Source organism: Macrosteles quadrilineatus, unplaced genomic scaffold (genome assembly GCF_028750875.1).
Source record: "Macrosteles quadrilineatus isolate MER2022 unplaced genomic scaffold, UCM_ALF_1.0 Scaffold_3__2_contigs__length_128488019, whole genome shotgun sequence".
NCBI lineage: Eukaryota > Metazoa > Arthropoda > Insecta > Hemiptera > Cicadellidae > Macrosteles > Macrosteles quadrilineatus.
Window position 1 is genome coordinate 127,652,352 of NW_026542596.1, and position 144,179 is coordinate 127,796,530.

At 35.2% G+C, this 144,179-nt stretch overlaps 5 protein-coding genes across 7 annotated transcripts in view; 3 read left to right on the forward strand and 2 right to left on the reverse strand.

The window, feature by feature from the left end:
* Positions 1-294: 294 nt before the first annotated feature.
* LOC128989791 (vesicular glutamate transporter 2-like) lies at positions 295-19,755 on the forward strand. The gene is made up of 10 exons (XM_054411839.1): positions 295-533; positions 11,521-11,693; positions 11,998-12,237; positions 14,175-14,259; positions 14,498-14,718; positions 15,319-15,465; positions 16,298-16,430; positions 17,227-17,382; positions 18,353-18,438; positions 19,329-19,755. The coding sequence occupies exons 1-10, from the start codon at positions 521-523 to the stop codon at positions 19,557-19,559; spliced, it is 1,485 nt and encodes a 494-aa protein (XP_054267814.1). The 5' UTR covers positions 295-520; the 3' UTR covers positions 19,560-19,755.
* Positions 19,756-19,968: 213 nt separating this feature from the next.
* On the reverse strand, positions 19,969-53,591 carry LOC128990842 (DNA-directed RNA polymerase II subunit RPB1-like). The gene is made up of 26 exons (XM_054413456.1): positions 53,277-53,591; positions 48,296-48,428; positions 48,048-48,184; positions 47,092-47,250; positions 46,316-46,609; positions 45,684-45,844; positions 44,472-44,693; positions 43,024-43,281; positions 42,267-42,477; positions 41,857-41,947; positions 41,170-41,288; positions 40,104-40,272; positions 38,770-38,939; positions 37,484-37,612; positions 36,608-36,830; positions 36,137-36,347; positions 35,232-35,482; positions 34,304-34,509; positions 29,820-29,954; positions 28,949-29,077; positions 27,969-28,361; positions 25,534-25,737; positions 24,807-24,991; positions 23,802-23,920; positions 23,023-23,220; positions 19,969-21,569 (listed from the first exon to the last, which is right to left on the reverse strand). The coding sequence occupies exons 1-26, from the start codon at positions 53,355-53,357 to the stop codon at positions 20,449-20,451; spliced, it is 5,709 nt and encodes a 1,902-aa protein (XP_054269431.1). The 5' UTR covers positions 53,358-53,591; the 3' UTR covers positions 19,969-20,448.
* Positions 53,592-58,710: 5,119 nt separating this feature from the next.
* On the forward strand, positions 58,711-71,878 carry LOC128989672 (alkaline phosphatase-like). Of its 2 annotated transcripts, none has more exons than XM_054411645.1 (10): positions 58,711-58,932; positions 60,125-60,327; positions 61,322-61,514; positions 63,282-63,445; positions 66,682-66,895; positions 67,129-67,262; positions 68,917-69,127; positions 69,679-69,764; positions 70,805-70,937; positions 71,702-71,878. In XM_054411645.1, the coding sequence occupies exons 1-10, from the start codon at positions 58,869-58,871 to the stop codon at positions 71,860-71,862; spliced, it is 1,563 nt and encodes a 520-aa protein (XP_054267620.1). In that variant the 5' UTR covers positions 58,711-58,868; the 3' UTR covers positions 71,863-71,878. The 2 variants fall into 2 exon arrangements, with proteins under 2 accessions (XP_054267620.1, XP_054267621.1); XM_054411646.1 differs by lacking the exon at positions 58,711-58,932 and adding an exon at positions 58,994-59,060.
* Positions 71,879-79,078: 7,200 nt separating this feature from the next.
* Positions 79,079-130,345, forward strand: LOC128990907 (uncharacterized). Of its 2 annotated transcripts, XM_054413557.1 has the most exons (17): positions 79,079-79,223; positions 80,895-81,051; positions 81,885-82,036; positions 94,184-94,346; positions 95,659-95,801; positions 96,454-96,619; positions 97,362-97,504; positions 98,105-98,264; positions 99,525-99,673; positions 113,938-114,101; positions 115,754-116,098; positions 116,891-117,015; positions 118,526-118,692; positions 119,015-119,254; positions 121,022-121,164; positions 124,150-124,251; positions 130,172-130,345. In XM_054413557.1, exons 1-17 carry the CDS (start codon positions 79,154-79,156, stop codon positions 130,271-130,273), a joined length of 2,691 nt encoding a protein of 896 aa, XP_054269532.1. In that variant the 5' UTR covers positions 79,079-79,153; the 3' UTR covers positions 130,274-130,345. The 2 variants fall into 2 exon arrangements, with proteins under 2 accessions (XP_054269532.1, XP_054269533.1); XM_054413558.1 differs by lacking the exon at positions 115,754-116,098.
* A 274-nt stretch (positions 130,346-130,619) lies between these two features.
* Positions 130,620-144,179, reverse strand: part of LOC128989637 (phosphatidylinositol N-acetylglucosaminyltransferase subunit A-like) — a 30,188-nt gene continuing 16,628 nt past the window's right edge. Inside the window, exons 4-11 of the mRNA XM_054411586.1 lie at positions 141,412-141,530; positions 140,810-140,925; positions 137,416-137,507; positions 137,133-137,338; positions 136,150-136,235; positions 134,037-134,220; positions 132,806-132,896; positions 130,620-130,801 (exon numbers count right to left, since the gene is read on the reverse strand). Coding sequence (XP_054267561.1) covers positions 130,748-130,801; positions 132,806-132,896; positions 134,037-134,220; positions 136,150-136,235; positions 137,133-137,338; positions 137,416-137,507; positions 140,810-140,925; positions 141,412-141,530 — 948 coding nt within the window. The 3' untranslated portion in view covers positions 130,620-130,747. The remainder of the gene's footprint in view (positions 130,802-132,805; positions 132,897-134,036; positions 134,221-136,149; positions 136,236-137,132; positions 137,339-137,415; positions 137,508-140,809; positions 140,926-141,411; positions 141,531-144,179) is intronic.

Here is a 144,179-nt window from a genome sequence, read left to right on the forward strand (position 1 = left end):
TATTTTGCAGAAACCAAATAGACACACGAGATCTTTGCTGGTTCCAGGATTGATTATAGAAGTTACAGATTTGTTATTACACCTTTAATTTTCGTATTAGGTTACTGTATTTGCAGTTCAACCGTTGTAGATGAATTATTACCTACTACAGAAACGTACAATACAATTTATTTACTACATTCTCCGCCACGCTTGTATGCGTATTGCGTATTGCGTGTAGTCGCAAGCTGTCCCGGCCGTCATCGATCTTTGGTCGGCGATGTGGCAATGTTGGCAGTACCGGCCGCCGCCGCCGCGCCGCAGTGACTCCGCGTCGCCTGTCTTCAGATGCGTCGCGGTTAGTTTCCCATCGATATGTCTGTATTATTCACGCCACAGACCTGTCAGAGACTATGATTGTTGCACAGCTGTTGAGTTCCAGCTGACATGTGTGGGTGCCGGCGGCTGGGGAAGTCAGTTCGACGCGGGTGTCCGTGGCATAGTGTTGTGCGTCATCTCCGGTCGTGATAACATTATCAACATGGCTGTTTTGGGTGAGTAGAAATTCACTAGTATTGTCTTTCCAGTGTGTCACACACAGTGATATTCGTTAGTAGATTTTTAACTGGTGACAAAAAAAAAAATGAAAAATATCCACACGATGTGTTCCGGTAAAGTAAAACGATCGATTTCAGCAACAATTAATAATTAAATATCTATACTTTATTTGTACGTTTCCCCTCACATCTTATCCATATTCACGCTCACACTCACGCGCATGTCCGTCGACCGTGAGGGTTAACACGGAACGCATTGAACCGTTCAACCCCGCCTGACATTACAGACAAGGTTTTTGAGTTGCTAGATTGAATCGCGTAACCAATACCATTCCCTGCTGTACGTGTCTAGTTTGGTAATGGCTTCCAAACATGCAAATCACTCTCTAATAGAGCTGTGTCAATATTAGTTGACATTCTCAGTACTGTAGCACGTGTTTGTGTAAGCGCTCTAGCGGTTGGCATTTCGCTTACGCTAGCGAATAGCAAAACTATCTTGTATGCCTATAGCGTAATTTGTAAGCTGAATAATATCACCGAATCATTAAGATTCACGTGTAAAAATAATTTATACTGAGAATTGTAGGCTACTTGATTTGGAGTGTATTTTATATCTTAAAATAATAGTTGATGAATATAATTAGAGAAAACTGGATGAATTACATAAGTTATTTTCACCTTATCCAACTAATTCAATAGTTTCCGATGCACTGATTTGTTATACGCTATTTTACATAATATTATAAGTAGCCTAAATCTAATTGTATTTTGCAACATATTAATTACGGTACGTAGTACATTAAATGTTTGTGGTAATCCAATTCGTAATTGGATCCTTGAATGAAAAGAGATAAATATTTTGTAATCATTGTAAACAAACTTTCGGTAAAATTTCCAGCCAAAACTGCCTTGTCATAACTATTGTCTATTTTTTACGTTTTATTTCATAATTTTCCAAATAGTTTGTTCTTAAGTAAAATGCTGATTTGAATAAATAAACAACATGGTACTGTAAAAGGGAAAATATATTTGAGTGGAAACTTCCCCGAGGAATTAATAATCCACGATAACTAAACTAGGACATGTTTTGTCAGTGACAACGTATAATTTATATGTAAATCATATACATTTGATGTCTGCCTGTCCTTCCATTACGTTACTGGACCAATTAAGTTAACATTTTGCACATATTTAGCCACTGTACCGAGAATTGTCTTAAATAAATTGCCTTTGATATTTTTTTGACAAGTCAACGCTTTTTAATAAGACTTTTGGAAGTGTATATTTATTGGTCTCCATGGAAACACACGAAGCAATATTTGATTTGTTTCATCGTCGTATACTATATGTACTTATTTTTATTTAATAATTAAACTCTGATACGTCTAAAAAAATAGAATGATGCTATATTCTAAAGGTAAAACTGCTAGAAATAAAAGTTCAATATTCATAAGACAAAATAAAATTCCAATTAAAATACTTTTAGTTGCAATATTAAAAGAAGCAGGAAAACATAAACATAAATAAAAAATAAAAATATTATGGATGACAGTAATAATTTAGCAATAGGCCCTACACAATTAAATATCAATCATATGATTAAGTAAAGTAATTTATTAAAACACGTCAATGATCATATGTTCTGCAATGTTTTCCACAGCTGTTTTAGGCCCAAATTGTTCTCTTGCGTCATCATCTCTTTGCGAAGAACTTGCAATGCTTTAGGCGCATTAAAACTACATACAATTCACATTCAAAGTACTGTGGCTTTGAAAACAGCTTATGTGAATTGTCATGTGCATTTTTAGCTAAATAGAGTTATGTGATTATGATATTTATTGGTACATTTTAATGTTTGAGGCATTTAAACGTTTTAGTATTGCTATATTTGCTATCATACCACAAAAATGTAAATATTTCCCCAGTAAATAATAGTAGTTGCTTACTGGATCAGAAAACAACAATAACAGTCAGTAGAAGACAGCTCAATATATTACAACCACGTCAATGAATTTTCATGTTTTGATTCCGTGGTTATAACATTAAAAACGGTATGTGGTTAAGAACATTTCAGATCTCTATCATCAAGAATGCTGTTTATCATATGAACTTGATTTGATTTAGTTCAAACGAAAACAAAAAAATTAAGACATTTTTGGAAATTGTAAACACGTATAGTTGGAGCTTGCATGATACCTACGAATAAAGAATTAATCGTAATTCGTAATTTCTTAAATAATGCCATAGTGAAAGGGTAAAAACATAATAAAAGTAAAATGGTACCCCTTTCGCAGCAAACCTGCAGACTAAGCGAATTTCAACTTGTCTGATTACATTTTTACAAAAATATTCCCATAAATAAGACATATTTATTCCGAATTTAAAAACATTAGATTTGACGAGTGCTTAGGTTTGCTGCTACGAGGAAGGTAAAAAGTATTTTTTGGCCAAACGTCAATACTATATGATGAAATAAATAAATTTGCTAAATTTTATCAACATATTTAAGTTTAACGAGTACCTAGGTTTGCTGCTACAAGGAAACTAATAAGTGATTAAAAAATATTAATAGCTTAGTATAAAATAAATAAATTTGCCAAGTTTGATCAAAGTATATCCATAAACAAGCAAACTACAACATTTTACAATATTCTCCATACAAACAACATTGGAATTATAAATTTACAATTTTTGAATTTTCTCCGTTACCAATAACCGTACAAAAATACTTTGGTATACTAAATTATTTGTTTTTTAAGCTCTTTAAAAAGGTATTTAGAGAAATTGGGAAATTTTGTGTTTTTTGGGTCAAAAATGAGAAAAACCCATTTTTACCCCATAAAACCCCCCGTAAAACCCCGTTCCCATGGTCCGATCATGCTGGTTCGCGAACTTGTACGAATAAATGTAAGTTTACATGATTATACCAAATTTCATCAACATCTGAACATTTTTCCTCGAGTTATCGTTCATTGATAGGAACATAAATAAAAACAATAATATAGCCTATATATTAATTTGAACGGACGGTATATTTGGCCTCTGGGGGGGCCTCAAAACGAAAAAGTAAATCGGTCCCGGGTCCAAGACTTACTATGAGACCTACGGTAACAGCTCTTTCCCTAAGGGAAATTCGCTAAAAACAGCATAATGAAAATATGGTAGGTACTGTAATAGAAGAGGAAATGTTAAAACGTCACGTTAATAATGATTACTTAATAAAAGTGAAGGAATAAATGTTATTCATCTCTATCAAAAATCAGAATCGAAGTACTGTATTTTGTTTTACAACAAGTTATAAAACAACTTACAACTTAAACTTACTTTTTAGTAGTTACTAAACAACTTACGTTTTATTGCTATATTGGATTTAGTTGCAAAGTCCACCGGTACCAAACCTTAAATGTGTTTTTGAGAGAGTTTCTAATCTGTTTACAATATACTTTAATTACAAATTACAACTGAATATTCGACGGATATGATTCGAGAAGCAACATAGGTTAATCTTAAAAAACACAAAATTGGCGTGGAATAATTATTTGTTCTAAGAATTTGTATTTCAACTTATATAGAGTAGAGTTGAACAGTTTTTGCGTTAACAGTACTCACTGGGTTACACTCTGCAGCAAAGCCACAATCTTCAATTCACTGTACAATCGACTTTCCATTTCATTATACTTTTCAAAATTGAAATTTGAATTGTAATTTACATATCAGAATAGCCAACAAGGACAATATTTACGTCACTTTCGTCTGGTTTTCTAGTTGTCTAGCTTCGTCTACCTAAATTCATTATTACAATTTAAAGATTTTATTTATCTTGTAGCTTCTCTGGCGATTGTTAAGATAATTGGGTTTTGTTCCTAAATTGTAAATTCACATATTTAAGTTGAATGAATCGATTTGGAAATAAGGAAAAGATTAGAATTGTAGAACCCGTTAGGCCTAATCCTCTTACAGCCTTAGTTCAGTTAATTGTACGGACCGTAAAAACTGAAGTGGTCCCAGGTTTAGGTCTTACCATGAGACCTACGGTAATAGCTTATTCCGATATTCCGTATGGGGAATTCACTAAAAATACTTAACTGCATTCCATACAAGACTGTCGGCACTTTGAAGAGCTCTCAACACTTAATTAATCATTGTACGTTATACGAGATTGATCTTATAAAGTCAGCTGATAAAACATCTGTCGTTGTTCCCTCTATGAGGGGATATAAACATTGACTTTAGATAACGGAGAAAATATTCTATCAGTGTAGACCTGCTGTGTTCAATGTTTTTATTCAAATTGAACAAGTTGTGAGCCATTCTTCTCATGGTTTTCGATAGTGTGACAGATATTCTATGCAAACTGGACATAAAAGTCCATTTAAAATGTTTTCGGTTCAGCAATAGTTTTGTGTATCTAGTGTCCAAAGTGGCACTTTGCTGCACACGAGGTAAATGTTAACGCACGAGCCGCATGCGAGTGTGGAAAGTTTCTCTAGTGCTGCAAATGCACTTAGCACTCGCGATACACATTATATTTATCATACAGTTACTATAAAGTATATAAATAACAAGTCTTTTTTATATATTTTTTCACTATACAACTCGTTTTTAGGTTAGGTTAAATAGAAGCGTTGAACCATAGATAAAACATAGTACTTAAATAGTACATAAATAAAGGTTTACTTATAATGTTTCATTATAAAATTAATTTAAAAATTTTTTATTATAAAATTAAACTACCATAACCTAACCGAACCAACCAAACTCGCTGATAATATAAAAAATAAAAATCGGATTTAGGTTTATTAATTTTAAAAAATAGTTCTAAAAAAATAAAGTTGAAAGTTAAAATCACGTCTCATTACAGTAATGGTGTTCCCTCAAGAGTAGAGTGACGTCACGCCCCCCACTCCTTCGCAGAAAAGGTTCTCTTCAGTTTCTGATGAGGAATCAGAGATGATATTCTCCCAAGGCCTAATGCCTTATTAAAATCATAGATTAAACATACTCTTAAAATTAACCATGAGTCCAAATGCCTTATCTGCCTGATAGTATAGATCCCATGCCCACATCTAGATCGTCAACATTCGTAAATTATTAGCATTTACCAATAAAACCCATTCCTCCTTTCCTCTAGATCATTGACTTTATATCTACAGTAGATATAAAGATGTGTAGATGTGTAGATATAAAGTCAATGCTCTAGATCGACGTTTGTAACAGTTCGTATATTCGCCGCTAGATAGCACTTACATCGTCGTCCGCAACAGTTCGTCCAGTTACCGCTAGATGCCACTAAAACAAGTTCTTTTAATGTAGCGTAATATTATCAGTAATTTAAATTGTATTAAGTACACTAAACAAATTTGACCTCAGCCAAACAAATGATAAAGTTATTTATTTAAACCCAATTAACAATATTCTGGTATAAAACTGCAGTAGTACCATAAATAAGATGTTTTACTTTTTGACACTCGCAGTGATCTTTGTGTAGCTCGCAGATATAATGTCTTAACTTGTCTCTTCAAGCCAGTTCTTTACAAATAACTTCTTTGACATTATTTGAAAAGCCGAGAGTCAAACCTCTGATTAGGAGGTCGACGATTGGCTTATAAACGCTTAAATGTACAATAACGATGGGAGATTTGTAATCGTTTTAAGTTAAATTTTAAAATATTATTCAAACATTCGTTGATGCTATTCTTTATGTTATTTTTAATTTTAAAATTGACATACTGTAATCAGTGTAATCGATATTCATAATTATAAATGTTACTTGAAGAATTCCCACTGGTATCGCATCAGCGACGTGGTCGTCAGCAGCGATAGTGCGGTCAGTCAGTTTCCAGCTAACAATGTATGGTTATAGCATGCTAACGAGTTACCGTGATCAGTTCGGATCGTAGCATGTAACGTTTAACACGAATTAAGGCTACCGCACCACACGTAAGATTGTATTTAAGTGCCACTGTGGATTCTCAATTTGGGTTGCGACAAACAAAATGTGCTGGACGTAGTGCAATCGTGCAGTTGACCGTTGACCCGTGACTCTCACAAGATAGTATTCCATTGATAACTGTGTCACTCGGCGCGAGGGAAACATTTATATCACAATGTATGTCAATGGCGAATGACTTAGCACTAAATTACTGTCGTTGGTAAATTGTATCAAAACATTAGTGAAACATCAGGACAGAGACAGGACTTCGTGGCAGTGTACATACTACAGTATATATAAAATATTAGAAAAATATTTTAGACATATATAATTTAATTGTTTTTCCCTACAGTTACCTGGCAAAGTGGGTTTCCTTGCTCTGGTTATAGGACGCAAAGTGTCTAATTAAAGTATTATTTGCTGCATTTACGTACTTTTGCCGCACTAATTTTGTTGTTTTTATTAGTCCAATTCCTTTGATTTAAGCCATCTCCTATGATTCTACTACTTATTATACGCTTAACTATTTTACTTAAAAATACACAGGTTTGCAAATTGAACAGTAAACCAATTGATTTCAACTACCTAATACGTAACTAAAAAGTCTGAATTATTATGGATAAAGTTATCGCTTGTTTAGTGCAGAGTACATTGCAGAATTGACTGGCAAATGAGTAATCCAAATGTAATATTGCTTACTGGCTTATAATGATAAATCACGATCAGCTGTATTGAAGTAAACAAAAATCAGCAGAAAAATGGCTTCTAATGCTATTCTTATTGAGAACATTTTACGTTATATTATATCTAAGTGTGTGTTAAAATTTTGGGTATTTCACTATTTTTCCTTTCGTCACGGGATCGACAACTTTAATTTGAGACCTCTCCTAGTTGTCCACAATTTTGACACAAAGAATCGGCTCTCGTAATTAATATACAGTATAGATACGCTTGAAAATAAGTTGGTGACACAGATACTTCGACTACGATCAGCTGGTGCAGCGTTTCCCATTTCGTTCAACCATAGACAATCGACAATACTTTCACTTTGGGTGCTATTATCAGTACAAGAAACCCCGCTTTGTCAGTTAACTGTAGGAAAATTAAGTTTCTTCATTGATTATGTACAAAGCTGTGCATCCAATTCCAATCTTTTGTATCCACTTTTAGAACAAAAATGAACGTACAGTGTTCAATGAGTTGCGGCAGAGTGTGCTGACATGAATTAATGATTTCTGCCGAATAAGCCAATTCTTTGCCTAGCCAAACGGAAATGACAACTTCTTTCACCATAGAACCGTTGTTATCATAAAAACTATCATATGTGTGTATTTTACGATTTTTACGACCTTAGATTCTAAAATGGAGCAACAAATCTCTCTGAAACTAGCCAAAGAAAAAATATGTAACCTCTACAATAGTCAAAGATTCGTATCACAGTTTACTCCTGTATTCCACATGCAAACCCCGTACCGCCGTAACGCATGATTTCCACTTATCTCGGTGATGTTCATGTTACCATGATGTTACATAACTCAACATCTGTGGATGACTCATTGACTGTAGTTCAATTGATATGAATCCTTGAGATGAAACGATCCGTCTCGACGTCAGCTGTTTCTCAGCCACGCCTTCTGTTGACAGTAGCAGTTGGCAGTCCTGTCAATTACTGTCAAGATCAGATGATTCCTAAAATGATCCCGATGTATGGACTTGCCTAAATGTTTCCGTTCGTAGAGAGTATTAAAAGAAACCAAAAAAATAATAATTGGTGAGACACAAGGTGTCATCTTTTTCGCTATATTTTTTTTTTAATCTTCTAGTTAACTTTTGATGTTTATTTGATTTCTATGGGCCTTCTTGAATCTGTAATATGTGTTTTGGTTGGTAGAGTATAAAAGAAGAAAGATAATATTAATTGGAATACCGTACTGCAAGGTATGTTTTCCTTTCCCCTTCTGGAAAATTAAAAAGTACACATATTGCATTTTCTTATTTTACCCTTTACTCAGACTTTACTCATTAATGTACATTCTTAATTAATTTTGTTCAATAACAATTTCCAAAATGTCTTCACCTTAGAAGTAATCTACCCTCCTACCACCATCCCTTCCTTTGTACCATTCTCTGAAATTCGCAAGCGTTTCAACATACCTTGCGTTTTATCTTAGAACCATTGACTTTGCACGATTAGATTATATCCATAAAGGTGTTGATGCAATGACAAGTGGTATGATAAGTTTGCGTACCCTTGAATTAGGTCACTAAATATAGAAGACTATCTCAATATTTAAGTTACTGTAACAACTAAATCAGTGTCAAATGAAACACTAAGAAGGTGCAAAAACATCTTCGGTTTCAAACTTATTCAATTAAGGTTGGGATTTATGCAAGCGTATACTTAATTTTTACTTCGAATGAAAACTTAAGGTCTCAAAAACTATTAGACTGTACTTTCTGCCGAAGTGTATTTGTTTTTTGTGTAACTAGTGTGCGAAGTGGTACTTTGCTGCACATGAGAGAAATGTTTACGAAAACGAGTGTGGACAATTTGTCGAGTGCAGCAAAGGTGATTTGCACTCGTGTTGCAAATATTTTTTTCCTACAATTATTATACGGGAAAGCATAGAAATAGTTAGTCTTTAAAACACTAAACAACACGTTTTAGGTTAGCCTGGTTTGGTTAAATCCAAGCGTTGAACAAAATTTGAAATACTGCAACAGCTGGTCGTAGTCATAGTATCAGGGTTACAAACTTATTTTCAAGCGTAGGCCTACACGTATTACGTGCCTAATAAAAGCATGTTTTTTTGTCGTTTGATGGAATACTGGAGTGCGGCACAATAAAAGAGTGCGGAAAAAGTAAGTAAATGCTGCAATTAGCAACTTTCTGTACTTTAAATGCAAGGAAGCCCACTTAGTCAGGTGAATGTAGAAAAAAACAATATCTTAAAAAAATCGTGCCATATAGAAATAGGTTTTAGTTTCACTAATTGATCCGTCCACACTAAGCTGAATAATAAACAGGTTGAATATAGACAGATAACAGTCTTTGTCTGGCTTACTCATTTCCAATTCTAGTTTAGGTATTTTTAGAGACAAAATCGGAAATAGAAGGACATGATGCGTTGACCTCGCCCCTAACTGTGGCAAGGCTCCAAAAGTGACTCGACCAATATCACTTTTGTTTGTATTTGGCTCTCCTTGAGGAAAATTAATTCTGAACGTTTCCTGGACTTGGCAAAATTTAATTTAGTAAACTCAATGCTCGCTTTGGCTGGTGCATACGAGATATGTATGATTATTACAAAACGTCCACGTTATTATTATCATTATTATTACCAGTCAAGATGGTGACGTAACTTAGATGTGTTTTACCATTGACTATATACCATAACGTTTTACCCAATGAGAAGTAAAGAATGGAGTGAGAAGCCTTCTATATCTGTATTACTGCGGATCTTAATTAACAATATAATAATTTAGTTGGCCTAATATAAAATGTCTGTTGTGAACCTTAGTTGCCAAATTGTGATGAAACTGTAGTCTGTAGATGTTCTAAACACCGTGAATTAGTAGCTCAATTATATGATTTAATGCTTAGAAGTTCTGTAGCATAGGACACTGAAATAAAATCAGGTTCTGTGATAACATGTAAACACTAACACTAAAAAAACATGGACCACATGAAGAAGCTAGCTCAGAGAAAACCATTATTGGAATGATTTTAAATTACGATTTTTGAAGCTGTAATAGCTATTTACATTACAAGTGTAGTAAGAGCGTTTTTACATCACGCAGGTGAATGTTGTGCATCGAGCGTAAGCGAGTTGCATAATTCTCATAAGTGATGTAAACACGCTCTTGCGTAACGTGTAACGTACAAGATTTTACCTGACCCGACAATATACATGGGGCTACGTACAATATGATTAATTATCCATTTCACTCATCTTCTAACAGTAACATTCTTTTACAAACAAAAGCTAGGTTAGGAAAATACTTTAAAGCATAACAATAACATTCAAGCGCACAGCTGATTTCTAGCGTTGAACGTCGTTGGCTCCATAGCGGTATATTTTTTAAGTTAAGCCCTCAATGTTATTTAAATGGGTTTTATTACCTCACCGAGTGAGTTTTTTTCAACTTTACATCACTCGAGAAGTAAGGAAGTTGTATACATCACGCTTGGGATAGGGAAGTTTAACGGCGGGTTAGGTCAATACATTTTCCTACTGCAATAGAATAACGTTACGTTATTGGTTAAATATTTCCGTAATCTTGACTCATGTAAAACAAACAATAATTCACTAAGAAATTTATAGACTACAATTTTGCATGGCTGATAAAAAATATATTAAAACATTGAAATATTATTTTGACGGACTTTGAAATACGCTGGTTGACTCACCGTCATTTCAATATCTAATCATATGACATTCCTGCTTATCATCAACCCAACCCAGCTGATCGTTAAGGTCAAAATGTGTTTGTAAATATTAATTCATTTAATTTCATAAAACCATATTACACAATATCCAAAACTATGAATTTTCTCAGAAACATTAAACCTAACATCCTTAAGTATATGGTGATTAACCGGCTACAAGAATTGCTTGTGTAATACAGAAATGTCTAAGGAATTTGAAGGTAGAATCTGGCAGAAGGATGTACGGTAATCAAAGTTGCCTAGTTTGTCTGTTATCCTGACGTAAACAGAGCCTAGACATGCGACCAGTAAATCGCTTTACCAACACACAAAACCTACATTATGTGTTTTGTGGTAGATCGATTGAGAATCAAAGACACCTTTGTTTTTGCATATTTTTACAAAACGCCGTTTACACTATGGATGTAGGAAAAAATGTACGGTATAATAAACTATCTTGCTACAAAAATTTTAGTGTATGTTTTCAAAAAGTACAGATTAGCATTGTCTACGGTTAATTGTCTGAACTTAGTAAAAAAATTAAAAATATAACAAGTTGTATTGGTTTTGCAAAAATGAAATTAGTGCCTGTGTCTATTAATTTTGTGATACTATTGTTGCAGCGCGGACAGTATTATGGTACATAGTGTTTGCGGGGTTCGCCGTCAACTACATGGTGAGAATCAACATCAACATCGCTATGGTGTCGATGGTCAGCTGGATGTACCTCAAGAATCAGACAAAGACATCACAATGTATCGACCCCGACATCAACGGAACATCAGTCTTCAAACTGGTGTGTACCTCAAATAAAGATAGAGATTCAAGAGATTTATCATACCATTCAGTAATATTACAAAGCACTGACCCCACATCAACGGAACATCAGAGTTCAAACAGTTGAGTAGCTTAAGAAGCAGACAAAGATATTACAAAACCTTCATTAAAAGTCAGTCTTGATAACAAGTTTGATTTTTTGACCCCACAAGAGACTTGTTGTAGCTGAGATATTGTACTGTACATACATTCATGTAAAAATGCCTTTATCAGGTTTTCAGATTGTCAAACGAATATCAAATTAAAAACAGAAATGTTTTCAGGAAGAAGACCGAGGGTTCCCGTGGGATGAAACCATCCAGAATAAGATCCTGGGGGCTTTCTTCTGGTTCCATTGGGTCACCCAGATTCCCGGAGGAGTGCTCGCTCGGAAGTACGGAACCAAAGCCATCTTCGGCCTTAGTAACTTCAGCTGCTGCCTCCTCAACTTGCTGATCCCCGCTTGTGCCTATTGGGACTACAAACTTCTTGTAGCCAACCGAGTGATCCAAGGCCTCATTGTGGTACGTGGCTTAGGTCACTGAATAAATACTGTGGAGGAATAATTAAATAGCGCTGTACATTGACACGCTGTAGGCCTATTGGTGGAACTAAATTTAAGAGTGCTCCAATGTCAAGATCCCAACATGTGCCAATCAACCTCTTTCTTGTAATCCCTAATTCATTTAAAATTTTGGAAAGGGAAATCATAACACAGTTCTTATTTACTCCCAAACCATTTACATTTAAGATGAAAATTTGTCGTCAGCATCCACTAACAGCCTCTGCCTCGACATCTTTAATCCATTTTGTCTTCTTTTCTGTCCCTCATAATACATAAAGGTTTTTTTCTCAAGTCTGAAAGTTTAGATAAAAAAATCTGACTGCTTATTGTTACCTATTAAAAACTGTTTTGGATAAGTTTACGGTATATTTTAACGTTCGGTAAGTCATCCCTTATGAAAAAGTTTATATATGGCCATATAAAATTTTTTTTATCTGGTTATATTTGGTTTTGGACCAAATATAACCAGATATGATCATATATGGAATCCCCCATATATGGAAATTTTTTAATAAAAAATATATAAATAAATAAAAAAATTACAATTAAACATATTTTCACATTAAATCTTATAAACTATGCATTAAAACCATAATAAAAATTTTTAATTTGAAAATTTCAAAACAAAATTTTCAAATAGCCAACTGGGATTCGAACCCGGGACTCCAGCGTGGGAGAATACCCCTTTGACCACTACACCACAACCGCTTCATATCAGATGTCTTTACAAAACCCATTACAAATAAGAGAAGCTGTATTTGGTCTCGTAAAACAAGATTTTCTTAGACATTTTATGTCATTTGAAGAATTTTATTATTAATATAGCCTAACTACGTGACATAGATATTTGCAGCTGTTTGATAGCAAAGGTACAATAAATTAATTATTAATATAATATTCTCTTTATTTAGGCCTACTACACTTACAATTTTAAAATTATACGTCAGTTTTAAGATTTTGTTGCGTTATAATAAAATTGTACAATAGATGTATGTACAGGATTTTGTCATCTGGGTTCAAATCTGGATACTTTATTACTTTACTACTAAATTACTTTAAATGAGAAATGCCTATATTATCTGCCCCCCACTGTACCACATTTCAACTCAATCAGTTCAGTATAGTTTGTGCTTCCGAGAGCAACAAGAAAATACACAAACTCACAAACTTTAAGATTTATAGTATTATATATATTATAAGAAGTGTTTGGGAGTCCAGTTACAAAATCCAAATGTGGCAACTATTCCTTATAATAATTCCAGTTATTGTCAAAAACTCATTTATACATGAGCATAAATGGAATATTATTATTCCGTATATGAGTTATTTAATTCCATACCTGGGAGTCATATATGGCCATATAAAGACCATGATTCCATATATGGAGGATATTTATGGCCATATATGGGCAATAATTTCATATATAGAAAACATGTATGGCCATATATGGACAATCATTTCATATATAGAAAACATGTATGGCCATATATGGCCAATAATTCCATATATAGACTACATATATGACCATATATGGACACCACCATATATGGATACAACCACATCTGGCCATATCTGCTTCCATATATGTCCATAAAAAACCATATATGGCTTTATGAAACCATATATGGAATTTTGATATGGCCATATATGGCCAGAAATTACTTTTTTATAGGGGATTATCCACTAAGTCATTGTGATTGTGATAGGAGATGGTACCACTGTTCTTAATAATTTATATGGGTCTCTAGAATTAAATGGTCAAAGTGCCTGATTCAAATACCAGAAGGCCTATATTCTCTTATTATGTCTTTACGAATGTGATTTTTTTACTGAATCACATTACAGGTTTTCTTTATCTAAATTTAATGTGTAATTTTACTGTACATATGTTCCTAGGGGATGGCTTGGCCGTCAATGCACCACCTCACTGCCCAATGGATTCCTCCCAATGAGAGAAGCAAATTTGTGTCTGCTTATCTCGGTAAATATACTATCAGTATCTGTTCATCACTATTTAAAAAAAACATTTTTCTCCATTAAAGTACCAATCTGACAACAATTAATTTGGGTTGATCTAAATTTAGGTGTAATCTAACGTAACCTACATTTAGGTGCATATGGAGCTATATCATCGCAAAGTGTTGACGATGTCTACTATATCTTAGTAATATATTTAATATGTCAAACAAATTTACGAACTAATGATTCTTGATTTTCAGGCAGCTCGGTAGGTGTGGCCATCACTTACCCTCTCTGTGGGTTTATCCTGAACCACCTGACCTGGGACTATGTGTTCTACGTGACCGGAGTGCTGGGTACCGTGTGGTTCATCATGTGGTGGTTGCTCGTGTATGACTCACCCTCGCAACATCCGTGGATCACAAGTGAAGAGCTCAAGTACATCCAGGAAAGCCTGGGTCAGACCTTAGCCAAGAAGAAGGTACCTATGCATTGTGATTTTTGTACTATTATTTTGAATTTGTAACCGTGGATAAAAGATACATGACAAAAGTGGCAGAGGATGACTACAGTTGGTTCATTACAGTTCGTTGCTTGCAAGACGAAGGGGTGAAAGTACATGTAAAGCCTATATACTACACTCCTTTGTCTTGCAAGCAATGAGTGTTAGTGTTGTACAATGTACAACCCTTAAGACCAGTAACATGTTATTTTAAGATTACCGGTACGTGTTATCTTACAGTAAATTACGCAACAATTGCGTAAAGATAGTGTTAACGAAATGAGTAGAAAATGTAAGTTACGAGCCTTAGCAAGTGCCGTTCGAGCTCTTCCTTGCTCGATACTAGTACATTTCCATCCCAACATACCCGAGCGCACGGATGTCCCATAAGCTTGGCATAGTGTAATAGGTGCTTTGAAAATTACTGTCCACAACAAAAACAAATCGCTAGCACAGCATTTCAGTGATTTGACAAGATTTTATCTTAAAAATTGATAGTGTTTTTTATTCATCATCGCGTTTATCCAACTATAATTTTGTGCCACTGGAATTCTAACCAACAATCTTTGCTTGTTTCAGACCCGGATACCCTGGGGGTCGATTGCCACCTCCGTGCCAGTCTACATGGTGATTGTAGCCCAGTGGGGCGGAGGCTGGGGTCTCTTCACTCTCATGACCCAAGCCCCGACATACTTCAGCGTCATTTTGGGGCTCGATATAAAAATGGTACAGTAGCAAGCTAGACTTAATTACTCACTGTCACTTCACTGCATTTTGGCGGCGAACTATTACATTCCAAGATTTATTTAGATTTTAGGATTTCTTAATGGGTAGTTCCTAAAATGAAAGGTTTTATATTGTATTGAATGTTTTGCGTTGTTGTTTATACGCATATATCAAGTAAGGTCTGATAAGGTAAAGCAGATTAAACCCCCAAATATTGGTGAACATGCTAAGGATGAACACGTCCCTCTTGCACCAGAGGTAACGAACCAAAATTACACAATTTTTTTTCATTGTTTCTTTATGTTTTTGTAAATAAAAATTAGTTAGATTTTTTGGAAAGTAAGTATAGTATTTATAACATTTGCATGCAGGAAAAATTATTGTTTTATTAGTCAATAGTCATAGGTTCTGTAGAGAAATGGTTTTAGGAAAATGGTATAAATATTGTTACTTCAATTAATTATTGATCAACTTTGAGCTAGAAATACAACTGGAGTAGCACTGACACAGCAACTCTGCTAAAAAATCGAGACACTGTAAAATGTTGTGATGTCCAAAACCAACTAGGACTCAGGTGGTGTGTGAGGGTTAACCAACTAGGAGATCAGATCATTGGCTCATACATAGCTATATATGTATATGTACAATCCCACAATCCCCTGGTTCAAATGTACCAAAAGTATATCGTAATGAGCCCCCATATACAAACTGGCCAACATTTCCCAATTTTCTCATTCAGTGCTCTCTCCAGTCGTATCTCTAGCTCAGTGATTCAGACCCATACCATATTTGTAATTTTCAGAGAATTACATTGACAAATTTTGTATTACAGGCAGGTATTTGGTCAGGCATACCGCATCTGTGTCGGTGGCTATTTGCTCTTGGATTCGGCATCTTTGCGGATCATCTTCTCAAGAAACAAGCCCTGAGCAGAACAAATGTACGCAAACTGGCTGTATTTTTTAGTAAGTTGTTTTTACGAGGTTTGGTTATAGTTTATAGAGCAGCACCTATTTAAATGGAGTACTGGTATGCACCATGTATTCCGATAAAAACTTAAAACAAATATTTTACAGTTACTGTGTGAAAGTAATTAACACATTGAGTGCAAATAATTATGAGTATTGCAATCCTAAAATTAAAAAAAAAATATATATATATAATGTGATTACTCACTCAAAAATGATGTCAAGGGTATCCAAAGTTATCAATCTAGATGTCTCAGTGTCGATTTTGTTTGAAAATGGTGACGTCAATTCTGGGGCAGAATTCTCGTCCGTACTGATGCCGGTCCTTGTCCAGCCCCTAACTATTTTTCAGTCCCACAGTAAAATAGTTTTTATATTCAATAGTTCAAGAATCAAGAAGTTGTTTATTCACCATTAATAGTAATACATGATTACAATAGGCTTCAAGCTACTAGTTCTTATAAAATCAATATTTGTATAAAAAATATACCGGTATTTACATTTACGGTGACAGTGCAATATTATAACTTTTGTATACCATAAAGTGTAAATTTTTGGTGTTTCATCAATGTGAACCCTTTCAAATTAAATTCTTGCTATCCCAAAAACCTTTAAGTAGGTTTGACATTCCACAAAGTAGGATGATATGTAGGCCTATACTTGCAGTATCCAAAGTTAATATAAAATATGAAATAAGTGTCTGTATCTCCTGATACTAAATGATTCCCAATTCCCAACAACTCCTACCCTCTTTGTTGTTCTGATGATGTTAATACTGATTCTGTTGTTTTAGGCAACATTCTGCAAGGGTTGTTGGTGATCGGATTGGCTTACTCTGGCTGCAACTCCCAACTTGCCATTTTGTTCTTGATCCTAGCCACAGGAGTGCATGGGGCCGTCACGTCCGGGCCGTTGTCCAATGTAGTCGACATCAGTCCTAACTTTGCCAGTAAGTGAGCTGTTTATCAAAAAGTAAAAAAGATTACTGAGCTGTTCCCAAAATACTCCATTTTGGGCACCCGGGTAAATTGTCATACCGACCAAAAAGTAGTTTTTAGTTTCTTGCTAAGTACTGTGTTTAGTTTTTGTGGTAAAATCCATAAAAACGTGAATAGGAGATGTTGATGTATATTTTTATACGGGGTCTCTCAGGGCGATGAAAAATTTAAATGGCTGCCACTCTATAATAAGTTTAGATAGAGGCCTCTTTTTTTCACCGATATTATTTTAAACTAATGGCCTTTAAAATTATGTGTCACTTGATGGGGCTTTATATTTAAAATTTTTGAGCAGCCCCCAAAATAACTCATTTTGGGTTTTCAGACGAAATTGGGATACCAAAAAAAGCACACTTTTATGCTAAATAGACATGTGCAGAGTTTGATTTTCCTGGTGTAACCCATTAAAAAGTTTAATAGGGCGTCTCCAGACTTTATTAACCCTGCATGTGCGTCTTTCATTATATTTCTATTATGTACGGAAGTGAATTTCAGAAGAATAATTTTTTACGTGATGGTTTCTAAATACACCAATAAAATAAATAACATTTTACGGTTATATTCTCCTTTGGAAAATTATGAAATCGTTCTGTTTCCTGAAGCATAGTGTAGCTTATGGTACTTTTATGTTACCCCTACCAACTAATTTTACTGTGTGTTTTTTTTTTGCCGTGTAGGTTAATAGTTGCATTTCTAAATTATCAGCTTATTATCAGTTATATAAACACCTTTGTATGATATGAGACTAGTTAGACTAACTAAATGTGTAAAATAAAATAAGCTGGATGCAACGGTAATGGAAATGTAATTAAGCATTTTAATTGAAAAAGGTGGTATTTTATAATAGCTTATAGAAATTTTGCTTAAATGCATTCTGCATTCATAATAATTATACGTTTTAATCACTTTTTTACTTGTCAGGTGTACTCCAAGGTGTCGTAGGGTTGGTGACCAACACACCCGGGTTTGTGTCTGCGTACCTCGTCGGAGAGTTGACATTCAACAATGTGAGTAGTCTACAATGAGCACCAGTTAACGCTTTTAATGCTAGAATTTTTTTTAGAAAAATGCTGGAGTTATTTTTTTCCGAAAAGTGCTAAGCTTGCCACAGGGGCAAAGTCGTGTGTGAGAAAAAGTCGGTAAAAATAAAATTTGTAACTCAAAAGTGCTAAGGAATGATATATCAGGCCTCAATTGTATGAGGAATCAAAAGGAACCATCACTGTTTCGAAACAACAACCGAGTCAACCGAAATGCCCATTTAAACTCACACGATCGAAAGTCGCTTAGCACTTTTCGGATGAAACACGAACCACGATATATCATTATATAGCACTTTTTGGGAAAAAGACCTAATGATAAATCTTTGCATAGCACTGAAAGGGTTAATACATGTTGTATGTACACTAATTAGCTTTATACATACAAACTGGGATAGTGCCATTACACTAATATTTGTTGGTGAGCAATTCCAGTAAAACACTGGTATAACGATACAGTAATCTGGTTTAAAATCACCATGTGTGTCAAAGATTTGTAGACCTACAGAGTGTAGCAAAATAAATTAACCCTAATATTGGGTTAACCTATACAAGTTACGATAATTTTAGGAGGCTACAAGCCTAGTAAGGAACAGTCCCTAGCAGTCAGTATCTTCCATGTTAACAAAATTTACTAAGAAACTTGCTGTAATTTTTTTTATGTTGAATACCTAGCTGTCTTAGTAACAAAGCTCTCGTCTCATCACTCAGAGTGATGACTCAAAATTATCACAAATAACTGGGCACCCTATAGTGTGGTGTTGTAGTAAATGTATATACCTAACTTACATCCACATTAAAAGCTGCTGCAGCATTCAACTTATTATATTTAAATAATTTATAACTTATGATTTCAGCAAACATTAGAAAGATGGAAGCTCGTGTTCCTGATCACGTCAGGAATGCTCATCTCCTCAGGAATCGTCTACGTTCTGTTCGCTTCGTCGGAGCTCCAACCATGGAACAGCGAGGCGTCTGAAGCAGAGGAAAAAGAAGCACTATCTCAAAGAGAGAGGATTTCCATTGTTAAAATAAATTCTGACCATTCCAGTAACGAAAACTCAGGAAGGAACGGGACTAAGAGATAAGATAGTAATTATTTATCCCAGTTCACTTGCACCCTTCGTGGGGGACTATTGTTATTGTATAGCTCTTCAATGTTTATCACCACAAACAGTATTATGTTTTAAAATCAAAATGTATACTTAAATAGGTTAAGAAGACGTTTTGTTATTTAGATATGTATCTAGAGTTTTAAGGAGGTTATTCCACTTTTTATGTATAAAACACATTCTATGTTTCCTACTTTCTTGTTGTTATTCAATCCTAACTAATTTTTTAGAAGATAGTCCATGCTTAAGCACTCGAGTATTATGCTTGTGTTGAGATGGAGGTGGTGCCGTTAAAGAAGCAAAAATACTAAGTTTTAATCTTAAAACTAATCTCTAAAGTGTCAAAATAGTAAGATTTGGAACCAACTACTCAATAAAAAAGACATTCCAATTGATGATGGATTTATTGACAATATTATTAAAATACATAAATATATTAACAGTACAATCTCCTTTAGTTCTAAACCTAAACCAAAACTGGAAAATGTATACAAAATGTCAGTTTTTATGTGAGACATCATGATTTAAAATATAGTGATGATAAGCATCACAAATTCAAAAAATAAGGTAACATGATTTATGAAACAAGACTTTTTTGGTTTCGATTTTTTTCCTTTTTAAAACTCCATCTTTGTACCTAGCTTAGTAGCTTTTAATGAGTTTTAACAAAAATAATATTGTTGCTTCCAACATTTATTGTATAAATAAACAAAAGTTTCTCACATTTATAAAAACTCACAGGCATTCAATATTTACAAATCTTATACATAGAAAAATCACTCCTGCTAAGAGTGTTTAAACCCAATGCTAACAGAACATTATAAAAAAAGCTATTAAATAGTTTTAACAACATATGACTAGGTAATTAGTCATCTTGAGGCTCGTAGTGGGGAGATGTTGGAGAGTAAATGGGAGAAGTGGGTGAATACCCAGGAACAGCCGGGGAGTAAGTGGGAGAGGTGGGGCTGTAGGTGGGGGAGGTAGGGGTGTAGGTGGGACTGGTGGGAGAGTACTTGGAGCTGGTAGGAGAATACTGAGCACTGGTCGGAGAGTATGTGGGGGAGGTGGGAGAGTATTTGGGTGTTGTTGGAGAATATGTTGAAGACCCAGGAGTATGCTTGGGTGAGCTAGGAGAGTAGGAGGGGGAAGTAGGTGAATATGAGGGAGAGGTAGGTGAGTATGTAGGTGAGGTGGGGGAATACTGAGGAGAGGCTGGTGTGTACTGAGGACTGGACGCAGCATAACTGGGGGAAGTTGGAGAGTATGAAGGAGATGTCGGGGAGTACTTTGGAGATGAGGGAGAATAAGAAGGACTGGCAGGTGAATACTGAGGAGATGACGGAGAGTAAGATGGACTCGTTGGAGAATAGGACGGTGAAGCCGGCGTATAGTTGGGCGAACTTGGTGAATAACTAGGGGAAGTCGGAGAGTAACTCGGTGATGTCGGCGAATATGAAGGGCTGGTCGGCGAATAGGACGGAGAAGTCGGACTGTAAGATGGTGAAGTAGGACTGTACGATGGAGAAGTAGGAGAGTATGAGGGTGAAGTCGGTGAGTAGCTGGGGGATGTTGGAGAATAACTGGGAGACGTTGGCGAGTAACTCGGAGATGTGGGCGAGTATGAAGGAGAAGTCGGCGAATACGACGGTGACGTCGGTGAGTAACTCGGAGAAGTAGGTGAATACGAAGGAGACGTCGGTGAGTAGTTGGGTGAAGTAGGCGAGTAGGAGGGTGAGGTCGGGGAGTAGTTGGGCGACGTTGGTGTGAGGCTGGGTGACGCAGGAGCGTAGATGTTGCTGTGTGGAGAGTATGAGGGTGAAGCAGCTCCAGAGGGAGAGACCCTGTAAGGAGACATAGAGGGACCTGGAGACCCTGGGCTGCCTGGCTGGGGACTCCACCCTGGACTGTAGCCAGGGGACAGCCCGCTGGCATCACTGGACCCTGACGGAGAGAAGTTGGGACCTCCAGGAGTCATACCACTGCCAACTGGAACACAAAATTTGAGGTTAATTTAAATATACAATAGTAATTAGGAATTAACTATGAGATTAAAGTTTAATTGTTTAAACTTTGTAACAGTAAATCAATCAATCAATCAAATATTCTTTATTCACAAAGTTTAGACGACATGTCTTGAACAGCGTCATTAAACTAACATAAAAAAAAAATTATAAACTAAATAATTAAAATCATTCACAAAGGATTTATATAGTAAAACTAAAAATGAGTGCTATAACTTAAAAAAAATCACAAAATCTTAGAAGGTTACGTCAGAGTAAAACTAGGTAGTATCTGGAATTCAAATGGTCGTTTCGAGATTACAATTTAAAAATTCTTTGATAGAATAAAATGGGTTTCTTATCAACAAGTCTTTTAGTAGGCTTTTGAATCTGTTTGTATTATTTTCTTTTTTAAGTGAAATCGGTAATTTTTGAAGAAATTTTAAGCCTGCATCATGAAGGTTTTTTGGTATAGAATTCTAAATTATGTCTAGGAAGGTTAATTTGAAAGTGTGTGTTATATTTACTTGCAGTGGATAATAAATGAAATTGTTTTGCATAAATTATTGTTTCATAAATATACAAACTGTAAACTGTTAATACAACCAATTCAGGAAAGATATTTTTAACTGAATCTGTTCTTTTTAATTTCATGATCACTCTAATAGCCTTTTCTTGTTTTATAAGTATTTTATCCAAATTTGCCTTAGTTGTTTCTCTGTAAATGGCGATTCCATAGGATATGTGGGAATGAATTAGAGAATAATAGATTATCCTAAGAGTTTCCAAGTTGCAAACCTTGGACATCAGCCGCAAGGCATGAATGCCAGATGATAATTTATTTACTACATAGTTTATGTGATTATCCCAAGATAGATTTTCATCAATAACCAGTCCCAGAAACATTGTTTGGTTTACCTGATCAATTTTGTCTGTTTTTATAAAAATATTAGGTTCAAATGCTGTTATTGATTGTTTAGTTGAAAAGGATATTAGATTTGATTTTTTTGTGCTGATAAGCAGATTTCTTTCACCCAAAAACCTTTTTATAGAGAGGAGACTCCTGTTTGAGGATTTTTCAATAATTAAGTTGGATTTTCCTGAGAACAAAACATTAGAGTCATCAGCATACAGACACATAGATCCATCACTGACTGGGATCATCTGTGGTAACCCCTTAACGTAACAGAGGAACATAAGAGGCCCCAAGATTGATCCCTGGGGTACTCCATATCGTAGTGTCTGCCGCTGAGATCTTAAGTTTTCAATATATTTAGTATTTCTTTTCTCGATTACGTAGTCCACTTCAACAAACTGTTCTCTGTTTTCTAAATATGAAGTGAACCACTGTTATAAAGAAAAATGATTTATGAATGCATAACTTGAATCTGTAATTGAAGTTTCCTCTCCTATCACAATTATTATGAAGATATACTCACTTGGGGACCAAGCGCTGCCGCTGCCAGGGTAGGCGGGTGTACTGCCCTGGACCCAGGGTGTCATCTGAGGACTCATGGAGGGTGTGGCAGCACTACCAAAGAACATACCAGCTCCACCCATCATGCCCATGCCCATGTTCATGGGTATCTCTATACCAGCCTTGCACTTCTCAGCGTCCAGTAGGAGGTCAAAACAACCTGAAGACAACAGAATCAGAGATACAGCCTATGACTTGCTACTTGTCAACCGGTTCAAGCCAATACAGTACTTGACATTCCACAGGGACAGCAGGATTGGATTCATTTTCAGTATATGTTCAATGAACCACATATTTATGGACTCTACCAATTTGTTTTTGTATTAACAATAACAAAACATTTCATGTTGGATACAAACACCTTAGTACTGTTATAAAATTGCACCCTTTTCTTCTACCCTAGAGTTGTGCAAATTAATAAGGGATGTTGCAACAGTTTTCTTACAAAAAAAATTTTGGCACCCATTAAAACTTATAGCAATGATGATTGAACCATGGCATGTCACAACCCAAGTAATGTTGACTCTGTTAAGCATTGTCGTTCCTTAGAACATTTTGAGACCTAAACAAAAATTTACATTTTACATCCTAAATGACAAAAACTATGAAAGAAATTTGGCGCTCTTAGCAGTTATCTCCTAGGATAAATCTTTATGTAAAATTAGCTCATTAGTAAAACTACCTATTCACCAAACTGTACATCGGTACAATGAATTACAAAGATACATTCCGCCAGCTTACCAGTTCCCATCCTGGGCAGCTGACCCATAATGATGTTCTCCGACACTCCCCTCATGGGGTCAACCTCAGCGTGAGATGCAGCGTCCATCAACACATCCACTGTCTCCTCGAATGAACATCTACAACAAACAAATTTAAGTAGAAAAGGAATTTTGAATAGCCTATTTAAGAAATCAAAAGATGGAACTTAAATAACTTCGACAGATGCTCATGGTTTCATAAAATAACAGTACCCAATATCTAAATTGTAGGAAGTACAGGGTGGCCGAAAAGTCCCTTCACACGATTTTGCAGTGCGTAGTAGACTGTTGTTATAAACAAGACTGATTAGCAAATATTTGTACGTTAGTAGTAAGGAAACAGTGGGGGAAAAGGATGAAGCCTCATTCTCCCTTCCCCCACCACCGCTTCGGCCCTAGAACACCAATTAAATTTATCTTTAGTGTAAAGGGACTTTTTGGCCACCCAGTCTCTGACTCTGATTTACGCATGACATATTTGTTTTACAACACAAATTTTCACACTGGTGTGAGTAGGCCTACACGTTTCATAGTGACTACACACTACTATAGAGGACAGTTGGGATTTTGTTAACTGTTTAGCTTCAAGTGCATTTCCTTTGAAAATATCACTAATACATTTCAAACCCTGAAAGATTGGTCAGTTGGCCATAAATAGTAAACAGAACATGTAATTAAATGATTGGATGGTTTACATGGGCTTAGTAGAGTTCTGTTGCATTGAACGACACAGCTCTGTACATACTTACAGGGAAAACATGTGGCCTACAAATGAGGTAATTTTGTTTTGGAAAGGCATTGGTTTAGCTGGAAGAACAACTCTCTGGAGTCCCAAACAAGGACAAAATATTGGTTGTGTCACGTTGTGCAAGATTTAGTCGTGAACAACCCGTAGACTCTAGTTTTCTGAGGTATAAGCTAGCTAAATTCCACTCCGAAAAAACTCCTTTAACAGTCACAGTGGAAGGATTAGCCTTACACCTACCTCATGAGTGCCCCGGTGTCCTGTCTGTTGATGCCATGACGTGTGATGGCCATGAGATGACCTTTGGCAGTCATTACGTCACACAACAGAGCCAAGTGTCGGTAGTTTACGTACAGCCCGTAGAACTGTAGCACAGTGTTCATCTCCTTCTCTACTGACTTTCGCACAGCTTCAATACCCAAGACCTGAATAAACACGAGCAATCATAGATCACAGTACAAACCACCAAACATCATTAAATCAATTCAGGATTTCCTCTCATTTCAAATTTGTATTCAGGAAATGTCCCGAGTTGTAATTTGTCCAAAGTTTTAGTCAAGAAGAATTATGGCCTAGTTGAGAATGTACATGGTGGTAATCAATTTATGGTAAGTCTAATTTGTATGACAAATATCCAATATGAAAGTTAAAAAAAGGTCAACTGAGGTAAGAAAGAAGTTTAATAGTCAATAAAGCAATTGACATCTTTACTTAAAAGCTTTACAATAGAATTTAAAATGAAAAATTCACAAAATAGAAAAAAAAGTTAGAGAATTATAGGCCTATTGACTACGAAAGCTGACAATGAGAATGGACATGACATGTTAAGGAATGAATCAAGTCTCAGTGCTTTAAAATCAGTGCAAAAACAGTAGGCCTACATCAGAGGTTATGCTAACAAATATTGTAACTTATTACTTTTCCACCTATCGTAATTTAGAGGAACAGTTAGCTAGGAGTAACTAACCGAGAATATCTCGCAGATGTCGTTGGAGAAGGTCCTCACTGGGTCGACATCTCGTTCGCTCAGCACCTTCATCAGACTGGTACCGTCAGTTTCCAGCAGCCAGTCAGCGATGGCCTTGAACTCCCCACTCTCCGTCACGATGATGCGCTTCTTGGAGTCAGTTTGTGGCAAGTGCATGTACACCTTGCTGATAGCCTCTATACCCTGCACAACGCGGATAGTGATCAGAACTGTACAGGCGAAACAGTAAGAAATACTAAGATAGAGGCTGTATGCGATTTGAGGCACACAAAACTGATAAAGATTTAACAATTTTATTTGTAGCATACAAGAAATTTTGATAGAATACTACGATTTTTTACAATGAAAAATTGTAATTCAAATGAAAAGAATACCGTTTCAATATGTTAAAAGTATGGGAACAAGTAATTTTTGTAAAGGTAATTTTTATATTTTAGTGATGGGCGGATCCAAGAAAATGTCGGTACCGGATCCGGATCCGGATCTTGAAAAATTCGGATCCGGATCCAGATACACACTGTCATAAGGGCGGGTTAAAAAAAAACGTAATTAACAGAATGCCAATTTAAATCATACTTTTATTATTTTTTATCATGACGCATCGGGTGAGATTAAAATACTAACGGGATATTTTTGAGACGAAATTTTAGGCCATTAGCTTATCATCCAGGTACAAAACTAAAAGCTAGAGGTGTGAAGATATCCGAAAAATCGGGTCAGATTCAGTTCGGAAAGATACATGCCATTGCCATATATGTTATTTATTTGTATCAAGAGACAAACACTGAAACATGGCCTTGCCATATAAGTTATTTGCACCAAGAGACAAACACTAAGACATGACCTTGCCATATAAGTTATTTGAATTAAGAGACAAACACTGAGTCATAACCTTGCCATATAAGTTATTTGCATCAAGAGACAAATACTGAGTCATGGCCTTGCCATATAAGTTATTTGCATCAAAAGACAAACACTGAGTCATGGCCTTGCCATATAAGTTATTTGCATCAAGAGGCAAACACTGAGACATGGCCTTGCCATACAAGTTATTTGCATCTAGATACAAACATCGAGACATGGCCTTGCCATATAAGTTGTTTGCATCAAGAGACAAACACTCGGGGAAAAAACGGTCTTGTACATGGATACAGACAGCTTTGTGTTGGTAAAAAATCGGGATTGTACAGTGATACAGACAGCTTTCTGTTAGTAAATAAATCGGGGTTGTAGAGTGATACAGACAGCTTTTTGTGTTAGTAAAAATTGGGGTTGTACAGTGATACAGACAGCTTTTTGTGTTAGTAAAAAATCGGTGTTGTACAGTGATACAGACACCTTTGTGTTAGTAAAAAAATCGGTGTTGTACAGTGATACAGACAGCTTTGTGTTGGTAAAACTCGGGGTTGCACAGTGATAGTCAGCTTTTTGTCTTAGTAAAAAATCGGTGTTGTACAGTGATACAGACAGCTTTGTGTTGGTAAAAAATCGGGGTTGTACAGTGATACAGACAGCTTTTTGTGTTAGTAAAAAAATCGGTGTTGTACAGTGATACAGACAGCTTTGTGTTGGTAAAAAATCGGGGTTGTACAGTGATACAGACAGCTTTGTGTTGGTAAAAAAATCGGTGTTGTACAGTGATACAGACAGCTTTGTGTTTAGTAAACAAATCGGGGTTGTACAGTGATACAGAGAGCTTTGTACTAGTAAAAACATTCGGGGATGTAGAGTGATACAGACAGCTTTGTGTTAGTAAAAAAATCGGTGTTGTACAGTGATACGGACAGCTTTGTGTTGGTAAAAAAATCGGGAAAAAATTTGAAAAAATCGGATCCATCAAAACCGGATCCAGCCCAAGATCCGGAATTTTTTGGATCCGATCCGGTGCCGGTTCTAGCTCGGATCCGGCGGATCCGGTAGTCCGATATCCGGATCCGACCATCACTATTATATTTAAATTATTTGGTAATGGTAAAATTGTAATACAATCTAAAACAACTATGGTCTGAAAAAGGGATTAAATAAAAAAGTTGTGCATAATTTTCCAGACCACACATCAAAAGCTCCCCCTTAGTAGGTAATACATTCAAATAAAAAAAAAACTAAAACATGATTCTTTAATTCATAATTTGTTTGCTCAAAAATATGTGAATCTGAAGAGAATGAATGAAGAGATCAGAAAGTGACTAGTTTAAGATGGAAAAAAGCAAATTTTTTGCTGGGACATTTGAGAAGAATGCAAGAAGAGAGAGTTCCCAAGAGGAGTGAAATAACATTTGGTGGAAGTAAAACGACTGTGAAAAGTTATAAGTTTAGTTGACGCCCAACCGATAATAACTTAAATGAAAACTAGTATATTTATACAAGTATATTTTAGTATTCATCAAGACATTTTTATTTTTCACAAAACTAACCTGCAATGTCATGTCAGACAGCATGTTAGCCTCGATACACCGGAGGAACATGTCATCCTCCATCTTGTCTAAGGTTTCTTCTTCGTCGGCCATCTTGTTATCGTCACTGTTCATAATACGGATCCGCAGCACTAATTTTTCTGCATTGTCATCGTTGAAAATACAGTTCAAGTCGTCTCCGAATCCCGCATTGATTTTTTCTGAAATTTGTTCCATTGTCAGTTTCTTGTCAGTCATCCTCTTGCGGTCAAGCTCGATACGGAGTAGCCACGGTGAAATGCGTGTAGGGTCAAAGTCGGGCATTTCATAGTAGACATTGACAAATTCTTGGTCCTCCGGTATCACTGTGTTTTGAGGGTCTGGGTCATAGTAGATGGCAGTATTCGCTGTTACCTATAGGCCGTAAGAAAACATTATTTAATTGTTTAGATGAGAAAAAAACAATTTTAGCTGCATAATTTTTGTTTTTAAAAAATTAAATTAAAATTAATAAAAATGGCCGACCCTTTGAACAAACCTGAAGAGATTCAACAACAACTTCATGTTATCAAGACATTTGACTTATAATATCTAGAAGACAACTTTTGGTTGAGAAACGATAGATTCATTTCACTATAAAGGGTGTCCCAACACAGTTTACTTTCATAACCATTTAACCTGTTTAAAATGGTAGTGATTTGAACTCTAAAATTTAAAGCAATGTTTAACATGAAAATAGAACATGAAAAAAAGCTTGAACACTGTTTCTAGATTTTTATTTCACACAGAAAAATGTATTATTATTCTTCTTACTTCTTACAGACTTTTGTACATTTTGCTTATAATATAATTTCCAGTTTCAAAACTTTCATAAGAAGCCTCAGTTTTTGTATAGCGGACTTCAATCAAAGCCTTGTTTGCAATATACATTTTCTTCTCTAATTAAACCAAAAATGTTCTTAAATAACTCCAAATCAAATATGTTGTTTGATCAAGCTTGCCTTTTTCAGAGTAGTGTGTTCCAGTCTGCATAGAACATTCTTGGCCTTCTCCGCATCTCGTGCAGCAGCTCCTGTCAGGAACACTGTCAGGGAGGGAGCCTTGGGCTTCTTACTGATGTTGATGATTTCCTGTAAAACAATCAGCCTTTTAGTGATGTCGAGTGACCTAATACCTACAAGTTTTGGTAATGTGGTGTACCAAAATTTATTACACACAGCAAAAATCAAAAGAACCCAGGCTTTTCTTAATATAACACAGAAGACTTTTTTCATAGTTTTTTCAGCGTTCACATCTGTTTATTACTGAATTGTTAAAATCTGACTAATTTAAATTGTATGATTACTTTGTTATTTACTTTTTGGTACATGATTGTATTCTGTATATATTTCATGTTAGAGTTCATTTACAGAAAAACAAGGAAAGCAAAAGACCGATTGAATAAAAAAAGCACTGTGAAGTAACAAAAATCATAATAATTGCTGCAGACAAGCCATTAATGACTAGTAATCAGCACCTTCATCGATTCATTAAATTTGTTAAATAGAATGAGTTTGAAAATTTGTATTTTAGAAAATAAATAAACTAAAATAAAATAAGAAGTATACAAATGGTTTTTAAGGATGCAAAGAAAACAACAGTGCAAGGGAACACGGGAAAATTTAAGAAAGTCCATAAAACTTTAGTTACTGCTACAAATTCTTGGAGTGCTGTTAGTTTAATTGTCGAAATTCATGGATGAAATTGAATGTTTCAATCGTTACCCTTTTACAACGGCCGAAGAGCTTCAAAAGGTAATACAAGTGCTTGAACATGCTCAGAGACTAATTACTAGTCTATGAAATGTTATAATAGTAATGTTTAAAAAGTTACCTTTAGACGAGGCACACCAAGTGTTACGTTCTTGGACGATACACCAGCAAAATGGAAAGTGTTGAGCGTCATCTGAGTGGCAGGCTCTCCCAAACTCTGCGCAGCTAAGGCCCCCACCATCTCTCCAGGCTGACACTGCAAACGTACACATTAGTAATTAGACTAAATATTGTTTTAGTGATTTTAAACGTTTTTCAAAATTAGCCTATTTTAACAACCACAATCTCGGTTAGAAAAATCACAGTAAAGTTATAAGAAATTGTTTACCACGGATTTATTATTAAATTTAAATACATAACTACAAGAAATACAAGTACCTACAATAAAAGAACAAATTAAGATGTTATCACATTTCAAGGAAGAAAATGTTACTCAGGAAGGTATTACCTGATTGCACACCCAAAACAAAACATTTGGAGGGAAAGTCGTGAATATATACCATCAGGATGAGTCGGCTCTACCAGCCCCATATCAAGTGTGTTGTCATATAGTTACCATCTGGTCAGTCAGTTTTTAAATGTTTTGCGTGTTGTTATGAGGAATTTGTAATTATCAGCTGACATTCTGACCTAATGATGTGCTCTCAATTCACAGCACAAAACAGCTGTTTTTCTTTAAGGCTAAACATCCCTGAAAAAGTTGTGTTTCTGGCCCGATAGATAGCAGCACCTCTGCGGCAAATTTGCACCACTTATAATTTCCGTATTTATTATCAGATTTTTGTTTTGTAAACGGTTTTGTAAATGATATGAATAAGACATTCACGCTATTTTGCTTATGTTTTTTAAAATTTATTTACAAAAAAGTTTTATAAAGAATTTTTTTTGCTATAACTATTTTTTTTTAATCGCAGTTAGTCATTTTGTAAAGAGAAATTTTAAAAGAATTTTGCCGTTTTCAGATATTAATTCGGCCAAATGGTTGTATCGGAATCCTTTTTTAAAGAAATTATCATTATTTCTCTTGCGCTCCGGTCCCCTCCCCCCTCCCCCCTCCCCCTCACATAGCGCAGCTCCAGTGCCAGCCGCTCTGCCCGGCCCTGCAACGCGACTGTAGCTTCGTCATCTCACACACACCTGACACCTCACATTCATACTCTGACCGGACACATGGACTCTTGATTTTAACAGATACTAGTTTATGATTTAAAAACAAGTATTTTCTGTAAGTCGGAAAGAGACAATAAAATTGAAGTTTTATCTGTACATTGCTTAGAATCATGGAGTTTTTGGTTATTTTTACGTTTCATAGCCTAAGAAAGCCTATGAATAAAGCCTATCAGTAATATATAAAAATTGAATACTTGTGTCAGGCAATTAATATTACAGTAGGCCTAATCATAAATGTTGTTTCTTTAACTGAGAATGCTCATTCCGATGACTAAAATAGCGAGCTGTGTTAGCGCTAAAACAGCATTGCGAGAGTTGGCGCAAAACACTCTCGCACTCTAATTTTTACGTGTTCTTTCTGGACTCCAAAATAATAGCTTATGCTATGAAAATGATAAAACATTAGTGAAATATTTTTTCGTTCTACGTAGGGCCTACGGGAATCTTGTAGTAAGTTGAAATCTTATATTCTGAACAGGAGTTGGTTTGCATATTTAGTGTGCATTTTGCATTAAAAGAAGGCCTGTAATTGAAAGTTACTTTTCACACAGGTTAAAAGTAGTTCAAATACTACCTCAACCTCACTATTGCACACTTTATTCGGGTTGAAATTTGCATTAACAAAGGTGCTCTTGTCTTTTCCACGAAACAATGAGAAGGACATTAATGCGTTACCAACAGACATACAAACAAAAATACAGAATTGAATTAGGGGATTTGCTACGCTTTAACCAAAGCAAATTACAAACAAAGTAATTATTTGAAAGTTTTGATAGTGTCATCAAATTTTATCATAATCGTTTTTAGGCCTAATCAAACTGTAAAATTGGTGTAAATCCGTTGGCAAATATATAAATAAGTAAATAAATACACCTCCAAGCTTTAAAAATTCATGATGGTAGGCCTACGTAAAAAAAAAACATTTTCACTAATGGTTTTTCATTTTCATAGCATACTCTAACATTATGGAGTCCAGACAGAAAACGCAAAAATTGTACAGTAAGACATCAATTTAATTTAATAAGAAATAAGGTGCAGCACTAACGATAACTATAGTTGTAAATAGTAATGTGTTTGTACGTAAAACTGTTTCTTACTACTACCAGTGGTTCTAAGGAAAAGTAGCAGCACCAAAAACCAACGTTTACATTTAAGAAAAGAACTATAGTAGGCCTACTTACGACCAATTCAAACTGTCCCTCTAATTAAACTGTATTATAGGTGTTAATCCGTTGGCAAATATAAAAATAAATAAATACACAGGCCACAAATTATGTAACATGTAACGTTAACAACGTAAAGCTTTAAAAACTCACTATATGGTTTTCTAAAAAAAAAAACTTTCACTTGATGTTGTGCAGTTCAGAAGTTATTAATCTCCCTTGGTTTTACATTTTTTAAGTTTTCGAAAATCAAAGTTATTTTCCATTAATAGTATTATTTGTAAGCAACTTTTAATGTTAACATATTAATGACAGTTTGAAGAAACCACCGTTATCCAAACAAAGGTTTCTTAAGATTACGTGATCTCTAAACGATAATCGGTACATATATCTAGCAAACATTCGGAGGAAATGTGACAAAGAACGCACAAATCAGGGGTTTCGGACGTTAGTAATTTTGCTTCCTAAATAGGAAAAGTACCGATATCGTTGTGGAAATGTAAGTAAGTAGACACCAAAAATGGCAGCCAGTGGCACATTGGAAAAGTGAGCTACATCTGTACCGTTACGACCACAGCGAAATCAGAAAGATCTTCCAAGATCGCAGGAACATCCACGATCACCCACTGCAGTTCTGTTTTTATACTTTGCACTTTACACAACTGTCTTTGAAGCGCCGTCAATGAGTGGAAACCTGTTTTGTAAGCAATTGGTGACGATGATAAATAAATGTAAGTTTCCCAGCACTAATATACAGCACTGTTTCACAGTATTTTCCCCGGTTATCAAAACTCAAGAACAATCGTTGCACTTGCGATTAATTAAACCGGTTAAGTAAGGCACAACCAAGGCCGCACAACGTTTTTAATCTAACTTGGTTTGGATGTGCCACGATTACTAGAAAGGATGTGCTAACAAAACTTGATCGGAAATGGTTGCGGTATTTGTAAACAGTTTTTAATGTAAACATATCAGTGACAGCTAGAAGTGAGAACTAATCCAAACAGCTGATCGTTATTTCATAAAATGTACTAGTAAACATTGGGAGAAAATTTGACAAAATTCGAACCAAATTGGGTTTTTGATGGTTCGTTATTTTGTTTTCAAAGAAGCGAGGCCATGTTTTTATAGCCAAAGACACTCTCATCAATCCAGTAAATACGGAAAAATTATTAGAACCTTGATCGGAACTTTAGTTTTCTGGGAGTAGGCCTCGCAAAATGACATTTTGGCACGGAATAGACAAACAGACAGACAGAAATTGAGATAAGACTCGTTTCGGCTTTCTTATGTTATGAAACGTAAAAATAACCAAAACCTGCATGATTCTAAGCAATGTACAGACAAAACTGTAACTTTATTTATATAGATTTATATATTTACCAACGGATTTACACCAATTTTACAGTTTGATTTGGGCCTAAATACGATTATCATAAAATTATAAATTTGATGATACTATCAAAACTTTTAAATAATTATTTTGTTTGCAATTTGTTTTGGTTAAAGCGTAGCAAAACCCCTAATTCAATTCTGTATTATTGTTCGTGTATGGAAGCGCGGGAAACCGTCATCCACCGGTGTACAAGCAACACCCCAGCCTTGTTGTGAGGTGGAGGGGTAGCAAATGTGAGTGTGACCTTGGAATGAGTCACAGCGGCCCTGTCCTGCACCTGCTTCATGTCTCTCTCGCGTTTGTTATAATTACTGTAAATGTTTAAACAACGATACCGACTGAACCAGTCAAGCGATTTTAAAAATTTAAAAAGTAAAATTAATTAAAAATTATTGTCTTTAAAATGACTACCTGCAATTTTCATTTTTTATTTTGTAACACAATTATTTAACTAAAATTTTTTTAACCAGCAACTTAATTCAAATTTATCTTTAATGGCGTGAATTGTTATCTTATCCCGTTCACAAATCAGTTTTCAAAATGAAAATCGGATGAAAATTCCGCCAATAAACACCAACACAAAATGACTCCATTTTGGTGCTGCGACGTGGTGGGAGAATTTGGAACTAAACCTGGGATGTTTAGCCTTAAACTTCACATAATAGTTTTTTACAGTAACCAGATAATTTAAACCTTCATTGGATAATTCAAACAATCCAGAGACCAATTCTTCATGAAAATATAAATTTCAATCAGTTTAAACAGTTTCATTTTTTTTTTAATACTGTACAATTATAGAAACAACCGATGAAATACCTGTGCTTGTTGGAATCTGTTCTCGATTTCACCAGTCAACCATTCAAAGGCTTCAGTGGATAAGCGGAATTTCTCTGAGACAAGTTTGGTACAGAGGGTAGATCGCACAAGGCACTGGAACAACAACGTTGCATTCTCATTGGCTTGCTTGCTCAGCTGATCCTCTCCAGCCACAATAATACATTTCTGGAGCAAGTCCTTCACACCTGCAAAAACAAAACAGGACGGTGAGATAAACTTTACATCATTATTTAAAATCAAAATAGGTTGGACAGAGAAACCTTGCAACATTCATAGCTTGTCTAGAAGAGTTTTGAAGTGTAGCTAAAGTAACCCATGTCAATCTGTTCTTCCACTTAAGGTTGATGTTCCCCTCTCCCATTTTATTATGCCTTGCCAAATAATAAATTTAGTATATAAATTACAGACATATTGTGGTCTGGTCTTTCATCCCTTTTTACCACAATCATGTCAATTTGATATTTTTCGTAAATCTTAATTGTTCTGACATGTTGAAACTGTTTTATTTTTTATCCTGTTCTAAACAATGATGATCTCAGGGATTTGATGTGTGAAAATATTCTTTTTTCTTTCTAAAACTGAGCCACAACTTTTTATTGGACATTATGGAGTTTATTTCGTAAATTACAAAAGATTTCTAAAATATTACTTTTTCGGATATTAGGGGTCTAGTTGATGGTTTTTAGACATTATGAAATCCCCTCATGACATTGGGCTAGTTGACAATAGTTCTGTAAATGCAATGTACAAGAGAAACATTAGTGCAACATAGGTTGAGGTATCTTTAGGGTAAATCCTAAAAAAATCATTGGATTCATTCTACACTGAACAAATGACCAATCGCCAAAGAGGAGGATAAGCTCGGAAAAAAAACAAAAACTACTGATCGCCCACAAACAACACTTACCCTGTATGACTCTGAGCGGACTGAGATCTGTAGGTGCTCGTTTGTTGATGTGGAAGATCTTCTGTACATTCCAGATCATCCTCTTGAGGTTGCATGGCAGCACTACTTTACTCTCTCCACTGGGGAAGATCTGTCGTAGAGCCTCCCTGTCCCGACAGAGCTGCTCCCACTCCTTCTCCAGCTCAGATATCACCTCTCCGGACCCAAGCAGGTCTCTCAGCACATCTTCAGTGAAGATCTTTCGCAAGTATCTGTCGACAAATTTGTGTTACCTATACTTTATTTTGACTAACTCAATATAGTCAATGTAACTACTAACAGAACATATGGCACATTTTCAAACTATTGTGGAACCAAGAAACAACCAAGGAGATGGTGCAAAATAAGTTCAGGAATGGACCTCCACTGGTAAATGAAAAGTTGAGGAGACCTAGCAATACTTGGAGAGCTCTGTTTTGGAAGAGTTGAAGATAAAACACAAAACCTGAGGTGTCAAGAGCAAGACGACTAACAGAGCGAGATGTAGAGGAACAGTGGAGGTTCCATGCTAGGAGGAGTCTATAGGATTAGAAAGAAGAAAATAGAAATATAATATGGAAGTATTGGCGATACCACTCATTATTTATTGATGTAAAAGTTCCAAATTCTAACTTTGAATTAAAAGTTATTTCCTCACCGGACAATTTTTGTATGAATAAAGTCTCTTAACGCTAAAGGCTGTGGGCCGTAGTGCACACGGCAGAGAAAACACAAAATATTTCATGCTCTGGGACACAATTAGTGATTTCTGTGTCTTCTCTGTGTACCACAGCTTAGTTTGATTATACCCATAGTAACATAGCTTCTATCCCTTTTTCTAAAAACTAGACCTACTTAAAACAGAAAGCACATGTCACGACACTCACCTCTCATTTGAAGCATCAAACTTGAACATGTTCTCAAACTTTGAGTTGGACAAGTCGACGGAGGCAATCTTCTGAAACTCCACAGTCTCTCCGCAGAGACCATCCTCTCCGTAACGCAACTGGATCAGCTGTCCGACAGAGTTACGCACTGTGCCGTCGTAGTGGACCATGACAGACTCCATAGCCTTGATCAGCCGCCGCTGGATATATCCTTCAAACAAAACCGTTAGCTTAGTTATATTGCGTATTATACAGTCAAGTTATTTGCTCAGAAGGATCACCAACTCTGTTATATATTGCTTATTGCAGAACATAAAAAAAGAGATTAAATACTATTTATAGTTTATTAAGCTTTTTCCAAATTTGTCCATGTTTAAATCCAAAACCACTTAAAGCTTTAGCTATGCAAGAATTGGCCGTAGAGAAATATGAGATTGAAAAGAAGATAGAAGATAGATATTTAACACTTACCAGTTTCAGCAGTTTTGACAGCAGTATCAATAAGACCCTCACGACCTCCCATGGCGTGAAAGAAGAACTCAGAAGGAGTCAGTCCGGCAAGGTAAGAGTTCTCCACGAATCCTCTAGACTCAGGACCGTAATCATCCTTGATGAAGTGGGGCAGTGTCCGTTTACGGAAACCAAATGGAATTCGCTTTCCTTCTACGTTTTGTTGACCCACACAAGCAATAACCTGGGTAGAAAGATTTAATTAAGACAATTTTATTGACTGAATCTCATATTATGAGGCTAATTATATATAGTTTACGGGTTAAATCTCTATAGCAGTGATAAACAATCTCCACTTTGACTGACTTTCCAGAACTATAATACGTTTTGTTGACCCACAAAAGCAATAACCTGGGTAGAAAGATTTAATTAAGACACTTTTATTGACTGAATCTCATATTATGAGGCTAATTATAGCCTATATAGTTTACGGGTTAAATCTCTATAGCAGTGATAAACAATCTCCACTTTGACTGACTTTTCAGAACTATAATACCTTGTATTTTGTATATCGTCTGAACCAAATGGATTGGAACGAGAGGGAATCCATTGTATTCACAACACACACGACAAATTAATCAGGATCATCATTGTAACTGTACCAGTTTTTATACCAAAGTGTCAACCAATCTAGTGTTGTAACTCGAACCTATCGTAACAATTACCAATAAATGATACTTTCCTGACCAACTTAAGCTATTGGCAATATGTTTCTAATACCGGTACTTTACAGGTACCGGTCTATGTTACTGGAATACAAATATGTAAAAAATGATAAAAACCATTAAATTTAAAATATTGTTTTTTTATGGACATCAAAATAATTAATAGTTTTACCTGAGAGATGTTAATATTGGAACCCTTGGATCCTGACACCACCATAGCCTTGAGGTTGTTGTATTCTGTCAGCGATTTCTTAGCTGAACCTCCAGTTTTGTCACGAGCATCGTTCAAAATTCTGTTTACCTATACATTTCAAAATAGCATACTTTAAAATATGACAAATTTTAATATTCTCTAGATAACAGCTTATGCTTACAGTTAGTGATAGACAAGACCCGAAACTTCAAGATTTTTTTTTTATCAAAGCTTCGGGCAGGATTGAAATACTAACGGTATATTTTCAAGACAAGATAAAAAAAAAAATTTAAATTCAATTTTTTTTTAATTTTGAAATTTAATTTTTTTTTATTAGGCTATAAAATCTTTTTAAATTCTTGAAATTTTTAAGTTTTTTAATTTCTTAAAATTTTAAAATTTTTAAATTCTTAAAATTTTAGTTTTTTTAAATTTTTTTAAATTTTGTAATTTTTTTAAATTTTGTAATTTCTTAAAATTTTTAAATTTTTTTAAATTTTAAGAATTCAAAAGATTAAAATTTTAAGAAAAAAAATTGGAATTAAAAAAAATTTATAATTTATTAATTTAAAAAAACTTTGCGAAGGTGTTTATTTTTAATTATTTATTCTTTACATGGAAATATTGCTTCAATAGTATTATAATTTTTGAGGAGTTGCAAATGATGAGAAGTTTTGTTAGTGTAAATCTCGTCTTGAAGTGAAAAATCTAGTCTCGTCCATCACTACTTTACGTACTTTACGTATCACTACAGTACCAAACTTTTATTTTCCGCTGACTAAAATCTATATTTTACGAATTTTTGTTCTTTATTATTATATATTATCCCTCCTGATGATGATCGTTGGGGCAGATACCATTAAAGCTCCATTGTTATAGGTGAAACAATTATCCAATAACTTATTAAATAGGTAAGATTTTGTAAGCTATAGCACTAATTTATGATTTTTTTTTTATTTTATCAACAAAATTCTGTTTTTGATGACATAGTTCATTCTTCTACTACTATTTTTCTTATTCTTTGGTGGTTGTTTATACGAGCATTTTCAGCTGCTTTCCAGAGTGGTTTACACTATAATTATAGTAACCGGTTTTGTGTTTCGATTGTAAAATTCTCTCACAGCTATTGCCAACTATCTACTTAAAGTCAAGGTTTATAACAGTTAAGATAATGCACATAGGGTAGGAAACATAAAAATTTGATCAAATGAGCATGATATAAATAGTATGAAACTAGGACAGTCTCCAATGTCTAGTATTGTTACCTGGTTCTCGAAGGTCTGCCTGAGTGTGTTACCAGGGGTAGGCTCCAAGTCCATACTGTGGGCTTTCTGAATCACCTCTATCACGTCCTCCTTGGCCTTCCTGATGGCTTTCTGGATCTCAGTATATGTCTGGGGATCAGCAATGGTGTCACCAATACCGATGGAGTGACCTGACAACACATGGACAATAGTTTAGTGAAAGAAAGAATATTTATACTTGCATACTTGTAGTTTCCGTCTGTAGTCCAGAGGTAGGAATTAGACAGGTCAATAGGGTAAACAATAATAATAAAAAAATAGTCATTCTAGGCCAAAGGGCTATGTTTTGAAAAAAATTATAAAAACTTCCATATCACAGAAACAATTTTTTGTCAGCAAACATTTTATTTCTGTTTTGAATTTTGAGATTTTTGGATGTTTTGGAGTTGTTTTGGCAGTGCTTGGAAAAGTTTTAAACTGGAAAAGTGTGGTTTTTGTTCAAAAGTTAATATATTTTGAGGGGGGGGGGCTGGGCTGGTGCAGATAGGCTAGTATTTTGGTATTGTTTATTTAACCTCCGGGCTAAAATATTGATTCTCAATTAAAAATATGATTCTGATTGATATTTGTTTGAATGGAAAGTGCTCAAGTAATGTAATATAACTTAGGCCTACATTTCCCCATAAGTCATATACAATAGAATGGGGAATAAAGTGGTTAAAAAAAATTATCAAGGTTTATCAAATAATTTTCAGAACTATGTCAAATGAACAATTCTCTTAATTTAACTGACTTCAAGACCAAAAATCCAAGAAATTGGTGTCTTTGTTTTTCTGGCACAGTTTAAATGCTTATTTGGGACGGGCATTCGCTGTATTATCACGGTCTGCAAAGTTTGAACATTTGTAAATTTTAGATTCCCCATGACTGCAGGAGATGAATCAGAAATTCCTTGATAACACTGGAATTTTAAGTTTTAAGGAATTAGGCTATTCATAGTACGCAAGGTTCTCTAACCATAACTAGAGGTTGTCCAGTGGTCGAAAACTCAACCAAAATTATGTAATGTACAGACTTAAAAAATATGGACTCTATTTTCACCACACACTGTAAATAAAACCTGTGAGTGGATCCATTTGTTTTGGTTTTTTTATTTTGTCACCAGCATGAACTGAGGACCATGTTAATGTTTTTATTTAAAAAGGGATTCAGCTATTCACAAGAGCCGAGAAAAAAGGTTTTCAAGAAACATGCGTGCTTATTAATAAATATATCAATGATATCGATATGTAGTATATTTTGAGTAAAATTTTGTATAGTAGGCCTATAAATCTAAGGGTTTAAAAATGTCCTACCTTCCAACAGCAACCAGTTGTTAACAACAGTCTGAATGTTTCCGTAAAATCTGCCGCACACTTCATGCCCGAGTTCAAGGAAACAAATATGCAGAAGAGATCCAGCTGATGTACCAAGTGTCTTCTTACACAAGATGCCCATGATCAGCTCACCATGCTCTACCATTACCTAGACGCAATAACAGAATAGAATCTTGGATATTTTCTGTTTATTCATTAATATTTTTTCAGTTTTAAATGTTCTATTTATCATTTAAGTTTAGGGTTAGGTTAGGAAGTAAGCACAGAGACCTTGATTGTGTATTATTTATTTATTTATTGCTCTTGACAATTTTTACATTGTGTAGCATATTTTTACATTGTGTAGCATATTTTTACATTGTGTAGCATATTTTTACATTGTGTGATTCTAATATTTATAATTACATAGAGGTTATTTTATAAAATTACACTTTAAATTAAATTTAACTTAAAACAAATAAATCAATACATTTAAGAAATGGAGGAAAACTAAAAAACATTATACATTTATGAAGAAAGCCTTAAAATATTTAACTCATTCTATGGCAGACTCTCATATTATGGCAGAGTCCTAGCTATGGAAACTGGTGGCACCCCCTTATAGTAGTAGTGAATTAACGGAAAAGGTCTTTGTGAATCTTTTTAAACAATTTATCTGAATTTATACCTTTTGCATATCCAAACCAACAAAACCCGTGAGTTTGAATCATCCTGCCAAACAACTCCCGTTTGACCGGACCGGCGAAACTGGATAGTGTGGTGCCGGCCTGGTCTACCAAAAGTAAAATCACACTAACTCTACTTTGAAGTATTTTTAGCTTAAAGAAATAATCAGTCAAATACCTTGACAAACTATCAGTGTTATGCATGTCGTGCGACCTTTTAAAATGTATCTATTATCCCTTAAACTCTATCCCTTTCTTAAAAAATAAACCTTTGATCAGTCGGGCTTCATTTATATACAATCTTTGTGTGAAAAGAAAATAAAAGCTTATACTGTAGTCCACCCAGCTAAGCAGTACAACATAGCCGGGTGGTCAGTTACCTTTGTGTCTCCTGGAGAGATCCACTTGTACGGCCCGTTGTCTTCATCGTCCGGATGTGTGGCGTGAGTCCGGATCATGTTGACATTACCAGGGATGATCAGCGAGAACACTTGCTTGCCTATAACCACAACAAGGTTCAGGATTAGGCCTCTTTTACAAGTTGAAGCAGCTCACAAAACAATTGAATGAGCTAAACTACTGAAATATTAATGGATTTTGTATCGGATATTGACCAAGAGTTTTGTCCAGAATTTTAGATCTTGGAAATCTCAATAAGGCTTTAAGTGACTATATTATGTTTTTTGAAATAAAGTTAAACAGCCTTAATCACCTTGCTATAGAATGAATCAAACATAAAATTGTAACCACAGATGGGAATACTGTGGGTCTTTTTAAAATTTGTACTTGTATTTCTCTGTCCTCCATAGCATAACAATGTTAGTGTTATCTAAAACCCACTCACTGAGTACAGACCCAATTTCCCCAGCTAAAAATTGAACTATTTAGGTTTAAATAAAGACTATTTATGTACAATGCAAGTGATTGTTTCCATTCCTTGAATATTTTTTGTACAAATTTGACTGTGAAAATTGTCTTTATTAACATGAATGCAAAGACATTAAATATTAATAGTTTCTACTACTTTTGGATTACAACTAATTCAAAAATCTACAAAATTCACTGACCAGTCCATAGGGGTTTGGGTTTCAGGATGCAGGGCTGTGGCATTTTACCATCCCAAATTGGAAGATGCATTAAAATGTTCATCATTTGTTCCTGAAAAGAAATTAAGCAGTATTTAAAATTTGTTTCATAAGATTTGAATTATTTTTCAGATTTTAAATCCCTGTTCTTTCAATTGAATACTACCTTGCTACAGAAAAAACAGTCTTAAATTTGTGAAATATAACTTAGGTATATCAGTTGTGTATTCTCTCGTCCTTAATGCATTCCACAGCTAAGTACTTTATCCCTTGAATTCAATCCAAATCCACAAGCATGGTAAATTTTCAACTTGAAATTCAAAGTAAAAATTTAAGTGATAAGTTTCTTTCAAACAAAAGCACAATATGGTCTTCTAATGTGATATAATCACCTTCTCCAAGAAGACGTCTCGTTTGGTCATTTTCCTGACGGCCGTGAGCGTGTCCTGCACAATACCCATGACAGGTTTGTTGGCCTGAGGTGTGATGATCTGTCTGGGAGTCACATGGATGTTCTCCACCTCTGCGCGAGTCTCCATACTCTGCGGGACGTGCAGGTTCATCTCGTCTCCGTCAAAGTCTGCGTTGTACGGTGACGTGCAACTTGATAAACAATGGATACGTTAATGTTTGATATGCCATCTTTTACAGGGGGTTTTCATAGTTTCTAACATTGGAGGTTCATTAAGAATAGTCAACGTCAATCTACTAAAAGAGTAGGCCAAATGAAAATTTTTCAAAGAGTGAAAAGGTGCAAAATTGTATATTTGATTTGAGATATTTACATTTGTTTAAATCAGAAATAACCAATAGAATACAATATATCATCCAATACAGGTAAAAATTGATACCCGAAGATATGATACAATATACGTATTGAATCAATACATCGCATTCCAATACATATCGATACTGTGTACATTGACCCATATCGCACATCACTAGTTGCACGTCAAGCTCTCAATATTGTAAACAATCGGGGAGTAAATTTTGTGTGTGTGTATGGCTGTGTATGGTGGTGTGTGGTTGTGTGTTTTGTGTGTGGCCTTTGGTATTTTTACAATTTTGTATTTTTAAAAGTTTTTTTGTATAAGAACGGTCCTCTCTGTACTATCAGGAGTCTGAACTCTAATTAATCTGAAATGTCACCTCAAGTTCATCCGGAATGTGGACCATGGCAGCACCTTGACTCGGTGCCCCATCATGGACATCTTGTGCAGAGTGGGTTGTCGGTTGAAGATGACCAGGTCTCCGTCTCTGACGTGCCTTTCCACCTTGTAGCCGCACTGCAGATGGAGGTCCGACGGCTTCGGATGGAACCTCAGGTCAATCCTCTCTCCGTTGTCTCTCACGATGTACTTGGCTCCGGGGTACTGAGAGTTGCCTCTACGCACCAGCTCCAACATTCTGTAAAGCAAAAAGATAAGAATACTTTTATAGATACTTTTAAAGATAAGAATAGAATTTCCATACTAGAAGAAAACATGTAAAAATAACAGTCGCTGCAAAATTGTCGGATGTTATTTACGGATGTACGTTTTATAATGAAAGAGGGGTTCAGATATGAAAACATATTCTTCCTACCACTGTATGGAAATTATCACATTGCCACAGCTGTAAACAGTACACAAAATAGCTCATTTACGCTCTAGAGCGGGAATAGGTCATTCCTGCTTGCTAATCAGCTGATTTCACTGTTGGTGTTTCTACACCAATCACAGCCGCGGATCAGGTACGTTAACAACCGGTTAACAAAGCAAATAACATAACCTAAAAAAGCAAACATAATCTAAATGACTTGTTATATAAAACAAAAAAGTTAATCTATGTGCTATGATTTATAAGTTAATTACGGTGATAGGAAAACTATTGTGTGTATTGTGAGCACAAACAGTCATTGCCACTCTCAAATTGTATGGCCACACTCAGCTAAAGCTTTGTGTGGCGATCTACACTTCTCGAGCAGCGATGAGGTGCTTGGCGCTCTCAATACACAATTAGCTATTCCAGCAATGTTGGGAAATGACAACTAAAAATGTAGTATCAAAGAAATAGGATGAAAACGAGTAACAAAATTTCAAATCCAATGATTAGGGAATTACATTTTATTTAACCCAACTATATTGTATCTATAAATTAGGCCTAATTAATATTCTAATTTGTAACACTACTACGTGTATAATTTCAAAGAGGGTTGGTGACCTCTTTTAACTTAGCATTTCCCCACCAACATAAGGCTTTAAACCTGAGCGAGGAACATAAGGGCCGTCCATTCAATACACAAGAATGGACTGTGTAGGACTGGATATGGAACTAAATTACCATGTAACCAACATGTCTAAGAATCTAAATTTGTATTAGCCTATCTACCACCTTCATAAAAAATCAAGAGTTTACAAAGCAGATCCTTAAAGTAAGTTCAACTTAAGCTACACACAAAGTACAAGCAAATAAAAAGTATTACGGTGTTTTAGATTTGTATAACTTAGGCTACTATTTATGTCTAGCCCAGTGATATCTTAGAATCAGAAGAAAAACTATCAAAGAACAGAAAAGCTCTTCAAGGATTCATAAGCTGACACAAGCAAATCTCTTACTTGTCAATGTTGAAGGGTGTGACTATCTCTGGAAATGTCATGTTCTGTGCTATGGAGCGAGGGACGCCGACCTGGTCAATTCGCAGGTTAGGGTCTGGAGTGATGACAGTCCGAGCGGAAAAATCCACTCGTTTCCCCATCAAGTTACCTCTTATCCGACCTTCCTTGCCCTTCAAGCGAGCCTTTATTGCTTTCAGAGGTTTGCCTGACTTTTGCATAGCTCTGTAAAAAATGTTTAAAATTAGTGACATTAAAAAATATCAAATAAACAAATATGTCGAGATTTTATTAGATAATTTTTTTCTGGGTTATTTTCTTAACACAAGCTACATGCTATATACCTTGTACACAAACATTAAAACCGTAACATAATTATTTTTTTAATTTGTGCATCCTACAATGCAACATTGAAAACACCATTGTCTTACATATTATTAAATTAATAAATTTTTGACCTAAGCCTAAGTTACAAATGAGGCTAATGAGTAATTTGATACAAAATATTACATAATTAATAGGCCTACCTACTTATTAAATCAAATTTTTATTTTATGTGCAAGAAATTACTGTATCGTGATACATAACAAACAGCCTCTAGGCAACTTATACTCACATGGCAAAATTTTAGCTTATTTTAATATTTGAGCCCAAGTATGGCTGCCTATAATGGTACTTAGAAAACAAAGATAAAGAAAATTAGTTAACTGAATTTTAAATTGTACTTTTTAAGATAAGGAAACCAACATACAGTAAAACCAATCAATCAATTATTTAAGATGGGGACGTCACCTAACCCAAATATGAGTGAAGGATGTGTGTAGGATGAGTGGCGCGATCTTGTAGTTAGTGACTAAGGCCAACATGTTCCTTGGACACAGCTGTTAATTAAGAGCCCAGACAGCCAATGGCAACTAAGGGACCTACAGTTTATTTAGGAGTCCGAACCACATTTTTTTCCTGATTAACAAATTGATCTAATTATCAGCATTCCATTATCATGCACAGACAATAATAAAATTTGGTCTACTGGTTTTTAAACTTGATAAACCTTTCTAACACGAGTTTATGAGCATTCACAGCATTCTCTAGGCCTTTATTACTCTATTCAAACAATATTCTCGCTACAACAATAACAGCTACTTTTATCACTCAAATTCTACTAAGTCTTGATAATGTCGGAATATTAATTGCCTACTGTACTATAACACATACCTCGGCAGACCAGGCATGTCGTTGTCAACCAGTGTTGCCACATGGAACTGCAACATTTTTATGTTTTCCGCAATTACATGTGTCGCTGCACCAGCTTGCTCGTTTCTTTGGAGCTCATTGTTGCATTTTATGATATCTGACAGTTTGTGAGTCAAATCATCCTGGAATACCATATTTCAACATGAGATGTGATCAAGATATGAAATACAAACTGAGAAAAACAGGACTTGGATGTAAACCGTTACAAAATTACAATAGAGATTTATTTGTATACAGTTTTACATATCTTAAACACAATTTTACCTGATTATCGAATGTATTAAAATAAAAGCTTGAATAGGCTACGTATTTTTTTTTTTTAAAGCTTGAATACACATTTTTGTAGAGGTGTAACATAATATGATATGGTGAACGATTAAAAAAACATCCCCATTTACAACATTGGGGCTAAATTGTGATATTAGAGTTTGTTCTCTGTTTTCAATTTAAAATCTGCCATATAATTTTATTTGTGTGAAACTTAAATATTTTTCAGTCATTATTCTAGCCAAATATTTTTAGGAAAGAATAACCTAAAAATAAAAGGATGAAAAAAATACTATATTAAAAAATAAACCATTTAGGGCACCAACCTGATTTCTTGCAGATCCGTACATGACAACTGCAGGCCTCACAGCTAGAGGAGGCACTGGCAGAACGGTGACTATCATCCAGTCAGGTCGGGCAAACTTGGGGTCCATACCGAGGATGAAACATTCCTCGTCCACAATGTGTTTCAATATCTCCCACACTCGCTCAGCACTCAGAGAGATCTTCTTCTCCTGAGAGTCTTCGTTGGCGTGTTTCCACTCGGCTGTGACGTCCAGACCAGTACGACGAAGGTTCGGCTGGTAACGACCACAGCCACCGTGGCCTTGCTTACGCGGCTGTAAATATGAGAGCTAAGTTAAAGAACCGTTGATGCTATTGAAGTGTAAATATAAACCAAAACATCAACCAAATAGTATGTCTTATGTGTAAGAAGCAGGCAATTTAATCCAAATATTTTATTTTTCACAATGAATCAAAAACACTTATAAGTCAGTTATTACTGACATACCACCAACCAAACTTTTTTTGTATATATAGGTAGCCTTATTACGTGTTTCAAATAGGGCTTCTTTAGGAGCTCTAAAACAAAAAAATTGATTTATAATCAGCTGGCTAATGGATAATTTTTACAGATTATAAATCCCAACTCTTGTATATCTGAAATATACAGCATAGCCAACCACTAATCCACTCATTTACTGGAGAAAGTTGATTCAATTGTGTTTCACATCATTGTAAATCTCAAGAGATGTAAAGAATACATCACTATTTAGCTGCAAATATTAGTTATGCATTACATTATTTTTAATTTATTTACCTGCTGATTATTTGGGTCGTCCGGATTATCTTTGTTAATGTCCATTTCATCACCTCCTTCACAAATGTTCTTTCCTTTACACAGGTCATAGACGAAAGTTAGTCGTTTCCGCGGTTGTCCTTTAGTCTTCATTACGATTTCTTTGATTTTGGGATGGCTCTGAAATAAATCATTTGACATAATATTATTACTAGTGCTGGAATTTGACAATCAAATTTATACAAAAATATTTTATAAACCCCAATGTATTTATGCATTCTTTCTTAGGCCTATAGGTATTCTTTTGAATTTTGATAATAGTGAGAGGTTTTGAAGTGACACTAAAAAGTTAGTTGGTAAAAAGAGAAACCCCGGCATGTTTAGAAACTCTTTGAAAGAGGATTGATTACCTTTCAAAAGTGAAGATAGGTTATTTAGCAGTAACCACAGACAAATAAAATGAGATAAATGAAAATTAAGTCCTGCAGGAAAATATTTATTGGTAAGGCTGTTATCAAGCTAAGTTGTTTAATTGACACTGATGGGAGCCAATATTAAGCATTTTACCAGCCGTTATGATGCTTCTTTGAGGTAGCCTAGGTTAGAGACAAACATAATCGGATGCGATTTTAAATGGATGTGTATGTTTTGTATGATTAAAGGACGGTGAGTAGGGAGGGCGATGGAACGGAACCAAAAACTTGCCCCACTACTCTTCCCTAAATAAGAATCCCCTACGTATAATGTAAAATAGGTTCTAACGGTTCTTTTAGATGCCTGTTCGTAACAACAAAAGCAATGGTGGTGGGGAAGAGTACTAGCCTAATATGCATGTGCATAATATTAGTACCTATAGGCCTATAATGTATAATAGTAGTAGTATTAGCATAGTTCCAATCTGAATCATTTGATTTATAGTAGTGTTGGGCTAATTAGGTTGTGTAGGGTTAGGTTGGTCGAATATTCAGCATACTTACTGGGCTAACCAACAGCTTTGAGCAGTAGAAGCAAACACAGCGTAGAATCTTTATGGTTTTTGTTACAAAACCAACATGGAAGACAGGTTTGGCTAGGTCAATATGGCCAAAATGTCCAGGGCATTCTGTCATGTTTCCTATAAAAAAAGAACGTTGGAAATCATTAATTTTAGTGTTGAAAGATTCCAACAAATCTACATTTCTTTAGCAACAAAATATTTCTACACATGATATGACCATTTACTTACCAGCACAAGTCTGACATCTAGACATCCTGTCGATGACACCTTGTCTGGGGTCCATCAGCCCCCCGAGTTTGGGACGTCCACCCTCCATTGTTTCGGGAAAGCGGATGCCCCCTTCCGTAACAGACATTCGGCGCTAAAAATAGAGAAAAAATCAATATAATTTCAATGTAATTATATGCATGTATGAATGGACGTTACACACTAAGATTTAAGCTACTAGGCTACCGTTGGTCTCTTGCTAAGGCCTGACATTAATTTTGTCTCGGATTGTTTGATGACCCCTGAGGCCCCAAAAATACCAAAATCTGTTCAAAATCACATAAATGTGTGTTCGTTAGCACAATAACTCAAGTAAAAATAATTTGATTTTGACAGATCTTGATACAAACGTTTAAACATCCGTTTATACAAACGAGTTCATGAACCAGCATGATCAGACCATGAGAACGGCGTGTTATTTCCCCATTTTAACGCAAAATATAATATTTTACAAATATCTTTTCGAACCATTATTTTTATTTTTTTTTTTTTTTTTGTCCTAAGGACGCTAGGCACAAGCCTGGGATTGTTTTTCACATTACTTCAGGCTAGACCTAGGGGTTGCGGCATTATCACTTAGATAAAATCCATTGGTGACTTGGCGGGGATCGAACCCGGGACCTCAGGGACTGAAGTCCCGCGCTCTAACCACTACACCAGCTCGCTCCCCATTATTAGAGCTTTAAAAAGCAAATAATTTTGAATGCTGAAGCGTTGTTGTACGATCAATAGAGATAATTAAAATTAAATGAAATGAAATGAAAATCATCTTTCTTGAGCGTTTTTCATATTACAACATATGTTTTTCAAAACAACTCACGTCAACATAAATAACATAAAAAAACAATGGCAACTTTCAAATCTTAAGTTAGGCTAATTAAAAATTAAAATATTTTCTCCATTCCTTTTTATTTTAACATTCTTCAAGCCATTTGTTATATATTTTTTAAACGACTTTTCACTGTCCAACACCCCTGGCTCAGTCCTGGATGACAATATATTCCAGATTTTAGGGGCAAAATAAGAAAACCCACAACGGTCGGACTCACAGCGCACACGGGGCATCTCCAGCAACATGTTTGTAAAGCTACAGTAATGAAGTAAGGAATCCAAAAAAGTCATAAGTAAAGCTTCTATGGTAAAAATATTTTTTATTTATAAATATTTTGTAAATAAAATAGGCCTAGCCTATGTTTTTATATTTGAACAAATTTGTGAGAGAAAAAATTCATAGTATTTAGTATAAAACTTTTGTAGGCTAGGCTACTAAATTTTTTTACTTCAAACCAACACAATCATCTTGTAGGCCTAGTGTTTTCAATTACCTACATAAAATGTATAACACGTTTGGGGTAACAATTTTTGTTGTACGTCTTAGGGGCATAATAATATAATGAATGGAAACCGCAAGAAAAATACAACCTTTTATAAACACTATTTCACACTATATAGGCTACTTAGAAATATTCATGCACAATAAAATGCAAGAAGATTCTGTTATATACACACACATTTCTCTAACACTACGAAATAATAACAAATTTAGTAATAAATCTTGGACAGCACGAGAGCAATGACTCGCCGACAACACACAGTGGCGGATACAAGGCACATTGTGTATGAGACCTTGACAGTAGTGACGCACTTTCGTCGTCTTCCTGAGAGCAAAAGGAAATAACTATTCGAGCAAAAGGCTGTCCGTCACTCTCAAAAGCGTTATTTCCTTTCTCTTCAAAATGACATATTATATGACTAAGTAAATAATAACACTGTATGGAATTCATTTTTTTTTGTACTCGTATTGCGATGGTTGGCCATTTGTTATAAATTCCGAAAACAGCTGTTTTCATAAAATCGTAACTGTCGTCCAATCAACATTTCGTTATAAAAATCAATACCACTATGAAAATATAATCTCGACGGCTATTTAGTGGTACCACACACAATATCCCAAGACGAAATTACCCAAGCTGGGGTCTGGGTCCTAAAAATAAGTAGGCTACCCCAATTGTGTTTTGACAGTTCCCAAGTGTCAGCTGCAAAAGTCGTTCCGCTCCAAAATTTCATTTGATTTCTAATCGTCGTGACTTTGTTATAAACTTGTATGCTACTGTAGGCTACATGGTTTGTTTAGGAAAATGAAAGTTCAGAATGTGATCTTTCGAATGGTAGGCTATAGGCCTACCTATATATTGTTCAAATCTGAGTTGTTTACACAGTAAGTGGTTTTAAACCATTAAAAAAATTTTGGCCCATAGGGCCTACTATTGCATTACGATGGTGGCCATTCTAGGCATCACGGCAATTGATCATGTTATAACTTACGATCATTGGCCACTGCTACGATTAATTTATTCGTCGTAAAATTCCACAAAATTTCAGTAGGCCTACCAACAACATGACTTGTACGCAAAAAGGTGTTCTTTCGTTTTCCGCTTTTTCGGGAAATGGGTGTTTTTCCGCAAACAATTAGGGTGGAGTGGGGTAAGTGTGACAGCGGGGTAAGTGTGATGGCCGGCCATCTTGTTTTTGGGAATCACTGAAAAAAATTGGTTTTGTCATAGAAATAATGTTTGACATATAAGGTAGGCTACATCTAGGTACATAGTTTTTTTATCAATTTAGTAACTACTGTATGTTGATTTTATTGGTTTTTATAAGTCCGACATTTTAGGTCAAAATCGAAGTTTGTCCGGAAATTTTGTTTAATTTGTAGTTATTTTAAATTTTGACCAATTTAAGTTATATCAAACTCAGATTTTTAAAGAGCCTAAAAGCTAAACTTTTAGAAAAAAAATATACATATTTTTAACGTGTAGCCTACAGTACCGTACAAATTTATCATTAAATTTAAAACCACATGTCACAATTACCCCGGAAATTTTCAATGGTTGGGGCAAGTCTGACACCAACACCCGGGGCAAGTGTGATCTGATGTAATCTGTGTGATCTGGTGCAAGTTTTTACAAATTTCCGCAGATTTGTACGTCTTAATTTCATTTGTAAATATCTCAAAAAGTAAGAATGATATGGACTTAAGTAAATCAAAATGTTCCTGAAAGAGCACTAAGTTAACTGGGTATTTATCACAATTGCCCCATTTACCATTAAAAGCAGTGGCGTAGCCAAGGGGGGGGGGGGTTTTGGGGGGTTACAACCCCCCCCTTGGGTGTCCCTATATATATTTTACCGTACTGTTGAAGTAAATATGTTTTCGTAGTATACTTTTACGCTAACCAGTAAGTAAATAAAGAAAGTGCCAAACAATTTACCTAGTCTTAGAAATATATTAAGTGTTTTACAACATTTTTCATGGCAAAAGGCGTACACTACGACTATATTCACCAATAGCTTTGATGAAACGGGGCGGGCATTGATTCTATCACATGTAGCCATGTAGTCAGAGCTGGAACAGTACTATAATTAGTGGTTCCACTTCCACTAGTTCTACTCGCTCCCCGTTCCCACTGTGGATTCGCTAGCCGTCATTTTGCGCAGGGGAGTAGTCTGGTTGGTTAGTGTTACTGTCAATAGCCACATAGCCACTAGACATATCACTTATGCCCTTACTGCGTTACTGCGTGCGTTGTAAAACAATTGACCGTGATTTGAGGTTGTGAACTTTTAGATAAATTACGTGTCGATTATTGGGTGCTGAAATATTACGTTATCTCATCATTATCCTTGTGATTAATTACATTTACATAACTGAAGTTGAATTAACTAAGATATGTAGTCCTGAAGAATGAGTGATTTGTAAGCGGCCTGGAAAGAAACTGAAGTTAGGCCAAAGTTAGCAAAATGAAAAGCAGGCAAAACTATAAAGAAACTATTTTAGTTACATTTTTAATACCTTATTCTTCTGTAAAACGGTAACAAATTTAAATTCATGTTTAAACACCTTAATCAAATAGGTTAAATACATATAATAAAAACTCAATTAAAATCAATTTATGTTTTAAAAATTAATATGTCTAGATTGCTTAAAAACGCTAGTTTAGCCTATAGCTATTATTTTTCAAAAATTTTCCGGATCCCCCTCTCGACTGGAGGGTATTCCATACCCCCTAGACCCCCCCGCATGGTCACGTTGAATAACCCCCCCCCCCCTTAACGTAATCCTGGCTACGCTACTGATTACAGTAAAAGAGATAACAGGATTTTATAGAGGCGCTATCACACTTGCCCCGACCCCATGGGGCAAGTGTGACAGCTGGCAGGCATTTTTTGTAAGTAAAAAAAAAGTGAAAGCATAAGTTTATCACATTAGTTTTTTTTTACCAATAAAGATATTTCCAAAGTTTAAGTGTTAAAAATTTCAAGTTTCTAGCTTTAGAAATAACCGAGAAAAAAAAATGTAAAGACGAACTTTATGATTTTTACGTCACACTTACCGTACCCCACTTCACCCTACTATCATTTTTGGAATCGGCGCTAAAAAACAAACAGACTAGGCCTAGCCTAAAAAATATTTTTTAGAGCGTTATCTGGAGGTCGACTTAAGTTAAACTTAAATACCGTTTAGGCCTGCCAACGTGTTAAAGATACATAAGTTAGCCTATTTCCAAAATTGTAACTTTGTGTGGCCTTATTCTTATTTCCTATTAGGGAGCAATATAAAATATTAGGCTAAACTTAGTGGTTGGCCCTCTTCTTGGAATGAACCACAGCAGAAAATCAGGGCTCGGTAGGCTAATTAAGCATTTTTAGGTGACCATGGGAATCAATGGTAATTCATACAACAGCAGAAACTATATTTTCCCCCTGAAATCAATGGTGCAAAAGACTTTATGCGGAGTCAAAAAGTTTTTAACAGGCCTAGCCCGAGGTCTGTAACTTATTGCATCACAGCCGTCCCTTGTGTCAAACGTTGTGTAGTTTACTGACATGAGAAAAGAATTCAAAGCATAAGCCTTACAATCTTCAGTAGAATTGTACTTACAATTTCATCTGGAGACAAAATTCCGAACTGAACTCGCTTGACAGACCTCAGTGGGGCCTTGGAATCTGTACACAACGCCATTTTGAGGACTACTCAATGTAGTAAGCAAGCACGCACAGTGGATTAAGGTGGTTAATAAATCTTTGAATTCTTAAGCGTTTATTACATTTTCTGTTATCAGTTAAGAGGTGCGAGTGCAAATCAAAATGAGTGAGGAATACAGCGTCATTCCAACTGTCTCTGTTGGAATAAACAAGTCTGACGTGAACGAAAATTCTTTCAAGGAACGCGAAGCGAAGGCGAACTTTCACGACCAGATGGAGACTGCTACTGCAGTGCAGTGGTGCAGTGGAGGGGGTATCAAAAATTAGCAAAAACAAGCAAACTCCCTCCACTCAACTTGTCAGTCTTGTTGTCAACCTTGCCTCTGCCAATCTGCCAGTCAACCATAACGCATGGATCACATACGTAATTCGGTGAGCACTTTTTCACCTCAAATTAGTTGACGAATATCGAAACTGGAAAATCGATACTTTTACCACTCGATTGTTTGAGAGTAATCGAATCGGAATCGGAGTAAATTTTATTGGTTTGACTGAGACTGACTTAAAGCACGATTACTAGAAAAATACCAGTATGGATCATAAACATTAAAAATGACGTTTTTGGCCAGAAAATAAACATGATTTATCATTGCTTGGATGGAACTAAAAGAGACCCCTTGAGCTGAATAAATTGATACTAAATAAGTTACTGTTACATTCAATTCAATACTCTCTTGAGTACTATAATCATATCGACCTCCAGACAAAAAATAAGATTAATGAAGGAATCAGGAATAAAATTTCTAAGAACTGTGAGCAAGGTCATAATTTTGTAATTTTTAATTCATCATTAAGCTTTAAAATTATTAGTCTTAAGCAAGGAAAAGAGTAAATTACACTCCCTCTCAGGAAGGAGGCATTTTGGCATTTTTACAAGAGCTAGGTTGATACGTTGATACTAACAATAATAATACAAATTAGGTAATAGAAATGGCCTCCATCTGATGATATATTCAGTTTTGATTAAAACAAATTCTGGTCCCGTGATGAACATAACCTTAGCAATAATCTTTTCAACTGTTGACATTGAATTTTATTCCTATCTCCTATCTTATATCCTATTTTATACTATCTACTGATAAATAGAAACAGAAGAAGAATTTGTTCGTAAGGTATTAACAAATTTATGTATTCTCTTAAAAAAATTGACATTACGTCCCTAGGCGCTACAATTATGTTCTCTCCTAATGATCTACCATTATTAAATTCAAACTGTCAAGTCACAAGTCAAAGGAGAACGGGAATGGATGGAGTGGGAGTGGACTATCGATATCGCGATGTACCAAATTCTAAAAACAATCGAGCTGTAAAAGTATCGATTTTCCAGTTTCGAGATTCGTCAACTAATTTGAGGTGAAAAAGTGCTCACCACGTAATTCAACACCACCAAACTTAAAATACAAGTGGATGAGGTTGCGGTTGCACTGTCACCGTCATGGCAGCTCTGCTCGCTCTGCTAGATAACATGCTGTAAATTTTTGGATGGTACCAACTAGGGGAATCAACCAGCTCATTTGGCTAAAGGCTTGATTACAACCCCTGTTCTTATAGTTCCAATGTACTAATTACAATCATAGATACGGTAAAACACAAAACACACTCCCTCAGTAGATTTCTCATCCTTATGGATCATCTGTGGATCAATGCTATTGTTAGTTCTGTCCGGTGCACTAGTAGAGGTCATGTTTTATTTATAATTTGTTTCTCAGTCATTGAAAACCTTGTTTAACCAAATAAAACTATCTAGTTAATCATAAACAATTACTCGCCCCCTAGTCATTTAACTAAACATTAAAGCACAAATAATGAAATTACCCCTAAAATAATAGATATTGAATTTCGTTGCCACTATAGCGATCGTTACCGCCCGGCGACAGTGACGCCTGCAGTGACATAGCCAGGATTTCAAAATAGGGGGGTTCGACCGACCGGGGGCCCCAGGTAAAAAGGGGGATCCGGGAAAAATTTTAAAAATATAGGCCCTAAAACGGTTTTTTTAACTCTCTTGGCATTGAAAACAATCAACCCCAACGTCAATGATATATGATTATATAATTTTACATTTAATTTAACAAAAATATATTATATTTAAGACCGGTAGGGGGGGGGTCCAGACCCCCAGGACCCCCCCCTGGCTACGTCACTACCGGACATCAACTAGACACGAAAAACGAGCTTCAAAATTTAATGGGATGAGAAGTCTACTTGTGTTGGTTAGATTATGATACAATATTTAACCTTTGACGAACCGTATCCAATACTCAATGGTAAACCGTTCAACCCTAATACATAAAATTTACCACGCAAAAAGAAAAAGGCTGTTTAATATCGTGGCAAATATTTCCCCAAACCGTCACAATTTCGAGAAGTCATATTCTGCTCTAAAAAAATTGGCTTCCATATCCATTATTTGGAATTCCAAAGTGCGCGGACACTAAGACAGTGGCAGTAATATCTCTTTTAGATTTATAAATAAAACAAAACCTATATAGAATGTACAGTAATAAAGAGCATTACACTAACGATAAATTTAGGTAGGGGTACTTGCAATAGTTGCGTAACTCCAAAAGAATAATTCAACGCATAAATGTAGAATCTATGCATTTCATTTAGAAGAGTGTTTTACCGTTTTACTGTTAAATATTGTTTTTAATGGTAGAGGACCATTTAATGAAATGGCGAGCTTGCTCCTGACAAAATGCCACCCCGACAACGTTCCACTTCGACAACGACACCCCATCACCTCCTTACATGTATACGAAGGGGTTGCCAAGACCACACTAAGTAAAGTGTGGTTTTGGGTGTGCAACTAGGTGACACATCAACAAGTGCCACCCTGCCAAAAGACATTTATCTTTCTTTAGTGTTGTCGTACAGGTGTTTACCCAGTGGTTGTCGTGCATGCTCCCGTCTAGGTGCCACGGTGCTTACGTAGCGCCTACACCCCATGTAGCACAGATGGTTGGGCCAACGTTGGCCAACTGTGGGACAGTTGGTCGATGGTTGGTTGGAGCTTCCACAACCAACCAACCGTTGTCCAACTGTATATCTCGTAGTTGGGCCAACCAATATTTACAACTGTGGACCAACATTGGTTCATTGTTAATGAAATACATTAATATGCATTTCTGGGTATCATACATCAAGCCAACCGTTGTCCAACCGTTTTTCACTCCGTTGGACCAACAAAAGATACTTTTGTTGGACCAACGATGGTCCATAGTTGAGTTTACACGACTTTCATTCTCTGGGTCTAGCTTTCACAACATAATTATAATAAAATATCTGGTTTTACAATACCTTTATCAGTTCCAAAAGTTTCCAAAAGTTTTTGGAACTGATAAAGGTATTGTAAAACCAGATATTTTATATATTACAGTTCCGGGGCTACAACAATGAATTTTAATAATTATAATAATGCAAATATTTTTTAAATTAATTTTCTTTAACTTATTTGCAACAATTTAAGGGGAAAGAGTAATTAATCATATAACAGGCAATTATAATAGCATTAATAATCTAACAGTAATTAATTAATCTATATTCAAATACCAGTATTCTCTCTAACTCCAAAAAAAAAAAAAAAAATTACTTATGATGCCTTAACAGATTAACAGAATCAATTATACTGTGTAGTATCAAAAATGTTTGAAGTATTGCGACCATTGCAACTGTCGGCTACTCTTTCACCACTTGAAAACTCTCTATATCAACAATCACAGATAGCTCAGTGGTAAAGTAAGAGGCTCATAAGTCGAAGGACCCGGGTTCAAGACCCGTCTGGGCCAAAAATTTTGTTCTAGCTTTTTTTCAAAATTTGTTTTTATGAACTATTTAATCAATTTACTCAACTAATAATTATGCTTTTCGTACTAAATCTTTATTATTTTGTGTGAAATAAAACGGTTGGTCAATGGTTGGCTGGAAAACAGTTTAAAGAGGTGACATTTCTACCGTTGGCCAACTGTGTGGCTCCACAATTTACCAACGTTGGCCCAACCATCTGTGCTACATGGGACCACGCCGTAACTACATGGCGCTCCCAGCGGTGTGTGCCAGAACCTATGGTAACCGTAGTGCAGCTGACGGTCTATATTTACTCATGAACTTAATCAGCAACAAAAAATAAGGCAACAAATAGAATTTGTGACACTTGCGCATTCTGTGTCCGGCTCTCAGAACTATGATATTTTTAAATAAAAATTTATACTGCAATATTGTGTTAATAACCTGTTGTAAATTTTAGTAACTAAGAAGATATTAGCTAAAACATTTTAAAAACACAATTAAGTTATTCTTATGCTTCTACTGGGATTAGTAGCTTCGGTAAATAATAAATTTTATTATTTTCCAAAAAGTAAAACAAGTTGGCTTACAAAAAAATCGAACGATCCTTTTGAGAAATAAATTGGTACCTAAATACCTATCAATTTTATAACCACAGTATACTATATACAGTTACATTTATTTCAAATAAGTACCGTATCTTTAAAAGAATTTGTACGTAAAACTAGAGCATGAAAAAGCCAAAATAACACATTGAAATTTGAAAGTATAAAAATTCCGTATTTTTTTAAAACAAGACTATCTAGTATAGTTCTATCGGGATATATTAAAATAACATAGTGAAATTATTAAGGACTTTTTTGATTCCCAATATTTTGGTATTCTGCAATCGTTATATAATGTTAAGACACATCATTAGTCACTAGTCAGTACTTAAAATATTTAGTTGATTCAGACTTGATGCTTGGTCTGCACATTCAGGGAATGATGAGTCAGAAATTTACTAGAAATAACTTATATTGAACTAACCGTAACTCCTTGCAACTTTTCAGTTAGTACAATCGATAAAATACAAGACCTGCCAAAATTGTCATACGCCAGTCTTTGCAAAAACTGAATTAAAAAATTAAACCAACTTATTACTGAAATAGAAAAAATCTATCGAATCCTCGTTTTTGAATAGTGGTCGTTGGTTGACTTATGAAAAAATGTTAACTAAGTTTAAGTTAACACGTGTATTGTGACTTCCCTGGGGAAAATATTGTTACTTTTGAAGGGACCTATAACTGTTTGGTACGGTATTTAGTTTTTTCAAATAAGTTTTCCACCGTCAATCTAGTTTTGAAGCTACTACTAAACTGATACAGTAATGTAGTTGCATAAAACACCCAACAAAAAGGAAACGTGCTGCGTGACAGTTACGTAATAGTCAATTACTCAATTACGTGCGGGCAAGCTGGTAATTTAAATTTTTGAGGTTAGTTGACTGGAGTCGGGATTCGGGAACGGGAGTACGGTGACACAAAATGGCGGGAGGGGGATTCAAAGGAAATAGCTGAGTTGAGGTTGAGGCCAGTTTCCGGTGGCTTTGGCAAGTCAGCTGTTTAGAAACAGTTAAGTTAGTAACAGTTATTCTTTGTCGGCTTGACTGTGCGAACGAGAGCGATTCATTGTGCGTCGTATTGGTGTAGGTGTAGGTAGAATGCGACACCAGCTCGCTCTGAGTTTAGTAGCTCAACTCGTCTGCATAGTTACAACTATTGAAGGTGAGTTACTTTAGTTCTTTTACAGTTTGTGTTGTGGACTTTGACCTTGCGTACTTAGTGATGATATTGATAAGTTATGTAGTCTCTGAGCTATCCACACAACAGGAACCATCTTAATGAACATTTATGTTGGTTCTGTTCCTTATCTGCCTTCATTTAGATTAGAATATACTGTACCTAGTATTAATGGCAAGTTTTACTAGATACTCTATCTGTATATTTTAATGTGTTAGTTAAAAAGGTGCATTTTTATTATGTTCACTTTTTTGTTCTATATTTATTTCATTTCTAGCAAGATTGTGTAAATAACAATAACCATTTAATTTTCATTTTCTTCATTACATTATGTTGCATACAACTACAATTTATTTGAATTATAATTTTTTTGGTATTGTTGTTACCTACTTCTCAAAAATCTCTATGAACACAATTTTTTTGAAATCAATTCCAGTTTTTTTTCTTTTTTTTTCGACCAATGAATTACCAATACAGGTTCAAAGGTTTCAAAGTGCAAAACCACAAATGCACTAAAAATATTGTTTCTTATACTATACAGTTTTGCCAGTTTGAATCAGTAGCATGCAGTTTTATGAGTCCTTCACTGTCTCTTCTTCTTGAGCTATTAATAACAATTAAAAAAGACAACAATTAATGACATAAACATCTGTAAAAATTCAAGTAGGCCTATTGTATGAACTGATTGTTTTGACCTGTACACATTAGGAGCTTTTTAAAAGGTGGGCATCTTAGTAGCATTGCATAGATCATTAACACCATAAAATAAATAATCAAGGGCCAAGAATGGAGCCCTGAGGAACTCCACAGGGGTTAGGTATAATGTTCCACTCTGATTTATAATTTCTCTGCATTTATGTACAATAACTCTTTGGAACACATTAGCATTACTATTTTGAAAAACTACCCCTATCCCTATACTGATGTAATGGCAAAAGTTAAAAACTGTAATCGTTTAAATAATTTAAAATTGGGTTGCTACAGCAAAAATTTATGAAAAATACTTTTCCACAATTTTGAGCTTATGCCTTGCCACAAGTGCAGTTTGCCCTCTTTTTATATAATCAGATAATCCAAAACTATGTACAAAAGGAAAACAACCTGTTATAATATCTATATCAACGTTAGGCTTAGTACACTTCAGAAGTGTGTTTATAATTTGAGAAACTTGTTCCAGACCAGGAGTTTTGGTTCCAAAAAGGCCAGAGGGAACTTGACGAAGCGCTGAAAACCCAACGGAATGAAGGGGTTGCGAAGAATGTCTTGTTGTTTGTTGGGGATGGAATGGGACCCAACACCATCACTGCAGCCCGCATCTACAAGTCCCTGGAGAACTCTAGTTTAGTTTTTGAAAATTTTCCACATATAGGACTGATAAAGGTAGTTTATGAATTTCTTTGGTTTTTAAATATAGGTCAGTAGTTAACTCCGTGTTGTAAACAAGATATGCAGTTTAGAGATCATAAATGGACGTACAAGTGGTTGATTGTTATTCAGAAGTCGTGCCAAGGTTATGAGACCGGCCGTAAATTTGATATCATTCATCTCCAATTGATTAATGGATCCTTTGAATTCCAATATCATCAGTCGTTGATGAGTCATGTTTCATCATTCTTTGTTGATTTTTGTTCCAATCCTGTGTTTCAGATGGTTATAGTAGGTTGTTTTGAATATGTTTTTACATTCAAAGTTGTTTATGAACAGTTGGAGAGCAGCGAAGTTGAAGCAAATGCTGACAACAGTTTTTTGGTGGTATCACACTGGACCAAAAACTGTCTTTGATTTTTAGAAGTTTTAACAAAGTTATGATCTTTGTCGAAGTATCAGCTGATTGCTGATTTTATTTCATGTTGCTAGCCTCCGAATCACTTGTTGTAAATAATAATGGTTTAATTACCTTTTAATGTAAAAATGATTTTTGTAGTAAATGTTTGCACATATAGCTTACTTACCTTTTGTTAATTAATCGCATAGCTGATCTGAGATAAAAAATATTCCTGACACAGCAAACCTGCAGACTAAGCTAATTTAAAATTATTGTCTTAATAGATTTTGACTAAAATATTTCCATAAACAAGTCATATATATTTCCCATTTAAATAACATTAGATTTAATGAGTACTTAGGTTTGCTGAAAAGGGAATAATAAGGGATTTTTGATAAAATGTTGATTGTATAGAATAAAGGATATACATTTGCCATACGCCAGTTTCCCTTTTCCCCATAACAATAATAACATATGGGAATTTTAAATGTACAGTGTTCTTGGATCTGTAAAACTGTTTTAGTTCACTATTTTAAATCACAATTTCAACCAAATATAGTACAACCCAGATAACAGTTTTCCAGAACATTAATACTTCTCCTTTTGTAGACTTACTGTGTGGACAAGCAAGTTCCTGATTCAGCCAGTACTGCAACTGCAATATTCTCTGGAGTGAAGAACAATTTTGAAACGGTTGGTGTGAGCGCAGCTGTAACATTGGACGACTGCAAGTCTTCTCTTGATCCTAAACACAGGCTCAGCACCATCGTGGATTGGGCACAAGCAGCGGGGAAAAGCACAGGTTGGTAGTAATAGGACTTAAAAATGCTGTGTCTTGAAGTAGGAGGTTAGAACATTTATCAGAACATATACTATTTTAAAACTGATAAACTTGAACTCTGGACTTTCTAGAATTGAACACTAACATTGCAAACAACAGGTTAATACGAAAGTTGTTTCAGACAACTAATATGGAATGTATAGCCTACAATAATTTACAAATTTCGGTTTTCTTAAGACTGACTGACATTTGGATTGCGTTCTTGCCCTATCATTGAATTTAGTGTGTGTGGAACTTAGCAAACGAAGCATGAATCAAAAGCGGTAAAAGGAGCAGTTTTTGATTAAAGTTAGCAGTGAGAGAAAACTACTACCAATACTATTGACATGATTATAAAGATTGACATGACATCAACTGAATAACTTAATGATAATTGTGTACAGTTGTGTCAAGTTCCAAAACCTAAAAAAGCTACTGACTTTTAACGGGATCTTACCTGTTTAGAAGGCAAGACACTATATCTTTTCAGCAACTCTGTTATTTCGTTAGCTAAGAGGAAAACCATGTACCGGGTACAGGGTAATTGTAAATGTACAGGGTAAGTTAATTGTGTTCTCTTAGTAATGTGATTCTAGTTCAATTCAAGCTTTAACCTGCATTTAATTACTGTAAAGGAATCCCTACAATAGTCATGCCCATGAAGCAAAACAAAAAACTCAAGAGTTGAAACGGAAAAAGTTTTACTGTCTATAGTCGTTAGGCTTATCTTAAACCTCCCAGATAGTACTTTCAGATATGTAAGATCTTTTTATAGGTACTTTTCAAAAATAAGGATCTGAAAATCAATCTTCCTCTGCTCATTACTCAAAATTCACAAATCTGTGTTCACTATAAACAATCAATTTTATTGTCAAAGTCAAAGTATTTTTTATTTCCAAAAAATATTTTTTCAAATTTGATTGAAATATAAAACCATTTCTTAGCATTCTTGTCATTAGCAGTAGACATGGTCAATAATAAACAATAGTTTCTTGGACTCTTAAAGACACACAGATACATGATACACAGGTAGATTAATGCACTGGTAACCTTTAAGATTGTTATACTTTTTAGACTACTTGAATGATAGCCAAAGTATTTTTAACTTGTCTCGTTTGCAAAGCAGAGCCCTATGTTCTCATTTAAAGTTAAAGTCTTATAACTTACTACTCAACGTTCTTTGTACGTGTGTGATTGAAATGAGTACCTGTAAAGTTGGTGATGGTTTAAAACTATGGAGTTGGTCTTGATCATTAGTGTTTTAAAGAATAGTCCTGGCTAAAGAAATCTGGTCTTAGTCAGTAACAAAACTAGCAAATACGTCTCACTCCATTCTATACTCATTATATTTCACTCATATTCAGGTAATACGCAGCATTGTGATCTTTTTTAAATCAGTTCCCTTTTGTTTTTAATGTTGACTTTAGTTATTGATGCACATTTTGCCAGTATTGTGACACCTATAGAGTATACACACTTAGAAGGGTGTAAGGGCCATAGAGTGACTGTGGCTGGGGAATGGATTTTTCCAAGTATTTTACGTGATGTGTTTTCGATTCTCTGCCAGGGTTACCAGATCAGCTGGAGTTTATTTTTATTTAATAGATGGTTCTGAAAAAGACAGAGATCATAAAATCTTCCTTTAAAGCATGTTAAGTATGCTGTCGGATCCAGATTTGTTTACTATGCTCATAAATTTGGTAGCTATACATTTATAAATTAAATAAATTTATAAATTTATTGGTACAGGTTTTGTAACTACAACCAGAGTGACCCATGCGACGCCCAGCGCTCTCTACGCTCACTGCCCCAACAGGAAGTGGGAATGTGACACTAAGATGCCGTCCTCCGCCTCCGATTGTAAAGACATTGCTCGCCAGTTAGTAGAGGATGAACCTGGCAAGAACTTAAAGGTAATGTTACTCATTTGAGAAAAATATACTTATAAACTGTTATAATTACATAGGTACCAGGGAATCAGGTACCTTATTTAAAAGCATTACATGCTAAGTGGAAAGTTTTAATGAACAATTGATGTACCATATTTAAAATCGATTTAAATGACAAAACTTGAAGCCAATCAATTTTGGTCTTTGTCAGTATTTCAATTGTATTAATTTCCTTATATATAATTCTGTAAGACAAAATTTTTACCAGCAAATTGTGGACGTCTGGTAAGTCGCAGAAAGGTGGGAGGGGTCTTAAATTAAAGGTCTTGACCCCAGGGACTCGGGAAAAATAGCAGAATTCCCATAAAGTTACCAGAAAACGAGATATAACGTAAAATATCAACCATAAGAAAAGCATGGGGACTGAAAAACGTCTGCATTCTAAACAGCTGTTGCTTATTTATTTGTGATGTTTACATTTATTCCGAAAGTCAATGTTGTTAAATAATGTTTCAAAATGAAATGTATTCGTTTAATTTTTTTGTTGTCCGTTTTTATAATGAGTGAAGTAACTAGACAGGGTAGGGGAAGACCTGCAAGACTTGGAAGAGTATCCAGGAATTCAACTAACACAAGAAATGCTGAAAGAGAACGTCATCTATCTATATACTTATTGAGCGAAGCTCTTATACGTCGACTCTTATGCATTTCGTAATACGCAAACTCCTCCTAGACGGCTGAATCAATCGTTTTCAAATTTTGCATAGTGATAAAGACCATATCGGTGAGTGCCAACATCTATATGGCGTTAAAAAAGTCTCTCAGGAATCCGCCCCACTGGGTCTCAAAGTTTCAATGTAATCCTTATGGAAGCAGTATTTGACACATAAACAAAGACATATGATCAGCTGTTGACTTTTGAATGTAGTAGATAAAGAAATAACTGATGGCATTAATTCACAGATATTAGAACAGGAACAGTATGGATCATAAATATAATCAAATGACGACACTAGCTTGAGGTCCGTGACGTAGGAAGTGGTGAAGAAAGTAGTAAAGGTGAGCAGTCTGGAGTGTGGAAACTGTTTATGACGATTAGATTTAGGTATCAGCATTCCTAAAATTCTATGGGAATGGAGGAAAACAGGTCCGCAACGTAGGAAGTGGTGAAGGAAGTAGTCAAGGCGAGCTGTCTGGAGTGTGGAAACTGTTTATGACGATTAGATTAGGTATCCACATTCCTAAAATTCTAGGGAGGAAAACGGGTCCGCGACGTAGGAAGTAGTGAAGGAAGTAGTCAAGGCAAGCTGTCTGGAGTGTGGAAACTGTTTATGATAATTAGATTAAGGTATCTGCATTCCTAAAATGCTATGGGAAGGGAGGAAAATGGGTCCGCGACGTAGGAAGTGGTGAAGGAAGTAGTGAAGGCGAGTTGATCGGAGTGTGGGAACTGTTTATGACCAATAGATTAAGGTATTTGCAATCCAATAATGCTAAGGGAAGGGAGGGAAACAGGTCCGAGACGTAGGATGTGGTGAAGGAAGTAGTCAAGGCGAGCTGTCCAGAGTATGGGAACTGTTTATGACGATTAGATTAATGTATCTGCAATCCTAAAATGCTTAATTTATGATATAACCCAGTTTCAAGAACAGTTTTAATCAATTACCTTTTTGGTTTTTCTTGCCTTGAAGTTCTTGTTGGTTTTTTATACCTGATGCGCATTTGGAGCGTACCGTGAAGTTGTGCAGGAAACTTTCTTTTTAGGGAAGTAATTAGAGAGTGAGGCCCTGGGGCCCTTTACAGTTTTGTATTTCTCCATAAGATTAACATGGGAAACAAATATTGTTATGAAACTCCAGCTGTTGTCAGAAATTAAAAGTGAGAAGAAGGACATATGTTAATTGTAAACACAGTCGCTACAAACATTTACTTACTTGGTTGAAATGAAATAGTTACTATTTGAATTTGGGTTGGCGTAAATATTACAATGGAAAAAACGAGAGAGCCTGGATAAATGGTTATACTAAAAATAAAACTGAATTAACACTGTGCTGCATTTCTTAGTAATCATTGAAAGAGCCGATTTGCAAACTATGGAATCATAAAAAAGTCATAAAACACCACCAAGGAGAAGAAATAGAAATAATGTGTGTTTTTTTTTTATATATAATCGTTATTATGGACAACCTAATGGGGCTATGAGTAAGGCTATATGTAGAAAACACTACAAAAAATCTGCTTTTGAAAAATGATAAGATATTTTTACAAAAAATGTTGATTATATCGATCTGTTATGTACATCTTGAGTATTCCATAATCTTTGAGTCGAATCTTTTAAAGTCATCAAAAATTATTACTGTTATTTGTTTTAAAATAACGCCTGTAATACTTAGAAATTGCTCGATTTTGAGCAACAGGGACACTAGTAAGGCCTAAATATGAAAATCCACAAGCTGGTTTTCAACCTGCCTTCAGAAGAACGCTGGAAAAGGAGTTGAGTGTTGTTTTTCACAATCTATTAGGTCCTCTTAGCACTTGCATGCATTGTGGCGCATTTGACTTCGCAGAGGAGGCCACAAATGGACATTTATGTTGCCATTATGGACTATTTAACATGCTACAACCACAATTAAATTACGAACTAAAAGTCATGTTTTTACATGATTCTAACTTCATAAAAAGTATAAGGCAATACAACAGTGCAATGGCTTTTGCGTCGCTTTCCGCTACACAAAAAGAGATTCCAGGGAAATGGGCCTTCCTGTTTTAAAATTCAGGGACAAGTTCATAGATATATTTTTCTGACTTAGGTACTATCGCGAAATGGGGAGTTGCCTTCATATGGACAATTGTGTCTAAATTAGGAGCAATGGCCCATACAGGCCACTAGTTTTAAATAATTGTTTTATAGAGCTTCTGATCCTCTTTTATCCTAGCATTTTTAAGTCCACATAGACTGGAACTTATCCAGCAAAACAATGGGTAAGCCAGTAAGTGAAATAAATCATTCTTAGACTAAATAATTTTTATATTTTGTCATATTATAGCAAGATTAATATCTGGATACTATTTATTTCAAACAAACAAAGAAATATTTAGTAAGTTTAATCAAGCACCTCAGAAAGGATTTAAGTACAGTAGTAGTAAATAAACTAAAATAATGAAAAGTTATGTATGTACATAATTTATTTTTGCAATTACATGCAAAAAATACAGCCCTCCACGTAACTCAATCCGTAATATGTTAACTTTTGAAACAGGTGATCATGGGAGGAGGTAGGCAGTGTCTCATGACTAACTCATCAGTGACGCCTCAAGACCCCCGAGACACGTGGGCATGTAGCCGAGGCGACAATCGAGACTTGGTACAAACATGGGTCAAACACAAACAACAGCTTGGGCTCAGCCACAGCTACCTCACAAACACAGACGATCTGACTCGCTTGGATCCCAACAATGTGGACTATGTTCTCGGTAAATAAATTAAACTAATTATTAATCGATCTGTATTTCAGGAAGGGTTGTTTTAATGAGCATGTTTATCACTAAGAAATTATGCATAGAAAAACTATGTGTAAACTATATACAAATGCAATCACAGTTCTTAATCGTACACTGTGTTCAAACATAGGTTAAACCAAATAAAAGCAAGTAATTAGAGATCTTATACTAGTGCTTGGTTGTTGCTGATTGTTCACCTGTTTCAGGACTCTTTGCCAACGGACACATGAAGATGGACTATGAAAGAGACAAGACATCAGCAGGGATGCCTTCATTGACCCAGATGACTGAGACAGCACTCAAAGTACTTCTTAAAAGTGAAAAAGGATTTTTGTTAGTGGTGTGTAATTGTGATATGGTAGCTCTATAGAATGGATATATTCAACCCGGTGATATGTGACCATAATTTATTGTCAAGCTTATTGACAAAAATGTTAAACAACCTATCTACAACACCCTTTAAATAAGCCCATGAGATCCATAGTAGTATAAGTCATATTTTTTTAAACTCAAGTAGTTGGTACCAACGGATAAAACTTTTCTGGTTGTATTTGTGGGCAAAGTGGTATAAGTCAATTGCAATCATCAGGGAATTCAGAGGGAATTTTTGTTTTGTACTAATGAGTACTACGACTATCTACAGCACTATACTGATAATCAGACAAATATTCATTAATTACAAGGAAAAAAACGTGGTTCGGATTCCGCTATAAATTGTAGGTCCCTTAGTTGCCATTAGCTGTATGGGCTATTAATTAACAGCTTTGTCTAAAGAATATGTCGGCCTTAATCACTAACAAAACTAACAAGACTACAAGATCGCGCCACTCATCCTACACTCATCTTTTTACTCATATTTGGGTTAAAATACGCACAAAGTGGTGTCCCCATCTTAAATAATTGATAATTGATAGCTTATTTACTGACTAACACTTGCTGGTTTCTTAACAAGGGTCATTTATTAGTTTGAGGGCAGCTCAGTCCAGTTTTGAACAATGTGTTTGTTTACCACCGAACAGTAACACAGTCAGGCGATAAATTGGGTTAGCAAAGTAACTGTTTAACATTGTGTTTAACGTTGTTAGGTAACGTGTATGAGATCAGTGAAAAACAGCTGTGAAGGGTAGGGTTCGTCAGGCCTATTTAAGACAAGTTTGCGCACAACCTGGCTCCCACCATCCATTTGTTGGACTTAAATCATTTTTTGATTTCTATCGGACCTGAGTGAATATTTTGAAATTCCATCAGCGCTGTACAATATTCTTAAAATCTTGGTGCTGTGCAAACAGTTCTATCTTCAGATCTTTGGGTTTATTTCAGTTTAGCTATCGGATCTATAGGAATTTTACATTTGTACAGACTATTTGTATATACATTGCAGTATTGCTTGGTATCTTCGCCCTCAATGTTATGGAACTGATTATTGAGTATTAATACTCATTATAGAGTATTTAGTGAGAATTATACAAATTGTAGCGTATTCTAAAGGTTATTTTAGAAATAATAAAGTGGACTGTATATATGGGGTTATTATAATTATTTAATTTTGCAAAAAAATAGAAAATTAAAATGATGGACTTTTGGTTTGATTTTGAATTTAGTCATGGTTACCACACATGAAGTTCTGGAAGGTCTAGATGATGTAGGCCTACAAGTAACTTGTGTTTCTTCTGATGAACCAATCTTCAAAATGACAGTTTTAGAGTTTTTGAATTACACACACACAATTTGAGTTGAAAATAAAGCGGTCAATTGATTATACAAAGATAGAGTTTTGAATGTAATAATGTAAGAGGGGAAAAGTGAAAATAGGTAGACAAAACATGAGGAAGGTAAAAGACATTGCACTTTTAACTAGAATGTTTATATTTTCAAATTTGTATCAATCAATTGTTGTGGCCATGTGGGGATTTAAATATGCTCTTTCTCTCTCTCACACATATGATCAGCTGGCCTTTTAAATACTGAACACAAATTGATATTGCATTTAAAAGGTGGAAGGTGGCATGATAGACTACTCTCATCACCGTGGTCGGGCCAGAGCAGCTTTGGACGAGACAGTGGCTCTGGAGTCAGCTGTTCAGGCGTCACTGGACCTACTGGCTGAGAGAGGAGTCTTGCTCGACACATTGGTGATCGTCACCAGCGACCACTCTCACTCTCTCGCCATCAACGGCAACCCTCCCCGAGGCAACAACATCCTTGGTACGGTACACTCTTCAGATCTAACTAATATCTGGCTTTCATCATGAATAGGTTCCTATCTGAGCATTTGATGTTTTAATGGAAAAGAAGACAGACTTTCAAATACGTTTAAGGCTGTAATGAAACACTTATTTTGTCATGTAGGGATTGATTATTAGAATGCAAATTTCTTGGTTGTCTAGGCTGAATCCAGCTGTGTACAAGCTAGTATGTACCTAAAAATAGGATGCACCATAAATATTTATCAAATTTATTAGAAGTTCTTCTGTAATTCTGGAATAATTATATATATACTGTTTACACTTAGCTGAAAGTAAAGCTATCTTTTATTTTAATAAACATTGGATATTACTAAACAAGTCTATTATGATTCAACAAGCGTATTTTTCCCCAAGTAAAGGTATTTATTTATGCAAGCTTGTCAAATAAATGTCAATCAAACCCTTTTGGCAGTTTTTCTTTCACACCAGACAAAAGTAAATCTTTAGTAAAAAATTTATGTTTATATTTGCTCTCGTGTTTTAGTTACCTCTCTACTATGTTTTCTTTAGGTTTATCTCAAGTGTCCAAACAAGATGGCATCTCATTCACAACATTGCTGTATGCAAGCGGAGGAAAAGACAATTTCCAGTACGAGGTACAAAAGTTAATTTTTAATTAATGCAATCTTCATTATTGAGGCATCCAGATGCTATTTCATATGTACACTATAAAATAAACACACTTATAGTCGGGACCACGTAAGTTTGCAGTTGGTAGTAGCCAATCACAAGACAAGTCTAGTGCGACGTTGCCACATCGCCCATTGACAACACTAATTAAATATACAAAGCAATATTTTGAAATCAGCTGTTATTATTAGATTTGGCAACACCCCACAGTTCTTATTGGTTCATTCAAAACCATATGGTAAATAGGCTCCTCCCTCAACTGCAAACTTATGTGGTCCCGACAATAATGAAAATTGATTAAGTAATGTTTGTTTGCCAGTCAGTTAGCCGTAAACTGATGGCATATCCAGTTCCGCCACGAGAAGGCTAGGAAACCTTGGAACAATTTGTACAATTATTTACAAATCACCGGGGACTTTTGATCAGGCATATCCCCTATCATACTGCCAAATTGAAAATGGTGGTTGTATTTGCAAGCGAACGCAGTTAACTTCTAATAATCCCTTGCGGCCGTGTAGACATTGTAATCGTCACCCGCAATTCGGCAAAATACTGACTATTTTCCACGGTCGTGTGGACACATGTGTGGATATAGTAATCGCCTCCCGCGATTGCGGAAAAATGGTAATCATCTACCGCGGTCATGATGGAGATCATCGTCTTTCGTAAAATTCTTATCTTTTCCCGCGACCATGTGGACATTATTATCATCGTGCGCGATCGCGGCATAATACTGATCATCCCTCGTGGCCGTGTATAGACATATTATCGTCTCTGCGGTCACGGAAACGTCACTGTTGTCTTGCACGATCGTGGTAAATTGACAATTCCAGGTAGAAATACAAAATTCACGCCACCACCCAGTTGGTGGACACCCTGTTATATATTAGGGCGCTGACAGGGTCAAAAACGGGCCTGTTAATATCCTATTACTTTAAAACACCCACCTCTATACTGAGTCAGAGGGAGACGTTGATTTGAAATTACACAATCCTCTGTTTGTTAGGTGAAGGAAGGCAACGTGAGCCGCCAAGATCCCTCTTCATCGGACACCACCAGCTTTGACTATGCCCAGCAAGCCGTTGTGTTGGAGGAGGAGGCTCGCCATGACGGAGGAGACGTTGCAATTTATGCTACAGGTCTGTCATATTTCAGGTCTTGTTTCTCGTCATGATTCAGTGGTGTAGTGGAGCAGGAATGCGTGGGAACAGCGTCCCACTCTGCTTTTTCCAAAAAAAACAATTTTTCATTGGCGACCAGTTTTTTTTGCAATTTTGTTGTTGTTGTTATAAACAAATACTAAAAGGATAAAAACAAAATGATTATGCTTAGACTTCTCATGTAATGTTAAAATTTGAAGAAAAAAAAAACGTGGTGCAATCTGTTGAGATGGTCGCTAACTATGGCAATATTCTGTGTTACTGTTAAGTGATAAATCAATCAGCTGTTTGCTATGGTACTGCATTGGTTATAATTAATATTCAAATATATAATAGGTTACGTACCTTGGTCCGTCTTCAGTCTTATTTTAGTCAATGGATGACTAGTTTCGGGTACAAAGACCCATTGTCAAATCCTTTTCAAAACATCATGTAGAAGCTAGTCAAAAATCCGACGGAAGTCTTCATCATTATATAAATACAGGTTGACACATAAAGTTCATTATTTAAAAAACACAAGTTACGGAACATATAAGACGATTGATAGGCCGGCCACATTTAACACGGGACAAACCGACGTAATATTCAACACAATACACTAGTAAACTCTGGTGAGATTGTCCTGAACTTCACCTATTTTCATGTCTTCTAACTTTCATATCACATGGGAAGTCTATTCTGTGTATAGTCAATGATTATATTGATTGAAGTATTTTGTAACCATAATGTTGTTGTGTTTTCAGGTCCCCAAGCTCATTTGTTTCACAGAGTTCACGAACAGAACTACATCGCTCACGTTGTTGCATATGCCGCCAAGATCGGAAAGTATTCCAATAGTTCCTCGCAACTTCTTACATCAGTTCCTATTTTACTGTTCATGTCGTTTTTGTCCATCTACAAATAAAGCCATGTTAGTATTATCAATGTGTTTTTTTAAACCTAGTGTTCTGTGTAGACTAATCGTAGGTATTAACCCAGTTTCTATGTACTGGATTTAAATCAGGAGCTTCCTACAATGATTATCTGAATCTTAAAGAGGCAAAGTACTGTGGTGGTCTTGGAATTAAAATCAGATTTTCTGTTTAATGTTTATGGTTACATTGGTCTTTATCTGCATTGTTTTACTTGTCAAAATTTTATAGTTTTATTTTTAGTGGATATATCGGTTTTGGGTCACTTTTTCCCTATATACATAGTATATGGAGAAAATATTGGTTTTGTCAAAATTTTCGAGTGAGTTTTGAGTGGATATATCCGTTTTGGGTCCCCCTGAACCTAACTAATGGTTTTCAAAGTGTCTTTCACACAGGACAAGAGAAAATCACAACACAAGAGTTATTGAAGAGAAAGGTGATTTAAGTAACAGACAAGGTGAATAAAGGAAAAATATGACTGTTCCAGATCATGCATTGTTAAAACTGAAGTTGGTGGTATGTTTGAGAAGAAATTGGGTTTGCTTAACTCAATCGTGGAGAAGTTTCCTTAAGGGGTGTTGTTCCCATGAACCCATGAACAACACTCCTTTGGGAAACTTCTCCACATAAAAATTTAGACCTAACTATGAGATCTGAAAGAACCAAGTGGTCTTCTCGATGCCTTGACTTATGATTGAAGAAGTGGTTATCATAGAATATGGCTCTTTAAGCAAACGAATAGCTTTTCTTGACCAAAATCAGGAGATAAAAGGAAAGATTAACAAAAGTTCAAACCATACTGATCAACACGGACAAAAAGGACCTGCAAAAGGCTCCATTTGGCCAGAAAACAAGAGGTCAGCTCTTGAACACATCATCCAGGGTTTTGGCACATGTCATGTGTGCACTTGTTATCATAGGTCTAAAGTTTTTAGTTCTAGGTACTTCTAATTCAATGTTATGTCATTTATAAAACATCTATGGTGTGAACTGTGACCATCTTAAAGATGGTTAAAATCTTCAAGTTCAAGTTTTGTGTGACCCAATGGTAATGAGTCAACGTCGAAACAGTTGTCCGTACTTGGAGCAGAAGAATCACAAGGCAGTACCAGGTATTTTAACGCCTTTACAAATTACGATATGTTTATGCTACGGTAATTTTTATCTGCATCGCTTTACTAAATCAATAAAGCAATTTCATGCTCTGCATTTACAATAATTTCTAGCTATGATCAATTTACATGTAATTTTTTTGTATCATCCTTATCAACAAAACTGATATTTATAAAGAATTGCCCGTCGGCTTCGCCCGACATACTTTTGTGGTTTTTACTACTATGAACCCGCTGAAGTTGTGACTTAGCTACAAAACTACTTACTCTTTCTGGAACAACACTTATAATGATTTACCGTACCAAAATTACCATTCCTGTTCTATCTCCTTTCACTTAATTATACAATTACACCAAATTTGCCAATGGTTCAGTGGGTTTTCTCATTACTTTATTGAAAAGTATTAGGCAGTCTAGGCCCTAACATAAAAAAACCTTTAATTTTTGTCATAATGTTTTCTGACACTGTCTCGGCATACTTCTGATTTGATATACCGATTTGATATTGTTGATTTTTACCCTTCTTTTTATTTTTTCCTGGGCTACCGATACTATATTTGAGTTTTTTACCTGAGTTAATAGGCGGTTCTGGGAAGTTATTCTGTTCTTGTCGAGCTGTAGCACATTATTATAATTTTTTGAAGAGACCGTATCAAAAGGATACAACACATCAAATGCAAAGTTTGTTTTGACATGAGCTAAAATGTAAACTAAACATCTGTTCAGCTGTTATGCATTATCTTCCTCAATATCAGCTGGGAATTGGATGAGTACACAGGGTTCTTCTTATTAACAAAAACTATCAACATTTTACAACAACTTTACAACAGTTTGGGTCATGGTGGAAGGAAAAAACATAGGTGTGCTATTCCCACAAATTCTGACGTCACTTGGATTGCAAACAAAAGATCACCTGATTGTAACTGTCAGATTAGTATGTATTTGTTTTGACTTTATTGTTATTGTTTTTTTAATAATAAAAACAATAACAACCAAATCAAAACAAATACATATACTAATTTGACAGTTACAATCAGGTGATCTTTTGTTTGCAATCCGAGTGACGTCAGAATATGTGGGAATAGCACACCTATGTTTTTTCCTTCCACCATGAGTTTGGGTAATGGTAAAAACCACAAAAACTAATACTGACATAGAGTTTTAGAATAGAACATTTCCAACATTTTTTATGAGGTTGCGGGTTTTTATTCGGTACGTATTTTGGTAGTAATAGCGTGCAACAACTCATAAAATGTAATAGCGTAGTTCAATTCAACTCAATTCAAAGATACTTTATTCACATATATACGAGTGAAAATTTAAAAACGTACGTTTTCATGTCCCTGGTCTTTTACTTCGTAGATACTGGATTTGTAGTTTATTATTATGTATCTTAATATTTTTTGGGACGGGGGCAACATGTTACTCACATTTATTTGGTTTTAAATAGGTTCTAGGTATTTTTTTTCGTATTTTTAAAGTCTCGAAATTCACGACCATGACGTGTCCCTAGGGTACATTTTCCAACTTTCAAGCTGTTTTTAGACTAATTATTTATACCGAAATATATCAAGCCATATTTTTATGTCATCAATAGTTATTAAACTTACAAAAAAGGAGCATATTATAATTTTAGTGTCATTGCAAGCTGACTACCATGACAAAATAAGTCTGTCCCTCGATTTGGCGTCACGACCATTTGGGAAAAATTTTCAACTTTGGAGCACGACAGTGGCAAGCCTGGCGTCGATTGCGTCAGTTCGTTTTAGAGACTAGTTGGGGGTGTACGTCAAGTTTGTTGTGCCGGTCGTTTTGTGTTGAAAGAAGTAGTTACAAGATTAATAAAGGTAATTTTGTGTTTTTTGTAATTTTGGTGTGTCCATGACCATACATAGTCATTTGATGAAGTAGACGTGGGGTTAATTTTTGTTGATATGATATTTATATTACATTAACCTAGAAGTCCACTTTGTATCCTCGAACATGAGGTGCAGGGCTACCGCCAGAACAGAGCCAAATAACACGTAATGTCACGACCAAAGTTTCACGACCATCGCGGGTTTTTTCACGACCAATCCAGCCTTATGGATTATACCATAGACAAAAAGAGTTAAATATAGACCGTCAGCTGTGTTGCGGTTACCATTGGTTCTGGCGCACACCGCTGGGATTGCCACGGTAGTTACAGCGTACGCGCTACGTAAACTACAGCTGTGTGCGCCGGAACTTATGGTAACCATGGTAACCGCAGCACGGCTGACGGTCTATATTTAACTCTTTTTGTCTATGATTATACTGTGTTTGGTCGTGACAATAACTTAAATATCATTGTAAATTGAACAGTTTAGTTCAATTGAAACACATATTTTTATTATAACTAACAGTATAGTTGAAGGATTGTTTACAAAGATTTAAATTTTTTCAGACAATTCACGACCGTACCGCTTGTCCCTGACCATCACGTTGATGATTTCTATCATAAAAATTTCAAAAATTAAAATATCATCATATTTCAATGTTTTATACACAGAAGAAGTACACCTCTATAAAAACATAACGATTTTTCGGGTATCAGGTAAGTTTTTTCGGAGTTATACAAACTTAAAAAGATTTTATTGGCTTTTTTTCAACTTTTTGAGTTTTTTTTTATTTTTTTCTAGAAAGACCATATATACCAAAAGCTTAGTGAGCTGTTTATTGTATGATGGTCATAAAAGTAAATTAATTAATAGCAAAACATAGTTACAAAAATAATATTAACTATTTTTAATATTCAGTTTTATGTCCGTGATGGTCGTGACATAATTTCGTGTTTTTCCATCAAAGATGCTCTATTAATAAAAAATCACCAAAGATATTGCGTTACCATGGACATTTTATGAAACTTCAAATGTCAATGAAATTAAAAAAATAAAAAAAGTTTCAAAAAACAGAACAATCTTTTTTAAAAGTGCTTTTCCTGAAAACGTATGTTTTTAAATTTTCACTCATACACAAAAGTATACATGTATGGCGTTCAGAACACTCTAAGCACTCATGCTATATATGTTTTTAACCACTGTTTATTGATTTATGTATCTTTATTTTATAAAATCTGCTGCTCTTTGATGAAATGATGAAATTCAAAGTTTTGTAATCGTAGTTTTATGGGAACTGCCTTGTTTTAAGGTGCATAAACACAAGGAAAAATCAATTTTCTTTAAAAAAATTTGACCCAAAACCTGTTTGAAATAGAAAAGAACTTTAAGTGCAAAAGTTGTAGATAATTTAGTTCTGCACTAATGATTTTCCATTAGATTTAACATCCAAACATTGGTTCAGTCAGCTAGGCTTACATAAAATATTTTCACCGGAAATTCCTTTAACACCCCTTAAATTATGATTTCCATAAAACCCCGTCTTATTGCACATCCACACTAGAGACCCCCTACACCAAATTTGATAATTCTAGGTCGTATATGTTTTGAGATATAGCAATCATCTGTCAGTGAGTGGTATTTGTCTTTTATATAGGTACTTAATAAAAAACTGAAATGTCTTTATAAAAACAAATAAGATATTTTTACCACCCCATAATTCTAAAAATGATAGGTCTAAGTACTTTATCGCTATTTTTATACATTTTTTTTTAATTTCATGTGCAATGTTTACATTATTTTGTTTTGTTTGTGTTACTCAAATTAATTGCTATCCATAAAAGCTAATTAAATAAAACAATGAGTAGGCCTACCTAATTTATCTGTTGTTTAAGTTAAACATTTTATTAAAGGAACTTAATGAATAGTCTGATATTTTCTGTAGTTTCTACAGCTATGTTTTAGGTTTTAGCTAACGCTTTCTATTGTCATTGATGACACTAATTGGTAAAACCAAATTTGCTAAAAGGTAGAATGAAACCTCATCGTTTCTCAACACAAACTGCAAACTAGTTTTCTCTGATTTTAGTTTTCATGTGCACATGCTGAGTTTAAGCCCTATTCAGTAGGATATTTTTTAGTTTGTTACCTAAAGTAAAATTAACTATACCGTTGTCACCGAATAATTTATTAGTTAAATGCATACGCAAAAGGAAAAATAACTGTAGTAGTCGGCCTTTAAGCATATATAATTTCTATAGGCTGATATTTTATTACCGGTACTGGTATTTACAGCTCAAATATTAATTTTGAGCGTCTTGGATATGTTTAAAAGAGCTGGTATAAAATATGTAGTTAAAAAGAGTAAAAATCCTCTCAATAACACCATACAAAAATTAAATAATTATATTGACAAAACTAGGGGCGAAGTGTCGATCATATTCATATGTTTGATGAGATGCAACGTTTTGGAGAAATACTGAAGAATGTTGCTAAAGAAAGTCGGCTTTCTCTTTATTCAGAAGCTTGACAAGGAAACCGGAATAAAGCTCAAGAATTAGGTGGAAGTTGAAACTGATAGTATCCGAATTCAGGATTTTACGTAGAGAGAGGGTCGATCATAAACAAAGACCAATTCCAACTAAATCTGCTGGGTTTCCCTGATGAGACTTGGAGAAGCTAGACTTGTTTGAGTTCGGTTTTGCGTGGTCAAGGTTACGGTGAGGGGTCAGCTCGTCAGCTGTCAGCTGGGTTTCCTCGATTTGCCGATAGGCTTCGCGTTTCTATTTATTCGAAAGCTACTCGACTACAATCGGATGGATACGATGCGATAACGATTGATTTGTAACTCATATTTCGCTCTCGCTGTATAATATCGACCACATTTTGCAAAATATGTATACAACTACAGTTTTACAAGTTATTAACCCAACTCATCTTGTAGTGTTTTTATATGTCTGCTTACACATAGGAGAAAATTTATATGGCTTGCAAATTTACTTTGCTTTGTGATCCAAATTAATTGTGTCTAGCCAAATTAAAAACTTGAACCATTTTCAAACTCATTTATAAAAGGAAAGAGGTTAGAATTGCACTAGGATATGTCTATAACGATTAATAGTTAACAAGTTAAACAGAAAATACCCCCGTCGCAGCAAACCTGACAACTAAGCGAATTTCCATTTGTCTGAATTGATTTTCAAATTAAATATATTTAAATAACATTATAGGTCGAGTACCTAGGTTTGCTGCTACAAGGAAACTAATAAAGTGTGTTTTTTGGTAAAATATTAATAGCTTAGTACAAAATAAATAAGTTTGCCAAGTTTGATCAAAATATATCCATAAACAACCAAACTACAACATTTACAATATTCTCCATAAGAATAACATAGGAATTTTAAATTTACAATTTTTTAAATTTTCTCTGTTACCAATAACCGTACAAAAATACTTTTATATACTAAATTATTTGTTTTTTAAGCTCTTTAAAAAGGTATAAAGAGAAATTGGGAAAATTAGTGTTTTGAGGGTCAAAAGTGAGAAAAACCAATTTTTACCCCATAAAACCCCCCGTAAAGCCCTGTTCCTATGGTCCGATCATGCTGGTTCGCGAACTCATTCAAGTTTATCCCGCTTTACACCTTTAAACCAAATTTCATCAAAATCGGACAAAAATTACTCAAGTTATCGCGTTCACGGACACACACACATATATACAATATATATACATATATAAAAATTTGAACGAATGGTGTTTTTGGCCTCTGGGGACATCAAAATGAAAAAGTAAATCGCTCCCAGGCTTAGGTCTTACCATGCCACCTACGGTAATAGCTACTTCCCTGTAGGGAAATTCGCTAAAAACCAGAATAATTCCTCTTGAGCTTTTACACATGAAACAAAATAACAATATGCAATGAAAATTGTTAGAATAAGTTTGGAATAATGTCCAAAGTTGTGGGATCTAATTGAATTTAAGGTTAGTTTGGAATGCTCAGAAGTTATTGAAATGTTGTTAGGCAAAATAATTGACAGCCTTATGCCATATTGAAAAGATGGACCTTTCTCTGTCGTTGACGCGAAATCATTGCAGGTACAATCCATCAATCACGCAATACCAAAAGAGTAATCATACATCAATCCGATCCGAAGCGATTGTCATATCGTTTGTCTGCCTGTTTGGATTTGAGTGTTCGAGTTGTTTTCAACTTTAGTTTAGTGCAGCCGCAGCCGCTGTCGCCCGCCGCCGCCGACGGAACTTGAAGTGGTTTGATTTCTGTTTCTGTTATTGCCTGATCGAAACTAACAACATGATTATAAGGACAGTTCGAGTTTTTCTGGCATTAATTACATTTTGTTTGATTTGTGAAACCTCTAGTGGTAAGTGATTTTATTACTATGATAAGAAATCCGACAACTGATTCTATTAACTTACTTGTATATGCTAACAGTTTTATCTTCAGTAGCTCTAGAAAGTTATTCTAACAATTTTTCTTAAAGCTTACATTATGTACAGAATGGTATTAAAACGAATGGTTGGTTATCAAAAAGGCTACCGGTAGTGAAAGAAATATCTTTTTTAGAGCAAAATTCCCATATAGCGAATAAGCAATTACCGTATCATGGTAAGTACCTGGACCACATAAAACGTGTATGTTTTCTGTGCCTGGACCCGGGACAGATGTACTTTTTCGTTTTGAGGTCCCTAGAGGCCAAACACCATCCGTTCAAATTCGTATATATATTTATATAGGCCTATGTGACCGTTAGCGCTATAACTTGAGCAAAAATCATCCGGTTTTGATGAAATTTTGAGTTCGCAAACCAGCTGATCACATGGGCTATGGGAACAGGGGTTTATGGGGGGTTTTTATGGGGTAAAAACAGAGTTTTCCCATTTTTAACCCTTAAAAACATAAAATTTAACAACTTATTTCCAAACCACTTTGTAGAGCTTAAAAGAAACAAATGATTAAAGCGTTTTGTGTGCCAAATGGCTACAGAGAAAAATCCAAAAATATTGTAAATTTAAAATTACCATGTTATTCTTATGGAGAACATTATAAACTGTTGTAGTTTTCTTGTTTATGAGCATATTTGGAAAATGTATTTATTTTATACTAGGTAAACTGTTAACAGTTTACAAAAAAACACATTTTTACCCCCTTGTTGCAGCAAACCTAATTAGGCCTACTGTACTCGTTAAACTAATGCTATTTAAATAAGGATAATAAATGTGATATTTTTAAGGACAATTTTTAGTGTAAATCCAATCAGGCAAAAGTAAATTTGCTTAGTCTGTAGGTTTGCTGCGGCGGGGTATTTAAAAATACATGGGGAATTTATTGAATACAATAAAAAATATTTATTTACTCTCACAAATTAATTGATTTGACAATGTTGAAGTGTATAGTGACCCAGAGAGAGATAAAATATTAATTGTAACTTACTAAATCAAATTCCTTGACCAACTCTTACAAGGAAGTGACCTCAGAGAAAGCTAACACTAAGCTACAAATAACACCAAAATAGTTGTTTATTGATTGTCTTGTCATGTTATCTTAAAACAAAAGATAATTTATTGCTGGGAAGCATTATTTGGCCTTTTTAAAGATTATTTTTATTTGGGTAGAGGTAGAAAATCCATGGTTAAACAAAATTAGACTTAGTTTTGAATTGTAACTTACTGTAACTATTTAATTAGAAAACACTAGGTAACTTATTTAGTGTAGGTTAGACTACAACTTTTTAGATGTTGTTATTAACATGGTAAAAATTGACTGACTAATTAAAATGGTACAAAGAATATTTTATAGTTTTTAAGTTATACCTAAAGCATATTTTGTATAACATCTGTAAAAGTAAATATCCAAAACTAAGAGAGAAAATTGTATCTTAGACTGAGCACTCTCTGAGTTGTTGTGTTATAATATAAAGTAAAAAACACCAATAAAAAAAATACATTCATCAACAACAATATATTCCCATTTAAGACAATGTTATACTTTAAACATATAGTAGGAACTATGAAGTTAACATTTTTTATTGTAGATGCTCCTGTTATGTACTTGGGCTGTTATGAGGATGGTGGACCAAACAACAGATTGATGTCCGATCACCACCAGGACTTCCCCGGAACTCTCACTCCCGACATGTGCAATGAACATTGCCGGGGGAAAGGGTTTTCTTATGCAGGCACACAGTACAGGTACAGTGATATTCGTCACTCTAAAAATAATTCTCTCTCTGCAAAAATATTTGGTTCATTCTAACATGGGTTGAAAATTGTTAAACAAGATCTCTGTTAATTGAGTTGAAAGTAATTCATTATGTTTCTGCATGGACACATGTTATGCCACAACCAAGTCCCACTAGAAAAACATGCCATGCTGCAGGATCCATGAGGTCACACTAGTGGAAATAAGCTGGCTGTTTGTCAGATTTTAATGGTGAAATTTTAGTACAACTAGCTAACCACTATGACGTAGTATTGCGCTGTAGCATGGCCTTTTTTTAGTGGGACCTTGCCACAACTGGCCATAGTTCACTTGTCTACGACCCTTCGATAATAACTTGTATATTAAGCTGTAGATTTGATCCATTCTTTTTGGGACGAGGTTTATTTTACCAGATATAATGAAAAAAATAATTATGATATTGTTATATTAGGATATAAATGAGAAAATTCAGTCAAAACAAGCCAAATTTGATTTTTGTTCTTTTCAACTAAATTATTCATACATATTAATTTGGGTTTATCAAAAGGTTTATTTCAGCGTATCATATAATTTATTTTTATCTTCTTCTGCATTTCTCGTTTATTTACTTGTCATTTGACAAATATTAATTCATTCTTTGTAAAATCAGGTAATACCAGGGTTCGGACAGTTCCCTTCTAAAAAACTTTAAAAATTATTCTGACATTGACAAAAATCAATTTATTTTAACCATTGATACTTAAGCCTAAAGCTATGAGTCTTGCTTACCATTAAGTTTATTTAATTCATACAGCCTTTTCTAACAATGAATCTTATATTTCAGCTTTGAATGTTTCTGCTCCAAAACCAAGCCTTCGGATGAGAAGAAGGAGCTAGAAAGTGATTGTAACAGCAAATGTGCCGGGGACGATTCAAAGACCTGCGGAGGAAATAACAGATTGGCTGTGTTCACGACCGGGTTCCCAGATCCGACAGGTAATGTTATAAATAAATAAATAATAAATAAAAATACCTTCATTTCTGAGCATCTCTCTTCTATAGAGGAATTGCTTTCCTTGGTGACTCCTGGAAATTAGAAGGTGAGCGGGGAAGTTGGCTGTGCCGCCAGAGAGAGCTAATAGCCTGACTAAATATATTTCTTGGTATTTGAAGGAGTTGTTGGACAGCTCCGTTGCAAGCTCAACTTGCTACTTGCTTTAGCTCATCCGAATTTTAATCTTATATACATTTAATTCTTTTCTTTGCTTTTTATTGAACCCCTAACGATAACATACCACCACTTCTTTGGAAGAATATTTCATAACATTTAGTTAACACGTTCGCTGCTGAGCACTAGATGCCGGGACGGCGCCAGTTGCTGAACTAACGCTCGGCCGCTGCGTGACATTGCCACCGATACACTGAATTACAATAAAAACAACAGTAGTTATACTGGATGGCAATGTTCTGCAATACAACTGGCTTTGGATATAGTACTAAGTGATTCTGATAGATAGCAGCACTACCCAGGTTACAGTCGTTAAAGTAGTATCGCTATCTAGCAGGAAAGAGGTAAAACAAAGCCCTGTTCCAAACGACCCTGGTGGTGATTTGGAAAAACTATATTTTTTATTGTCAGAAAAGTACGTCCCCAAGAGCTGCAAAGAAATATAGAACGCTTGTGACGTGCTGGCTTATCCATAGCAACGTTAAACAACAATGAACGGTGACGTTCTGGAACGTTCTTAGCTCCTGGCGCCGTGGCCCGGCTGACGTTCCGGAACGTCCGTAGCAGCGAACGTGTTAAATAGTATTTTTAGCATATAAAAAATCAAGCAGTAAATTTTTTTTAAGACACATATTACTTGGTAGAAGCTATGCAAAATATTACCACCAAATAAAAAAAAAATTAGTAGATATAATACCAGAATATGACCCCACTTTCGGCGTTTTTGGACCCAGGACTTTTAAATTTTTTGGCGAAAAAACACTCCAAATAGCTATAATATGATGGTTTTACCCCATTTTTGGCGTTTTAGAGGCTATATGGGGACACTTTTTTGGTAAAAAAATGTTATTAATACTGAAAAACATGTCTGGAAATGAAGAGCTTTTTTTGACCACTTTTTTTAAAGACCCGGCTCTCGGCATGCGAACTCGGGTGTGCTCCCGACCCATAGGCACACTTCTGATCCCCAGCGATGACAAACTAAAAGTCTTATGAAAAAATGTTTGAAACAAAAATTGAGTAACATCTAATCATCTATACTTCTTCCACTGAAAGTTTTTCTCTGACCGAAAAATAAAAAAAATCCTCGCTTACTTACTTTTTCATGTTTACTCAAAGTAACCTTTTTATATTTTCCATAATTAATAATTACACACTGGCACAAATTAAATTATATTTATATTGTATTAAACAGTAGTTCATGTAGAATTTTAATATATAAATTTCATACTATAAATATTTTTATTAGAAGCTAGACAAACATGTAAGTGATAGGAGGCGCATCTTTTTGAACATCGTCACGCCCCCGACAGTGCCGTGCTGGCAACACATGGAGTTTGAAACCATTGCTATTGCTGAAATTATATTATAACACATTTACATACAAAAGAAACTGGTAAATGGTTTTAAATTTTTAAACTTTTTATGCTGTATTATTATGTAGAAGGCCATGTAGTATGTAGGCTGGAATTTTAGCCATTTTGTTGTATATCAAGCCTTTTTGAGATATAAGTATTTTTAAACAATAAAGCAGACCTTTATTTACTAATGCTGATATTATATTACAATGCATTGGCATACAAATGAAAATGGTTTGATTTATTTGTATTCATTTAAAATAATATAATTCTTTTGAGTTTATACCTCTGGTGATAAAATCATAAATTTAGAACATTTATAATGGACTTTTAAAATAATGGAATTAAGTATAGACTTATAAAATGTTCATGATAACTGTTTGATTTATTTGTACTCATTTAAAATAATGTTAAAATATTATTTGATTTTTATGTTGTATTATTGTTTTTTTTTGTTTAAAAGTTGGAACCAACATAGTGTACCTAAATTTAACCATTTGTATTTGTATTGTGCAGTTTATATGGTGTGATTTGGTCTCAAGCAGTTTTTGAGAAATAAGCATTTTAAAATGATAAAGTTATACCAGTAATGCATGGAGTTTGTAACCATTACCAACACTGATATTATGTTATAATACATTGTCATACAAATGGAACCATTTAATTTATTTACCAAATGGTACTCATATAAATTTTAGATTTTTAAATTTTTACCCTGTATTATTGTTTTTTTTATCAAAAGTTGAAATCAATGTAGTGTGCCTAAATGTTTATTTACTGTATCTCAAGTCAATAGATAGAATAGGGCAAAGAGGTGTTTTTTGGTGTTTTACCTATGAGAATAACACGGGGAGATTTTAAGCCACTTTTTAAAAATCGTGCTTACTCTTTACATTTCTATATAAATGTCCAACTCCAAAAAATATTTTCAATCCCCATTAATGTCTGTATTATGTGAGATTTGTATCAGTTGGTTTGAAATATTTATAAATATAATGTGTTGCTGGAATCACCTTCAATGGCAAGAAACACATAGTCTTGGGACCTCTGGTAAAATATTGGATTTTTTCTAGTCTGGACTAAATATTTGTGAAAAATTTTAAAAATATGTTTTTTACTCAACTATTTTGGGTCTTGAAACATGTATTACCGAGGAATCATGCCCAAATTATATTTTACCTTACGTGAGGACTTGGAAATACTGTTTAGACTTAGTCCTGCTCCACAGTATTATTGCAGGCTTGCTTCTCGTCCCAAGTGGTGAATTGTGAACAGTTTATGTGTGGTGTAAAGACTGGGTTTTCTTTTTAGTTGTGACCAGCTCAATCCTAAAATTAGTAAGGCATGCTAGATGGTATCCACTTTGCCTCTGAATATAAGCAAATTGTAATCTTCAGTTTAGGACTGAAAGTTAATGTCGGATGCGATGCCTCTTTGATTACAAGTTTGGGTTGTGATTAGCTCAACCCCTATCACCAATATCAGCATAGATCCATTGAACTATTATGTGTTATTGTACTTTGTGTTGACTAATATGTGTTTGACACAACACACAATCCCACATCTTGCTAATTGTAGTTGGTAGTTTAGGTGGTCAAAGTAGAAGTAGGGAGCATTGACTTTCTACAATCATGATGAGATATCCAGCCAGAGCTTCAGACTGCAATAAAAAAATAGATGAAAATGCAAACTCTAAAGGCCCCGACTGTGTTTTATACTTCCGGGCTGGAACAACCTTTACTTGGAATATCGTACATAAATTGTTTGTATACATAAGACTCTTGTAGTGAATGTACTCTTCGATGAAAAGACAAAATAAAGATGAAAAACTACTTTATGCAAAGAAGAGAAAGTGATTGTGAAGGGTAGCTATAAACAATCGTATTTTAGTGAGCAATGAAAGTTGCTATAATTATTGGGATTGTTTTGGATAAGTTTATAGATATGCATTGTGTTTACAGGAATTAATCATAGTGGGGATGCCATTTACATCGAGACATATTGATTTTGTTAAAGTGATAAAATGAAGACCATGATAGTGGTGGATAAAGATTTTAATTGTTGAGCAATCGATGTGAGAAGGAGTTTCTTGTTAAACAATAACCTGGAAAACCAATACAACATAATGCATTGTCATCCCTCATTGGTATTGTACCTTACAAGCTCTTTTGTTCTTTACTCATTTTCAAAAACATATAAATTACAAAATAAGCCATTTGTTGTTTATTTTACTGTTATGTATTGTAAGTTTATATATTGAAATAAATGGTTAAATAAATGTAAGTTGAAAAATGAGCCTTATTTTGTCACTAGTTTATTTACATTGATTTGAATCACATTTTTGAACTAACAGATGATTAAATTATTAATTGCATAACATTTGAAACATAGAGATACAACATTTATATTATTAACTGGAAACTATAGATCTATATTATTGTATGAACATAATTTCTGTATTTCATATATGTAAAAGCAATGAGACCATGCTAAATTACAGAATTCAGTAACAAAGGAAGTTGATATTGTGCTATATACCTGAGGGTGTAAATATAGAGGTGGGTATTTCCATAGAGACCTAATGATGAATCAGAATGTGAAAGTTCTATGGTAGAAATATCAAGAAAGCAAGAGTGATCATCAGAGGTAACATGGTCATTAGGGAATTCATAGAGAGGGGTCAGTCAGGTTGAACTAGTATATTGCAATGATTCATCCAATATAGAAACAATAGTTACAAATAACCAGAACCAATCACTGAATATTGTAGTTAGTCTTCCTATCCTACTGTTAAAATATGAAACTCATTTTTACATGAGTTAGTGAGTTCATGCCCGGCAACATGAGTGTAATAATGGTTCCAAATGTATTTATCTTATTTTATGGTAGATTTCATTGTGTATGCTTACTCTATGGTAAAACTCTTTGAGATCATTTAATATTTAACACACTTAGAGATTAGTGAATAAATCATCAAAGTGTGATATAAATATGCTGGGTGAAACGTATTAAAACTTGCTATTATGTGTTATTGTACTTTGTGTTGATTAATATGTGTTTGGTAAATTAGCATGGCACAACACACAATCCCACATATTGCTAATCGTAGTTGGTAGTTTAGGTGGTCAAAGTAGAAGTAGGGAGCATTGACTTTCTACAATCATTATCAATTAATTTTATCAATTAAAGGATTGTCAAATGTCTCGGTTTTGCTAACTATGACCTGGTGTCCCGAAAAGGGCTCTTAAGACCATAAGATGACTATACATAAAGTTTGGACTATTGAATGTGATGTGAATTTATGCATACTTCATCATACAAATGTTACACTATAGTATTTTTACAAGTTCTGACTGTGACTGTGATGTGAATTTGTGTGTATTTCATCACATAAATTTCACACTATTTTCACACATTTCACACCACCATTATGATGTGTTGTGCCTGCATGGGTGTGTTGAGCCATGGATATCATAAACCACAAAGCTATAAAGACGTATGCTAGAACTGATCTAACCTCTGCCAAACCCTGAATACGAGCCTGGAGGCACAGACTTCGGACCAAGGATCAATTGTAAATAGACAAACCTGCATGATAGGATATAGAACACTGAAAAATGCAAATGTTAGAAACTTTAGTCTTTTACTTATTTAGTCTTACCATCCTCTGTTTTGGAGGAAACTGCCTTACAACCAACATGATGAAGATTGTATTAATACTCATGATCTTGGTCATTATAAAATTGATATGAGCATCATGTCAAAATGGGGATTTATCAAACATAAATCTGTATTTGCCATTATTCATAGACCTTTCCTTGTCTATTATGAAAAAGCCATCAAACACTGGTGGTAAAGACTTCTATATTGATTAAAAGTCATTATTAATATGATTGTTAAATATAAGGTTTTAAATTTATATTGCCTTGTTTGGATAATATTAGAAAATGTACGTTATCGCATAAATGTTTGTGTACTTTCTAAGTAAAAGCAGTTAATATTTTTATGTTGACCCATTGAGAGAAATTGTATACTATTTGTACTATAAAAGGTCTATTCATGCATATCAGTCCAGTAAAAGTTCTGTTATAATCCAGTCATAGGTCAGTCTCAATTGCATCCATAGTTTCTCAGTCAACCTGTCAGTCATTTGGTTACAGTCTGTTTTTTAACTCTTCATTAACCGATGTTATATAACATTTTTTATTTGAAACACAATATTCTATAAAATTTTCATTGGCCAGTTTTTGTTGATTGTTATAAACTGTACTTGATATACAAACACATACGTTGTCATCAGTCAGGCGTCCAAACAATTAAAAAATATCGTTGAGAAGAAATCGGTTGTTGTATTTAACAACATAAAGGTCGATTCACAAATGGTATGTAATAGTTTAATCACGTCACAGTGTATACAGCAACTGACTGTGACTGTGATGTGAATTTGATTAGTTGTGTGTAATGTGTGAAAATAGTGTGAAATTTTTTAAATTGCTTCCAGTTTATATGTTGTCATTAAGCAAGCGTTTAAAAATCCAACAATATCGTTGAGAAGAAACCAGCTGTTTTATTTGACGACATAAAAATCAATTCACACATAACACGTCACAGTTCAATCACATCAGTTACGACACAGTGTATACACCAACTGACTGTGACTGTGATGTGAATTTGTGTGTACTTCGTCACACAAATTTTACACAAATTTCACATATATTTTCACACATTTCACACAACTATTATGATATTTGTGTGAAATGTGTGAAAATATATGTGAAATTTGTGTAAAATTTGTGTGACGAAGTACACACAAATTCACATCACAGTCACAGTCAGTTGGTGTATACACTGTGTCGTAACTGATGTGATTGAACTGTGACGTGTTATGTGTGAATTGATTTTTATGTCGTCAAATAAAACAGCTGGTTTCTTCTCAACGATATTGTTGGATTTTTAAACGCTTGCTTAATGACAACATATAAACTGGAAGCAATTTAAAAAATTTCACACTATTTTCACACATTACACACAACTAATCAAATTCACATCACAGTCACAGTCAGTTGCTGTATACACTGTGACGTGATTAAACTATTACATACCATTTGTGAATCGACCTTTATGTTGTTAAATACAACAACCGATTTCTTCTCAACGATATTTTTTAATTGTTTGGACGCCTGACTGATGACAACGTATGTGTTTGTATATCAAGTACAGTTTATAACAATCAACAAAAACTGGCCAATGAAAATTTTATAGAATATTGTGTTTCAAATAAAAAATGTTATATAACATCGGTTAATGAAGAGTTAAAAAACAGACTGTAACCAAATGACTGACAGGTTGACTGAGAAACTATGGATGCAATTGAGACTGACCTATGACTGGATTATAACAGAACTTTTACTGGACTGATATGCATGAATAGACCTTTTATAGTACAAATAGTATACAATTTCTCTCAATGGGTCAACATAAAAATATTAACTGCTTTTACTTAGAAAGTACACAAACATTTATGCGATAACGTACATTTTCTAATATTATCCAAACAAGGCAATATAAATTTAAAACCTTATATTTAACAATCATATTAATAATGACTTTTAATCAATATAGAAGTCTTTACCACCAGTGTTTGATGGCTTTTTCATAATAGACAAGGAAAGGTCTATGAATAATGGCAAATACAGATTTATGTTTGATAAATCCCCATTTTGACATGATGCTCATATCAATTTTATAATGACCAAGATCATGAGTATTAATACAATCTTCATCATGTTGGTTGTAAGGCAGTTTCCTCCAAAACAGAGGATGGTAAGACTAAATAAGTAAAAGACTAAAGTTTCTAACATTTGCATTTTTCAGTGTTCTATATCCTATCATGCAGGTTTGTCTATTTACAATTGATCCTTGGTCCGAAGTCTGTGCCTCCAGGCTCGTATTCAGGGTTTGGCAGAGGTTAGATCAGTTCTAGCATACGTCTTTATAGCTTTGTGGTTTATGATATCCATGGCTCAACACACCCATGCAGGCACAACACATCATAATGGTGGTGTGAAATGTGTGAAAATAGTGTGAAATTTATGTGATGAAATACACACAAATTCACATCACAGTCACAGTCAGAACTTGTAAAAATACTATAGTGTAACATTTGTATGATGAAGTATGCATAAATTCACATCACATTCAATAGTCCAAACTTTATGTATAGTCATCTTATGGTCTTAAGAGCCCTTTTCGGGACACCAGGTCATAGTTAGCAAAACCGAGACATTTGACAATCCTTTAATTGATAAAATTAATTGATAATGATTGTAGAAAGTCAATGCTCCCTACTTCTACTTTGACCACCTAAACTACCAACTACGATTAGCAATATGTGGGATTGTGTGTTGTGCCATGCTAATTTACCAAACACATATTAATCAACACAAAGTACAATAACACATAATAGCAAGTTTTAATACGTTTCACCCAGCATATTTATATCACACTTTGATGATTTATTCACTAATCTCTAAGTGTGTTAAATATTAAATGATCTCAAAGAGTTTTACCATAGAGTAAGCATACACAATGAAATCTACCATAAAATAAGATAAATACATTTGGAACCATTATTACACTCATGTTGCCGGGCATGAACTCACTAACTCATGTAAAAATGAGTTTCATATTTTAACAGTAGGATAGGAAGACTAACTACAATATTCAGTGATTGGTTCTGGTTATTTGTAACTATTGTTTCTATATTGGATGAATCATTGCAATATACTAGTTCAACCTGACTGACCCCTCTCTATGAATTCCCTAATGACCATGTTACCTCTGATGATCACTCTTGCTTTCTTGATATTTCTACCATAGAACTTTCACATTCTGATTCATCATTAGGTCTCTATGGAAATACCCACCTCTATATTTACACCCTCAGGTATATAGCACAATATCAACTTCCTTTGTTACTGAATTCTGTAATTTAGCATGGTCTCATTGCTTTTACATATATGAAATACAGAAATTATGTTCATACAATAATATAGATCTATAGTTTCCAGTTAATAATATAAATGTTGTATCTCTATGTTTCAAATGTTATGCAATTAATAATTTAATCATCTGTTAGTTCAAAAATGTGATTCAAATCAATGTAAATAAACTAGTGACAAAATAAGGCTCATTTTTCAACTTACATTTATTTAACCATTTATTTCAATATATAAACTTACAATACATAACAGTAAAATAAACAACAAATGGCTTATTTTGTAATTTATATGTTTTTGAAAATGAGTAAAAAACAAAAGAGCTTGTAAGGTACAATACCAATGAGGGATGACAATGCATTATGTTGTATTGGTTTTCCAGGTTATTGTTTAACAAGAAACTCCTTCTCACATCGATTGCTCAACAATTAAAATCTTTATCCACCACTATCATGGTCTTCATTTTATCACTTTAACAAAATCAATATGTCTCGATGTAAATGGCATCCCCACTATGATTAATTCCTGTAAACACAATGCATATCTATAAACTTATCCAAAACAATCCCAATAATTATAGCAACTTTCATTGCTCACTAAAATACGATTGTTTATAGCTACCCTTCACAATCACTTTCTCTTCTTTGCATAAAGTAGTTTTTCATCTTTATTTTGTCTTTTCATCGAAGAGTACATTCACTACAAGAGTCTTATGTATACAAACAATTTATATACAATATTCCGAGTAAAGGTTGTTCCAACCTGGAAGTATGAAACACGGTCGGGGCCTTTAGAGTTTGCATTTTCATCTATTTTTTATTGCAGTCTGAGGCTCTGGCTGGTTATCTCATCATGATTGTAGAAAGTCAATGCTCCCTACTTCTACTTTGACCACCTAAACTACCAACTACAATTAGCAAGATGTGGGATTGTGTGTTGTGCCATGCTAATTTACCAAACACATATTAATCAGCACAAAGTACAATAACACATAATAGTTCAATGGATCTATGCTGATATTGGTGATAGGGGTTGAGCTAATCACAACCCAAACTTCTGATCAAAGAGGCATCACATCCGACATTAACTTTAAGTCCTAAACTGAAGATTACAATTTGCTTATGTTCAGAGGCAAAGTGGATACCATCTAGCATCTTAGGAATGAGCTGGTCACAACTAAAAAGAGAAACCAGTCTTTGCACCACACATAAACTGTACACAATTCACCACTTAGGACGAGAAGCAAGCCTGCAATTATACTGTGGAGCAGGACTGAGTTTAAATAATGATTCCACGTTCTCACGTAAGGTAAAATATAATTTCGGCACGAAATATTTGACTGATTCTTCGGTAATACATGTTTCAAGATGCTAAAATAGTTGAGTAAAAAACATATTTTTTTCAATTTTTCACAAATATTTAGTCCAAACTAGGAAAACTCCAATATTTTACCAGAGGTCCCAAGACTACATGTTTCTTGCCATTTAAGGCGATTCCAGCAACACGTTATATTTATAAATATTTCAAACCAACTGGTGCAAAACTCACATGATACAAAAATTAATGGGGATTGGAAATATTTTTGGAGATGGACATTTGCATAGAAATGTATAGAGAGTAAGCACGATTTTTAAAAAGTGGCTTAAAATCTCCCCATGTTATTCTCATAGGTAAAACACCAAAAACACCTCTTTGTTCTATTCTATCTATTGGCTTGAGATACAGAAAACAGTAAATAAACATTTAGGCACACTACATTGGTTTCAACTTTTGATAAAAAACAATAATACAACATAAAAATCAAATACTATTTTAACATTATTTTAAATTAGTACAAATAAATCAAACAGTTATCATGAAAATGTTATAAGTCTATACTTAATTCCATTATTTTAAAAGTCCATTATAAATGATCTTAATTTGTGATTTAATCACCAGACATCCCTATAACTCAAAAGAATTATATTATTTTATATGAGTACAAATAAATCAAACCGTTTTCATTTGTATGCCAATGCATTGTAATATAATATCAGCATTAGTGAATAAAGGTCTGCTTTATTGTTTAAAAATATTTATATCTCAAAAAGGCTTGATATACAACAAAACGGCTAAAATTCCAGCCTACATACTACATGGCCTTCTACATAATAATACAGCATAAAAAAGTTTAAAAATTTAAAACCATTTACCAGTTTCTTTTGTATGTAAATGTGTTATAATATAATTTCAGCAATAGCAATGGTTTCAAACTCCAGGTGTTACCAGCACGGCACTGTCAGAGGCATGACGATGTTCAAAGTGATGCGCCTCCTATCACTTACATGTTTGTCTAGCTTCTAATAAAAATATTTATAGCATAAAATTTATGCATTAAAATTCTACATGAAATACTGTTTAATACAATATGAATATAATTTAATTTGTGCCAATGTGTAATTATTAATTATGGAAAATATAAAAAGGTTACTTTGAGTAAACATGAAAAAGTGAGTAAGCGAGGATTTTTTTTATTTTTCAATCAGAGAAAAACTTTCAGTGGAAGAAGTACAGATGATTAGATGTTACTCAATTTTTGTTTCAAACATTTTTTCATAAGACTTTTAGTTTGTCATCGCTGGGGATCAGAAGTGTGCCTATGGGTCGGGAGCGCACACGAGTTCGCGTGCCGAGAGCCGGGTCTTTAAAAAAAGTGGCCAAAAAAAGCTCTTCATTTCCAGACATGTTTTTCAGTATTAATAACATTTTTTTACCAAAAAAGTGGCCCCATATAGCCTTTAAAACGCCAAAAATGGGGTAAAATCATCATATTATAGCTATTTGGGGTGTTTTTTCGCCAAAAAGTTTCAAAAGTCCTAGGTCCAAAAACGCCGAAAGTGGGGTCATATTCTGGTATTGTATCTACTAAAATTAATATCTAATATTTTTACATGTTAGACTATTGTACAAAACAAACATAAGAATTTACCTATTTAACTTAACACTGATTTTATAAACACAACTATAGGACTAATTTTAATGTTGTTGTACCCTCTTTCGCATGATAGTCCAATACAGTCCATCCACTCATCACAGTTTTTTTTTAACCTACCAGTTTTACTTTCTACCCCTATACAAAGTAGCCTACTGTAAGCCCTATTATGAAATATTTATACATATGAAGTATTGTTTTCGTCAACATATTTGAGTTTGAGTTTTGACTGTTTTGGCTGCAGCCTTACAAAACAAGTTTCAAACAGCCCAAGTAGGGTTCAAACACCCTCAGAGGCTTCACGAAGAAACATTCGAGGTGTAACACAAAGAAAATTATATAGAAATAATGTGTTTTTCTTAGGAGTTATTATAATTTTTAGAGTTCATCCTTATACTTTAAGAACTTGGGTCTCTATGAACTTAAAGTGATCTTTGTTGGTCTGAGTGAGTATGTGAGAAAGTTCAAAGTTAAGTGGAAAGTGGATACTTATAAAGCTCCCAAAAATTGTGTAGGCATCTAATTAATTATTCTAAAATATCCTCATTCAAATATTATGTTACGTTCATTTTAACTGTACTGTTTCAGAAAGTGGCGTAGATGTTTTGCTATCTCTTGGATGTTTTAAAGATTCACACGCCAACAGGTTCTTGTCTGGCCACCGTCAAGATTTCCCTGGTACACTAACCAATATTAAATGTGTGAAATTGTGTAAAAATAAAGGATTTCACTATGCTGGAACTGAATATGGGTATGTGTATATGAATAATTTTTAGTTTAACTAGCTCAGATGAAATTTTTTCCAAATAAATTTTTGGGCAATGAGGAAAACCAGCTCCTTTGCGTTGTAAACCGGTTTGGACTTCACTATTCTAAAGTCAATGGCAAAAGCAACTAAACAAATGGTTTAATCCTTTTACTCTCTGCAAATATTATCTAGAGATAGTGTTTAAGGAAATTTTTAAAAGTTAGTGAAAGTGGAAATGTATTATAAACAGATCTTTATACCAAAGTAACAGGAATTTAATGATTGTTCCAAAAAAAGACGAAATATAATACACTGGTATTTTTGGGGAAATTATATATACAATATGTCAGTTTTGATTTTAGACATTAAATATATTGGTAAAACATGAATAAACTTAAATACAGTATTTTATGTATGTAATTATCAGAGTCAGTCCCTTACCACAGTTTTGCATTTTCTTTTCTTTTCTTTTCCATACATTTCTCAGAGAGAACTTCCCAATATTTCGTTTTATAGAATAGATCCAATCTAGAAATTGTTCTCATGACTGTTAACATAGTGCATTATTGACATTTAAAAATGTTGTATGCCATAGCATCTTGTACAACAAATGACCTTTTCCATCTACTTGTTACATCTAATGTTTCTTAGAGGGTTTCAAGTTTTCACAAATTTTTTTAAATTTTAGACTTGGAGGAAGAATGTGTGTTAATCGTCTGGCATGTAGAAATAGGAATTTCCCTACTACCTTACCATCCCCATATGTTTACAAAGATTACATTCAACAAAAATATTCAATTAAAGCGTTTAGTAAATTTGTATTTTAAGCATCAACTAAAAAATCATCATTAGATGAAGTAGACTGTCAGTCCATATTTTTGTTGAGTAGCACAGCCACCTCTAATACAAGGCAGCGGCAAGACAAAAGTGGTAACGCCGTAAATCCGGCTAAAACAGCTTTTGTACTAATTTATAAAGGAGCGTATATGAAATTTGTATGTGTACAAGTTTGTTATTCGCCTGTTATTACCATGGCAATAGGCATGCCGGTGCGACGTTGCCGTACACCAAAGCCGCTTCCTTGTATTAGAGGAGGTATGGTAGTAGGAGCCAGATTATTCCCTTAATCATTCATTCATTCATTCAATGTTTTTAGACACAAAATATTTGTTTACCGAAGCTGAATTCACTATTTTTAAAACACTTTATCCAGTGTTAGGATATATGCAATTGCAGCCAATCTATGGGCCAAATATTTTACTGTTCAACACTATCCTTGTAAGTCATTTGACATATATGAAAATAAAACTTGCAGGAAGGAATGTCACTGTGGAAACAGAAAGCCATCTTACAGAGAATACGCAAGTGACGAGGAATGTTCAAAACGATGTGAGGGAGACATAAACCAACTCTGCGGTGGAAATTGGAGGCTTTCTATTTTTAAAACCTCGAATACAGGTACCAATACTCATATTGTGGTGACGGTGAGAGTTGAATTAACAAATGATGATTAAAAAGATGATTTTTTATAGTTGTTCACTTATTGACTGTCCACGTTTTTGTGACTTTATAAATAACCACATTTGTAATGGACATGGACAAATTTAGAATAATAATAAATTAAAATAGTTTAGTGTTTGGTAAACACCAAAGCCTTGGGTAAGAAAGAATCTACGCGTACTTGTGCACATAGAATCCAGGACAAATGTGAACGTTAAAATAAAAACTCGTAAAATAATAAATAAACCTTCTTAAATAAATAAATCTTCTATTGGGGATGAAATGGTGACCAAACGGGATATTCTACAACCAACTAATGCTCAAAATGTTTCGAATATTAAATATCGAATGTTATTGCTGCTCGGGGTTTGTGTATTAAGCTCAATGTTTGAAGGTCAACTGACTGCTGCTCGGAGCACTTCTCCAGCAGCTCTTTTGTATCAGTAGAAAACAACAGTCATCCCCTCCACAGTAATTTCACCATACTTAGTATTTGGTGCATCGAAATGCAACGTTTTTGGGATGAACCTAAAATATTAACCCCAAATAAATCTTTACAAAGGATTGTTTTTTGCTTCCAGAGTTTAAAAATTTTTGCTTTTCTTTACAGACAAAGAGGACCCGCCCAGCAATGGGAAGTATGTTGGTTGTTATAAGGACGATGAAAATTCACGACAATTGGATGGGCATTTGGAGGACTCTGGTTTTCTAACGCATCTGAAGTGTACAGGGCTGTGTTATTCTAGAGGGTTTTTGTACGCTGGGACTCAATACAGGTGAATATTAAGTATTTAGATACAAAAATGCTCATCCATTTAGCATGGGTAAAAATATTGCCAAATTAAGGCTAGGGATTAAAACTCGAGTTTTAGAGCATGTTAGACTGATGCGCTACACTGTCGTGTCATACAATCCACTAATATTTACGATCGATTATCCGTTATTTTTCTAGTCACTTTCATTTGGTAACTCAGACAGTGATTTAGCCTCTGTTCACCTTCAAAATTCTAATATTAAATATTCTTCCGAATGTTGAAACTATCTCCCTATTGACGGTAGTCCAAATGCTACCCTAGGAAATCCCCCCTCTATAAAATCACTGAGCAGTTGTGGTACAAACACCTTTTTCAAACAAACAAAAAAAATATTATAAGACTGAGACCAGAACACAATGCTGTGTATGTAAACCAGAATATGAGTGCAAGATGAGTGTATGGTCCCTGACTAAGACCAGTTGTTTCTTAGCAAGGACCATTTATGTATTAAAATTTAAATGAAGGAGAGCTACGAGTCCAGTTTTGAACCAGCAAATAGCTACAGTACCACACATAACCATTCATCAGTAAACCTTCCTCATGTTCCATAATGTTGTCATATGCTGCAATAACTGTCGTTTTGGATTCCTGTTATGATTGGCGACTTCTTTCATTATCTAGCATTAAAAAAACTTTATACAATCTAAAATAGATTTAAGATAAGCAAATACTTGTTTCACACTACTTTGATTCTTGATTTTAGCTACCAGTGTTTTTGTGGAGACAAGCCTCCGAATCCAAACTTGAAACTAGCAGAGAAGGAGTGCTTCAAACGTTGTACAGGCGACCCCGGAGAAATTTGTGGAGGCCCAACGAGAAACTCCATCAGAGAAACTGGAATTCCAGGTAAATTAGGAATTAAATCGTTACCTTGATCGTTAATTCATAGATCGGGTAAGAAGCAAGTAATGTGCTTGTCAACCATCAGACAACGAATAATCATATTCCATGGTTAGATTTAAGCTTGGTCGAGGCCTATGTGCTCTGGTGGCGAGTTAAAGCACTAGACAACAGCTGATCGGAAGTACGTCATCCATTGCCGTTGATCTATTAGTCATCGTCTGTCAACAAACACCAGTTTGTCGTGGGCGTTAAATATTTGCAAAATCGGTCGGTTTGACTTTATTTGATGATTTGGAGTGTCATTACTGTATTAAAAAAATATCATGTGTGAGTTTATTCTTCATTGTGTTTGAAACTAGGCCTACGTTCTTAGGTAAAATTCTACTTGACAAACAAAACACTTTAGATGACATTAGTTGAGATTTTAAGTCACACTAATTCTTGCCTCATCATTCATATCTCAATTTTTGGGATAAATATCAGTAGAGTTATACACTATGATTACAATATTATCTGTGAATGCAATATTAACAGTGTGAAGCAACAGAATGATATGTGATTGTTAGGTTTGTATGATTGCACGCCTATTCTTCACTGTTACAGATCTGCCAGTAGCCGGTAAATATTTAGGATGTTTCAACGACATAAACAACCAAATCTTTGGACATTCCCACAAATACACATTTGACAAAACTAACACTCCAAGAAGATGTATGAATTTCTGTTTGCAATTGGGCTTCCGATATTCTGGAGTTGAATATGGGTAATATATTTTTCATAGTTTGCTAAGTAGGTAAACATTACATTATGAGAGTATAAAGTTAAATGCAAAACGCTGCTAGAAAGTATATGTATTTAATTTTTACAGAGATAGTAGGGTTTTGGTTGACACTGCCACATATTGTTCAATGGGAAGCATATATTCAACAACTTAATTCTATACAAATACTCAGACGGGTTAAAAATTGTTATACAATAAATGAAGACAAATTTAAACGGATAAAAACAATTTGTTTTAAAAAATTACACCTAGAAGAAATTGATCGTAATCAAACAATAAATACCCAAAAATTAAGAAATGACTTAAGAGAACAAGAGTTTGAAAATTTGAAAAGCTTAAAACAGAAGGGTAAAGGTGTTGAACTTTTCAAGGACTACTCCGGGAAATAAAAGTATTATTAATAAAGAAGGCTTGTCAGAATCTGAGTGGAAAGACAGTATAAAAATGATTGCAAATGAGGTGCCAGTGCGTGTTCTCCACGGCAAAAGTCAGGGCAATAACCGCTGCAGGCATGCCTGTGGTGAGATTGAAACCCTTGCACATGCCCTTGGCTTCTGTCCGTTTAATGAACTTCTAAGAAACACAAGGCACCACAAAATAAGAAGTATCATAGCAAATGCCTTCCGAAAAAGGTATAATACATGGGAAGTGCAAGAAGAAGTACACTGTCTTTCTTCTAACGGAAGCACCAGAAGAGTAGATATTTTATTGATTGAGAGAGATACTAACAAAGGCATAATTCTCGATCCTACAATTCGATTTGAAACAAACATAAATCAAGCTAACGAAGTAAATGAAGAAAAGACAAAAATTTATGATTCTACCTTTGAATATTTCAAGCAAAATTTTAAAATTTCAAAAATTGAGGTGATTGGATTGTTTATTGGTTCTAGAGGAACATTATCAAAATTTTTTGTGAACTTTTGGAAACGATATGATTTGGACAGATCCTTTTTGAAAATTATTATTCATGAAACATTAAGAGGTTCATTGACCATAATGAGAAATCATCTATATGGCAAACATCAAAATTAATCAGTCTTATAGCTGTATAATCCTTAGATATTTTATACTACTATTTTTCTGTGTCATTGGCAACCTTATTGTTTAAGGCAGAGGTATTTATTTTTATAAATAAATTCTTTTCTCTTAAGTTCAATAATAATACGATGTCAAACGAGTGCCTAACTTGTACTTATTTGTACTTTGTTGAACGTGTAAGCTTATTTGTTATTTAAACAGGAAAGAGTGCTTCTGTGGTAACGAGAAACCAAATACCAATCTAGCGGTAAACCAAGAAGACTGCAGTAAGCCTTGTTCTGGAGATGCTGTTGAGAGTTGTGGCGCAGACTGGCGCTTGGCTGTGTATGCTACAAACACTACGGTTACAGGTAAACTGAATGCTGCAATCTTTCTTTTAGTATCTACACCAATGCTATTTGCAATGAAAGAAGTGCAGGAATTAGGCCTATAGATGCGGTAGTTGACTGAACAATTCAAATAGGTAATTAAATAATAAAAGGTAATAAATTAAAGGTAAAAAAAAATAGATTTTTTTTTATCTTTGTCGTCAATCTATATAAATAAAATTATTAATAAATACAAGCACTTGTAACATGCATAACTCTTTATTAATAGCTGAAAAGTATATTAAAATATTATGATATGAACAATGTAAATAATTAACATATGGATTAACAAGCATAGCACCCGTCCTTCATACGGGGTTGGCATAAAAGTATAAAATGCTTATTACAGGTGTAATACTCGTTCTCTGCATTTCCAATGGGAGAGGACACGGTGTGAGAAAATTTGGTTCTTTTAATTTACGGTATGCTATATAACACATCTACTATAACCGTTCTATCACTAAAGAACAACCTAAACAAGAAGAAAATAAATTATCAAACATTCGCACAATATCCATTAAATTTAAAACCTAAACATATAACGGTTAACAATCCTAATTTGGCAGTTCTCATTAGTGTACCACAGCTTTTTATTGCTGATTCGTTCAAATTAGCTGTTGTAATAAATGTAAAAAAAAATATTAGTGCTGCTCCCTGTTGGTAAACCTTTAAACTTTTTAAAGCCATTGCATATCACAGAACCAACTTGTTTAGTTGAAACAGCTGACTAAATTCTTTAATTTGTTTTAAATATAAAAACTCATAAGATTAACATGGGAAATTCCAGAGCCATTGTTGAGATGTAGTAACACTTCGGCCCAGTAACATTTCAGCCAAACTCAAATTTCTTAGAAAAACAGTATCACTTCGTCCCACTCGCTTTTACAGATGATTAAATAAGCTAATGGAGTAACATTTTGGCCCGAAGAAAAATTGACAAGGGTTGAGGAACGCAGTTCAGGTAGTAAGAGGTACATGACCTGTATACTTTGCAACCACCCTCTGGTGGAATGTCGCCCAACCGTCAACCCCTTGCATCCTCTGACCTCACATGAAGGAGAATTGGTGGAATCTTACCTAACCTAACCTAACCTAACCTGTCAAATATTTTGTTGGGACGAAGTGTTACTAGTGGGCAGGTAGAGACTTGGACTGTAGGCCACATCTGAGGGTTTCGGGCCGAAATGTTACTGGGCCGAAGTGTTACGACACGATCGTTGATGCGTAATTGGACTTTAAACAAACAAACAAACACACAAACTTTCACATTTATAATTTAAGTAAGGGGTAGACTTCCGTATCTGTTGCCACAAACAACCGATGAAAATATTGATTATTCGATTGTTTCATTCGATATATCGTTTGGTTAGTAAGGTTACCTTACCTAACTAAACAAACGATATATTGAATAATCAATCAATATTTTCATTCGGTTGTTTGTGCCAAACAAATACGGAAGTCTACCCTTAGTAAGATATAAGAAGTACAGAAGCAAAATATATAACAGAATTGATATAGCTTTGAAACAAGTTGGAAACATTGTAAATCCATTTTTTACATTGTTTCAATGCACGTTTTATAACAGTTTTTGTTGTTCCAAAATCAATTTAAATTTGTTCCAAACAATTTTTTGCACATGGTAACAGCTAATTTATATTAATAGTAGGATAGGATAGTTAGTTTCTCAAAATCGAGTTTAATAAGGAGAATCACTCAAGTAAGCAAGATGGATATGCAGTGGTGAACAAGTCATTGACAGAAGGCCGAATGGCTCCAAACTCTCGGTGCTCGACCAGATTGTAAAAGAGACAGAGGTTTGATTGGCCACCAAGCAACAGATGTTAATGACTAACGAGCTGTTGGCCCGTCCTACGTACGGGAATCGAGTAGTGCATTAAAACTGTATATATTGTGTCTATTACTAATTCAAGCATAGGTTAAGCAGTTCAAAATTTATGGTAAAGAAAAAGCTGCCAAGATGAAACATGTGATCATTGTTATTTTCCCAACCTTTCCTAAAAAATTTGAGTAGTAAAATGATTTTCATAAGCTTTCTTTTGAAGATTTGTGAGCTTCAATTCATATACAGCAATGGTTATAGAATATATCTATCTATCTATCTATCTTCTATCTATACAGTATATTAATTTTCGTAAGCCGATTCTTTGCGTCAAAATTGTGGGCGACTGGGAAGTCGTAGAACGACGGAAGAGGGCTCAAATTAAAGGTTTTGATCCTGTGACGGCAGGAAAAATAGTGAAATTCCCAAAATCTTAACACGAAATTAGATATAACGTAAAATTTTCTCCATAAGAATAGCATTAGAAGGCATTTACTGCTGATTTTTTACTGCTATATTAGGGACTTATATGTCCCTACAAGCCACTAGTCTATAATTACGTAAGCCGATTCTTTGCATCAAAATTGTGGGTGACTGGGAAGTTGTAGAATGACAGGAGAGGGCTCAAATGAAAGGTCTCGATCCTGTGACAGCGGGAAAAATAGAGAAATTCCCAAAATCTTAACACAAAATTAGATATAACGTAAAATGTTCTCCATAGAGCACGGGTCACACTAGGCTGGCATCAGCGGCGAATTGAAAGAAGCCGCGACTGTCAGCTTAATGTGACCACAAAATTCGCAGCTGACACTGAGCTGACTCAGCCTGGATTGGTGAGCCGGTGATGCTGGTGCCAGCTGCTGATCACCAGCGGCTGGCAAACAGCCTAGTGTGACCCGTGCTTAAGAATAGCATTAGAAGCCATTTCCTGCTGATTATTGTTTACTTCAATACAGCTGATTTATCATCAAGCCAGTAAGCAATAGGCCTACTATATTTGAATTACTTATTTGCCAGTCAATTCTGCAATGTACTGTATACTATATAAAATCAACTATATAAAGGGATAACGTTACCCACAATAATCAAGACTTTTTAGTTATGTCAAAGTTGAAATAAATTTTTTTCAAGATTAAAGAAACGATTTAAGATTAAATGAAGATCTTCTTTGTTTTGATTTCAAAACATATGTTAAAGATTCATTCCACACTTTTTTGTAAATCCTATACTCTAATATGAGAAATGTTTGCTTGTATGTATGTATGTATGTATGCTTGCTTGCACAAAGATCTCGAAAACGGCTCCGACGATTTTCTTCAAATGTTGTAAATAGTTTATTTCTGGCCTAAAAACAAGTTTACTGCGGTTAGAACTGCCAACAAAAATCTAATTACGTAGAAAAATGAAACTGAAAATCACATTTTTTTAACATTAGTCTTATGGGTTGCTAGGTAACCATGTTGGCTGAATTAAATAACAAGGAAAAAGTAAACAAAAGACTTGAAGTTGTAGCATGTGTTCATAATAAGCCAACTACCCACAGTATACTAGCAAATTACAAATACAGTACAAAAGGAAAAACATCCCTTGTTAATATTTAGCAAAGATTATACCATATATAAAACATACTGAAGATTACTCGATACATTGTAGTCAAGGGTAGCAGTGCGAAGTCTGGGATCTGTTGATGACGATTAGATTAAGGTATCTGCAATCCTAAAATGCTATGGGAAGGGAAGGAAACAGGTCCGTGACGTAGGAATTGGTGAAGGAAGTAGTAAAGGCAATCATAAAATGCTATGGGAATAGAGGGAAACAGCTCCGTGACGTAGAAAGTGATGAAGGAAGTAGTAAAGGCGAGCAGTCCGGAGTGTGGGGACTGTTTATGACGATAAGATTAGGGTATCTGCAATCCTAAAATGCTATGGGAAGGGAGGGAAACAGGTCCGCGACGTAGGGAGTGGTGAAGGAAGTAGTCAAGGCGAGTAGTCCGGAGTGTGGGAACTGTTTATGACAATTAGATTAAGGTATCTGCAATCGTAAAATGCTATGGGAAGGAAGGAAAACAGGTCCGCGACGTAGGAAGTGGTGAAGGAAGCAGTCAAGGCGAGCTTTCCGGAGTGTGGGAACTGTTTATGACGATAAGATTAAGGGTATGGGCAATCCTAAAATACTATGGGAAGGGAGGGAAACAGGTCCGTGACGTAGGAAGTGGTGAAGGAAGTAGTCAAGGCGAGCTGTCCGGAGTGTGGGAACTGTTTATGACGATTAGATTAAGGTATCTGCAATCCTAAAATGCTATGGGAAGGGAGAAAAACAGGTCCGCGACGTAGGAAGTGGTAAAGGAAGTAGTCAAAACGAGCTGTCCTGAGTGTGGGAACTGTTTATGACGATTAGATTAAGGTATTTGCAATCCAAAAATAACTAATATAATGGTTTTAAATACCTTCAGTCACAAGTTCAAAATAGTCGGCTATTACGACCTAGGTTTCGGCACGAAGTTGTACCATCATCAGGCGGGCCAGTTTTGAGTGAAGGTGACTGAAGGTATTTAAAACCATTATATTAGTTATTATAACCAGTTCAGGGGCAATCCCACATCTTATGATGTCGAAATTAGAAAAAAAAAAAATTAATCTTAAAATGCTATGGGAAGGGAGGGAAACAGGTCCGCGACGTAGGAAGTGGTGAAGGAAGTAGTCAAGGCGAGTAGTCCGGAGTGTAGGAACTGTTTATGACAATTAGATTAAGGTATTTGCAATCCTAAAATGCTATGGGAAGGGAGGAAAACGGGTCCGCGACGTAGTAAGTGTTGAAGGAAGTAGTCAAGGCGAGTAGTCCGGAGTGTAGGAACTGTTTATGACGATTAGATTAAGGTATCTGCAATCTTTAAATGCAATAGGAAGGGAGGGAAACAGGTTTGCAACGTAGGAAGTGGTGAAGGAAGTAGTAAAGGCGAGTAGTATGGAGCGTGGGAACTGTTTATGACGATTAGATTAAGGTGTCTGCAATTCTGAAATGCTATGGGAATGGAGGGAAACAGGTCAATGACGTAGGAAATGGTGTAGGACGTAGTAAAGGCGAGCCGTGTGGAGTTTGGGAATGGATTTATGTATCTCCAATACTAAGACTGCTTTCAGAGTGAACTAATGATTTTCTCCGAGCAAAGCTCGGTCCCCAGGTACTTTACTGTAAAGATAGAATAAAACAAATCAGCAAGTTTGGTTGGTTTGGTTTGGTTATTACAGTTTAATTTTATAATTAAGTCATTATAAAATTTTAATTGAGCAATTTCTAGTTTTATTTAATAAACAGAATTATTTTTCCGACTACTAAACTCTTGTTATATTCTTTATCAGCAAGTTTGGTTAGTTCGGTTAGGTTATGATAGTTTAATTTTATAATTAAAAAATAGTAAAATTGAATTTGAGGCATTTATAATTTTATTTTATGAGCAGAACTATTTTTGCGATTAGTAAACCTTCATTGCCAAAGTGCTCTCTTCTACAGTGCTGTTCACGGAGGAATTTTGAACTAAATGTCTCATTTGTACCTCCCCTAAGTCAGACCCCAACATAGTAACCCCTGGTAACCATGGTCATATGAGTAAACATACAAATAATTACTAAATCACATGTCATTCCATTACATCCTCTCTCCCATGATAAAATGTTAAAACTGATAACGCAATGTAGGTTTAACTTCTCTTCCGGTCCTAGTGAAATACCGTCCATTAACTTTTCTGCCTCTTTCTCATTCCACTCTATTTTCTTCTTTCTTTACATTAGAAGTTTCTGTGTTTTTTCTCTCTTTTCCGTTGCTAAGGCTATCTTCTCTCTCTTGACAAATATTAGGGGTTCCTTCATCCGGGTAACGATCCCATGAATCATACATGTTGATATATGATTGTTTACATGTCGGGATAAGAAACCTCCTGTTTCTTCTTAAACAATTTCCATTAGACTTCACCATGTATTCTCTATCATTGGAACCTCTATCTACTATAGTCCCGTACCGCTTCAAATCAGTTATCCATACATTAACCCCCTTTTCCAATATGTCGAGATTCCTAGCTCTGTGCCTACGATCATAGTAAATTTTGTTCTTTTGATTCTGTTTTTCTTGTTCATTTCGATACTGATCTAGATCAGGACAACGAGGTTGAAGCTGCTCTGGAACTGACGGAAGAGTTATGCGTATTTTCCGTCCAAAAATCAATTCTGCAGGTGATACTCCACATGCAAGAGGTGAAGAGCGATGTGCTAAAAGACCAAGATATGGATCTTTATTTCTCTTTAATATCCCTTTACATGTTTCAACCGCTCTCTCAGCTTGCCCATTAGACTGAGGGAAGTGAGGGCAGGATTAACCCGATTCTCCAAGCAACTAGAGCAGTTCTCAACCATTCTCTTTATATCCACCGATAGTCCAGGCCACCAAACTGTGTCCCTTGAACAAGCCAGACACTTATTTACTCCTAGATGTCCACTATGTATCTGGGATAAAATCTCATTTCTTAAAGGTTTTGGAATAAATATCCTTAATCCTTTTAAAATCAGTCCATTAACAAAAGACAAATTCCCTCGTTCTCTGAAAAATTCTGTATTCTTTAAGTCCGTCCACTCACCTGATTATATTGCTTTCCTCAACATGTTACATATAACATCTTCTTTCACACTTTGACGAATTATTTCTAATCTACTGTCTGAGCAAGGTAATGTAGACACAACTGAATTAACAAACACCTCAACATCTTCATCTAGTATATCACTTTCCGCAGTTGAAACAGTCTGCAATGGTGCCCTAGACAGTGCATCAGGAACAAAGAAGCTTTTTCCTGTTTCATATCTCATTTCATAATCAAAAGGCATGAGTCTCGTTCTGAATCTCTGCAACCGAGGTGTCAGGTCACACGAAGACTTTTGTCCTAAAATTTGGATAAGGGGCTTGTGATCAGTAACCAGTTCAAATTTCTTCTCCAAAATGAAAGAACAGAATTTCTCACAAGCCCAAGTTAGGGAAAGAGCCTCCTTTTCAATTTGAGCATACCGAGATCCTGTGTTAGTCATAGTTCTTGATGCATATTGTATTGGCTTCCATTGACCATCCACATTTTGTTCCAAAATGGCTCCAAGTCCGAATTTCGATGCATCTGCACACACTCTAGTTTTCCTCTCAGGATTATACAAATGTAAAACGGGAGCCTGAATCAATGACTCCTTTATCTGCTTGAACTGTTTCTCATGAAGATCGGACCAGTACCATTCATTTCTTTTTGAAAGGAGATCATTTAATGGCTTGGTCAGTTCTGAAAGGTTGGGAAGAAACTTTATTAAATAGTTTACCATTCCAAGAAAACGTTTCAACTCGGTTTGATTTTTTGGAACAGGATACTTCTCCATAGCCAAGGTCTTTTCTGAGTCTGGCATAAGCTGGCCATTTTCAATAAAATGTCCCAAGAAAGTTATCTTTGTCTTTTCAAACACGCACTTCTCCCGATTCAAAGTGATACCCGTTTCACATAGACGAGAGAGAACACAGTTAAGTCTTTTGTCGTGTTCTTCCTTCGTACTACCAAACACACAATATGTCATCAGTTAAATTTACAACACCTTCTAAACCTTCCAAACATGCAAACATTTTCCTTTAAAAATGTTCAGGAGCTGAGCTGATCCCAAAAGGTAATCGCTTGAAATAAAACCTACCAAAAGGCGTTATAAAAGTTGTCAACTTGGCACTTTCACTGTCAAGGCCTACTTGCCAGAAACCACTGTTTGTGTCAAGTTTAGAAAATATTTTTGCTCCTGCCATCTGAGCTAAGGTCTCATCCACAGATGGCAAAATTAGTCTTTCTCTCTCTACATATTTGTTGAGAGCTGTAAAATCAACACACAACCTTACTGAGCCGGACTTTTTAGGGACAACAACCAAGGGAGAGCACCACTCTGTTGGTTCTGTGACAGGTGCTATCACATCAGCTTTTACCATTTTATCAAGCTCAATCTTTACTTTATCCCTGAGCGATATAGGGATCCTTCGTGGCGTCTCAATAGAAACTGGGTTATAATCAGTTTTTAACTTGATCGTATAGGGCTCAGTAAACCTTCCTAGACCTGGAAAAAGCTTTGGATATTTTGGTTCCCACTCGTTTCTTAAACTTACTTCACCAATGTCCTTAAGCAATGAAAATGCTATTATCCCTGTCCTCCCTAAGAGGGGCTCTTTCTAGCTGCTTAGAATGAACACTTCCTCCATATGATCTATACCATCTTTCTTTAAGCTCACGATTGACTTACCAATTACTTTAAGTGGTATACAATCAGGACCTTTCAACTTGATACTGGTTTTTTCAATCTTAAGATTCAAAATCAGTGCATGTTGAATTCCAATACAGCTGACATCAGCACCAGTGTCAATTTTGAAGTTAAGATAATTAGTCTCATTAACCAAAAGTTTTACATAAAACGGCTGGGAGGAACTTATATTTGACACCCTTTCATCAATCGTAACAGAACTCAGAGCAAATGGATTAACTTTACTAGATGATGGTTCAGATTCAACCTCTTGAACTACTGAATTGAAACTTTTTCGTTTACATGCCCGACTAAAATGGCCCTTTAATCTGCATTTGAAACAAACTTTATCAACTGCCGGACACTTTTCCTTGGAATGAAACTGATTTGAACCACACCGACTACATTTCTGACTATTTTGATTAAATGCTGAGGCCTTACCAAACTGCTGTGTGTTGCTGGTTTTACCAAACCTTGATGAAAACGTCTTTCTTGTTTCCATGACTGATGTTTCGCTTATCTCTTCCAAGTTAGCAGCCTGTTGTTCCATCGCTTCTGCTTGCCTTGCTGCTTGAACTGCCCCAGTCAACGTTATCCCATCTTTTAATTGTAGGTGTTTGGATAGACTCTTATTAGACATCGCTGTAACAAGCTTAAGAAGTATCATTTCATCATTAAAATGTCTACTCTTACAATTGCTGCATGACCATTCACATTTCTCTGACATTTTATGTAAATCATTAATGTAAGAGTCAACCTTCTCGCCTGGACATTGGTCTTTCTGTAGAAACATAGCTCGATGGTAAAATATATTTTTCTTGGTAGAAAAATAATCATCAAAAGTTTTCACTACCACATCAAATGAAACCCTTTTTTCCTCAGACATCCCTAGTGACGTTAGGAGTTCCTCAGCTTCTTGGCCCATGCAGTACAATAACATGTTCACCTGCTGATCTTCAGATTTTAAAGCCAACCCAGTAGCTTTACGGAACATTCCAAATACCTTTATCCAGTTTGACCATGTTGCTGGATCTTGGAAGTTGAAAGGATCAGGAGGTTTGACTTGGTACATAGGTTCTTGCCTAGATTTAGCCTCTTCACTCATTTTAGTACCGTATTTAGAACAGAGTTTAATATATTTTTCAGTAATTCTGGTGTCAATTCCATTTTAAAATATTCTTCTTCAGTCTAAACGCTGCCACCATGTAAAGATAGAATAAAACAAATTCTTCTAAGAACTTTTATTCAACATTCAACTAACTTAACAACTCACTTCAAAACAAGTCAACAACATAGTAACCCCTGGTAACCATAGTCATATGAGTAAACATACAAATAATTACTAAATCACATGTCATTCCATTACATTTACTAACATTTTTATATTTGAGATTTATTGTAGTTTTTAATCAATATTTTGTATGAAGTGGAATAACCTCAACAGCTACTCTTAGAAAACAATCTTCTATCTATATAATTAACTAGCTGTACCCGCGGGCTTCGCACCGTTTAACTTCATAAGTATTCGCATGACTCATTCACGTCCTGGTTGAAGTTCGTTCGCTACGCTCACTCACCTTTAGGTTGGAGCTCGTTCGGTTAACTCGTTCGCTACGCTAACTCACCTCCAGGTTGAAGTTCGTTCGCTACGCTCACTCACCTTTTGGTTGGAAATTAGCTGTTGTCATAAATAAAAAAAAAATAAATAATAGTGCTGCACCCTGTTGGTAATCCTGGTAACGTTTATGCTATTGAACATCATAGGACAGAACCAACTTGTATAATTGAAACAGCTGTTAAGATTCATTAATTCCTTTTGAATATGAAAAATCATAAGATTAACATGGGGAACTACAGAGCCACTGGGGCGGAGCCCGAAAGGGTTTTTGAGATAAGAATATGCTTTAATGTTAATCGGGAATGTGAGCTATCATCATGCCAAATTTCAGCCCAATCCGTCCAGTAGTTTATGCGTGATTGAGCAACAAACACACACACAAACACACACACAAACATACACACAAACATACACACAAACTCACAAACTTTCAGATTTATAATATTAGTAAGATACGCTACATGAAACTTTGTCGGTTGAACTCCTCCGCCATTTCTTAACCGATTTTATCCATTGACGTCTCATTGGAAAGAGCGTGTCGCTTAGATTTGCAAACTGGCCTTACATTTTTGAAAGCGTCCCTTGGGCTCTGCCCCAGTGGCTTTGAAAGTTCCCATGATATCCTTATGGAGAACATAATTGTTTACATTTTGATCAGCTGTATAATTTAATTGCTGTTATTTTCATAGAGATCGATGGTTATTTATTTTTCAATGAAACGCATTGAATACATTTATTTACTATTTGAGTTTGTGTAAACATAACCCCCAAGACAGATCTTGTTAGTATGGTTGTATCTTAAATTTGTGTATTTATCGTTGTTTTGTGTCGCTGTGACGGATCGTGTTAGCATGATTGTAACTTAAATTTGTGTGTTTATCGTTGTTTTGTGTAGCTATTATTTGTTTATTTGTTGTTTTTTTCTTTTAAATGCCTCCGACGCGACGACAACGAAACATAGACAGGAGGCGTAATCGTGATAACGACCGCAGCTACAGAACAGTGGCGCGTAATAGGCTTCAGTCAGCACCTGACCCTGGACAATCTCAACTATTAGGTTACAAATGCGCTCTAACACTACCCCAAAACGACTTTTCGTTCTCAATTGGTCCTCTATCAATGACCTGTGTTGCCTGTACAGCGAGGCATTTTGAAAAGGAGAAAACCGGCCGGAATGCTTTTGGTTTATCAATAACGAAGATAAACATGGTCTGAGTTACACACCGGTAATCTTTGAGTTGACTCTTTTTAAACTCATTGTAAATACGACTGTTATTCGTTTTAAAATAACTCCTGTAATACTTTGCAATTGCTCGAATTCGAGCAACATGTACACTAGTACTTATTTAATACGCAAGAAGGATTTTTGTGACAATTACTCCTCCGAAACTACTGAACCGATTGACATGTTTTTGGTCTCATTGGAAAGAGCGCAACGTGAAATTGTGCAGGAAACTTTCTTTTTAGGGAAATAATTAGAAAGTGAGGCCCTGGGGCCCTTTAGAGTTTTGTATTCCTCCATAAGATTAACATGGGAAACAAAAAGTGTTATGCAACTCCAGCTGTTGTCAGAAATTAAAAGTGAGAAGAAGAACACATGTTAATTGTAAACAGTCAATACGTTTCCTAACTTAACCGTTTACTACAAACATTTACTGATTTGGTTGAAATGAAATGTTTACTATTTGAATTTGGGTTGGCTAAATATTACAATGGAAAAAAGCGAGAGAGCCTGGATAAATTGAAATCTTTAAAAGATAACTGAATTAACAGTGTGCTGCATTTCTTAGTAGTCATTGAAAGAACCGGTGTGCAAACTATGGAAACATAAACATAGGAAAGTCATAGAACACCACCAAGGAGAAGAAATAGAAATGTGTTTTGTTTAGAATTTATAATCGTTATTATGGGCAACCTAATGCGGCTATAAGTAAGGCTATTTGTAGAAAACACTATAAAACAAGACCAGCTTTTGAAAAATGGTAAGATATTAAGAAATTTTGATTATATCGATCTGTTATGTACCTACATAATGAGTATTTCCAAAATCTTTGAGTCGAATCTTTTAAAGTCATCAGAAATTATGACTGTTATTCGTTTTAAAATAACGCCTGTAATACTTAGCAATTGCTCGAATTCGAGCAACAGGGACACTAGTTTGGGAATAAAGATGAAGTAGGTTCGTACAGGTATTTGTTCATTAAGTACCGTACTTAAGTACTTTGTTGCTCCAAGCAAAAAAGGTTCAAATAATAGCCTAGCAAGCACTGTAGTAAAGGGAGCACCTATATATAACAGTAGAACAAAGAGGTAATTTCCAAAAATAATTATGTCGTGATTAGTTTCGATAACTGGGTAATGGAACCCTAACCAGTCACAAAATAGTTAGTAATTAGACGTTGATTAGGCCCTTTTTTGGTAGAATATGTATATCAATCGCACCTTTAGGAGGATTACCACCACATATACACTAGGCTTTATAATAGTGGTTTTTTTAATGTTTATCAGAAACAAATTTAGGGTTAAGTTCTGTCAATGGGATGCCTTTCCTTAAGACTAATTTTGTTTAACCTTTACAAAATGAGCATATACTTAAAAATAATAACTTAGAAATAATAACTGGGTAGGGTATTAATGCTAATTTAGCGGTTTTGACCAAGAACTAATATAAGTTTATCTAAACACATCATTTTTTGCATTTTCTTATTTTACGAAGACAATTTTCAATACAGTAATGTATTTCAATCGGGGAAACCTTTTTATCAGCATTAACAAAAAAACCAAAGCTACCTTAATAAACCAATATTTATTCATAAACATGTTTGCTGCCATTAGCAGTTAAACCTCTGGAATCATTCAAATTCTTTATTGAAAATAAAATCAACAAAAGCAAACAAAGACAAACAACAAACTGTTTTTTTGTTTGTTTTTTTTTTACACAAAAGATGTGTTGTACTGGGATATCTATCCTGGCGCATAGATAATTTGATTCTGAGTTTGTTTAAATATTACAATAATTTCTTTTCCATTTGAGCTTTTTAGGGACTATGACCCTACAAGCCACTAGTCTTACTTATTTCTTATAATCAATGACAAAATCACAAAGTAAATAAACTATCCCCATAGTTCTATATAGAACATTTTTTCAGTCAACCAGCTGTTATTAGTTATAACAAATTATATTGCACTAAAACAAACTAAATATTTTAAAGACTGTTCAAAACAATAAATTAGAACATCTAGTATATTTAAATAAACTCTCATCCTCTTACCGAATTAATTAACGTATCAATGATTATAGCATTACACATAGTATAAAAATAAGAAAGTTCTACGTATGTCATTAAATTTTCATCCAAATGCTGAATTTGTGTCAAAAACGCTGAATATTTATAGCTGTTACTGGGACGAGTGGCGTCGTCCTGTAATCCAGCTACTAGGAGGTCACGAATTGTGGATATTTATAGGCATGCACTGTGGATGCGATACTCCCTGATGTGGATTAACGTCCGCACGAGTGAGCAGTACTACGACTACCTGCAGTGCTATCCTGATAATTAGACCAATTCTTATATACCAAGGCAAAAAATGTGGTTCGGATTCCACTATAAACTGTAGGTCCCTTAGTTGCCATTAGCTGTATGAGCTATTAATTAACAGCTGTGTCTAAGGAATGTCGGCCTTAGTCACTAACATGACTACAAGATTGCGCCACTCATCCTACACTCTTCTCCATTCATACCTGGCTTAAAATACCTACTATGTATGGTCCCCATTTCATAAAAAAGTATTAAAGTATTAAAGGTATAAAACCAAAAGCTAGAGTAGAAAGTTAGCGTCGGCTGTTGGACTTTTTAAAATTTAAAACCTTATTTCTAAAAAACTGAAACCCTAAACTAAAATGATGGCTTCGGCATTCCCTAGTTCTCAAAATTATCTTTCTTTCAACACAAAAATCATGTTACAGTAAGTGGTTGATTCAGAATCGTGAAATTAAAAAACACTGTCACGTTTTAATATATATGATGATGATTTCATATATGTATATGTTCATTGATTAATCTTTTCTGCTGTATAGCTTATTTGTGAAGATTAAGTATCACATGGTTTTAATATTGTTAAACAAATGATAAATAAAGTAATTTATGAAATGTTGTGCTGAGAAACTGACTATTACTGACTACTTATTTTACTAAGATAACCGACAATATATTATTGGTTGCCAACAAAAGCTAGTTTTTGTTAAAAATTTATATTTTTTGATACTAAGTGATGCAATGAGGCTTTTATCTTTATTTTTAGTAGGTTTAGGTGTTGGGTTGGCTGTTAGTTCGCTAGTGGATCGAGTCTTTGCACCACCTCCTCCTCCTGCTGATCCTGCTCCTGCAGTGAGGCCGATCAAGCCGGCTCCCGCTGCCTCTTAAGTTTAAACTTCACATCCTAGACAAATACATGATGATATTATCCTACAACTCTACTGGTGGTATGTTTCCAGTGGACCCTATCCAGCCGACCACCAAGAGGCCTTGTATTCCCTCGGAAACGATTGTGCCAGACAAAAGCTCTATCTGCAGAGGAGATGTAGTGTTTGAAGAGGACTTTAACACTCACTTAGGCAACACTTGGAGCCATGTCATAATGATACCGGACTCTCCTCAGGTAAAAATCTTCAAACATAGAACACACTAGTACCTCTTTTATGATTATAACTGCACTGCGCGGCCAGAAATTTGCGTTTTCTTAACAGGTTGTTTTCTACTCCTAGTTCCCAAACCCGTGATTGAATTTCCATGTCAACATGAACATACTTTGCGTAGCATACATTACCTTGTAAATGCTACCAGTAGGTCTGAACTGAACAATGGTCAGTAGATCAAAATTTATCTCACTGCATACAAATTTATTTCTTACTGTATTAAGGATAGCCTAACATAATTATTCAACTTTTGCCGCTAAAAATTAACTTAAATTTGCAAGGTCATCCCAACAAACTTGTAAAAGTAATTTATGAAATTGCAGTACATCTTTGACCTATTTTCATCTTAGCACTTATTTTAATTACAGGTCTAGGTAAAGTATTTACTTTTGTGTTGTAATGCCGTTTGGTAATGGTATAGCATCTTTTTAATACGAAATCATAAATACTTATAATATATACTTTAAATACTTTTTATGAAATGGCAACCATACATAGTAGGTATTTTAAGACAAGTATGAATGGAGATGAGTGTAGGAGTGGCACGATCTTGTAGTCTTGTTAGTGACTAAGGCCGACATTCCTTCGACACAGCTGTTAATAGCCCATACAGCTAATGGCAACTAAGGCACTACAGTTTATAGTGGAATCCGAACCACATTTTTTTGCCTTGGTATATACGAATTGGTCTAATTATCAGGATAGCACTGCGGGTAGTCGTAGTACTCACTCGTGCGGATGTTAATCACTAAAGAAATTCACTACTTTGTGAGATTAAATTTAAATAAATGGTATCAGCAATCCTAAACATACTTTCTCCTATTGGCTTGTCAACAACATGTATCATGGGTAAGCAGTGGAAAGTTATGATTTGTTATAGGGAAAATCATCAAGATTGTAATTACTTGAGCCGTAATTTGTAAAACAATGAGAGTTGTTCCAATTTTAAGGACTAGGCTATACCATGATTAATTTTTATCAAAATCGTTCAGGCCATTTTTGAGAAAATTTAATTTTTCTGTTACGTTATTGGTTTTCATGGAAAAATCATCATTAAAAATACAAATTTAAAAAAATAATAATAATGCCTGGAGATACCATGGATTGGTACCTACGAATCAAATTTCATCAAAATCAGACACAGGTGTGACGTGTAGCTCTGTACACATCCACACATACAGAGATAGACAAACATCACTTCAAAAACCACTTTTTTGGGTTCAGGGGTGCCCAAAACGAATATCAAAACTCAAAAATGTTGACGAAAACAATACTTTCCCCTTGTACTATGGTGTAAGGGGAGAAAGTAAAAACTAACTCATTGTAATCATCAGCATAATTTATTATTTGTCCTAGCTCTTTTGGGTAGTGCTACTTTGAGTGCAACTGATAAATTAATTTAATTTTCATTTTTATAAACTTAAAACTGTTGCAACACAAAAACTGTTTAAATTAGTAGAGTATTAGTTACTCCAACACATAGTGTAGTAAAATCAGCTACAGCTAGCACACAGCTGTCTAAAACAACCAAAAATGTTTTTTAGACACTTTTCTACGTTCATACAACCTTCACCAAAAGAAAAAATAATTTTAGCATAAGCTTTTTTTGTTTCAGGAAAATCTAGAACCGCAAATTGACATTCGAATACCCACTAACAAAAGAAAGAGATTCTCTGATTTTAACAAAGATAACCCCATTCTCACTGCTGAAGAGACAGTCGAAGTCCTGGGAGTTTTTGTGGATAGAGTAGAACCTAAGGATGTAAACAGTATTTTTGGCGAATCAATAGCTTCACGTATGAATAAACTAAGTGTTACACATCAAGTCATTGCAAGGAGTAAAATTAGTAAAACTATAGATGAGCTTGAGAAAGAGGAAGCAGGAGATTCAAAGGAAAACACATGTTTTGAATTTCCTGATTCGGAAACAGTGACATCCTCCTCTAGTGCTACAGGGGAGGTAAAATAAAATAAAGTTTTAAAAACCATAGAGCCAGTTAATAAAATAACTTTCAGAACAGGTTATCGAAATGATTTAACTCAACTTGCACAAATGCCATAGTAATGTCCATAGTGATGGAAATTTAACGTAAAAAATATAAAATCAGAAAGCAATGTACGAAATAGTTTATTTTTTATATTCAAGATTAGCTATCCAAACACACATTGGAAAAATACATTTTTTGGAGTTAAAAAATTGTTTAAACTGTAAACAAAAATGCAAATCATGGATAACATGGAACAAGAAAGCGTTTGTTTCAGTATGTCTTGATACAATTTTTTTGGGGGGAATAGAAATATGAACTGAATAAGAAAGAGTTCAATCAATCACAAGAAACACAAAACTTTATACAGTACACAAGACATAAGAGTATTAATATTTCACTATCGTCCACTGAGGGCATTTTCAACATAGGTTTGAGTTGGTTGGGCTTTTTAAAATTGTTGTATTTTTAATTTTTTCCCGAATTCTCGGTCATTTAAAAAATTGTTGAGAACCTTTTTTCAATTAATTTTACCACCTCAAGACACATATTGAGCCTTATCAATATGGATTGAAAATTTCAGGGATAAAAAAATATACATCTAGTAAACGGGAAGAAGGTTTATTCTTAAATATCAATCTAATGGACCATTTCACTGAGCTGCGTACATTACTTAAGGGACTCTCAGTGCTGTATATTTTCCAAAGATTATCCATTGAACAACATGGGTAAAAAACAGCGCTGATATTGTTTTTTCTCTTTTGCAGGAATTTGAATTTGCTGTTTTTACTTCTGATCCAGCAAATAGTTTTACAACAAGGAACAGATTGGAAATCAAACCTACTTTCTACGATGATGAATTTGTTCAATCGGGGACATTGAATTTAAATGGGTAATTAATCATTTTGAATATTCAATTATTAATCATGAGTACACTTTGAATGCTTCTTTAATCAGTCATCAAAAGCTCTAGCTCATTTTTACTTTCTCCCCCTATACCATAGTATATGGAGAAAGTACCGTATTGTTTTTGTCAAAATTTTTAATGGGGATTTTCCCAAAAAACCCCATAAAATAACGGAAAATTAGGATTTTCCCAAAAATGGCCCGAACGACTTTGATAAAAATGTAGTATGTTATAGTCCTTTATATTCTGAAGAAAACGGCACAAATCCCATTCCTGTAAAAATTACGGTTCAAAATTTATTGTAAATTATGTTATTTTCCCCATAAAAACCCCATAAAATAACAGAAAATCGGATTTTCCCAAAAATGGCATGAACAATTTTGATAAAAATGTAGTATGTTATAGTCCTTAAATTCTGAAAGAAATTGTACAAATCGCATTTCCGGATATGAGGTTGTTGACAAACTTATGGGAGAAAGTATGTGTCAGAATGCTGATACCGTTTATTTGTCTTACATCAGCCAGGACCATTTATTACAAGGGACGGCTGGGTCCAGTTTTGAACCTTTAAAAAGCTGCACTTTTTTCTCAAGATCTCTCACTCTTACACTCCATTTCTACCACTTATAGAGCTCGTGCGTTTCCTGGTGAAGCCTGGGGGGTAGGTGGTTAGAGTGACTCTGAACCGGTATTGTATGGACTTCAACCCTACCCCCAGGCTTCACCAGGAAACGCACGAGCTCTACTACTCAAATCAAAGCTAGCCTATCTGTTCTTTATTGCCACCTTTTACATACATATTTCATATAGCTGTGAAAGGAGATCTTCAATATAGACTGTTCAGACTAAGATACCTATAGTTTTCTCTTTAAGTAGACCTACAGTGTAACCCCTCCAAACCCCAAGTGAGAGACTCCAGCCCTTAGGTCACTGCATTATCACACAACAAATTGCCTCGACGTTAGCTTATGGTGGGGTTTTGAAAACGGTCTTCCTGGATATCCAGGAAGTTTAAACTTTAAATGCTTTTTCTTTGAAATGGCAACCATACAAATTAGGTATTTTAAGCCAAGTAATAATGGAGATGAGTGTAGGATGAGTGGTGCGATCTTATAGTCTAGTTAGTGACTAAGGCCGACATATTCCTTAGACATAGTTATTAATTAATAGCCCATACAGCTAATGGCAACTAATGGACCTACAGTTTATAGTGGAATCCAAACCACATTTTTGCCTTGATATTAACAAATTGGTATAATTATCAGGATAGTACTGCGGATAGTCGTAGTACCCACTAGTGCGGACGTTAATCCACACAAAGGAGTATCGCATCGACAATGCATGCCTATAAATTTCCACAATTCGTGGTCACGGTAATTGTGAATAGTAGTAGTTGGATTACAGGATGGCGCCACCGTCCCAGTCTAGCTAGTAGTCAAAATAGTAGAATGTATCTTATTTCACAAACAAGTATTTATTCTTAATTGTTTTTCAGGTGCACAGGAAGAGTAGGATCAAGACAGTGTGAGTTAAAAGCTTCATCTTACAACATTATACCTCCAGTCAAATCTGCCAGGATCCATACTAGAGATTCTTTCTCTTTTCGCTATGGAATTGTTGAGATAAGAGCCAAACTACCGCTTGGAGACTGGCTTGTTCCTGGTAAGTCACTAATTTTTATTTAGTTATTCGATTCATATATTTGTAATATAAATTTATTGAGTTACAGCAAATTTAACCATGTTTTCTCCATTTGAGAAAATATTCCATATAGGGAATAAGCTTTTTTACCTTTTACAAAATTAAGGGAAAATATTAAAGCTTATTTTATTAGTTAACAAACAAAATCTTAAAACTCTTTGGAAAAACATATATGACAAGTAACTGAGCACGATACTATGTGTTCCTATCCAAATTAACATCCAAATTTTATGTTTCTAAGCAATGTGAAAATCTTGTTCATTAATATAGTGACGTTTTTCAGAACTTTGGCTTGAGCCTAGAAACCACTTCTATGGACCGGGTTACACTTCAGGAAGGATACGGATTGCTATGCACAGAGGAAACAGTGATTTCAAGTGTCGAGGAGAAGACTTTGGATCACACAGACTAGAGTCGGGCGTAATGATGGGATCTCAGAATGTACAGAAGCGATCATTAACTACAAAGCTACCAGAAAACTGGCACGACCACTTCCACAACTATACCCTTGTTTGGTCACCAGGTAAAAATGTTAACAAACATTTCAATGAAACATTTAGACATAGCCTTCTATAATAGAAGCCCTTAAATGGTGTGTGGATAGATTGAAAGTGGACAGTGGTTCTTGATGATTGGCATTCAAATTCAATGAATATCCAACAAAAAAGTACCCATGATTAATCAACCGCAAGGTGGTCGCCTAGCTAAGAAATATGTAATCTTAAGGCTAAATAAGGCATCTCACTCAACTTTACAATATAAGTGCCATATTTGAGCAAAAATATGCCCAGTACGTCTTCAAACCTCGTTTAAGCTGCGTTTACACAAGGCTAAAGCTAGTGAGCAGACAGGTTATGGAGAAAGCTACCTGCCTCTAGTGTACAGGGTTGTTAAAAAAGAATGGTGCAAAACTAAACGGTTGGTACGTCCGTTTCCATGATTTCAAACAGCTGATTGTTACACAAATGGAAAGGCATGTTTATAAGTTTGTTTTGACAAGATCATTTTTTGTCTCAGTTGCTTAGTTGAGTACCACAAAGCCTGCCAAATGGCCACTACAAAACAAGAAAAAGCGTTTTATGTTTTAGACTTTGCTTGTACTAATGCTTTTGTTTAGTGTTCAGCGGAACTTTCGGACTAAATTTAGGAAGGAGGCTCCTCATCGGAACTGCATAGCTCGCTGGATAAGGAAATTAAAGACAACTGGATGATTATGTGCCATGAAGAGTTCGGGCTATCCTCACACTCCGCCAGACACTGTTGAAAGAATCGAAGCTAAGTTTGCGCTAAGTCCAAAAACCTCGACAGTCAAAGCTGTTAGGGAACTTCACATACTGCAGTCCACGGTTTTACGCAAGCCTTTGAGACGAAACCTATACAAACTGCAGTTATTACAAGCATTTGATGCATACCGACAAACCAAAACACACAGATTTTTACCACAATAGCTTTGATTGTTTTTGGTATTCTTTAATTTTGTTGACAGGCCTCATGGTACTCAACTATGCAACTACAACAAAACATAACCTTGTCAAAACAAACTTTTAACTTGTCCTTTCCATTGGTGTAATAACCAGCTATTAGAAATAACAGAAACAGACATAACGGTACGGTAACGGACCAATAAGGTTCAAGGATTGAAAAAAAGGAAATAAAATTGTAATGATTCAAACTTCAACCACAGAAAACATATTACTATAACCCAGAATGCCAACCGCGTGGTAAAAAGCATTAAGTGTTTTGAGAGAGCTTTGCCTGTCAATCGTAGGCAGCGCCACCAGCGTTGCCATGCACTCAGCATAGCAACGCTGGTGGCACTGCCTACGATTGACAGGCAAAGCTCTCTCAAAACACTTAATGCTTTTTACCATGCGGTTGGCATTCTGGGTTATAGTAGTATGTTTTCTGTGCTTCAACTAATCAGCTGTTCACGCCAGTTTAATTATTGACTGGTGCAATGTTTCGTTGCATCACTGTAAGTGGCAATGGAGGTTATAAATGAAAACATAACCTCTCTTAGAAGTTATGAGTAGTGATTTTTAGTAATTAAAACACTGTCGTAGGTAAATTTGTGTACTCAACTTGCACAAATAGTGTTTAAAACACTCGTAGAAGTTTTTAAGGCACTCGCCAAGACTCTTACCTCAAATGTTCTACTCGTGTCGTTAACTCTATCTCCATGCAATTGTTGCGTAAACTACTATTGCATACAAGTCACGTCAACTTATAAAACTTGGATACTTAACCCCTCCCCAACATGTGGTTGACCAGTTTTTGTTGCTGTTTACAGATATTATTTCTTTCAAGATAGACAATGAAGATGCTCAAGAACTTCTCCCAGCAGGGCGAAGACTTTGTGAAGTTATTGGATTTAAAACCGACGAATGTCTTACTTGGAGTGCGGGGTCCAGAATTGCACCTTTTGATAAAGACGTGAGTTGAAATTTGAATGGTTATTAGTAAAGAGTTTTGCGTTGATATTTTTATTTGGCCAACTAATAGATTTAAAAATCAAAGCTGCATGTTATTTAATGTTAGTAGCCTAAATGTAATTTCAAAATTATTTGTTTTTGAGAAACGTTTTTGAGGTATAGTTAAATTTAACCCATAGCCTAGTCTAAGGCTTTTAAAGTTTGTTTGAACCAATGTAATCAACAGAACTAAAAAAATATGATTCAAATGGAAAAAAATATAAAATGAATAACGGAGTTGACTACTATCAAACCACATACCGCTATCCCCTGTGTATTCTTTTTGTGTACTCTTTTTGAATGCTTTTGACTTTAGTGGTTCAAGGAAATCAATCAGCTGATCCTAGTCAAAGATAAAGCAGCCATATGTTCCCAGGGCTACATATATACAAGGGCTGGCTCACTCCTTTGATGTTAGCGGTCGCCGTCTGATCCTACTTCCCCTCCCCCGCCCCTCCTTAGCGCTGGTACATCGGCGCGAGCGGCGACGGTAGCCTAGCACGGCAGTGCATATGTCACCCAGCATCTACGCACATATTAAAAATTGTGTTTATAACAATGTAGTTTTATAATGGGATTTTTAAAGCGGATTTCGTTAACCCTCCAACTGGCAATGGGTGAACTGTGAACTGTGAAGTGGCAAGACATTTTTGGCGATTTTGTAGTCATATATTCGAAATTTCATATAAACTAAACCAACAGACAAAACCTATAGGCCCGTATACTTGAAATTTTCGTAATGAAATTAAGAATTGGAAAATGACAACAAAATAAATATTTTGAATATTGTAGAGAATATTGACATTAGGTAGAAAAGAAAATTTTTTTATTTTTAAATTTTTGAAGTAAAACTGTGCTGCATGAACCAAATATGTTTCCTGTAAACTTTAAGATAAACAAATTGTTTGGAATTTATTTTCCTACATGAAAATGTAAAAATATTCTAACTAGGCCTACCATTTATTTGTACAAAGTTATGGTCCAAAAACAATAAAATTACAAGTTTCACGATTTTGCACAACAAATTTCAAACAAAAGCCAAATAAATGTATTATCAAGAGATAAAGTAAAAGTATACATTTTTGTAAAGGCAGTAATATTGGAGATCGAATGAAGTAAGAGTTGTTCATGGAAAATGATCATTTGAATAAAGATTTATGACTTTTAATAAATGTTTATATTTTTCCATAAAGAAATTTTGTTATTGACACATGTATATTATTTTTCAAACACATGAAACCCACATACCAACTATATAAAATGAAAGTAAACTTATTTCCCTACATGAATATATACGGTTATTAAGACAAATATAAATAAATAAATATTTTATAGTTTTATTCTATAAAATGCTTCTATGTGCCTTTTTCATGTGGCGATCAGTTAGTTTATTATGACGGACGAAATTTATCAAAAACAGGCTAAATATAATGTCCCAGACCACACATTTTGTAAGTATATCCACATAAAACAGTATACAAACTAAATATGTACAAATTTACAACTAATAAATATGATAAATAATATGATGATAAAATCACACCCGCGACATTTTTTGTTGGTAAACAGTCAATAAAGTTCACAAAAGCCGGCTAAAAATAGTGTCTCAAGTTTATAAAAGTAATGTCGCATTTCAGACAAGGCAGTAGAATAAAAAATATCCAAACTAAACATTTACAAATTTACAACCTATAATCATGATGTAAACTGATAAAGTAAAATCACACCAAAACTTTTAGACTTGTTGAACTAGTTGGTCAACAGAGATTGAGGTTAGTTAGTCAGACAACTTTATTTTAATGTATTGAAATATGTATAATAAAATGCAATAGATAAATTTAAATTCTTTTACTTCCTGCAATAGTTACAAAATACTCAGTATAATTTATTTTCATACAACTTCAATGTACTTTACATAACCGAAATGAGTTCTTAAAGTTGGGATGGATAAATAAATAAAACAGTTATTACAACATAACTTAATGTATCGGATCAATAAGTACAGTATTCTTAACCATCGCTTTACCGTCCACTCCCATCCTTAAATATCTACTAAAGTTACTTTCTTTATTTATTAGAATTGGTATTATACGTAATCCTATTTGAAAATCAATTACTTTTATTAAATACAGTAATACCTAATAAAAAATTTGCAACATAGTGCTTATTCGACACTAAATGTGCGGCAATATCAGCGCTCACTTAGGCAAAGCTATACGGTACCGGGAGCCCGAGGTATCGCCGTGACGTCACAGCAGCGGAGTGGTGGGGAGCCACCTGGCATCACTTTCTGAGCTCGCGTGGCCTAGCCCTTGTATATCTGTAGCCCTGATATGTTCCATTCACTTAAACTTGACTTGAACTATGCACCCTCATAGACTACGTAACTAAAGTTGACTTCTCTTCCCATTGTAATATCCTCATTAGTAATAATCCTCATGTAATAGCTCATTTTAACACACTCACTCCTGTGTGGTGAGAAGCTTTACATACGGAGGAGTGTGACGGCTGGGACTGAACCTGTTAAAGTCTGGTTTATGTTTCATTAGTGACACTGAGCGCTAGCGTCAAAAACATTTTATTCTTTAATTTTAGGGTTTATTTGATGATTTGTGATATACTTTGGTGATAAAAGTCAGAGGACGAGCTATATTTTATAGTTAGACTGTTTTATTTGGTTAAACTAGTATCGAAATAACAAGAAACAAATTGTAAACAAAAACACCACTAGAGGAACTGGAAAGAACTAACATTAAAATGGTTATCACCTGATCCATAGGGATGACAAATCTCAAGTAAGGTTATGAGTTATTGTAGTTACAAATGATTATTTTATTATCATTGTTATTATTCATTTCCAACCCATTACAGAACACCTATTAGTAAAAAGCTAATAGTTAAATTAGTTTAACAATTAAATATATTATTAAAATAAATGATTTTTTAGTTCTACATCAGCTTGGGACTATCAGTAGGCAATGCTAGAGATTTCCCTGACGATTGTATCAACAAAGGCCGGCCCAAACCTTGGAAGAACACAGATCCTAAGGTATCGTAGTAAAACTATGTATTGTTGTACTAGGTATTGTTGTAACTAAAAATAAATTTGAAAAGGGACAAATTTGGTTTGGTCCCTGATCTATTTGATTTGATTAAAGTAAGTAAGTTGGAAGTAAGTAAAGATTTTTTTAATTTAAGGAATATCAAATAAAAAAAAATGTATTACTGTAATAATTGTCATACAACAACATAAAAACAGTTTTATTTGTAACCATCATATTTTAATTAAGGACATTAGTTGTAAGATTTGACTCTATTCAGTATTCATAAATACAAAAAATGAATAAAGATGATTTGATTTGATTTGATTACTAAGTCAGTGGCTGTTTAGGAATTATTTAGAAGAGGTGCAGGATTCAGCTAGCTTGATAACAATAGAGTTAATTGTAAATCTTACTAATATCAAAGATTACATATGCTAACGCATAATAGATATTGCAGCTTACGGCGATTTTGTGCCAAGTCGTTTTTGGACGGGGCCACCTTCACGTAGTTGGGTGGTCCCTCAACAGAGGCGCTGTGTCAAGTCTCGATCTGCATTACCGATTCAAGTTCGGGTGAGTTCGGTAATGTTCGCGTGCTCGGGATTAACTTGCCTGTACGCAACGCGCTCGCCGACCCGTCGTCATCGTATCTCCAGTTTGAAAGCACACAGCTGTCATTAATGTACCATAATTTTAATCTTTACAAAAATTGCAGTTATTTACTTCAAAATTAAAGTGACCATGTAACAAAAAGCTAAAGGATACTTAAGGTTAACTGATATAAACATGAATTATTGAATTAATAAAAATCTTCAAAAATTGCAGTCACAGTGATATAATGAGCTTACAATGTTATACTAGTTTATCTACATTGAACTTTACGTACATTTAGAGAACCCTTAACAATGTAGAAATTTATAATTCTTACAAGTTTTAATAATTAGTGACTGTTTGTAAGTTCTTCGACTTTTCTCACTTTTCTGTTTTCGGAATTTTTATACACAAAGTTCGCTTCCGGATTTCTAGACTCACGCAATATCTTGCTACTAATTCACGATGAGGAATGTATGGTTAGTCAACTACTACCTAACCATTCACTGGCTACTTGACTTTTTAAACATAGTTTGTAAGAAGAACATTTATCTACACAGATCGGCATTTGTTTTCAAACTACGTATTATCTCGTCACATTAAGGTCGATTCACACACATCAGTCCAGTCACAGTTCCGTTACAGTCCAGTCACAGTTGCATCCGTAATTTCTCAGTCAATTGTCCGTCAGTTGGTTTCAGTCAGTCTTCCGTCTCTAAAATTCACAGTAATTTATAGTCAAAATTTTAAAGTTATAAACATATATTCTATCAAATTATCATTGTCCATCTTGTTGATTGTTACAAACAGTACTCAAAATACAAACGCAATAACAATAACACTATTTTCTAACCTCAAACAGTTCCGTCAGGCGTCCGAACAATCAAAAAGTATCGTTGGAAAGAAATCTGAAATTGACTGACAGATGCCAGCAGAGTGACTGACGGGACTGCAACGGATGAGTGTAGATAGCGCAATAGAAAATCCATCAAAGAATATTTTTGTTAACTGTGACGTGCCTGAAGTGACTTTACTGTGACGTGCCGTAACTGATGTTTGTGAATCTATTTTTTATTGGTGTTTTGTAAGTGCCGTTTGCAACTGAGCTTTGAAGAAAATGTAGAGGATAAGATATAAAATATAGATTTTAGATTTGGATTTTTTTATATAGGTAACAAATCTTTCAACTGACGACTATGTAAAATAAATTTAAGAACACATAGTCTTAACAACAGCAGAACCTTAGTTGTACATAAATTAATAAATTAAAGAGGTTATCTTTACCACGTAAAAACGATATTTAGGTTTGAAATTGGAGGTCAGTCACACTCTCGCAATCACACGAAAGTGAACCGACCCAATTGACCCGACATCCCAATTTTGTATGGCCTGTTTTAAACATTATTTTAAACAATAGGTCGAATACTTTGTACTGGAAGCCTGTAACTACATTTTACAACAGGGATTTCGTTCGCATTCCCAGTATTCATGATAAGTTCTTGAATCAACATCAAGGCATTGTATATGGCGTAACCAGGTTTGGATTGGAGCGCCCTGGATCAGAAATTGCCTAACCACCCCTCTCCAAAATTGAACACCATAAATATATAGCCTAGGATACTTTATTTCCCTCTGAGTCTTCGTTGATCGCTATGTGATGAAGGGGCTGCCGCGAGATGGTGGTGATCGTCTGCAGAGGCAGTAATGAGTGCAGACTGCTGAGTGACAACTGGTGTACATTGATAGTTTGTTAGTACATAACTAGTCATGTTGGTACAGCTTCCTTTTTACTTCTCATATTATTTATAAAGCAGTTAGGTTCAAAATGCAGTTCACACACTATAAACTTGAATGTAAAGCAGTGTCGGGAAGGCCACCTTTCCGTTTTTTGATTGCCGTGTTTGCCATTTATAACATACACTCGTCTTAATACCTGGTATTGTTCATGAAAATATCTACATCATAATACGATTGTAATTCAACACATAATACTAACACTTCTTCACTCTTGCTAATCCATCTTCTAATAAACCTCGTGTTATTTAAATTAAGCAAACAACCACAAAATAAAGGTTAACCATAACAATAAACAACAACAAAAAATACGTAAATAGCAGCTGGTAATGTCGGCAATGAAGTCTTAGGTTGTGAAGACGTTCGCTAGGCTTCGCATGGAAATTGATTTCACAAAAAAGGCTTGGCTGCAATATCTATTTTGCGTTAGCATATGTAATCTTTGCTAATATTATAAATGTGAAAGTTTGTGTGTTTGTTTGTTTGTTTGAAGTTCAATCACGCATAAACCACTGGACGCATTGGGCTGAAATTTGGCATGATGATAACTCACATTCCATATTAACATATAAGCATATTTTTCTCAAAAATCCTTTCGGGCTCCGCCCCAGTGGCTCTGTAGTTCCCTATGTTTGTGGATTTCCTTTTTTTCAACGTGACGTAAAATTCCGGCCGCGAACTTGTGAGTTTCGCGACATCAGCTCGATGGATTAAACGCGGTATTAAACATATATTTTCACAGTTGTGAATTTAATCAGAATACATGAAATTATAAAAACCTAAAGTGTACGGCCCGGAATTTTACCCCCTGGCCAGACATATAAATTAGTGAGAATGATTAATTATCTTCATTCTCTTTTAATTTAATAGTAAACATTTTATAATTAACACGTTGACTGCGCGTGCCGACTTTAGTCGGCGTTGCCAGCGCTCCCAGGTGGCGCGCACCAGACCAACAGAAATATATTGAGTCAGTGTGAGCTTAGCCTCAGACGGAGACGTTATAATCGTTGCCAGCCTGCCAGCTTAGAATGCGAGCTTTACTTTGGCGTAGGTTGGTACTAAAATTTCCTGTAAAATCCTGTCTGGCAATGCTTTTGTCCCGGTTTCGGGGATTTTTTCTCTTCAACCCACATTACAAAGACACTGGATACGGATCCGTGCAGTGCTGCTACCTTTGGGTGTTTCAGTGAACTACATCCACTCTCGGGGTAACGCAGCACAGTCACCACTGCTCTTTTGTGATTCGTCAGACTGAAATATTTGAATGCCAATTGCGTTCGCTGATTCGGTTGCGCGCCGGGGCTTCCGCCACTGGGGAGCGCCTGTAAAGTCGGCGCGCGCAGTCAACGTGAAGTAGCCTATCTTAATTTATTTGTAACATCAACTAATCGAACAGGTTTTTAATTTTAATTTTGAGATTCGAGTATCAGGATTCGATCTTTGAAGCCAGCTGTTGATTAATATGACGTATAAACAAACATCAGAATGGTAATTAATTCGAAGATTTATTATACAACCGTGGTAAAACAATGTTTTTCATTTGTATTGTAACAATAACAAAATATGCCTTATTGTTTTTTTATGAATAAATGTTCACCCAATTATCATTTAAATGAGCTACTCAGTTTATTTTACATACTTATTAACCAACAGACGGCCCCAACAAACGCAAATCCCGAACATCAAAATTAAACAGCGAATTCTGTTTACTTAGTTTAGATTACAAAATAAATAAATAAAGATAGGTGACTAAATAATGAAATGTTTACAATTAATTAAAAACAGAAATAAGAAAATCAATCATTCAATTTCTAAAATTGGCCAGGGGGTAAAATTCCAGGGGGTAAAAATCCGGGGGTAAAAATCCGGGGGTAAAATTCCGGGGGTAAAAATCCGGCCCGTACATCTTCAGTTGTCTAAACGCTAGTTATATGGACAGGGGGTAAAATTCCGGTTTTTATCGCTAATCTAATTAATCACGCTCTGGCTATTTTCATTAGACTTCCAAATCCGCGGGGGTAAAATTCCGGAGCGAACAAACTTTTGGCCACTCAGCTTACTACGTCATAGTGACGTCAGCTTTGCCCAGGGGGTAAAATTCCAGGGGTATAAAATTCCGGCGACCCTGAAATTGATATAAAGGATAGGTGTGACGATTAGTTTTGATGTTAGGACACCTAAGTTAAATTATGTGTACTGTAAATTTTATTGGATATTGTCGTTTTATTTTAGGTCGTTTCTATTCAGACCTACTGGAAATTGTGTATAGTAGTTGTATTGTGGTGATAATAATTATGGAAGAGGCAGGTATGCTATGGAAGGTGGTATCGTTGACTAGGTCTATACACTTCTCAATTGACTATTACGGTCTCTACTGTAGGCTACTTATAATCAGTGTGCGTCTGTGCGAATCGGCTGCAAATCTCACTTCAACACTCTTCACATCGTAAAAATTGCAGAATTGCTGTTTTATTGTAAAATTATCGGATTTAAAATGCATATCGTGTAGGCCTATGATGGAATAAAAACATATTTGGTCACACAACATTTGTTTACAATATGATTTTTCACATTAAAACTGCAAGAAACTTTGTCTTTATATGTGTAAACTAGCTGATCTGAATTGTACACGGTTTTAACTGACTACTGAATTCCCGTACGTAGGACGGGCTAACACCTCGTTCATATTTAAAGGGAATTAAACATTTAGTCAGCTGTTTCAGTCAACTAAGAAAGTTGATTCCATGATATGCAAAAGCATTAAAAAGTTATAAGATTTACCAACAGGGTGCAGCACTATAATTTTTTTGCATTTATGTTAACAGCTAATTTGAACTAAGCAGCAACAAAAAACTGTGATACGCAATGAGAACTGTCAAAGTAGGATTGTTTACAGTTATGTTTATGTTTTTAATGTCGCTAATATTTTGTGATTTTTTGAGAACTTTTTATAATTGTTTTATTGTTTAGGTGAAGAGGTAGAACATTATGGCTATGGTAGATGAGTAATACCATAGTTTACTGTAAATTTAAAGAAGCAAATTTAATCTAAATCTGTCCTCCCCAATTGCAAACGCAAAGCTTGAGTATAACTGCAATAAGCATTTTACGAACTTATATGCCAACCCCGTACGAAGGACGGGTACTCTGCTAGTACACAAATAAAAGATCACAAAACAAAGATAAGCTATATTAGGATGTTTGGTGATCTTTTATCTGTGTTTTTGTCAGCCCTTGGACTCTTTTTGTTAGGTTAGATTGCTAGACTCCATCTCTTTTTAAAACAGTTCCCATCTAGTCAATTTTTTATAGTCACTAGGCTTTCCTATAGAATAAAAGTACGATATTGCATACAAAATATACTATACTGGTATACCTGGAAAACTAAGACAGGCCGATTTTCAGTAACTGAGATCTGGACCCCTCAGGATGATACTCTGAACCTAATTAGTATTACTCCACACCAAAAAACTTAAAATTTCAGTTAAAAATAGGATCACAAACTTTACTTATAATTATCATGAAACATTATTTCAGGCGATGCTGAAACTGTGGCAAGACAGAGAAAACTGGAAGGCAACATGGACTGAAGAAAACTCCTCACTCATTATTGATCATATCAGAGTTACTGCAATCTAAAAGATACTGTACAAACGTTTATTACATCATTACATCTGTTAATTTCAAATATAGCATCATTTTATTACGAAAGGTTTTGTATAATTATTTGAGTGGTAACAATCCTAAACAATGTTTTGCGCAACAGAAAACGTAAGAAATAGACTAACCAACACATGTAGACTTTTCATCCCAGTGTAAATTTTGAAGCTCGTTTTTCGGATATAGTTCATGTCCGCTGACACTGATCGATATTGTTGACAAAATAATCATGATAGTGATATATCAGATAAAAGATTTCCAGCCAACCAGAACTTATCAGTTTTTACATCAAAAATTAAAAACGGGAATAAGTTTACAGACAAACTAAATATCCACAAAGCTTTATTAAAATAAGAAAATAAAACAAGGAACACAGTGGTATAAATCAAGATAACTTTCAAAATAATCTGGTAATACTGAAAATATTTAAAACTTAAGGTATAAAAAGGAGGGTCAGCTTTTTGGCTTTCTTGGTTTCTTCGTATACGTTCTGGCGATGTCTATACCCTATAAACAGGTAGTATAAAAATTAGTTAATCATTAAGGTAAAAATTAGGAGCAGACTAAAGAAGCCTAAACATTACATACAAAATCTAATCTAAAATTTGATAGCATACTTGAGTACTTGTTTTAAATTTTGAATCGTTAAATATAAAATGCATAATGAAATGTATAATTAAATTTACAAGTTCAACAAGGCCAATATATAAAAATTTTATTTTATTGACTGCTAAAATAGTCAATAAAATAAAATTATTATATACTAGTGTAGATGTTGCTCGAATTCGAGCAATTGCAAAGTGTTACATGATTTATTTCAAAACGAATAGCAGTCATATTTACAATGAGTTTAAAAGAGTCAACTCAAAGATTACCGGTGTGTAGGCTAACTCAGACAAAGTTTATCTTCGTTATTGATAAACCTAAAGCATTCAGGCCGGTTTTCTCCTTCTCAAAATACCTTGCTGTACAGGCAACACAGGTCATTGACAGATTGGCCAATTGAGAACGGAAAGTCGTTTTGGGGTAGTGTTGGGCCAGGGTCAGGTGCTGACTGTGTTGAGTTAAACACAGAAAACATACTACTAAACCTTTACGCGCCACTGTTCTGTAGCTGCGGTAGTTATCACGATTACGCCTCCTGTCTATGTTTCGTTGTCGTCGCGTCGGAGGCATTTAAAAGAAAAAAAAACAACAAATAAACAAATTATAGCTACGCAAAACAACGATAAATGCACAAATTTAAGTTACAATCATGCTAACACGATCCGTCATAGCGACACAAAAACAACGATAAATACACAAATTTAAGATACAACCATACTAACACGATTCGTCTTGGGGGTTATGTTTAAACAAACTCAAATAGTAAATAAACGTACTCAATGTGTTTCATTGAATTGAAATAGTAGTTTACGCAACGATTGCGTTAAGTGAGTCTTTACGACACGAGTAGAAAATTTAAGGCACGAGCCTTGGCGAGTGCCTTAAAAACTTCTACGAGTGTCGTAAAGACTATTAACGCGAGTTGCGTACACTACTTTACCTACGATCGTTTTTTAATTACTATCAATCTGGATTTAATTACTAACAATAACTACTGATAACTTTTTAGAGAGGTTATGTTTTCGTGTATTGTCATTGCCACTGAAAGTGATGCAACGACTTGTTGTAGAATCAGCTGATTTCCTGTAATTACGTGTTTGTTAAACTTCGTTAAATATTACATTGCTAGCAGCATTCTTACCATAAATAATATTGTATCAGGTAGAATTCGGCAAATATTTCATTTATTTTTGGACTTCCACCAACTTAATTAAGAATACGCGAGTATCAACATGAACAAGTCGGATCAATAATTAAATTGGTCAACTGATCAGCTGATCAGCTGATTAGTTGACGTTCGAATCATTACAATTTTAATTCTTTTCTCTCAATACTTGAACCTCATTGGTCCGTTACCTGTGTGGATATGAGAAAACTATGCGGATATGAAATGAAACTATGCGGATATGAAAGTAAACAGCTGTAAGGTGAAACTTTTCAATTCTAAGAACTGGACTGAAATGGCTACTTTAAAAAACGGTCGTAGGTAAAATAAATAACAGCAGTTAAATTATACAGCTGATAAAAATGTAAACAATTATGTTCTTCATAAGGATAACATGGGAACTTTCAAAGCCACTGGGGCAGAGCCCAAGGGACTTTTAAAAAAATGTAATGCCAGTTTGCAAATCTTCGCGACACGCTCTTTCCAATGAGACGTCAATGGATAAAATCGGTTAAGAAATGGCGGAGGAGTTCAACCGACAAAGTTTCATGTAGCGTATTAATTATACAGATTGACCTGGTTGAACTTGTAAGTTTAATCATACATTTCATTATTAGTTGCCAATATCTCCAATATAAGTTATAAAATGCATAGTTAAACTAAGGAAAATAAGAGACTAAATGTTTTGTATACATACAGAGAACATACATACATACAGAAAGCCAAGAAGTATAACTTACCTGTCTAGGAACGAACCACTCTAGTATTTGTAGTATCAGGTACATAAGAGATACGACCAGAAGGAATGGTAAAACGTTGCTTCTCATATAGCTGAAACAAAAATAAAAGTATAGAAAAAAAAAAAAACGCTGAATAAACAGGCCATAATGCTCCTCTGACATGACGTCATCATAGACGACGGCGATGACGTAAAGTTTGCCGTTTGTGATCAGCTGCTTGATTTAATCTTTTCTTGGATAACAAAAATGATCCCAAACGGCAAACATACGTCATTGCCGTCATCTATGAAGATGTCATGCTAGTTTAGCATTATGGCCTGTTTATTTAGTGTTGCTTTGGCTTATTACAATTAGCTATCTTTGAAAAACAATGGTAGCCTGGTAAGTAAGAGCAAGAATGTATTATCTACAATGTTCAAAAATAAAAAAATAAGTTAAATTTTAAAGTTTAATAAAATTATTCCTTGAAGCACTTTTAAATGTTTTTCTTGTGAGTATATTTGAGTTATATTTCTACTTAATATGGAAATTGTACACCACAATTTACACTAATAAAAAATAATATGCCTCAAGCACAGGTCATGGAGGTCACAATTTTCTACTTACTGGATCTAACTAAAAAATACCTCTCTGTAAATTTTTTTATAAAGTAGATCAAATAAAAAAAATAACTTGGTCCTAGACAGACAAAAAACCGTATAAAAATTGTATTTTGTGGAACATTTCCACCAAATTTCACATAGATCTGGTTGATAAAATGGTGTAAAAACGTAGGATAGAAGAAATTTTGTCCCGTATTTACAAAATGAACAGATGATCACAAGAACTGAAGACTTTCTGCACCACTGACGTTCCTGGAAGACTACGACAACATAAAAATGTGGCAATAAATTTCAATTGTGAATTTTTGCCAAAAAAAATCAAATTGTACCTCACAACTGGCAGGACAATGACATTGCAATGTAGGAAAAGTACAAATGATATGTTGCGCACACCATCGGATGCATACTAACGTAGAAATGCTCTGATGCTGCGGTGGCAGCAATAACCTTGCCCCAAGCGGTGCCGATGTGAAACGTCCGTTACTTTCTGGACGGCTCTCGTATCAAGACTATCTCCCATACTGTATAGTAAATGTGACATAAAGCATATCTAAAAACTCAAAAGGGATATAGACCCTTTGTTGCACAACAAAATGCTCTCTTTAATTAAAATTTACTGTAAATATTACCTTCTAAGTTGCTGCCCAATGGTCTTGGCAGATTCATTGGTAACACTAGCGTAGACTCTCTCTGTCCGCTGTGTGACGTTGTGCCAGCTGTAGAGAGATGAGACTCTGCGATGACAGATCTCCGGGTCAACGATCTTGCCATGACGGAGATCATCCAACGCCCTTTCCAGTCCCTCCAACAACGCTATAACATCATGAATGAATATCCCTGCTACACTAGCTTCGAATATACTGTCCAATCATCCAAAACGTTAAATTAACCAAAAGGAAGACAGAAATTCAAAATGAACATGTTTGTCAAGTTCAACAGGTCACCGCTTCTCACAAGTGTTGCCACAATCTTTTCGGATAATCGGTCATGGACAGAAAAAATTAGAGACTTACGGGAGACAATCACCCGTACCACCGTGAACGCAAGATTTACTCACGGATGCTAAATAAAAGCACAGGGGACAATCAAACCAAACAAAAGTAAATGAAAAATAATCTTAAATATCTTATCTTACTAATATTATAAATCTGAAAGTTTGTGAGTTTGTGTGTGTGTTTGTGTGTGTGTGTGTTGCTCAATCACGCATAAACTACTGGACGGATTGGGCTGAAATTTGGCATGATGATAGCTCACATTCCCGATTAACATTAAAGCATATTCTTATCCCAAAAATCCTTTCGGGCTCCGCCCCAGTGGCTCTGAGTTCCCCATGTTAATCTTATGATTTTTCATATTTAAAAGGAATTAATGCATCTTAACAGCTGTTTCAATCAAACAAGTTGGTTCTGTTCTATGATGTTCAATAGTATAAGTTACAAGGATTACCAACAGGGTGCAGCACTATAATTTTTTTTATTTATTTATGACAACAGCTAATTTCCAACCAAAAGGTGAGTGAGCGTAGCGAACGAACTTCAACCCTGGAGGCGAGTTAGCGTAGCGAACGAGCTAACCTGAAGGCAAGTGAGCGCAGCGAACGAGCTTTAACTTAAAGGTGAGAGAGCGTAGCGATTGAACTTCAACCAGGACGTGAATGAGCCATGCGAATACTTATGAAGTTATAGCGTAGCGAACGAGCTAACCTGAAGGCAAGTGAGCGCAGCGAACGAGCTCCAACTTAAAGGTGAGAGAGCGTAGCGAACGAACTTCAACCAGGACGTGAATGAGCCATGCGAATACTTATGAAGTTAAACGGGGCAAAGCCCGCGGGTACAGCTAGTTATTAATAAAAGTAAAAATACTGTATCTCATTTTTCCTGTCCATGACCAATCATCCAGAAAAATTATATGCCCGATTAACCCAAATTGTTTTGGATTTCTCATATACTATTATTACTAATATTAGTAGTTATTTATAGTTAGTTAGTTAGTTATTTACCAACCTAAGTACATATTAAAGAATACAGTAATAGCCCGCTAATCCGGCATCCAATGGTCCGATAATTTCAATAATCCAGCTTCGGTATCCATTTTTATTCTGTTTCATGCCATTTTAAACACTGTTTGACAGTGAGTCAGGAGCGATAGACATTGGGAGCGATTGGCAGGATCAAAACAGTGCCCTTTTGATGGTAGCAAGAAATATAACTACTCAACTACCCAGCTAAAATATATAATAAAAACCTAAACCAGTGTCCCTTTATGGTTTACTGAATTTGTTTTCATAGTTAAAAATAGGGATGAGTCGTTTCTCGATACCACCAATACTTTGACATTGGTATCGGGGACTATCGGTATAGAGAATCGATCATCAAAAGTCGATTGTGATACAGATACCCGACACCCGGGTCTGAATACACGTCTGAAAAGATCACACATCGGAAATTTACCACAATTGCTTTGTTTTTGCAAGACGACGATGACGTTTTCATAACCACTGGAGATGATGATGATGTCTATACTGCTGCGGTAGATATTCATGATTTTCATGAACTATAAGAAATGGTATCAGTACGAGAATTGATTTTTCAGGTATCGGCACTGTATCCGTATCAAGAATCGATAAATTTTGGTATTGACACATCACAAGTAAAATACAACTTAAGTATAGGCTACTTTAAAAAGAAAGAAATATCAATACTACAACCAGTTACAGACCCTAAAGTAAATGTCAACACTTACAAGAGACAGTGGGCTCAGTGAGGTAGATAAGATCAGGTGGAAGTACTTCTGGTATCCCTCCCACCCTCGTACTGACTACTTGGAGTCTGCAAACACCGTTACAACATTGTCAACACATGAAAATCAAACATTCTTGCACTACTATTAAAAAAAAACAACAATAATAACAATTTTTATTATTCCATAGTAATTAAATCAAAATAAAAACCGTAATTGTATAAGCAGTGTTTGAAAAGCCTAAAAGTTTATCCATGAAACAACACTCAATTTATTTTATCATAACCAGTGATTAAATATATAGTTGACTTGCATCATGCAACTGAGTATGGTTCTGTTTTTTTAGAAACATAAACTCACCTTTAGATTTTTACCATCCAGTAATGATATCTTAGTATAATTCAATTTTAAAACTAAACAATAAACTAAAAGTGATTTCAGTAGAACCCTGCTTGACCAGACCTTCCCGTTACAGTATTAATTTTTACTGGAACGCTCATTAAGAAAGAAAAGCCGTGGGATCTAATTTTATCAGGTAAGTTAGCAGAATCCCTTCCCCTTAAACAGAAATTCCATAATGTTCATTTAGCTTTCCTTTAAAATACAAGCAATAGACTATTTCATCTAGGCTAGAATAGATGGACTATAATTCCCACTAGGCCTAGTGGTGATCAAAACCAGAAATTTTGAATCTTAAAACCGAAACTTTTAAAAATCAAATCCTGAATCTCAAAGCAATCGTACAATGTTTACTAACCAGTCAAAAGTAAAAGAAACTATATTCCTGGACCTTACATAACATGAATAAACTAATGAAACACTTAAATAATTAACATAGTAACATCAATATAAGTTCAATAAATTGATTAAATCCATACAAAGCTTTTAACTCTAAAAACTTGCTAATTAAATCTCAACATTTGTTTAAAGTTAGTGGTTTTGAGATCTGAGCTTCTGTTTTGACACATCACTATTCTTATTCTTACCCGCAAGACGCCGCCTCCACTATAGCCATGCAGTAGGCCTCCGTGAGAGAGGTGTTGAGGAAGATGTGTCCCTGAGTGAGGACGTCTCTGACCTGCGAGTGTTCTAGACTACCCAGCAGCTCCACCCGGTCCTCCAACCCCAGGTTGGTGCGAACCTCCTCCAACAACCCTCTCTTGGGCCCGTCGCCACCTACCAAGAAGTGAACCTTGTGAGACCACAGGTGACACAACTGTCGAGTGATATTGACTACGGATCTACCCACCAGCCTCTGGCAACACTCACCATGTCGTACTTGACGCAAACGTCCGCCATCACCTGGGCCAGCAGGTCGATCCCCTTGCGGTAGACGAGGCGGCTCACAATCACAATGGTAACTGGAATCACAGTTTTGTCAAATGTGAGGTTAAAATATAAGTCTTTAAAGTACGCTTTAGGTGAAACTAACAACGATTCCTCATGAATATGATTCATTCAAGTTCTATTTCTCTAAATTACAGCACATTACAAAAGGGCGCGAGCTATTATGGCAGTTTTAACATGTTCGCTGCAGCCCTTCAAATGGTAGGCGTAGCCCCAGTGCGGCGCAGCTTGCAGTAACAAACCCGATAACCAGATGATTGACTTTCAAATTTCGGTTTGACGAATAGCAAATAACGTTTGATGGTGTCCTGCTTTACGACGAGAGTCAGCGTAGTTTGCTAAAACACCCACAGATAGCAGCACTGCTTGGAACCTAGCCGGTCCCATTATATTGCCAATTGGAGGGAGAAAGACTGGACCAGTTGACTTTTAAGCTTGCAAGGCAGGGATTTTATGGAGAAATTTTCTACCAACCTACACCACAACAAAAAGCAAGTCACACACTACACATTAACGTGATATAAGTCTGCCTGGAAGATATACGAAAGGCTTGCCGAGCGTTCCCTATCAGGTACGGACGCACCCTACGGGTACCGAGCAACGTACCCGATCGGGAACGGCCGCATACAATGTTTTAATGATTTGTAGTATTGGTAAAATGTCCTTTAAATTACTACTTTAGATGTTTTATAGTACTTAAAAATATTCATGCAAATAGTGGCTCTGTCATTAAATAATCTGTCACACATAATTACTGGAGTTTCAATACCTCCAACTAAAGGCCCTTGTAGACGGGCCCAGTAGTGGCGTCCACTGTAAGTGGCCAGTATTGGCCGCCACCAATAATTGTGCTACTGGCCTCATGTATAGGGGTACTGGCGCCTTTTTACGGCAAGTAGCTAGTGGCGGCCAATAAAGTCAAACTGGTTCGAGTTTTGTGGCCAGTGAAGCGGAAACTAACAGGTCATGTGACCTACTGGCAGCCATTATTGGCCGGTTCTCAAAGTGCCGTGGCCGCCAGTTGAGCTTTTTCAGTCACAGTGTGAGGACTTAGAAGCTGTGTAGATCATTGTTTGTGATTAGACCAAAAGTAATTTCTGTGCTGTGCTGACGTTTGTGAATTAACATGTCGAATTCGAAACCAACCAAAGATAGCGACTCAGAAAACCGTTGAGGAAGAGAAAAAATAACACAATTAAGTGGGGGCCAGATAATATTCATTTTTAGAAACGTTTAAAAATTATGAACTGCTGTGGAATGTACGCCATGACGATCTCCAACAAAGCGAAAAGAGAAAGTAGTATGCTATACTAGTAGTAGTATAGTAAAGCTATCGCCACTTGCTAAATAATGTAGCGGAACTTCTAATTTTTGCCTGGCAGTTATTGCATTTCTCATAATTGTGTCTCTCTTAGCAATACTGTATTTGGCTCTACTGAGCTCAAAAGCCAGTTAAATATTGTTCAACAGTCATTCTCAATTGTCTCTTGTACTCTAAAGGATCTTCCACTGACAGTTCATGAAACAATGTTGATGAAGCTCCAAGGGTTTCTCAACGGCTTGACCCAGTCTTTTACCCACACTCTATGTTTGTTTAAAATTGTTTTCAACTCAAATCAAATCAAACATCATTTATTCAATGAAAAACAAAAGTAACAAAACCGTGTTCTAAATAGTAATGGAACTTCCTCACATAGGCGAAGCCTGTGCGTGGGGAACGAGTTATAATCAGTCCATCCATATTTTACAATCTAACATAGTTTTAATAATTATTATTATAACTCCTCACTAACAGCTAAAACACATTCACCCACCACTTCATCAAAAGCCTCATCAAATTCACTATCACTCTCCATATCTATACTTATTTAATACGCAAGCAGGTTTTTTGTGACAATTACTCCTCCGAAACTACTGAACCAATTGACATGTTTTTGGTGTCATTGGCAAAAGCGTAACGTGAAGTTGTGCAGGAAATTTTCCTTTTAAGGAAATAATTAGAGAGTGAGGCCCTGGGGCCCTTTAATGTTTCATATTTATCCATAAGATTAACATGGGAAACAAAATTTGTTATGGAACTCCAGCTGTTGTCAGAAATTAAAAGTGAAATATTTATTGATGGTATCCATGGTAACAAAGAATAAACCCACAAAATTTAAAAATTTAAACAAGCAGAACTAACTGTCAAATTAATTTTGATTTCACAATTCCACACAGCTGGTTCAAACATATTAAATACTGCATGATTATTAGAACAGGAACGGTAGGGTTCATAAACATTAATAAAATATTTCACTCGCCCGAATAATTTTTGTCTATGCCCGAATGTAAACATTTAACATTAATTAAATGGAACTGTCAAACTATATGTTAATGTCATTAGTATGGAATTCTTTCAGTTACATCATTTGTTGATCGAGTTTGTTTCAATATTTTTGAACTGCTGTAATAATATTTTACAGGAAATAATTGTTAGATAAATTCATGGATATAAGTAATAATTCAGATTCATCAATCTTTGCTGTTATTAAAATTGTGTATCCGCAGCAAACCTTCAGACTAAGCAAATTTCCATTTACCTGGCTTAATTTATACAAAGATATTCCCTGAAAATGGTCATTTTTTCCTGTTTAAATAACATTAAGTTAATTTTAATATGAGTACTTAGGTTTGCTGCTACAGGGAAGGTAGGTGTGTTTTTGTTGAAATGTTGATAGTATGTTGTAAGTATGATTTTATTGGTTTGCAAGTCCTGTAATACTTAACAATTGCTCGAATTCGAGCAACATGTACACTAGTTTATTTCAAAACAACAACAACGTCCTCCAGGATCTACATCACACTGGCGGTCACTGTGTGAAAATATTTTGAAAGCAACTATTAACCTCGTGTGTAAGCTTACTGGCCGCTAAAACTAGTGCCGTCCACTTATGGCCGCCAGAACTGGCCCCGTCTACAAGGGCCTTAAGTTTTTGTGACTACTATTTACTGCTTGTGAAATATATTTTTAACGTCAACCTTTTGTTCCAGTGGTCCAAAAATACAGACATTTAACCCTCATGAATACAGATAACATTTGGTAAGTTTTCTAAAGAGTGTTAGCTGGATGTCCTTACCAAGTGTCTGCTCTCTATACTGTATACAGGTTTAGTAGGACAATAATCTATACTGAAATTTTTTTAGGATTCAGAAGTGAAAATAAAAGCAATACCATTCCTCCCACACACTCTACTTGTGCAAATAATGGCTAATGGAATACAACCATGCTATGGTTTCGGTATTAACTAATTAAATTTGTAAACTAATTAAATCGAACCTCTGTCAGTTTTTCTCCTCGTTGGGTCGGGAGTGAAGGCAACAGTGTCGACTGCGTTGGGAATGACAGACACTTTTTTGTGACTCACTCTGGCTCGGAGAACTGTGTTTTCTTTACTAAATAAAAAAGGACAAATTATTATTTATTCTGCTAGTCAAGGAACTAAAACCAAAATTTACGATACATAGTTTATTTTAATGGGAAAATATAATATAAAGATACTTGTTTATAGTATGAATAAATAAATGAGGCATTTAATCATGAGCATATATGTATCAACTAAACAGTTCATTTTTTAATTAATCAAAATAGTTTCTTCTAATATAGTATTTCACATTACTTCAGGCCTAGACTTCACTTAGATAAAATCCATTAGTGACTGGCAGAATTTGAACCAAGGACCTGCGGACCGAAGCCCAACGCTACCACTAGACCAGCTTGCTCTCTCTTCAAATGAATTAAGTACAGTAATACAGTCGAAATTTAAAACCCAGTATTTTATAGGCTATTTAATGCTGTTTTATTTCATTTTCGTTGGATTTAGAAATTACATTTAATAATTTTTAATAAAAAAGTAAAGGAAATGATATTAGACCAATTACCCAGTATGAGAGACGCAAATGCAGTGATCACAGTCTGCCAGCGAGAGTTCCAAAAACTTGTTGGTTATGATGGCAGAAGTGTCGGCAAAACCAAACAGGGAATGGTCTGTGAAAACTGTCTGAAATTTCAAAATAAAATAAAATATTAAAATATCTAACCAAATCTATATATAAAGTCAAAAGTACCCATGAACTTTTGAGAAAACTACAAGTCACACCCCCATAAACCATATACTTAAAATGTTCGTCATGACGAGAAACCTTGCGCAAAATTATCGAGCGGAGCGAGCGAAGCGAGCGAAGCTCTTATACGTCGACTCTTATGCATTTCGTAATACGCAAACTCCTCCTAGACGGCTGAATCAATCGTTTTCAAATTTTGCATGGTGATAAAGACCATATCGGTGAGTGCCAACATCTATATGGCGTTAAAAAAGTCTCTCAGGAATCCGCCCCACTGGGTCTCAAAGTTTCAATGTAATCCTTATGGAAGCAGTATTTGACACATAAACAAAGACATATGATCAGCTGTTGAATTTTAAATGCAGTAGATAAAGAAATAGCTGATAGCATTATTCCACAGATATTAGAACAGAAACGGTATGGATCATAAATATAATCAAATGACGACACTAAAAGTAGCTTGAGATCCGTGACGTAGGAAGTGGTTAAGGAAGTAGTGAAGGTGAACAGTCTGGAGTGTGGAAACTGTTTATGACGATTAGATTTAGGTATCTGCATTCCTAAAATTCTATGGGAAGGGAGGAAAACGGGTCCGCGACGTAGGAGGTGGTGAAGGAAGTAGTCAAGGCGAGCTGTCCGGAGTGTGGGAACTGTTCATGACGTTTAGATTAAGGTATTTGCAATCCTATGATGCTATGGGAAGGGAGGGAAACAGGCCCGTGACGTAGGAAGTGGTGAAGGAAGTAGTAAAGGCAAGCAGTCCGGACTATGGGAACTGTTTGTGACGATTAGATTAGGTATCTGCAATCCTAAAATGCCATGGGAAGGGAGGAAAAACAGGTCCGCGACGTAGGAAGTGGTGAAGGAAGTAGTAAAGGCAAGCAGTCCGGACTGTGGGAACTGTTTATGACGATTAGATTTAGGTATATGCGTTCCTAAAGTTCTATGGGAAGGGAGGAAAACGGGTCTGAGACGTAGGAAGTGGTGAAGGAAGTAGTCAAGGCGAGCTGTCCGGAGTGTGGGAACTGTTTATAACGATTATATTAAGGTATCTACAGTCCCAAAATGCTATGGGAAGGAAGGAAACAGGTCCGCGACGTAGGAAGTGGTGAAGGAAGTTGTAAAGGCGAGCTGTCCGGAGTGTGGGAACTGTTTATGACGATTAGATTAAGTTATCTGCAATCCTAAAATGCTTTTGGAAGGGAAGGAAACAGGTCCGCGACGTAGGAAGTGGTGAAGGAAGTAGTCAAGGCGAGCTGTCCGGAGTCTGGAAGCTGTTCACGACGATTAGATTTAGGTATCTGCATTCCTAAAATTATATGGGAAGGGAGGAAAACGGGTCCACGAGGTAGGAAGTGGTGAAGGAAGTAGTCAAGGCGTGCTGTCCGGAGTGTGGGAACTTTTTATGACGATTATATTAAGGTATCTGCAATCCTAAAATGCTATTGGAAGGGAAAGAAACAGGTCCGCGACGTAGGAAGTGGTGAAGGAAGTAGTAAAGGCGAGCTGTCCGGAGTGTGGGAACTGTTTATGACGATTAGATTAAGTTATCTGCAATCCTAAAATGCTTTTGGAAGGGAAGGAAACAGGTCCGCGACGTAGGAAGTGGTAAGGAAGTAGTCAAGGCGAGCTGTCCGGAGTGTGGAAACTGTTTATGACGATTAGATTTAGGTATCTACAATCCCAAAATGCTATGGGAAGGAAGGAAACAGGTCCGCGACGTAGGAAGTGGTAAAGGAAGTAGTCAAGGCGAGCTGTCCGGAGTGTGGGAACTGTTTATGACGATTATATTAAGGTATCTGCAATCCTAAAATGCTATTGGAAGGGAAGGAAACAGGTCCGCGACGTAGGAAGTGGTAAGGAAGTAGTCAAGGCGAGCTGTCCGGAGTGTGGAAACTGTTTATGACGATTAGATTTAGGTATCTACAATCCCAAAATGCTATGGGAAGGAAGGAAACAGGTCCGCGACGTAGGAAGTGGTGAAGGAAGTAGTAAAGGCGAGCTGTCCGGAGTGTGGGAACTGTTTATGACGATTATATTAAGGTATCTGCAATCATAAAATGCTATTGGAAGGGAAGGAAACAGGTCCGCGACTTAGGAAGTGGTAAGGAAGTAGTCAAGGCGAGCTGTCCGGAGTGTGGAAACTGTTTATGACGATTAGATTTAGGTATCTACAATCCCAAAATGCTATGGGAAGGAAGGAAACAGGTCCGCGACGTAGGAAGTGGTGAAGGAAGTAGTAAAGGCGAGCTGTCCGGAGTGTGGGAACTGTTTATGACGATTAGATTAAGGTATCTGCAATCACAAAATGCTATTGGAAGGGAAGGAAACAGGTCCGCGACGTAGGAAGTGGTGAAGGAAGTAGTCAAGGCGAGCTGTCCGGAGTTTGGAAACTGTTTATGACGATTAGATTAAGGTATCTACAATCCTAAAATACTCTGGGAAGGATGGAAACAGGTCCGCGACGTAGGAAGTGGTGAAGGAAGTAGAAAAGGCGAGCTGTCCGGAGCGTGGGAACTGTTTATGACGATTAGATTAAGGTATCTTCAATCCTAAAATTCTATTGGAAGGGAAGAAAACAGGTC

Coding starts and splice junctions, on each gene's coding strand:
- LOC128989791 (XM_054411839.1), top strand. Junction 11,694..11,997: donor GAACATCAGTCTTCAAACTG/GTGTGTACCTCA, acceptor AAATGTTTTCAG/GAAGAAGACCGAGGGTTCCC. Junction 14,260..14,497: donor ATTTGTGTCTGCTTATCTCG/GTAAATATACTA, acceptor CTTGATTTTCAG/GCAGCTCGGTAGGTGTGGCC.
- LOC128990842 (XM_054413456.1), bottom strand. CDS start 53,357: ATGGCGTTGTGTACAGATTCCAAGGCCCCACTGAGGTCTGTCAAGCGA. Junction 45,845..46,315: donor ACGGATCTGCAAGAAATCAG/GTTGGTGCCCTA, acceptor ATGGTATTCCAG/GATGATTTGACTCACAAACT. Junction 37,613..38,769: donor GGCAGACCTTCGAGAACCAG/GTAACAATACTA, acceptor TGAAATGTATAG/GTAAACAGAATTTTGAACGA.
- LOC128989672 (XM_054411645.1), top strand. CDS start 58,869: ATGCGACACCAGCTCGCTCTGAGTTTAGTAGCTCAACTCGTCTGCATA. Junction 60,328..61,321: donor CACATATAGGACTGATAAAG/GTAGTTTATGAA, acceptor CTCCTTTTGTAG/ACTTACTGTGTGGACAAGCA. Junction 69,128..69,678: donor CCGAGGCAACAACATCCTTG/GTACGGTACACT, acceptor TGTTTTCTTTAG/GTTTATCTCAAGTGTCCAAA.
- LOC128990907 (XM_054413557.1), top strand. CDS start 79,154: ATGATTATAAGGACAGTTCGAGTTTTTCTGGCATTAATTACATTTTGT. Junction 119,255..121,021: donor TACCCTTGTTTGGTCACCAG/GTAAAAATGTTA, acceptor TGCTGTTTACAG/ATATTATTTCTTTCAAGATA. Junction 124,252..130,171: donor GGAAGAACACAGATCCTAAG/GTATCGTAGTAA, acceptor ACATTATTTCAG/GCGATGCTGAAACTGTGGCA.